At 42.1% G+C, this 141204-nt stretch overlaps 9 protein-coding genes across 16 annotated transcripts; 4 read left to right on the forward strand and 5 right to left on the reverse strand.

Annotated features, from left to right (window-relative positions):
• Positions 1-3354: 3354 nt before the first annotated feature.
• On the forward strand, positions 3355-17172 carry DND1 (DND microRNA-mediated repression inhibitor 1). The gene is made up of 5 exons (XM_020799404.3): positions 3355-3608; positions 9611-9740; positions 11983-12444; positions 13106-13531; positions 16120-17172. Exons 1-5 carry the CDS (start codon positions 3591-3593, stop codon positions 16134-16136), a joined length of 1053 nt encoding a protein of 350 aa, XP_020655063.2. The 5' UTR covers positions 3355-3590; the 3' UTR covers positions 16137-17172.
• Positions 17090-24528, reverse strand: WDR55 (WD repeat domain 55). The gene is made up of 8 exons (XM_020799403.3): positions 24457-24528; positions 23269-23417; positions 22362-22462; positions 20956-21043; positions 20388-20567; positions 19956-20055; positions 19554-19723; positions 17090-18375 (listed from the first exon to the last, which is right to left on the reverse strand). The coding sequence occupies exons 1-8, from the start codon at positions 24472-24474 to the stop codon at positions 18060-18062; spliced, it is 1122 nt and encodes a 373-aa protein (XP_020655062.3). The 5' UTR covers positions 24475-24528; the 3' UTR covers positions 17090-18059.
• Positions 24529-29093: 4565 nt separating this feature from the next.
• Positions 29094-57134, reverse strand: IK (IK cytokine). Its single transcript, XM_020799356.3, has 20 exons — positions 56951-57134; positions 55441-55507; positions 53935-54027; positions 53228-53287; positions 51901-52068; positions 51709-51823; positions 50659-50729; positions 50488-50534; positions 38065-38228; positions 37834-37942; positions 37389-37428; positions 36835-37042; positions 35802-35820; positions 34733-34811; positions 33966-34046; positions 32364-32421; positions 31785-31873; positions 31441-31549; positions 30793-30827; positions 29094-29406 (listed from the first exon to the last, which is right to left on the reverse strand). The coding sequence occupies exons 1-20, from the start codon at positions 56964-56966 to the stop codon at positions 29379-29381; spliced, it is 1656 nt and encodes a 551-aa protein (XP_020655015.1). The 5' UTR covers positions 56967-57134; the 3' UTR covers positions 29094-29378.
• An 851-nt stretch (positions 57135-57985) lies between these two features.
• NDUFA2 (NADH:ubiquinone oxidoreductase subunit A2) lies at positions 57986-61498 on the forward strand. The gene is made up of 3 exons (XM_020799355.3): positions 57986-58144; positions 59649-59755; positions 61334-61498. The coding sequence occupies exons 1-3, from the start codon at positions 58041-58043 to the stop codon at positions 61423-61425; spliced, it is 303 nt and encodes a 100-aa protein (XP_020655014.3). The 5' UTR covers positions 57986-58040; the 3' UTR covers positions 61426-61498.
• Positions 61499-61636: 138 nt separating this feature from the next.
• TMCO6 (transmembrane and coiled-coil domains 6) lies at positions 61637-79566 on the reverse strand. 4 transcript variants are annotated; one of them, XM_020799352.3, is made up of 13 exons: positions 79274-79566; positions 77303-77684; positions 76240-76364; positions 74649-74758; positions 73618-73801; positions 72495-72599; positions 71759-71844; positions 67857-67973; positions 67324-67435; positions 67057-67237; positions 66553-66647; positions 62001-62168; positions 61637-61907 (listed from the first exon to the last, which is right to left on the reverse strand). In XM_020799352.3, exons 2-13 carry the CDS (start codon positions 77448-77450, stop codon positions 61776-61778), a joined length of 1563 nt encoding a protein of 520 aa, XP_020655011.3. In that variant the 5' UTR covers positions 77451-77684; positions 79274-79566; the 3' UTR covers positions 61637-61775. The 4 variants fall into 4 exon arrangements, with proteins under 4 accessions (XP_020655011.3, XP_078248635.1, XP_020655012.3 ...); XM_078392509.1 differs by having other exon boundaries at positions 78028-79469; XM_020799353.3 differs by lacking the exon at positions 72495-72599 and having other exon boundaries at positions 79274-79493.
• A 9717-nt stretch (positions 79567-89283) lies between these two features.
• CD14 (CD14 molecule) lies at positions 89284-92293 on the forward strand. The gene is made up of 2 exons (XM_020799419.3): positions 89284-89954; positions 90642-92293. The coding sequence occupies exon 2, from the start codon at positions 90652-90654 to the stop codon at positions 91999-92001; it is 1350 nt and encodes a 449-aa protein (XP_020655078.3). The 5' UTR covers positions 89284-89954; positions 90642-90651; the 3' UTR covers positions 92002-92293.
• A 3880-nt stretch (positions 92294-96173) lies between these two features.
• LOC110082121 (uncharacterized) lies at positions 96174-131332 on the forward strand. 3 transcript variants are annotated; one of them, XM_072998389.2, is made up of 14 exons: positions 96174-96223; positions 104430-104515; positions 110785-110832; positions 111696-111824; positions 112831-112908; positions 113152-113234; positions 113759-113884; positions 119415-119534; positions 119843-119973; positions 121359-121573; positions 122783-122860; positions 123901-124038; positions 125472-125639; positions 129702-131332. In XM_072998389.2, the coding sequence occupies exons 1-14, from the start codon at positions 96217-96219 to the stop codon at positions 129882-129884; spliced, it is 1590 nt and encodes a 529-aa protein (XP_072854490.2). In that variant the 5' UTR covers positions 96174-96216; the 3' UTR covers positions 129885-131332. The 3 variants fall into 3 exon arrangements, with proteins under 3 accessions (XP_072854490.2, XP_072854489.2, XP_072854491.2); XM_072998388.2 differs by lacking the exon at positions 96174-96223 and having other exon boundaries at positions 104375-104515; XM_072998390.2 differs by lacking the exons at positions 96174-96223; positions 112831-112908 and having other exon boundaries at positions 104375-104515.
• Positions 131333-131828: 496 nt separating this feature from the next.
• Positions 131829-138403, reverse strand: LOC110082122 (SLC35A4 upstream open reading frame protein). 3 transcript variants are annotated; one of them, XM_078392516.1, is made up of 3 exons: positions 138275-138368; positions 136670-136753; positions 131829-136405 (listed from the first exon to the last, which is right to left on the reverse strand). In XM_078392516.1, the coding sequence occupies exons 1-3, from the start codon at positions 138287-138289 to the stop codon at positions 136208-136210; spliced, it is 297 nt and encodes a 98-aa protein (XP_078248642.1). In that variant the 5' UTR covers positions 138290-138368; the 3' UTR covers positions 131829-136207. The 3 variants fall into 3 exon arrangements, with proteins under 3 accessions (XP_078248642.1, XP_078248643.1, XP_020655074.2); XM_078392517.1 differs by having other exon boundaries at positions 136670-136729; positions 138275-138346; XM_020799415.3 differs by having other exon boundaries at positions 135688-136405; positions 136670-136768; positions 138275-138403.
• SLC35A4 (solute carrier family 35 member A4) lies at positions 132529-135576 on the reverse strand. The gene has a single exon (XM_072998391.2). It carries the CDS (start codon positions 135574-135576, stop codon positions 134605-134607), a length of 972 nt encoding a protein of 323 aa, XP_072854492.2. The 3' UTR covers positions 132529-134604.
• Positions 138404-141204: the final 2801 nt, after the last annotated feature.

The following is a 141204-nucleotide window of genomic DNA, read 5'->3' on the forward strand; positions in this document are numbered from 1 at the left end:
CAATCCAAAGACCTGTCTGCACCCTTCCGGGAAAATAAACATCGCAAGCTTGAATTGATAGATCTGTCAACTGCAAGATAAGCTAGATTGCAGTGAAAATAAGAACCTTTAAAGACCAGACCACTCCAAATTTCTCCATCTGGACACATTCTGAACTGAGTTCACTAGCACTTATTCCCGAGCAAGTAAGAGTGCAGCCGGAGTATTGAATCCAGACAAAGGGTAAATCAGTTAAAGTCAAAGAAAGTTAGACTACATCTCATTGATTTCACAGAATTAAATCTTAACTTAGTCATTAAACTTACTTAGTGACAAAAAAAAAGAGAGTGAGAGAAAAGCCAGATTGTCCTTGTACACAATCTGAAAGCAAGGATAGGCAATACTTTATTAAACCACTAATATTTCACTAACAGGCAAACCTTTGAGTCCTACGGAGATCTTCATCAAGATGAACATTACAAAGAGGGGGGAATCTCCAAATTCCCCATGGCCAAATATTGAGACCAGTGTCAGAAAATGTAGCCATGTTAGTTTGTGCTTAACATACCAAAAACAAACAAAAACTAAAAGAAGGCAAAAAGTTTTGGCACTTTAAGGACAAACTGCTATATTTTAATGTGAGCTTTCATGGACAAGTCCACTTCTTCAGACTTTGAGACCAATTAAGTTCCAAAACAGAGACAACTTCAGGTAATCAACTTCAGGTTTCACCTCCAGAGGTGGAAGTTTCATTGTCTTCTCACTCTTGATAGACAAAGGGATGCCTGTCATTTAGCATCTTTCCCACAGCCTCCAACAAAACTGGTAACAGAGGCACACAGATTGAATGGTCTTGAGCAGGGGAAATGGGAAAGACATTTAACACCTAGTTTACACATTAGGCAAGACACAATCAAGTGCAGCCAAATTAATATTACCCAGTGGCTGAAGAGAAAGTGTAGACCCCAGTTCTTCTTAGGCAATGGCAAATCACCTTGGTGGCTTTAACAGAGTTGCTATCTCCGAGTTTAACTTTAGAGCAAGAAAGATAATGCAAAAAAGAAAAGAAAAGAAAAGAAAAGAAATGGGGATATTTTCATTTTAAGTTTGTTGGAGGAAGCCTGGGAAGGTGACACAATACATGAGCTATTTTCCCAAATCTGTGTACTCTATTTTCTCATAAGGCTTTGCATATCAAAACCATCCAAGTACTATCATCACATCTAGTACCCATTTTCCTGAATTCAATGATGATGATGATGCGCTAATTCCAACTCAGGGCAAACTCCCCAGGGTTTTCTAAGGATAAAGCATTCAGATGTAGTTTACCAGTCCTTCCTTCTGGCGGCACTCTGGAACTATGCAGCTTGTCCAAGGCCATAGAGGTGGCAAGACACTTAAACCTATCAGCTACACATGATTGGAATGATGTTGGCTGCCCTCTTCTGGGAGGCACAGTAGAGATTCAGATTCCCAACCCAGACACTCCAAGCTAGACAATCCATTGCAATCCACAAGATCAAAGCAATTTGCACAGATTGAACAGAAGGATGGACCATTATGGCAGTATTATCACGTACATAAGAGGATACTGGGAATGCCAGGCTTGCTCCAGATAAATGATTGAGCCCAGGCCTCTGCTGATGCTAAGTGATGTACAACAGAACTCCAACACAGCATGTGGAGGACTATCAATGAAAGGACGTAGAAATCAGATTGACTACGTTAAGACTGCACTCTCAAATCTGCATTGCTTTTACAAGGACTCCTCCTTCTCAAAGTACTAATGAATTACAGATTACCTCTATCCATAGACTGAGACATATCCATTACATACCTATCACTGTCATAGCAATTTTTTAAAAAGCATTTGCGCAGAAATCCTAATTATTTTATATGGCATGTAATCAAATCTTCTGCAATCATGTATCCCATCAATAACTGTTGATTTTACTGAACTGTGAAAATCATAAACCCCACACTTAATAGCATCAGTTCTTGAGGTCCCCCCTCAAGAAGCTTCAGACTACCTCTTAGCCTACTGATTGCATTTTAAAAACACAAATCTGTGGTTAAAATGCCATCTTAATATGAAAACATGGCTCCAACCAACCACTTTTTTCTCCTCAAAGTGTTCTCTTCCACGGTTTTCGGTACAGTGCCTACAACTAAAGCCCATGGGGTTATTTCGGTGACCACTACAGAGGCCAGTTTAACCCTGTGATGCAGTGGTTCCACTGCAGTCCTTCAGTCAAGCCTCTGTTCACCACCTAAGTTTGATCTCAATGGGTTCAGGTGGCCGGCACATAGTTGACTCAGTCTTCCATCCTTCTGATTTTGGTAAATTGACAAGATATTGATTGCAAAATTATGTTGTAAACTGCCCAGAGAGTGTTCTTGGACTATGGAGTGGTATATAAGTTGAAACAACAACAAAAATTCAGATAGCCACTTTGGCATAGTGGATGGACCAGTGGTTCGCAATCAGATGTTCTTGGACTTCAGCTCGCAGAAATCCTTGCCAACACAACTAGGAGTGAAGACTTCTGGGCATTTTAGTACTGTATAACATGTCGTCAAATGGCACCCAATTCTTTTCTGTGCCACAATGGAACCACAAACTAAACACAGTACCACAACCCAGGCATAGATCTGTAAAATCAGCACCACCTATTCACACAAGGTGAACGAAACAAAATACACCACCATCCCAAATTCTAAATGGATACTACAGTACTGTAATCAAGATTGTTACCCTGCAGACAGCACTGGTGAAGTATCTTTTGTCAGGAAACTCTTGGTTTTAAAAGCTGTATTTCTCTGTTAGATTTCCAGAGGCAGATCTTCATTAAAACAATGAACTATTCTGAGCGTAAGCAGGATGACTTCCGTTCAAGAAAGAAACATGGCATGTTAAGTAGCAAGACGTGTCTACTCTCACTCCTACCCTGGCTCCTCATGTCCACAAACCGATTAACGGAGAAAACCAGTATTGTTTCAGCCCGCAGGACAAAGTGAGCAATTAAAACCACCGTAGGTCTTCTACACACCCAAGTCTAGAACATGGGAGCGCCAGAAGGGTCCCGCTTCTCCATAGGTCATGAGAAGATGCGTGTCGAACTCGACTCTGGATAACTAATTTAACTCGCACGAAAGCGAATGTAAGACCAAAAGCCCTACGTCCTCCCTTCAACAATACTCCGCCTCCGGCCAAGGATGTTGGGAATGCAAGCGGGAGTCCGTCTGCTTGGCCTCGCCTTGCTAGGAAAACATTCTCCATCTCCTCTTGACCTCTTGACCTCACTTTCCGACCCCGCTCCCTCCAGGCCCAAGAGCCCTTTCTTCCTCCCTCCTTTATACTTCGCTCCCTCGCACGGGCTTCAGAAACGAAACCGAAACGGGCTTCACACCTTTGCACGCACTGAGCCGGGCAGGCTCGTTGCGAGACCTGAGGCATGCTCGCCTATTGGCCACGGCGGCTGAAGCTACGAGAGTATCCAATCAGGAGAGGCGAAAACAAACGCCTTGGTTCGGGCGGGCTATAAAAGAAGGCGGCACGTTCCGCCGGGTAGCGCGTGGCTGGAAAGGAGAAGAGGGCGTGTCTGTGTGTTATGGCTACTATGCTGCAGGTAGGCAAGCGTGCATGCATGGCGTGGCTTCCTTAGAAGACGCGTCTAGGTCTTTTGTCGTGCGCGGAATAGCTTTAAATCGTGCTGCTTTTTTAAAAAAAAAATGGGTTGCGTGGAAAAAATTGTTCTGGGAGCAGTTTTGGCGGCGGTCGACGCTCTTCGTCGCCAACAGCGGGTGGTTTGGGAAGTGTGAAAAAGATGGTCTCCTTGGCTGTTCGTTTTCTCCCCACCCGTCAACCCCGGGAATCGCCTCACCCCTGTTGGACTGAAATAAAAAGTGTGGGGGATGAGGCGGTTTAAAAGCTTCACGGTAGAGGAAACAGTGCTGCGGCAATTGCTGGAGTCTCACAAACCCTTCCTGGTGTTCCGAGCTTGCGTTGCGAAGTCCCTCCACTTACAGTATTTCTTCTAGAAGCCTTTCTTAGCCCGGAGTCTGCTTTTGGAGTAGGATGGGACCGAGACTCTGTGTGAAGAAGCCCCCCCCCCTTTTTTTGTTGCCTCAAATTACTTTGACTTCCTAGGAAACAAACAACTACAAAGTGTCGTGTGGCGCCTGCAAGATGAGCGAGTTTTCTTTAGTATGAATTTCTGTGAACTACATGTAGTTCTTTTCTTCAGATCAAACCTCGAAACAAGGGGATTCTGGTCTGCAGAAGTCTTGCCAAATGAAAATCGCTAGTCTCAGCTGGCTGGCTAGCTCAGTGGTTTTTGTATCTGGCTGCGGGCCAGAGGTTGGGAGATCCAATCTCTGCTGTGCTTCCCGTGAGTAAGGAAAGCCTGTGTGGCCTTGAGCAAGGGCATCTCTAGAAGAAGGGAGTGGAAAACCACTTCTGAGGACTCTACCTGGAAACCCCTGAAAACAGAGCCCACATCAGCTTTGCATTAACCATTAAGCAAAATAAGCACTTCATTATGGCATCAACAAGGGAAGGGGGCACCACAGAGTTTTTCTTAGTGCCAGATTTACAATGGACCATGGTACTGTACAAATGGTGCACCCTCCATAACAAACCACATCCATTGCTCATTTTCAGCTCTCTCCCGCAAGACCGCCAAGAAAACCACCTCTCTACCTAAAGTAATTATGTACTAGTAAAAGTAAAAGCTAAAAAGTATAAAGATTTGCTTTGTGAGAAAACTCATATTTTGAGTCATATCACCCTCATCATGGTTTGGTGTTTATTTTTACTTCTGTATTTTGGGAGACTGGATAGGGATAAGGATAAAAAGCCTCTGGTCCTTTAGTCCCATTATCTCTGCTCTATATGTGCAAGCCAAAGAAATAACAGCCACTGTTTAAAATGCCCCCAAAGGGATTTTGAGCTCTTGTTTGAGCTTTTTAGTTTACAGATTGACAAAATTTCTCTACATTAATCAAAGCATGAAAGCACAAGATTTGGCTGGAAGTCGCTCATTTGATTGTATTAATGATTTTGCAAACAATATATGGTTCTTTTTTTGCCATATAATTAAATTACAACATTTTCATGCATAAAATGTCTGTGTTATGTTTTTTTAAAGCCATGGGAGCCACTGTGTGTTATATTCATAGAGGGCAACATTACCTTTTCTGTGTTTAGGTCCTCTAAAGCAGTGGTCCCCAACCTTGGGCCTCCAGATGTTCTTGGACTACAACTCCCAGAAGCCTTCATCACCACCTCTGCTGCCCAGGATTTCTGGGAGTTGAAGTCCAAGAACATCTGGAGGCCCAAGGTTGGAGATCACTGCTCTAAAGGTCTTGATCTAGCTGTGGTTGCCATAAGTCAGAATTGACTTGACTGCACTCAATTGTTATTTATATTTATTTATTTAAAATATTTTTATCCTGCCAATCATAGAATACTGTAGTGAAGTTGGAAGGGGCCTACAAGGCCATCAAGTCCAAACCCCTGCTCAGTGCAGGAATAGAAATCAAAGGATATCTGCCAGGTGGTTGTCTAAGCTTCTCTTAAATGCCTCCACTGTTGGAGCGCTCACCACCTCTAGAGGTAATTGATTCCACTGTGTCACTGCTCTAACAGGAAGTTTCTCACTAAGCAAGGTGGCTTACTTCAGTGGTCTCCAACCTTGGGCCTCCAGATGTTCTTGGACTTCGACTCCCAGAAATCCTCGCCAGCAGAGGTGGTGGTGAAGGCTTCTGGAAATTGTAGTCCAAGAACATCTGGAAGCCCAAGGTTGGGTACCACTGGCTTACTTGATTTAAAGGCAATGTCAAAACTGAAACAGTAAATATACAAATATTAAAAAGGAACAAATAAAATATCACTCTGAAGATGGTAAACACAAGTAGTACTAAAGAGCCAGTAAGAACAGTAGTGTGGTAATAGTCCATCTAAAAGTCACCCTCATGTAGCCAGTCACTGAGGGAAAGCTTGTCTGAAGAAAAAGGTCTTTTTGTCTGCTGGGAGCAGCAACAGAGAAGGCCCTCTGGTGACTCAGTTAAATAGGTATGAGAATTTGATAGTGAAGAAAAAATAAGCACATACTTGGAAAAGTGCTTGGAAAAGTATGTGGAACATTAGAATATTAAGATCTATGTTAATAAGGATAAAATAAACTCTGTAAGTTAATTTAGAGGTGGTACTTTATTCCAGTAAAACAAAATCATATAGTAAGCATTCTAAGAAGTACTGGAAAGGATGCCAGAAAGTAGGTACTTACCTTGATATATGGTGGAAATGTGAGAATACATTTTTAAAGGAAATAAATGAAATAACCGACTTAAACATAGTTGTATGTCCTAAAATAGTATTTTTATCAATATTTGAAAAGGAAGAAAATGCTAGGACTACTAAAGAATTGGTTTTCAATTTGTTGATACTGATAAGATTAATTATAGATAGGAATTGGAAAACAGCTTGTAATTACCAGTTAAGTGATTACTGTATCCCAAGCTTCCCTTTAGCAGTCTAATCCTCCTCCTCTTACAGTCATGGCCAAAAATATTGGCATCCTTGCAATACTGTCAGAAAACACAACCCTTCTCTCAGAAAATTGTTGCAGTTGCAAATGTTCTGGTACTCACATGTTCATTTCCTTGGTTTGCATTGGAACAACACAAAAAAACTGCTCCAGGGCCTTCAGATCTGAAGGACACCTTCTCCCAACTGCTGTTTTACGATCTCTCCACAGGTGTTCTATGGGATTCATGTCTGGACACATTGCTGGCCATTCCAGAACTCTCCAGTGCTTTGTAACAATTTGAGTGCTTTTTGAAGTGTGTTTCAGGTTATTGTCCTGCTGGAGGGCCCATTACACTGGCCACTATGTTGCGCCCCAAAATTCCTTGGTAGTCATCAGATTTCATGATACTGTTCACACAGTAAAGGCATCCAGTGCTAGAAGCAGCAAAGCAACCCCAAAACATCTTTCAGCCTCCACCATGTTTGACTGTAGGGACTGTTCTTTTCTTTGAATGCCTCATTTTTCTGTAAACAGTGCCATGATGTCCTTGACCAAAAAGCTCTACTTTTGTCTCATCTGTCCACAGTACGTTGTCCCAGAAGGATTGTGGTTTTGTCACATAAGTTTTGACATACTCTAGTCTTGCTTTTTTATGCCTTTGTGTCAGCAGTGGTGTCCTCCTGGGTCTCCTTCCATAGCGTCCCTTTTAATTCAGATGGCGACGGATAGTGCAAGCTGACACTGTTCTGTGTCTGCAGATCAGCTTGAATTTGTTTGGAAGTTAATCTGGGTTCTGTATCCACCATTCAAACAACCCTTTGTAGTAATTTTGCTCTTCCGTCCACGTCCACAGAAGTTAGCTACAGTGCCATGATGATATTGCGCACAGTGAACAGAGGAACATTAAGATGTCTGGAGATGGACTTGTAGCCTTGAGATTGTTGTTCCACAATTTTTACTCTCAAATCCACATACAACTCTTTACATTTAATTCTTTTCTCCATGCTCAGTGTCACACACAACACAAAGGTTGAGTCAACTTTTCTCCATCTTAACTGGTTGCAAGTGTGATTACTATATTGCCCACACCTCTTACCTGCAACAGGTGTGTCTAAATACAAATTAAAGGAGCATCACATGTTTGAAAAGCAATTATTTCTTACAGTTTAGACAAGGTGCCAATAATTTTGGCCAGTGCATTTTTAGGTTTCTGTGTGGGATTGTATTGGATCTGATATTTCTTCTGTTTTTATGTGAGTGGGTGGGTGGATGGTTCCAATGCAAACCAAAGAAATGAACATGTGAGTATCAGAACATTTGCAACTGCAACAATTTTCTGAGAGAATGGTTGCACTTTCTGACAGAATTGCAAGGGTGCCAATATTTTTGGCCATGACTGTAGAACTGTAGAGCTGAAAGAGACTCTATGGATCATTGAGTTCAGCTCCTGTCAGAAAGGCCCAGTGGGGGAACTGCACTCCCCACTTGTGGCTCTGAGGCCAGATACCTAAACCGCTGAGGTATACAATAATTATAAACATACATGTAAAACTGAAGAGGGTGATAATTGGCAGATGTTTTCAGATATATATATACAGTATATCTGAAAACATCTCTCCATATATATATGGAGAGAAAATGGGATTTAATAGGAGCAGCCATTGATGTACTTGCCATTTGGCAGTCCTACTGTGTTTCCTCGAAAATAAGACAGGGTCTTATATTAATTTTTGCTCCAAAAAAAATCACATTGGGGCTTACAGTGGTGCCTTGACATACGAATGCCTTGACCTGCAAACAGCTCTGTTCACATAATTTTGCTTTTACTTGCGAACACAAAAAGGCATGGAGAAAGGGCGGGAAATTCACATAGCTAAATGTAGGTGGTGACGAAGCTGTTTGTTTGTAGCTCTTTCGCCCCAGCAGTTAGAGAGTGCACGATCCTACTAAGGCGCTGCTTTATACTTTTAAAAAACTGTTCCGGGTATTTTTTCAGCGTGGTTTTCAGATGGGGGGTTTATGTTTCTGTGCTGTGATGGGTCTTGGGGGGTTTGTTTTTGGGTTCCCCCATTTCCGATGGGGGGAGTTGGTTGCTTTTTGGAGTGTTTTTTCCCATTTCTGATTGGGTCTTGGGGGGTTGCTTTGGGGGTTTCCCCCCATTTTCAATGTGTCTTGGATGCTTCCCTTGCTTTCTTGCTTCGTTCTCTTTGCATTTCTGATCTGCTCTATTTGTTTTCTGTGCTTTTGCAATAGTTCCTGCATGCTTCCCTTGCAAATCAGAAAAGTTTTTGCAAGGGTCTGTGCTGGCTTGGTTTAAAATGTGTGGGTGTAAAATGTGTAGTTTTAGCATGTGTTTTAGACTCCAAACTCTCTCCCTCCCCCATTGTTTTCTCTGGGTGTATCTCCCTCCTTTCCTGCTCTTTTTTTAACCTAAGTCATCTTAGGTTTTTTTTAAAAAATCTCCCCCTAGTGGTAGAGGACGGATTAACCGCTTTTGCATTAGTTCCTATGGGAACTAATGCATTGACTTACAAACCATGCCTTGACATAAGAACAAAAAACAGCCAGAACAAATTAATTGGGTTTCATTGCATTACTATGGGAAATGCTGGTTTGATTTACGAACGTTTTGACTTATGAACACCATTCCGAAATGGATTAAGTTTGTAAGTCAAGGCACCACTGTATTTTCAGGGGATTTTTTTTTTTCATGTACAACATTCTACATTTATTCAAATAGTCATGTCATCTTCTTCTGGTTGTTGCACAATGGTAGAGGGTGGGGTTTCACTTAACTAGAGCTCATTTTGGGGGTAGGACTTATATTACAAGCATCCTGAAAAATCATACTAAAGCTTATTTTCTGGTTAGGTCTTATTTTCAGGAAAACTGCTTATATATGACAGGAACATGTGCACTAAACACTTTGGATTCTTTAAATATTATATAAATGCTGTTACTGGTAACCTCTGGGTAGTAAGTTGCAATTTAAATTATCTTTTGGGACTCATTATTGGAGGCTGTTGTCCTGCAGCAGTGAAGGGTGTTTGATGGACTGAGGTATGGTGAGCCCAGCTGAATCCATGTTGTGTTTGTAGGTGTCCGCTCAAAAGTGGAGTGAGGAGGTGAATCAGACTAACAAAGCAGCTCTTCTGGCTTGGGTGAAAGAGACAGGAATCCAGTTAGTGCAGATCAATGGCCAGAGAAAATATGGCGGCCCTCCACCAGGTATGTAGAAAATGCTCCTTCTGTATGAAATAGACTTGCGATCCGGTGGTGTTAAAACTATTGATATGCAGTTCAGCTGCTGGGCAGTTCTTTTGGCGACAATGTTGGGAGGTGGCATCCTTTTCTAAAAGTCGGCTTCTTATTATCACCAGTAAACACTGATTGCTGCTAATCTTTCCTCGACAAAAGCAATTCTCTCTGAGACACACAGGCACCCAGCATTTCCTACTGATATTCCAGTTCATAGTTGGTCTACCTGGATCTGAATATAAGTCCATGTGTAGCTGCATGCTAAGTGACTGCATACTTTCCCTGTGCAATAGGGTATTGTAGGGCTGGGATGGGGAACTCTTTTTTTGTACTAGAGGCTGAATTCAGATTCGGTTCAGTTGTTGAGTTGTGTTCTGGCGGACTTACATACAGAGAAAGAAGGCATATCTCAGTTACACACATGCTTACTCATTGTAAATCCCACAATATCAAAATTTTAATGGCCTTAACTTCTGTCCAGAAAGGCAGTCTGTTTGTGACTGGAGACCAGAGCAATAACTACCTGTTTGGGTACTTTTGCCCATCTACTCAGCCCTTTCTCCAAGAAAATAAATGTGGTCCCTCCCCCCCAAAGAAAATGTTTCTGAGGAGAAGTGACAATATGTCTGCCCTCAGGCTTGCCGGACAACAGGCAGCTGTGGCAGGCATGCTGTGTACTCTGTGCCCAAGAAGACAACTGTGGCAACATCAAATGAGGAGGATGTGCTGACCACCACTATCAGCACAGGGTTTCCTAAATGCCTAACTGGGAGGCTCCCCAAAGCCAGACCCCTCAGGAGGGGAATAGTCATGGAATTGTCTGCACTCAGCCTCCCATACAGCGAAATTCAGGGGTACCCAGTGAAACTGATCAACAAAAAGGGTGAAAAGCTGAAGGCAGGATGTCCTAAAGCACTGGAATGAAAAAAGGCCTTTCCTGTTCCCTCAGCAACACCTTCTCTCCTTATCTTTTTGAGTGATCTCACTCTTCTACCGAGCCACTTACCTCAGATTTTCCATGTCTTGGCCTCGTTAGATAAGTTAATTATAATATTTTTAACCCACTTTTCTCCTTAAGAAGGGTCCAAGGCAGCTTACATCATTAAAAGACAATATTAAAGCTGAAACAATATGTATGCAATATGTAGCTTTCACATGGCAGTCAGGAATAACATAATGCGTGCATACAGTCTTTCTCTTGGTCTCCAGTGACACTCCCTTACACTTGGACATCTTTTATAGTTCTTTCGTCATTGCCCTTCCAAGTCTGTCTTCTAATTTAGTGGAAGTCTCCATTTGGATTTATGATTGAACCAAGTTATAAAAATCTGCACTCTTTGACATCTGCTCCCTTACCATGGGCCAAGATCAACTAACACTCTGGGCAGAGCACCCCCCTTCTCTTACATCTAGCTGGTCTGGTTAAGCTTATTCAGAGGATATCTAGAATTGTGCATGGCTGGCAGGGAATCCTTGTGCCTGGAAAACAGCCTGCAAAGGGAGCTGGCTTTTGACAGCCCTCAGAATTGGACATTTTAGGAGCAGAGTTGATGTTGACAGTGTTCAGCAGGTTCTGTGAGGGGAGTACCAATCATGCCACTACTGCCATAATCTCCTTCCTCTTGGGCATAGAGTGTGCATACCGCAAATGTGCCCATCTTTATCACTGCCTAGTGGGGCAGAGGGCAGCTCCTGTGCCGTGGGGTCCTCTTTTCTTTGGCTGTAATCATACATTTTCTTTTTCTTTGGGGGGAGCTGTTGGTGAGGCCACAATATTGCTAGGGGGAACTCCTTTACTCCTTTCTTCAAGCAAGGGACTGCTTGGCTTGACCCTTTGGAGAACTTCTCTGAAAGTGAAAAGGACTGGGAGGCAGTGTGTTTACTTCTCCCCCCACACTCACCAGGACGCACAAACACACACCCCGTTAGATTTGATGCCACCTAAATGTGGGTGCCTCAGAGCACAGCCCAAGTTGCCCCACCCTAGTTATGATCCTGCTGGAGGCAGCAGGTGGAGGGGTTTCCAGCACAGTATTGAAAGAGGAGGTACGTGTTGGAGCCTGCAGAAGAAGGTTGGGGTCTAAATAGGACCCCCCCCATGGGCTGGAAGTTGGTTGTCTCTGTTCTGCAGGAAGGAAGCTGCCATAAAAAGGATGCTGATAACAATGTCTTCTCCTGCCAGTGACACTCTTTTTTCCTGTTCTTTCCGCAGGCTGGGCTGGCAGTGTCCCACCATCTGGTACAGAGGTTTTCATTGGGAAGATCCCACAGGATATCTATGAAGACAAACTCATTCCTCTTTTCCAAAGTGTAGGGAAACTGTATGAATTTCGCCTCATGATGACGTTCAGTGGCCTTAACAGAGGTTTCGCATATGCCAAATATATGAACCGCCACAGTGCCCAGGAGGCCATTGTTGTGCTCAACAACTTTGAAATCCAGCCCGGCCACCCCATTCTGGTCTGCAGAAGCACAGACAAATGTGAACTCTGCATTGATGGCCTGGCTTCCTCCGTGAAAGAGCACCAGCTTTTGCCACTGCTTCAGGAACTCACCACAGGGGTGCTGAGCCTCTCTTTGCACCCCAGCCCTTACAAGAAGCAGAGACAACTTGCAGAGGTGAAATACACCACCCATCAGGCTGCAGCAATAGCCAAGAAATCTCTGGTAGAAGGTTTGTCTTATTCTGTGCTCTATAACCGGGGTCCCCAACCCCTGGTCCACAGCCTGGCACCTGGCTGCAGAGACAAAGCTCCCACACTATGCACACACACACACACATGCCCTGCCCACCTGTGCATGTGTGCATGGGTCCCCCGCACATCTGCCCACGTGCCCTGCTCACCCACGCATGCGCGCCCTGTCCATGCACAGACCCCACACCCCCAAAGAGTTTGGAAAAGGTTGGGGGCCACTGCTCTATAAAAGGAGTCCGACTACTGGTGCTGCTGAGCATTCCTTGTACCTGCCATTTATCTTGGAAGCATGCCCCATCCACATGTCACTCCTTCCCATCACTTTCACCTTTAGCAGTGCTGCAGAGGACCGATAGAAATTTCAGTTGAACATTGGCAGAGGCATGGATATTATGTAGTTGTTCTCTGGTGGTTTACGGATGTGGCACTTGACTTGATACAGAGTTGAATGACCATATTACGCACCAGTATGGAGGAGCTCAAAGCTCTTGCTGTACACATAAGTGTAAATTTTGCCAATTTGTCACCATAACATTGGACTTTGTTTTGGCATTTTTTCTTGTCATAGTACTTGTTGCTATAATTTTCATATAAGAGGTACATTCAGATTGACGTGAAGTTATTTCCTTTCTTGTGCAGGTACTTTGTGTCTCTTTGGAGACCAGATTGAAGTGGATTGGCTGAAACCCAGCATAAAGCAGGAGGTCCACAAGGGTGCCCCAGTTCAGGATGTCCCAGAGATCCTACCATTCAGTCACACTCGGAGAGATGCCCCTAGCCAAGGGCCTTCTGAGCCAGCAGATTGCCATATGTTATCAGCTGTGGGCAGTGTGGTGGACTATCTGAAATTGGAGTGTGAGAAGCGACAGCTGGGGCCCCCTCAGTTCTACACAAAGTGTGTACAGAGGAATCCAGAAGGTTGGCTGCAGTTTTGGTATCAGGTGACCATACCCAGTTGCCCATCTCCTTTCAGTGGGTTAATCTGGATCAAGCCAGATCACTCTCAATTGGAAGACCATGAGAAAGTCAAGAATACAGTAGCCTTGCAGCTGCTGAAAGTGCTGGGTAAGTGTGCTTAAGACAATTTCTTTGTGGAAACAATCATTTTATGTCATTCAAAGGGATGCCAATATTTCAGAGGGTAAAACCAGAGTGCTTTACCTACTGAATGTTCAACAAGGGAGTCCAGTGCTTTGCTACATCACAGTCAAACAGCAGAATCTGGCACATAGCCAAGCCAGGAGGTCTCCAGAAAGGACCCTGCAGGTGTTTGTTGAAAAACAATGTCATATGTTTTCTGGAGCCTTCAAAGTGAGACATTTTATTTCCTGGAATGAAGGTAGCCCATGTATATTTGGAGAGCTCGGCATAAGGAAAATCAGAGCAATGTATGGGCCTTGCCAGGTCATTTTCTCCCCTATCACCTCTGCACCTCTAATGCCATCTTGGCTTTCAGAAAAATCTGGATCACAGCTACCGTGTTTCCCTGAAAATAAGACAGGGTCTTATATTAATTTTTGCTCCAAAAATGTATTCATGGCTTATTTTCAGAGGCTGTTTTATTTTTTTCATGTACACCAATCTACATTTATTCAAATACAGTCATGTAATCTTCTGGTTGCTGCACAATGGTGAAGGGTGGGGTTTCACTTCACTGGGGCTTATATTTTGGGGTAGGGCATATATTACGAGTATCCTGAAAAATCATACTGGGGCTTATTTTCAGGTTAGTCTTATTTTTGGGGAAATAGGGTAGATATGGTCCCCATTCATTGCAGAGTGTGTGCAGGGATGGCAGTGGTTAATTATGGGTGATGGAACATTTTGACAGAGATCAAAATCATACAGCACCTTGTTCTAGACCTATAGTGAAAATGTTGGGAAGGTATTCTAAATCTTAAAAATCAATGATCCCAACAAAGTACAAATGCCTATAGTGTTAGTAATAATGTAGGAGGCAGTTTGTTTGCCATTCTGCTGAGCTGTTCTGTGTTATATTTTTATTGCATTAAGTTTTTTCAGCATTTCCCACTATATAGTACTACTTACTCCTAGTTTTTTCTCACAGCAAAATTTTAAAGGTTGGGAATTTTAGGTGATCATGTTTTTCTAGAGCACATCACATGAAAGCAAGAAATAAGCTAAATGGGCAACTGTAGCCTTTGCCTCCCAGCTCAATAATTATTTTTGTTTAACAAATAGATTACACTTGATATGGTAGCTTCTTGAAGTTTATTTAAAATTGGCAGTCTTCTAGTCGTTTAATGTTACTCAGCACATTTGGAAGAACTTTAAGAACTGTCATGTATGCCATCGCAAAATGGTTCCTATGGGAAATGGCCATTTCTAAAATAGCTGCCTTAGTGGGTACAACCACTCAAAAGTGTGCCAGAAATTGAAACTAGTAAAGCTAAAAGGTAGGTTGCCCCAGAATCTGTGTAAAGATTATTGAGTGAGCTGATATATTACAGAGCAAAATGTATGATCTGAAGCCACCTGTCAGCTTCACTTCTGCAGGAATATCTTCAGTATTTGAGGGTGGAAGTTTGTGATGTTAACCGTATTGCAAACTAGGTTCTTTGCTCTGTAGGCATGCAAGCTAAAAACTTTGCAGAGGGAGAGGACCTTGGGGAGTCATGACAACTGACTATGCATACTGTGGAGACCATGGATGCTGTTTCAGAGGTTATTTTGTGTCTTTTTTTAAGGGAGTTTCAGATAGTTTCCAAAATCACTGAATTGTTCAGGTTTCCATACAGACCAATGTAAGATAAAAGCAGCATTTTTCCTATGCTGTTTGGAGCAGAGGATCACACTTCCTCAAGAGTTGCTTAAAAGAAATACAGTAGAACCTAAGCTTACAAACATATTGAATCAGTGTTCGTACGTAAAAACATACGTAAGTCAAAGCAAAATTCCCCATAGGAATGCATAGAAAAACATTTAATCTGTTCTGGCTGTTTTTCGTTCTTATCTAGGGGCGCCATTTGCAAGTAGAGGCATTAGTTCCCATAGGAACTAATGCAAAGCCATTAATCTGTACTCTACCACTAGGGGGAGAATTTTTTCTTCTTTTGACCTAAGATGGTAAAGGTAAAGGTTCCCCTTGACAATTTTTGTCCAGTCTAGTTCGACTCTAGGGGGCGGTGCTCATCCCCGTTTCCAAGCCATAGAGCCAGCATTTTGTCCGAAGACAATCTTCCGTGGTCACATGGCCAGTGCAACTTAGACATGGTCCCTATTTATCTACTTGCATTTGCATGCTTTCGAACCACTAGGTTGGCAGGAGCTGGGACAAGCAACGGGCACTCACTCTGTCATGTGGATTCGATCTTACGACTGCTTGGTCTTCTGACCCTGTAGCACAGGCTTCTGCGGTTTAGCCCGCAGCGACACCACGTGGTCAAAAAAAGGGCAGGAAAGGAGGGGGGAGGGAACATCCTTTAAACAGAACACATTTTTTGTTCGTAAGTTGAAGCTCTGTTCACAAGTCGAAGCAAAATTTTGCGACCAGAGCGATTCGTAAGTCGAAATGTTCATAGGTAGGGATGTTTGTAAGTCGAGGTTCCAATGTATGTAAATAGCCCCTGAACACAAAATGATTGGGATTTGGTGACAGAACATGGAAACTAACTCTCTTCTTTTCCCAACAGGGTTACCAGTTGTGTAAGACATAGAACTGCTCTGAAGTTTGAGAGGGCCCGTGTGCCTCCTTGAATGTAACACAAACCCATATGGACAGTGGGTGCCTGGTCTTGTTTGTCATTTGTAACTGGCATGCATTGTTTCTTTTGGGGCATTTTTTCCCTATCATTTCAGTATTGCTAAAATGTTTTGTGTTTTGTTCTTTGAACAACCCCCATTCTTTAGGGAGGGGGAGTGGAAGAAAGGTTATGTGCTTCTTCCTAAGCAAGTGAAGTAAGTGAGGGTATTCTGTGTGCTGAGTACTAGGTTTTCCTTCCTAAAGCAAGTACTGTGTTAAGACGAAATGTAAAGGCTAAAGTAGACACTATATTATGTAGTGAGTAAGGAAGCCTCATTTTCTTCCAAATAAGTGCACAGGAGCCCAAGCTGATCATCACGCAGAGATAGGAGAAACTTAAACCTACCCTCCCCAGTTGGGGTTTCCTTAAATTCAGCCACACTTTCCCCTCCGGGGCTGATAAAAGAGGGGGAAACTTGATTGATGCCGTTGGCCCTTCTACTGAGATACAGGGGTTCTAAGTCACATTGAATCCCTGTCCACATAAGTAAGACAAAAAGGAAGATTTCCTTACATACTACTTGTTTAATGCAACTTTAGGTTCATCTGTTAGCATGCCAGTCACGATTCAGTTTCAAGAGTAAGGAGACAGTTTTTCTTTATTAAAATATTATTGTTTTTTGTATTTCATAAATTTGGAATATGTTTTCAGTTATGTTTGGAGTATGTTTTCATTTGTTTGTACAATAGTTTCAACTGCTTTGCAGTCAGGGTGATGTTTCTGACTACTTTCTGGTGCCTCTTAATAAGCACAACGCAGCTCCTGTACCAACCAGGTGGCTTTTTAACACAGGAAACTATTCCTAATGAATGATAATATATGCAAATAAGGATTTCAAGTAAAAAAGATATACATCATGTCCATTTAAACTACACATTTTTAATAACTGTGTAACATGAGATCCCGAGGCACTTGAGTATTAAAATAGTTTTGAAAGAAAAATGTGTGGTGTCCTTTTATTGAAGCATTAAGAATTGGAGATGGGATTTTCTTTAAAAACAAAAAGTGGAAAAGCCACAAAAGTTCTTTTGCTTTCAGGTTTTCATTGATTCCCAAAAGATAACTTATTAAACATGGAAGGATTTGCATCAATGAAAGCAGGGTACACATAAATGCTGCATTTTTCATGTTTCCCTTTTCTGTTTAATTTCTCTTTCCCCCTTTGCCTCTTCCCCTGAGTAATTTTTTCAACCAGTAGTGCTGCCAGGGCTGGAGTCAACAGCCAATCAGAAAGTCCAGGAGAAGGAAGCACAAATTTTTGAATCTGTAAAAAGGCCTGGATTGGTTGGAACTGAGTGGGAGTGATGCTTTTTTAAAATCTGTCATTGCCAGTGTTGTTGCTTTTTTGTGCAGGTGGAGCTGGGCAGTAGGATACTGGCTAATGTCTATAATGGTTTCTTCACCTGAAACAATTTCTCTCCAAAAGTTACACCGCATAAAATCCCAACAGAATGTTGGCATCTGCAGTTATATAAAAATTCTACATTTTCTTTCCAAACTCTTAAGTTGCAATATGACATCTTCTCATTGCTGTAACAACCTGGTTGTACTTTCCTCATGAACCAGAGACCCAAGACAGAACACCTCTTCCACAGCTCTGCTGCAGTCTCAGGAAGATTCTGACTTTTTTTGGCTGGATGCTTCAGTACCAATTTCATTGGTGCTGTCCGGAGTTTTCTTCACAAGAAGACAGGATCAACTATCATGCTGACTCCTCCACAATACAAGGACATACATGACTGTCTGCAAACATGGTAGCTTCCCACTACCTATAGTTACAAAGGCCCATCCAGATAAGTGACCTCACATATACAATTGGTGTAAGACTTTCAGTCACTGTCACTCTCCATCATGTTGTCCCTTTCCTCTAGGCTTGCAGGCTCCTCTCTCAAATCTGCAAAGAAGTCCTCCCCACTGCCAAAGGCTTTATGGCTCAAAGATTTCAACTGGCCACTTTTCTTCTTCTTTCTGTAATCATCCACAATTACTGAGCTAAGTGAAGAGATGTCCCAAAATTTCACCTTCTGGTCATGGCCGCAACTGGCAAGGAATGGGCTAGTATGACATTTGGCTAGCTGCTCAATAGGCTCCCCTACATGCTGCCCAACGCTGCCTATCACCCGGTTGGGCAAGATATTTACTGCCCTGAAATCAGAAGAAAAAGCTCAATTAATGAAGCACAAGTTTCTCTGTAATAATTTCCAGTATTTTGCCCTAGAATGCATTGGGGTCAAGGGAGAAAGCTAAATCTGTTTTTTAAATCTTAAGTGCTTCATCTGTATCAAATACTGAGAGCTTAATATTATGAAATACGGCACAAAGAGGAGCACAGGAGAAGGATGGAACCAAGAAAGGAAGAATCAACATTAAGATAAATCCTCAAAATATTGTAGATTTTTAAAGTCTGTTCACCAATGAAGAAAATGCCTACAAAGAGCTACATTTTTCTGCAGCACCTTGAGGGAAGTTCATGCAAAAGGCTATATTTATTCTGCCTTGCAGGGATTAGATAGGAATCCAGCCAGTCTGCAGTGCTCTTAAGTAGAGATGGGAACAAACCAGGAAAATTGCAGTTCATGGTTTTTCACTATTCAGACTACAAACCATGAATTTTTCAACAAAACCAGCTGTTATGGTTTGTGTGATTCAGGACTTCTGGGTGCAGTAAAGTGGCCCCTATGTCAGATAGAGACACCAAAGTCACAGTGAGTCTTCAGCTGAATCCCCTCCCCATCCCCTCCAACTATGGCAAAGATTGGATTTGGAATGTCTGAGTTATCGCCCCTCAAAGTAGGACCCCTCCAGGAAAATGCTTTTCAGAAGCTGGCTAAAGAATACTTTTTGGGAGGGGAGCTATAACTCAGACGTCCCAAATCCAGTCTTTGCCAAACTTTGACTTACTCTACTCCTCACCCACTCCAAATCTGAAGATTGGATTTGGGATGTTCAGGTTTTAGGCCACATACAAATCTCCAATGCTGATAATAGTTCAGCATTTTGTTTCATACTGGGCAGGCATGTTTCCCCGATGTGCTCCAAAATGAACCACAAAAAGGTGATACTTTTTAAATTGCTTCATGGTTCATTTTGCGCTATCTGTACTCTTTAAGAAACTGGCCCAGACAGTTGGGTGCACTCCTGCTAGGGAGAACGGTCTTCACAATCCTATCCAATACTGGGATATGTCAGCATGTATTGAAGGTTATATTTTCTCTGGCCCATCTCTTACAAAAGCTCTGGCTGTAGCATTTCCAGCAGCACATTTCAGCATGTTTATTCAGTGTTGATCAGAATAACCTCCTGACATACCCATGGACTCTTACCTGATGACCCCATCAGTGGAGCCTGTGCACACAATGCTCTCTGTTATGGGAAGCATGCAGTCAATGGACTCCGCCTTCAGTGCAAAACGGTCACTGGTAGCCCCAAAACCATCCCAGTTAAAGAGGTAAATGGTCCCCTCACTGGAGCCACAGGCCACTTTCTTTCCTCTCTGAGCAAGGAAAATAAAAGAAAAAGCAGTGTGATTCCTCTTTCCTCTCCCATCAACAATGAAAAACAGCAACAGGGAAGACTACCTGACAATAAACTTTTCCCTCTTAAGAGCATTATACTGCAGATTAGTGTAACAGGAAATAGCTGCCAAAAATAGTTCCGTTCCACAGTTTCTATCAGGATGCTGAAGCAAGCAAGCCTTTCTGCACAGCTGCCTCGTTAACACTAACCTTCATAAGTGAGATGGCTGTTAAATCTCCATTCTGAGGCTCAGAGAGTAGCTCAAAGCGCCTTCTCTTGATGTTGAAGACTCCCAGAGTTCCATCTCCACTGCAAGAAATTGGAATGGTACATCATGCTTTCTCTTTATAAGAAAATTATATCTCCCTTTTCATCGTACAGAAGCAGTGGACTTATGTAATCAAACCCAGCTGAAAGCTGTTTTGGGGGCAACTCAGTATTTTAGCCCCAGAGAAGGGACTTCAGCTGGCACATATGTCACAGGCTCTCAGAAAAGAGAAAAATGAGGCCAGGAATTGTGGCATCTGGATCTAAAAGTTCCTGGTCTTCCACTCAAGGAACATGCAAAGTGCCACCACTATCAAAAGAGAGCAAATCCGATTCCATTGAAACTTTCAGTTAGCAAGAGAGTGCAAGCATACCTTGTGGTGAGCAGCAATTTCTTATTTCCATCCACAGCAATATCACTAATGTATTCTTCATGCTCCTTCATTTCCATGATGGAGGTACCCTTGCGCAGATCCCACACTTTCAATTCCCCATTGTCATCTCCTGTGGCAAACAGATGTTCATCTATCACCAGCAGGCTGTTTAAACCAGAGCTGTGGAAATTCCAAAGATTTATCAACCAAGCCAGTTCTTTAGCTAATCGACATATGAGAATATACCCTATTCCCACTCAGAACGGCTGCCTCCTGTGAGATCCTGGCATCCATACAGCACTTCTAGTCAGAGCACAGAAACACTATGAGGAAGGAAAGCACCTGGCATAACTCTGAAGGGTAGAATGAAAGACTTAACAGGGCCCAAAACAAAATACACATCTCAGGGCACATGAACATTACATTTTTTTTCAGCACTGCTGCAGGCTCATGTGTACCAAAAAGAAAGAAAAGACTAAAAGTCCTGTGGACTTGAAAGCACAACTACTCAATAAATGCCATGCCATCAAAGCCACGGAAAGGCTGGAAAATAGTCCCAAATGCTTACCTGTGAGCTTTGGAGAAACGTGTTATGAGACGGCCTTCCTCCACATTCAGGATATGAATGGCTTTATCCTTGGACACTGTGAAGAGCTCTAGAGGGCAGAGGAAAACCACTTATGCCACTGCATATGAGCAAAACTCCATAGGGTATCTTAACTGGCAATATATCTATGTAGTCAATAGAAAATAAAAGTGTATCCCAATTCCAATTGGCTGTGCCACTGAACAACCCCAATTCCACTGAGCTATCCAGCCAGTTTCTTATTATTTGTTTATGATTAATTATGCAAAGAACAATTCCTACGATCAATCTTCAATCAGGAGAACACAAATACTAATTGGGGGAAAAATGCTGCAACAAAAAGTATTGCAGCCTAAAATATTACCTGGGTGCTTAAATATAGATTACCATCTGCAGTATGGACCTATTTTACAATACAGTTGTAAGGTTGGCTAATAACCTGCATGAAACTACATACATAAAATATATAATTTATGGATAAGTTTGGAATGTGCTCAGAACATGGTGACCAAAACAGTGAAAGGTCTGGAAACGAAGCCCTATGAAGAAGGTTGAGGAAGGTAGGTACGTCTAGCCTGGAAAAGAATGAGGGGCATTTTCAAGTATGTAAAAGAAACTGTCTTCCAAAACTAATAGCTATCACCTCAAGAGACTATCATGCAGCACATCCCATACATTAACAATGTTTTCTGTGAAGTATAGTATGTCACCCAAAATCTATTGCCTATTCACTGGCCCACTTACAGTCCTGGTTTTATGATAAGGAAAAACTGATGTCCCACTAGATAATGTGTTTTTAAAATGGTTGTTGTGGGTTTTTCGGGCTCTTTTTTAGAATCCTCAGATCTTTTGCACTGCTGGGATTCAACCAGACTTATAATTGCACCTTTTACATGTCTACGCAACACTGAGTTCGAAACACTGATTTTCAAAAGTTAATTCATTGTTTGATTCTTAGTGCTATAGTTTAATATTATCTGTTATTTTAAGCTTATCAGATTAATAAAGTGTTACCAAGGCACTGCTTTTTAATTAGTTTTCTTGTTATTAAACATTCCCACACACAATATATATAAAAGCACCTTTAAAAAGCCTCCCCTGGAGCAAGTAAATGTTACTTGTAATTTTTAAAATAACAATGTTACCAATCATTATATTAGTTCACAAAATGAAACTTCTCATGCTCATATCATCCAGAAAAGTAATGTTGCAGGCAGTGTTGTTACTTGTAACACATAACCTTCAAGCTACAACACAGAAATAAGTCCTACTGCAATGTCCACAAAGTATGCATAGGGTGGTTAATATCCCTTCTTTGGTTAGATTAGGAGTGAATCCAGTTCACTATATATTAGCTACAAGGCCAAAAACATGAAATGAGAACTCACTGTGTCCATCATGAGAAAAGGACACTTCTCGACAAGATTTTAAATGATGTCCTGAAGACCAAAGCTCCTTGTTCCCACCTTCCAAACAGGAATATGAATACCTGAAAATTTTTAAAAGAAAGGAACCTGTCACAAAGCAGCAGAGCTGAAGAGGAAAGCTACCCAAGGAAAGCAGCAGGACTGATGAAGCAAGGCAAGAAGAGAGTGAGGAAATGTCAGTCTGAGGCAGGAAGATGTAAGAACCTCTTCTAAAAGGGGAAGACAGCAGTGGAAGGGGCCAGAGCACCCCCATGTTTTCATCCCCCCTCCTCTAAATACACTTTCCACAGCTAAACAGAATCAGGATCAAATGGAAGAAACAGTAGGTTAAGCACCACACCCCAAACAATCCTATTCAATATGACTGTTTTCCCACTGCTACTAGGAGACAAACAATGGCCTTGACCAGGATCACTGAAACAGGAGACATAGTAGAGAACCCTTCACCTCTCACACAAGTGGTCTAGAGAGCCACAAAAAGATTGACCGTTTTGACTGCCAGTGAAATTTTGTTGCAGAAAAACTGGTTGCTGCTTCTGGAGTGGAAAGATTAGCTGAAAGAGCCATTGCCCAGGGAACACTCAATTGTATCCACATTCTTTAGGGAGGATCCTTTCATGCCCGTCATCGTTTGAAGAAGTGGGTGATAGTTGTCCAAAGCTTACAGCAAATAAAATTGGTTGGTCTTGAAGGTGTCACGAGACTCTTGTCAGTTTTGCTGCAATAGGCTAAAAGGCCTAAACATCTGGAAATTTTACCAATGTTTCTACCTAATGGTAGTGGAAAGGGATAATTCTCTGTGGCTTTCACCTGCACTGAATGCAAGGGCTGAGTATGAAAGCTGTTCTCTCTGGAAATCTGTACTCACACATAGACATCACCATCCACATCTCCAGCAGCTATGATATCCCGGCAGGGGTGAAAGGCAATGGTGTTTGCAGCTGCTTCAAGCGAAAGGTCTTCAGGGGTGTCTCGCAATCTAGGTTCATGTTCCACTTCCTCCTCATCTGAAGATACCTAGGTGAAGATGGGGGGAAAAAAACAAAAGACCAAAGCCACCACAGAAGCTGAGTTATTCCCTGACTCCAAGAAAAGTTGTATCAGCTGATGTTATTTACCATCACAGAGCATTTTACAATCCTAAGACTATTCTTCCAAGTGGAGTCACTCTACATGCTTTAGCCAAATCCAACAATCATATGGTGAAAGATGTATGGAAAGTAGTTTGTAGCCATAAATGGGCAAGCCAGCTCAGTCAGCCGGATCACAGAAGAGAAGACTTCAAGCTTTTATGACTGGCTTTTTGCTCAACTAAAGCCTCCAACGAAGAACCTCCAACAGGTTTTTGATGCAAAGATACTATGTGCGTAACTCACCATCTTTGCACACAAAAATCAATACTGGTCACCTCATGTTATTTTTCCTTTTAAGAGTTTAACTCAGACCCTAGTCTAAGGGCTGGAGTGTGTGATGCCACTATTCTTAAATAATTGAGAGCTGCAAACTTTGCCTGATTCACTAAAAATCAATCAGGGAGTTGCCAGTAGCAACTACCTTCTGCCTAACTGACAGACCCCTCTTGCCCTGTCACTCACAGAACCATCTCAATGGATTCTTCTTCCAGTTTCCCCTGTTTATACAAAGTTCTGCTTTGGACAGTATTTTTATTGGATCATTAAGCAGTGGCTAGTAAAGAGAATTTTTGGAGTTCTCCAGCACTCTTGAGTAAGGCAAATATGGTATAAAATCTGAAACGATGCCCATGATCTTGAAAGCAAACTTGCACTCCAAGGTCACTTGGGAGTCCTGCAGATTCGGTATGCGACTGAAGCCTCAAATCTATCCAATTTTACAGCCTCTCTTTCTCTGTGTGTCTGCAGATAAAAGCCCGGTTTGGCAATGAACTAAGGGGGCGAAGTCAGTCTTTTGTCTGCAAGGAGAGGACAGATTCTAAATGAGCAAATTTATCAGAAGACCGAAGAAAGAGAACAGCCACTGATCACCTCCAGCCTCGAGGGAGATCTTGGTTGCTAGGAGATAGTCAGAAAGTACTCACCGGCTCGGGCGCCGCCATCTTGAGGAACGTGTCTGTCCGGGCGGATGTACCGGAAGCCTATGACGCATGCGCATCAATCGAAAGGCGGAAATAATGAAAACCGTTTCCATCCGCCAGAAACCATAGACGTCGATTAAGGTCGAATGATATTTGGAGAGTGGAAATACGGGGGGTTTAGGTTCTTCGTTCTGGGGTATTGACGGCTGCGCTTCCAAATAGGGAACGATGTGCTTATGCTCTTCCTAACTCGTGGGGCTTTATTGCTTCCCCGTTATTAAAGGAGAGCCTAGAAAGCTGCCCTGTATCACGGGAAGGCGAGAGCTCAAGTCCCGGAGAAGAAGGACTGCTTAGCTGGCTGCAGAAAGGGAGCCGTCCGTTATGGCAGCCTGGAGGGGGCGCGAAGCTGCCTGTCTCCCGACCTTGCTTTTAATGGGAGAGAATTGAAACACACGCGGTTGCCCCCTATTTTTCTCTCTTAAGAAAAGCAGAAGGGAACAGAAAATGGTTGATCCGCTCACTCTGATAAGCAGGGAAAGCAGCAATCACCCCCCACCCTGCTAAGAGTAACTTGGGCAGTCGTTTCATACCTACACAACAAGGCTTAACAAAAAAAAAAAACTTTGGGGAAAGAACCCCCACTGTCATGGAGAAACAGTATCTTTGTATTTCAAAAGCCAAGTTTACCTGCTAAGATAGGCACTCCCACTAACAATGACCAGGAGGATGTTTTGGTAATCAACATTCTGGCAATTCATTGCTTGTGTTAATAATGCTACTATCCCTTTGAAATTTCATTTTTTGTGCTGACTTCTCTTGACCTGCATCTTCACAAAGCATACTGTGTATGATACTGTGGCTGAAATTTTTACTCTGTGTGCCTGAGAATGTGGGTTGTAATTCACTAAAATTCACAGTCAAGTAAATCTTTTAGTCTTTAAGGTGCCACAGTACTTCTGTTTTTATTGTGTGTGTTACTAATTCTCTATTTTTCTGAAAGTCACCGGTGGAAGCTGTTTCATCAGGTTGAGTGGCAATGGAGCCTCTTGTGCCACCAAACCCCAGAATTTTTCCCGGGCCAACTGAGCCCAGTGGTTCCTTCGCCTCCTCCCATGGCCACACAGTGTGTTACCTAGTGGTTTGTATCCCATCTTTGGCCCCCATGGGTGCTGCCTGACCTTGTAGCAATCTCACCTTTACTGCAGCAAGTTTATGAACATTCCTAGGGTTATAGAACAGCCACGAAAATAAGAGTCAGCCAGGCGGTGGGGTGCAGCCTTCATATCTCTTGGCCATAGCAAATGCCTTTTCACAAGGCCAGTCTGAGCAAGGAAGAAGACTGGGCTTTTTGCTCATCAATGGCCAAGGGCACGGCTGGTATCTGTTCACGCACCTCTGTTGTACTGTGCTAGTCTAAAAAGCACCAGGTACTTTGAAACAGATGGATTTAGGCTCAAGCATCTCTTAGAATCATATTCATAATGTTATAGTATAGGTTTTACATCTTCAGTAAATCACACACACATCTGGATTTAAAACAATGGATTTCTAAAACTTGTGTTTCTGATTATTGTAGCAGGTAAGCAAACTCACTGTGCGCAGTACAAAAGGATGTTTGTAGTCTGCAAAGTACTTTTATTTCGAGGACTGCAATATTTTGTGGGATGGGTGTTGTTTGTCATACCAGAAACATAACAGGTGAGAGGAAAGCATTTCTTTCTATATATAATGGCAGCTGGATGTGTGCTGAGGAGGTAAGAGTATCTGACTGCATTTTTGCTGAGACAAAATCTTGATGAATATTTATGCTGTATATAATACTGTATAACTATTATATACAGCATATATATAGGGACGTGATGGTGCTGTGGGTTAAATCGCAGAAGCCTCTGTGCTGCAAGGTCAGAAGACCAGCAGTCGTAAGACTGAATCCACACGATGGAGCGTTCCAGTCAGACATGACTGGACTAAATGTCAAGGGGAACCTTTACCTTTACCTATATAATACTGATTAATATAATCTCTTACCCATAACAATTTATCACAACATTCACCTGTCTCTTGTAAATTGAATAAGATGGAATCTTCTCATCACTGCGTTATCAGTTAATCCCTTTTTCTATACTAAGATGTCTTTCACTACCTGACAATTCTTTGTTGATAATCACTGTTAAGATAATTATATAAGTGATTTTTGCATTCAGTTCCATTGTATATTCCCCATCCCAGCAAGCATATATTAATCTGCCAATGGAGACAGCATAGATGCATCTCATTAAGTAGTCTGCAATCCACAGTGATGCCGTAAGAAGTATGATTTTAAGTTTTGTTTTGTTCTCCTGTCCAATTATAACTTTATTACAAATGATGGAGAACTGGTGTATCCCTACCAATTAACAAAGGTTTGTAAACTAGGTACTAGCTTAATTTCTGACAACTGATGCTCAAAGTATTTATGGGATCTGGATAACACTTCCCTTGCTCACCCCAGTTTTTAAAAATGCCTTTGGGCTGCTAATGAAACGAAAGGCCAAGCAGCATCTGCAGATCTCAAATTACCACCAGCATAAAATGCCACTAGGCTAAGCTAGCTCCAAAAAAAGGGCCTCCTGCTCATCAGATACATCAGGTTACTATGCAGGGAACAGACCAGGGAAATACCAAATCCTTAGCCATCTTCAGGGCCATCAATTTATTTTTTCAACACTGCCTTAGGTTATGAGAAGCAGATTGATATGTGACTCCTAACTGCCAGCTCCTTGTATAGATTTGAGCATGGGAGTTTTATAGATGGGTAGCTTGAAGGACAGTTTAGTAGATCTCCATTTTCTGGAAGTAAAGTTTACTTTATGTGGTGGTTTGTGTCTGGGTAATGTTGAACAAGCAGATGGCAAAAAAGGGGGCAGGCATCAGCTTACACCAGTCTTTACAAGCTAGAAACAATGGTTTAATTTGAAGAAGTGTGGCAGCAGGTAAAAGGTAAAGGTTCCCCTTGACATTTAGTCCAGTCGTGTCTGACTCTAGGGGGCAGTGCTCATCCCCATCTCCAAGTCTTAGAGTCAGTGTTTTGTCCGTAGACAGTTTCCGTGGTCAAGTGGCCAGCATGAATAGACATGGAATGCTGTTATCTTCCCAACGTAGTGGTACCTATTTATCTACTCGCATTTTTACAGGCTTTCGAACTGCTAGGTTGGCAGGAGCTGGGACAAGCGATGGGAGCTCACTCTGCCACATGGATTCAAAGTGCTGATCTTTCGACCTTGCGCCCAGAGGCTTTTGCAGTTTATTCTGCCATTTTGTCCTGTACTATTTCCCACTCCCACTACAATATTGCTGCTATGTGCTGTCCAATTGCTCTGACCCTCTTAATTAGTGACCTCCTAAGGGCCTTATCATTAACAACATTGCTCATCTCTTGCAAATTAAGGACTCTGGTGTCCTTTTCTGAGTCAATCCATCTATGTGCAGTCTTTTTCCTACTGCCTTCAACTTTTTATATTATTGTCTTGTCCAGTTAGTTTTGTCATGGTATGTCCAAACTAGAGATGAGTATAGCTTGTCAGTTCCAGGGTGAAAACATTTGCTGGTGCAGCACCACTCAGATGGAGCCAGGACGGCAATTCTCCCTGTGCAACCATTTAGTGGTCAGCTGCCAGAAGAGCCAGGGAAGGGAAGCTTGATCTCTTTCCTGGACTGGGCAGCCAGTGAAAGATGATGGACTGGGTGGTGCACCAAGGCTTGTGGGTAGGGCAGCTCACTGGGGGGTGAGGTGGGGAGAGAACACACATGGCATCTGTTGTGTCATGCCAATGAATTTCATCACCCCAAGCCGACTTAAATTGTGCTCATCTCCAATCCAAACAATAATTTCAGTTTTATCATTTTCACTTTCAAAATGTGTTCAGGCTAGATTTGATCTAGAACTAATTTATTTGTCTTTGTGGTAGCCCATGGTCTCCTCTGCCATCACATTTCAAATGCATCAGCTTTTTCCCTGACAGCTTGTCATCCAGCTATCTTAGATTACACTGCAGGATTGCCTACAGCTTCCACTCTACTTGTAAATTTAACAGTGGACCTTAGGCTATCCTCAGCCATTCTTTTAGCTTTAGCACCCCACCCCAGGAGGACTGTAATAGTGGATTCTATTTTCACTGATGTATTTAAAAATGCAATAAAATCATTTATTTGGTTATTTCTACTCTACCTCGCAACAACTGAAACCACAAACACATGTACAACTAGGGCCATTAGTTAATTCCATGGTATTTGGAGAATCAGCTTGCACCCACAGGGTCTGATAGCAACCTTCCCAGCCCTTTTAAGCAAGTTAAAGCTTTTGGTACATCTTGCCTTCAAGCAGGAACTTTTATACTAGCTTTTATATTTTAGCTATTTAGCTCAATTATTAGTTCTATATTAATGTTTTGTTCATTTGATAGATACAGTATATTTCATTGACTTGTTAGCTATCTCAGAGCAGAAGGGGTTTACCCTTGAAGGCTGACTACTGACACATTAAATAAAATGTAGCACATGCCTGAAAAAACAGTTTGTGCCTAAAACCAAACTCCTCCCTAATTGTATCATGCATGGCAGTTCGAGTATGAGAACAGAACAAAGGATAAATAACACAAATGTTGTAACGTAAATGTTAGTGCAGATTTTATTGCATGTACAAGAATCACAAATCACAAAATCTAAAGTGCAGTTTCCTGTAAAACAGGCACTGCTGCAGGAAATAAAAGACAATACAGAGTCTCCAAGGCTCTTCAGAATCTGGGCCCTTTCTGGGCCCCACACAATGCTGAACACAGGCATCCAACTGGCTTTGCTCCAGAGCAGAAGAACTTCAAAACACTTCCATCACAGCCACATCCCTGCTGTAGCTTGTCTTCAGGAATACAGCCAAAAGGATGGAAGCTTCAATACTTTGGTCTCTTCACCTCAACCCTGCAATTACAGACATGTATGAAGCACAATATATGGAAGTAAAACATAATAATCAATGTTTAAAGTCACTTTATGTGCACTTATCTCTCCATGATTTTCATATATAATGAAGCTACATTCTGTCAGAAGCAGATGTGCATAATAGCATTTTAAGCATATATACAACAACAGAACTTCGGTAGGCAATATCCTGTTGTTTAAGTTTGCATCAGTATAAATCTAATCAGGCACTGGAAGCTTTTAATGTAAAGCAATTCAAGGCTTCCCTTTCCCCTCCTTTTAGGTAATGAGGTTCCCTGTGGTTCCCTTTTGCCCTGTGGAAGCATTTGGGAACATCAGGACCAGGGAAGAGGAGCCTTTAATAGTAACCCCCCCCCCCAAAAAAAAAACCTACTACTACTACTGCAACAAAAACATGGCCACCAAAGGGGTTGGGACTGCTACTGGTGATTTTTTTTTATTTTTTTATTTTTATTTTTTGCTACTGAAGGCATCCTTCTCTTCCAAGGTTCTCAAAAGCTCCCTCAGGGCAAAAGGGATCCTTAAGGTGCCTCAGAATCTAAAAAGGGGATAGGAAGGTTTGAGTTATTTTAAATTAAATACTTTTTAGCACCTGATCCAGGTTATGCCATTTAAGTTATACCAAGAGGATTTTGCCCAAATATGGTAATGTTTAATCTCGGAGATGGCAGCTTGCAATGTTGCTAATAGCACATTTCCAACCATATTTGCTGTAAAGATCCATGGAATTCAACAAAACCATCTGAGTCTAAGATGGCAGCCTAGGACATTTAAAGCAAAAAAAATTTTTGTTAAACGCCAGGGCACATGTGATTAATTCTGGCTAATAGTTGGAGAAAATAATGCTTGTGCTTGTCCTGCATACAAACAGCACTTCAGAATGGACAGTTATGATGAGTACTCTTGCACAAGGCTGGCATAGTGAACCTTCAATAAGTGAATAATTTAGTTAGAAGTAGAATGCTTCTAATAGTGAATGAAGCTGCAACAAGTCCTCTGGACCAAAACCTTCAACTATGCACCTTCAATTATTCTGAATATTTAGTTAAGATCTGATGAAATAAAGGTAAAGCATAGTTTTGTTTTATCTGTAATGCAAATTAATGGACCACGGCTGGCCATTTAAGCACATGAAATATATTCAGGGGTTAAGCTGGTCACAGAAATACTGCATACTTGATAATAAAAAATATAGGATAGCAATATTCCGCAGTTCACATATGCCCCTTTATCAGCCATCATGAGATGACCACAACAAAATAACTGCACACTGCCAAAGACAAGGCCGCATGCCCTGCCGACAGGAGCCTTCAGGGTTATTTTTCAAGAAGCAGCAACTTTGGAAATAAAAATAATTCTACTAACCCATCAGCCTCCATCTTCTTTCTTTTCTCAATGATCTGCAGAGAAAATACAATCACTGTGTTGCACATACATTAACACTTCAGAGGGGATGGCATTCGCACTGAGCAAACAAACATAAGCATCATAGAAATAAGGAACAATAAAGAGCCTTCTCTGTCTTAAAGATGAACAGATTTTGAGATAAGCTTTTGTGGACAGCAGCACAAAATCTTATACTAAATAAAAATTGTTAATTTAAAAAAATTCCTTATTATTTTTGCTGCGGTACAGGAACAAACCTACCGCTCTGTGCCCACAATTTTTGCACAAAAATAAAACAGACCAAATTTATTTCCATCAGGCTGGATCAGCATTCAAAGGGAAAAGGGAAGAAACACTCTAACTATACTGCCTGGTGTATTGGCTAAGACTTCTTTACCTGTCTTCTTCAAAATTAGAATCTTTATAATGATTTGGAAGGTAAAACAAACCCATAATTAATTAAAGGTCAAAAAAGATCGATAAATGTCTGCATGTGACTGGAAAAGCCAGCTATTCTCTCGAAATCCCCCAAACAACATGGGAAGAGTACTATGAAACACTTTAAAAACCTCTAAGGAAAATAGAATTCTTGAACTACTGGAGAACAATTTTGTTGAAAATGCTTACTGCACTGATCTTCTTCCATTGCCGATCCAATTCAGCCTTGTCATTGGTCTCTTTGAATCGGCGCGTCTTGCGTCCTTCAGACATCTTGATTCCATACTGGAATGCCGCTCTAGAATAACACAGCAAAAATTGAAATGTGGATGGAAACATTATGCCTTCAGCTGGACAGAGAGCCACCACATGTGGACAGTTTCCCCTCAGTCTAGAACAGAGATTGGCTGCCTTGCTGTGTTACAGGAAGCAACTTGCTTGTGAGCGTGCCCGCACAACTGCAGAAGCCATAATGCTAGGCACACTGTCACCCACTCTGCTCTTCCCACCCTCAGGAGATGCTACAAACTCACTTGGGCAGAGCTTCTTTGTTGTTCATATACTCGCTGTATTCTTCCTGCGTGTCAAAGTCCCACCGGCCAAGGGGCCCTTTTTTGTTTCCCTTGAGAAGGAAAAGACAAACAACAGAAAGATAGAGTAGTTTTGCACAGGTACAAAAGTGACCTGTACACCATATATATTATAGGTAGGGAATAGGATTCATGAATGCTCACCATCCCTATTTAACAAAACCCCAATCTATCTGTAAGTAAAAAAAAGTCTAGTATGTTAAAAACAATAATTTTAGGATAAGTCTGTTCTGTAGCATGATTGTTTTTTTACTTTATATAGGGAATTATTTTTATTTATATGACGAAAAGGCTTTTAAAAATTGAAATTCTATACATGCATCCTGAGGTGGTTGAATTCATTCTACCATCTCACATAAGAAACCAGACGAAAAAGACTGCAACAAAGGCTCCAGTTGGAAATGGTAGCACTGTGGTCTCACTTCAGAAAATCATAAAGAGAGACTTCAGGCATCAAGTTATGAAAATATTCCCTCACAGTAGAAATGCTTCTGTTGAATCTGCCAACAACTGGCAATATACCTGATCCATTTTGCTGTAGTCTACTTCTTCGTCACTGTCCACTGCCATGTCATCCATTCTAAAATGAAAAATAAACAATTAGAAATGTCTCAATTACTCTTAGAACTTGCAGTTCTAGAGGCTTCTTCTCAGTTTCTCCAATTTCACAGAACAAAAACAATGTAATTTATAGTATACCAGCGGCAGCAGGCTGTATTTTGTGTATTCACTTGGCACTATTAAAAGTAAAGATTAAGCTATTCAAATCCTATCTAAGCAAGAAGAACTGTTTTCAGAGATGAAGTAAACTCAAGATTTGTAGCTGGATTTCCAGAAACATTTGTCCTAGCCTTTAATTTTTAGACATTTAAAATTCCCCGCTCCTACCAGTATTTAGAGCCAATGTGTTACACAATGATCATCTGAATATTATGAGGATACACATAATCCAGTTTATGTTCTGAAAGCAGAGTCCTAAACATGATTCCATTTACTTTAGTGTATAACAGCTATGTGCATAACTGAAAAGGCAGAAATATACAAACAGACAAGCACCCGTGACTCCTTTCTGCTATAGACAATCCCCTGCAAAATCAAAGCTTCCAGGAATAAGTCAGAAATTATTTATATGCGTTCTAACTATGATATGAGTATTAAAGGATCACCCTTGATGAACTGTGCTGGATGTTGCCTGGATTAAAACCATGGAACCAGATTGCTCCAGGTAAAGTGTCAAACTCCGCTTCTCAGCCTATTTGCATTCCTTTAAATTAGAAAGGTATAGTTCCAGAAAGAACTTTTCTGGGCTGGCAGGAATCTCTAGTGAGCTGGATCTCCCTGTACAGTTTATTATAACTACCACATACGGCTATTCGACACTACTAGCCTACCAGCAGTGTTTCTAGGAAGATATTCAAAACTTGCACTACCCACATATAATACATATCTGATTTATTCTACTGTATGTATAGCTAGTGTTTTAGATTCTATTGTAACACTTTGATATTATCTACTATAATTAAACCACAGTATTTAAATAAATATTTCTCCTTTGCCATTTTTGCTCCATCTGAACTGCAGTATAACTAAAAACAACAATTCTACATTTTCAGTGTGTTGCAAAATAAGAGATCCAGAACCTAGTAATTCGTGCATAGATTTCCAAGTTAAATTTAAGTATATCCACAATAAGCACTACAATTTGATAACATCAGATAACATTAGTCTTGTTACTCTAAGACAGAAGTATTATAACTAGTGGTCCTTCAACAGTTGCTGAACGACAACTCCATTAGCCTCAGCTAGCACAGCCAATAGTCAGGGATGATGAGAATTATACTGTATCAACTGCACCGTCCCTTATTCCCTTCCTCTCTGCAGAAGAATCAAACTTCATTTTACTTAGCGAATACATTCAGCACAGAGTGACAGCATGTTAGCAAATAATTAGGCTTATAAAAAATGACACAAGATCCACAGTGGCTAGCAATTATTTCCATTCACTCCCTACAAAAGGAGCATGTCCTGAAAATCAGCACAAGGCAAGCTATTGTGCTATTCTGCTGTGACTGCAACTCAACTCCCTTTCCCACCCCCTTATTTCAAAGAATATAGGAAACTTACGTTGCAGGGTAGCACTCAGCATAGCTGTTTGACATCCCAAAGAAGTCACCCAGTTGCTTTTTGTCTTCAGTTTTTTTCAAAGTATCACATGTTAAGGTGAAAAAAAATTGCACTGGATGTTACCAAGAACTAAGACATCTTATGTAAGAGACTATCCGCTCAAAAAACAAATTCATGTGGAGTAGCATGGAATTCATATGGAACAGCAGAAAATTAAAAGGAATGTTCTTGGTTAGAGATTGGACACAAACCACTGTTTTGGTCAACGGCCAGACAGGTCTTCTGCCATTTGGTTTCCTGCCCCTTCTCATGGGCAACCACTTGGAGGCAGTGGCTGGAGGAGGGAAGCTGGGGCACTGCTTCTGAAGGGGTGCTTGCTGGCGGAGGCAGGACCCCGAACTGTAGAACACCTGTACAGCCATCAGCCAAACAGGTACAAAATGGCAAGTCGTGCACATCTCTATTCTTGGTCAATTTAGAATCAACCTATTCTTGTTCTTTCTAGCAAATCATATTTATTAGTGAATGGCTCATCAGTCTCATTGACAAAAATAAGAAAGACGGACCTCTCCTAAAGAATACAATGCATGGTTCTGATACATTGACTTGCCCTAACATATGAGAAGTGGCCCCTTCAAATGAAGGTCACAGCACAGGGTTGGGAGACAACTGTCCTTTTAAGAAGAGATTTAATCAAATAGACTAGCACAGCTTTTTTGTATTTTTTGTATCAGCCCTCAGGTTTAATGCATACATATAAAGGATATGACTCTGTCCCTTCCCAGCCACCAGCACCAGCAAACTTCTCATTAATTGATTTAATCAACTCTTTGGCTGAGCCAGGTCCTGGAAACAAGATACAAAAGCAGAATTTTTATTATTCAGACACAAAAGCAATTCTACTCCCAAAGGCAACAACATTAACAACAATGAAAGCTGAATGCTACTTCTTACTTTAAAAAAGAAAAAAAACTTGAATGCTACAATCCAGTAGTCTATGGCACAGACACGGTCCCTTTCACACCTGCCTCATTCTTGTCTCAGTGTGAGATAGCACTTGAACAAGTGACAACATTCTAACCCTCTCCCCCAATTTAGTGAGGCCACATCTCCATAACTACAAAATTAAATTTAAAACATACAGATACACTGAAAAAGGAATGAAGTGATCACTCCTCAAGTTATAATTGCAATATAAATTAGTTACAGTCTTCTTGTAAAGGAATAAAGGCAAAGGAGTTTATTAACATTAAACAGCTATACTGTACATTAAACAGCTCTACAGTGGTGCCTCGCTTGACGACATTAAAATTGTCCTCAAGCAAAAGTAAAAAGCCCATTGAAACCCGCTCAATGCATTCCAATGGGTGAAATACCTCAGCGTCCAGCAAAGATCCTCCATAGGGCGACCATTTTCTGGTGCCTGTAATGTGAGGAATCCGTCCTAAGCACAGCGGGGAGCCATTCTGAACAGCGGGCAGCCATTTTGAAACCCAACAATCAGCTGTTTTCTGATCGTCGTAAAGTGAAAAATCAGTTCCCGAAGCAGGGAAATGAAAAAATCCCATTAAATCATCGTTTTGCGATCGCAATAGCGATCGCAAAAAACACATCATGAAGTGATTTCATCGTTATGTGGGGCACCACTGTATATAACTAGACACTTTGGATTTTGCCTGATAAATTTAGACAAAGAAACAAAACAAAATGGACAAAATAATGTGGCTCAAAAAGAAACTCATATTCTTGCAAGACCACCATTGCAAGCAGCATGATTAGAAGTCAATCCTGTTTGCAGCAACAAATTTTAACCATGGATAACAAAGAGGAACTTACCTTTATCAACATCCAAAGGCTAAAAAAGAAAAAAAAAGGAAAAATACATTATTTTCATAACAAATTAACTAACATGACTTTAAAGAGATTAAAGAATTGAAAGTGAGTGATATAAAATCACAAGATGTGCTGGAAAAAACTGCAACATGGGCTGAGGAGCCCAAGTAGGGAAAAATAAATTTAGAGACCAAGGGGAAGAAAGTGAACAACTGAATGGCCCTCCCTCAATGTAACTGCCTCTGGCACTGAACTACAGTACCAGGAAGAATGGCTAGAATACATTTCAAAGGAGATCTTGCTTATCCAGGCCCAAAGTCAGCTCTGATATGGAAGCTAAGGCTAGGTAACAGAGGAGGCTCCGGCCTATGGGCAGAGGGATGGCAATAAAAGGTTGCTCCTCAAAATGTTGTTACCTTGGCAAGGTCTATTCTTGTGTAGCTGACCCATTTCTAGACAGATGGATAGAAAAGTGTGTTACTGCTGACATGAAGATGCATCCATTTCCCTTGTCTTTCTGCCTTTTTTCAACTTCTTTATACAGAATTCACAGCTTGTCATCTCTTTGGAATGGCTGCAGGTGGATAATGGATTACCTTCCCCACCTCAGGGTGAAAACGGCTGAGAGTAGAGAGGCTCTCAAAGGAAGAGCTAGGCAGTGGCACCTTACGAATTCCATCACAACAACTATTTGGAGCTTCTGTTGGAAACGGGACAAAATGGTGCAGCTCCCTTGCATGCCAATACTTCTCTATAGACTCCAGCACATTCCCTTCCCCATCAGAAGTTTCACTCACATTCCAGATAGTCACCACTGGAAAATTTTGTAACAATGAGACCCAGTTTAGTCCATGCTCATCGCCTCAGCGTACTTGTTTCAACAATTTAACAAATTAATCCTCTAAAAGGATTTCATACCTATTTTTAATATGGGATGTCCCAATATGGCTAGGAGTTATGCCAATTTAACTCTCAAAACAAAATACAATGACAAAACTGTTCTTCCATTTCATGGCTAAAGTTATAGCTTGTTTACCTCATCATCAGCTTTGGGTTTCTCAAAGTAGCTGTGTCTTTTCTTCTCTTCCTCACGTTCCCGTTCCCTCTCTCTGTCTCGTTCACGATCTCGCTCATGCTCCCTCTCTCGTTCTCTCTCTCTCTCGCGTTCCCTGTATCTCTCACGCTCCTTCTCTCGAGGCACCTTTGCCGCAGATGGCACATAATCTCCAATGTCCTCAAAAATACTTTTTGCCAAACCAATGCAAGTGAAAAAGGCAGAAGGTTGAAATACATGAAGTTCTTGAATGAAATAAGTAACCTCTGTCAATCAGTCTCATTACCAAACACTCTGGGTAACTAAGTCACTGCTTTTTGCTAAAAGTCAAATCATTTTTTAAAGTCATACATGCCAAAACAATACTGTCACTTAAGCTGTGAAGGAGAGTAGGTCAAAACTAGACCACCAGCTTGTTGCCTTCCTACGAGAGCTCTAACAAGATAGCAGGTTCTTGGAAAGGGCCTCAAACACAACGAGAAGAGTGCTGCTAAAGCTATGCAAGACAGTTCACTCAAAGAAAGTAGCTTACTTACTTCATGTCTGCTTCTGGTGGTTTCTTCTCATCCAGTTTTCCTGCAAATACAGAGCAATCAGAACAAGCTTTCCTCTGTGTTTACTGTTCTTCCAGAAAACAACAGAAACACTATGAAGCAGAGAATTCCTGCAGGTATCTACTGCTTCTTGTGCAATATGACTTATTAAACTGCAGATGGCTGACAGTTCAAGACTGACCTCCCCTTTACTATGTTCATACAGTCCTTATGTCTCATTTAGCCTGAGAGATACAAATTAAGCAAGGCTTGTACTAACTTCCCTCATTTTCAAGCAGTCTGTTTTCAGACAAGGCAAAAGGCACTAGAAAAGCCTGAATTCTGAGGCCCCCATTCCTGCCAGTATTTTAAGAGTTTGCTCACATTTTAATAGGACTTTTCTTTTCACTAACAGGGAACCTCCCCAACCCAAAAACTGTAGGCCCACCTTTGTCCTTCTTCTTGAGCTTTTTGTTGCGGGTGCCCTGCCTCAGGTAGGACAGAATCTGGGTAAGTTTGCTGATAACAATGTCATTTGTAGTCAGAGTGGTCTGAGCCTAGAAAAGAAAATTCAAAGGAATTACAATCATAATGCATGATATATGCCATTTGTACACATAACATGAGTAAAAATAACTGTATTCCCATTAATTCAGAAAAAAGCATTCAGAACCATTACCTCCATGGTAGGACAATCAGCCTTGCTTCGGATCAAAGTTGTGGGGATATCTGTGTCTGCATATTCATCATCAAGATCCACCACATAGGCCATCCTTCCTGGCAGGAACAGCTCATTCCGTTCATATGACTTATTCTTGAACAGCATCCGGTAGATGTTACGACCTAGCAAAAAAGGAGATTAATGTACCAATTCAGGCACCTAGCAACCATGGGGCATCAGTTGGAGAAAATCAGCTATTGTCTTAATCAGCAGTTCTTCACCTACATAAACCCAAAGCCACAATATCCAAACAATTCATACCTCCACTCTCTCATTATCTGAGAACAATCACAATTCCACAGAAATTGCTCAAAGTATTATACAGTATGATCACCATATAGAGAAGTTGCAAGGAAACCGCAAGTAGCCTGGAGGGGCATACTGCTAGGATGCTGTTACCCTTAAAACCTTTAGGTGTTACTTTGGACAGTACATGTGACATAAAAAAACTGCTTAAACATCAAGCATAAAGTTGCTGCCAGCAACAGTCTGTTAAGAAAACTTTCTGGAAGTGACTGGAGGACTTGCAATCAGCACAAGCTAAACATATAGATACAGCACTTGGACACGTAGAGTTATTGCTGGGTGTATGAAGCCAACCCCCATAGATAAGGCACCCTATCTTGTGAATACTGCTTCACCTGAAACATGACAGGAAGTGACAGCAAAGAATGAATGATATTACAAAATGCAGCTCATCCTCTTTACGAGTACGACTCTCCAAGGAGAAACCAAGAAACAGCTTCTTAAACACTACTACAGCATTGACAGTTCGACCAGAAGAGGCCAGACTAAGCCTGTGAAGAGTTAAATCTATTCATCTAGAGGAATGGATGGAAATCACCTGAGCAGCTACCACCAGGAAATAATGCTGGACAGGATGCATGGAAGTCTCCGAACAGATTACAAGGTTGTTATAGAGGATCTAATGACAATTTAGAGAAATGGGGATATTTATCTGTCGGCACAACACCATATGAGTGTGGGGGGGAAATCAAATCTTGCAACATTTATATCCACGTGTTTGTGAAGGAGAAAAGAGGAGTGCGCCGTCCTCCATGGGCACCCATACAGTAGAAGAGGCTGAATGCGCAGTAGGAGTACTGATTGATATTGAACAAACGGAAGTAGTGCCAGAAAGATCGACGGAGATGTGCTTGGTAGAGGAAGGAGGGGAGGAGCTAGATCTGATAGTGTGGGAAGAGATAAAAGGAGAGGAAAACGTGCGGGCTTTTAGAATTGGTACCGACGCGAATATAGAACAGAGCAAGAACCGAGGGGTTCAGACGGAACCCATGCTTGGATTCGAGACTCCTGTTGGAGTAGCGGCCGGCTTCCCTAATTTGGCAACCGGAGGAGGTCTACTGCCGGATCCGAACTTCCCTAGAGGGCCTGGGAAGTCGTATGAGCCCCTGGAATGGCTGGTGACGGTACACCATCGCAATTATCCTGGTGGGAGGAGGGTAATACGCCCTGGACCAGAATATCAGAAGAAGCCCCTGGAAGGGGACTGGGCGAGGCACCCTTGTTGCGGAACGGTTTGTGCCGTTCGGAGTGCCCCCCTCCGCCAAATGACCGACCGAGAGAAGTTCGGGCCGGCCCCCTATTAGGTGTTCCTGGAATGTCCTCTGATGTGCGCGCGAAGAGGTATCATTTGTTAGATGACTGTTTATTGCAGGATCCGTTTGATCCTAAGGAATTAAGTTTTGTGAACAATAAACTCTCTAATGTTGGATTGTACGAAGAGCCTCCGACTCTTTTTCCCGCCTACACCACCAGCGCCCCCCCCCGGCCAGAGAAGAACTTCCTTACACTGGCGCCCAACGTGGGGCCGGGGCGGCGCAAAAGGCGGGAAACGAAGAGTGGCGTATATTGCGAGAAACCATGGACAGGCAGGCGAAGCTTATAGAGAACCTAACAGAACAACAAACTCTGATGGCCAGACAATTAAGGACACACGGACGAGAGGAAGACAGTACCCATAGGGTGGCCGCGAGCGTCAGGGGAAGCTTGGTGGCCGGGCCGGCACCCATCCGGATGCAAAAGATGTCCAATACCGATGATCCGGAGGCATATGTGCACACTTTCGAGAGAGTGGCACTGGCGGCGGGGTGGCCGAGAGAACAGTGGACCTTAATCTTGATCCCTTGTCTTACGGGACTATTACAGGAGGTGGTAGATACCCTCAGCACACAGGAGGCTGCCCAGTACGAAACAGTGAAGAACGCGATTTTACGCACGCTGAACCTGACCGAAGAAACGTACAGGAAGAGGTTAAGGGACCTAAAATGGAGACCGGGCTCCCATCCTCGCACAGTGGCCCAGCGGATGCGAGCCAACGCGCTTAGATGGTTGAAGCCCGGAGAGAGAAGCGGGGAGCAGGTCGTGGACCTGATTGTGTTGGAACAACTGGTGCAGTCCCTGGGAGCAGGCGCGAAGACGTGGATTCAACGTAATAACCCGAAGACGCTGGAGAAAGCCATTTCCCTATTGGAAGATTACAGCCTCTCCGAGGAAGCGACGAGAGAGGGCAACGCCTCCTGGGCAGAGAAGACCAAACCGCGTGGTGGAGATGCTCCGCTTTCGATTTCCAATTCGGCTGCGCGATCAGGTGCGGAGATGAGCGGACCTTCCAAGCCAAAGGGGAAACCTTTCGAACCGTTCGGCCCCAAACCTGTGAGGCCCATTACAGTTGATCAGCGCATCTACGCGCCCGGGACTGGTTGGCGTGAGGGCAAGGACGGACGGCCCATCTACAACCCGGGAACAGGGGTACGCGAGGGTAAAGAGGGGCGCCCCATTTGCTTCGGATGTGGGGTCCCCGGCCATGTGAAAAGGAATTGCCCAGGTGCTGATTGCTCCTGGGTGGGACAGGGAGAGAAGTCGGTACCTATGACCACGGTATCATCCGAACGGTGGGAGGTGGACGCTTGGGTTAATGGAGACAAAAAGAGAGCGTTAATCGATACCGGTTGTGCTAAGACTCTTGTAAGAGACTTGCAGGGCGAAAAGAAGGATGAGGGACTGACTGTGCGTTGCATTCATGGAGATTTGAAGAACTACCAAACGATTTGGGCGGACGTTAGAGTGGGGAAGGAAGAGAGGAGGATGAACGTGGGGGTGGTACCGGGACTTTCACGAGAAATGTTGTTGGGAAGGGATTGGGTTGGCACGCGAGACGTAAGTAAGATTAAAGAAGGGTTGCAAGGGGAAAACGCCCAGGCTGAAGATCAGTCCGATTTTTTTCAGCGAACCACGCGCGAGCAAGTAAGGACAATGCAGCAGGACGACGCGTCTCTGAGAGAACCGCTACTAGCAGCTCAACCGGTGGGCCATGTCGTGAAGGGGCAAAAGGGATGGGAGCTGGATCGGGGGCTACTGTATTGGGTAGATAAAGAGGGAGATCGGAAGCTTGTGGTACCCCAGAAATGGAGGAATAAGGTGATGGAGCTAGCGCATGATATTCCCTTAGCAGGTCATTTGGCTGAAGAAAAAATGAGAGCCCGCGTCCAGCAAAGATTTTGGTGGCCAGAGATAGACAAAGAAATCAAGGAGTACTGCGCTTCTTGCCCTCAATGTCAAAAAACACAGAGGAAGCCACCCAAAGGAGCTGAGATGATACCTATGCCGCTGATTGACCATCCCTTTCAGAGGATTGGTCTTGACATTGTAGGACCATTGATTAAGTCTGCAGGTGGCCATACGCATATATTGGTCCTGATAGATTATGCCACCAGGTACCCTGAGGCCATACCCTTAAGGTCCACCACAGCTAAGGTGATTGCCAGGGAGCTGATGCAAGTGTTTGCACGATTGGGATTCCCAAAGGAGATCCTCACCGATCAGGGATCCAATTTTATGAGTCTCACCCTCAAGGAAATGTGGCGTCTGTTAGAAATTCAACCAATCCACACCGCGGTCTATCATCCACAAACCAATGGATTAGTGGAGCGTTTTAATAAAACATTGAAAGGGATGTTGAGGAAGCTGGTAATGGAAAAACCAAAGAGATGGCATTTGTTAGTAGCCCCTCTAATGTTCGCCATTCGGGAAGTACCACAGGCTTCTACAGGTTTCTCACCATTTGAGCTAATGTATGGTTGGAACCCTAGGGGTATCCTGGATCTGGTAAGGGATAAGTGGGAGGAGGGACCAGATGAAGCTCAACTTACGGTGCAACACGTAATTGAAATGCGGGAACACTTACAAACGGTGCTGGGTATTGCTAAAGATAACCTAGGAGGCGTTCAGGCCGGGCAAAAGAGAAGATATGACCAACAGGTCAGGGTCAGGGAATTTCGGCCGGGACAGAAGGTATTACTGTTGTTGCACTCAGAGCACGCCAAGCTCTTCGCCACTTGGCAAGGTCCCTATGAGGTGGTGAGGAAGGTAGGCCCCGTAGATTATGAAATACACATGCATGACAAGTCAAAGAAAAAGGGCATTTTCCACGTAAACTTACTCAAAGAATGGAAAGAAAGGGAGGCACTATGGGGAGAAGTAGAAGATGAATTTGGTCCAGATATCCACGTATGCTTAAGAGACGACCTGAGATTAGATATTGATGAGTCTCTTGACTGCCATCAACAACGTGACCTCAGGGCTTTAGAAAGCGAGTTCGCTCATGTGTTTTCAGGGAAGCCGGGCGAGACTAGATTGGTTCAGCATGAAATACACACCACTCCAGGAGCCGTGGCCCGGATGGGAGATAGAACTTGGCCATACCATTTAAAGGATTCGATTAATAAGGAGGTTGAGGAAATGTTAAAGTTGGGCGTAATTGAGCCCTCACGTAGCCCTTGGAGGAGCTATCCAGTCTTAGTGCCCAAGCCAGATGGTCAAGTGAGGGTGTGCATTGATTTTAGGAAGTTAAATGACATTTCAAAATTCGATGCCTACCCCATGCCTAGGGTTGATGATTTGTTGGAGAAGCTGGGCGGGTCAGTCTATCTGACCTCACTGGACCTCACTAAAGGTTACTGGCAGATTCCCTTAAGGGCAGAAGACAAAGAGAAAACAGCATTCGTCACACCCAAGGGTTTGTTCCAGTTTTAAAAAATGCCATTTGGGTTGCACGGGGCAGCTGCCACTTTCCAGAGGTTAATGGATCAAGTATTAGAACCATTAAAAGACTTCGCGGGGGCCTACATAGACGACATCTTGATTTATAGCAAGACCTGGGATGAAAATGTCCACCATTTACGAAGAGTGTTAACAGAAATAGGAAAAGCAGGGTTGAAAATTAACCCCTCCAAATGCAAGGTAGCGCGGAAGGGAGTGAAATTCTTGGGTTTTCGGGTAGAAGAGGGAAAGATCCAACCGGTGACGGATAAGGTAGACAAAGTGGTTTCTTGGACCACCCCTCGTAGTAAAAAGGAGATACAACAGTTTTTAGGCTTGGCAGGTTACTACCGACAGTTCGTGCCGCATTTTTCAGAAGTGGCAGCCCCTCTCACTGATTTGACCAGGAAAAGGAAAACCAACCGATTGAATTGGGGTCCTGAGGAGCAAAAATCTTTTGATACGTTGAAGGAAATATTGTTGGCCTTACCCAGTAGATATGTCCCTGACTTCAATGTCCCGTTCATCCTCCAGACAGATGCTTCTGACAGAGGGATAGGCGCGGTTTTGTCCCAAAGGAAAGGAGAGTTAGAATACCCGATAATGTATCTTAGCAAAAAGTTAAGTGAGAGAGAAAGAAAATACGCCACGATAGAAAAGGAAGCATTGGCAGTTAAGTGGGCCATGCAGACGCTAAGGTACTATTTGTTAGGGGCTCCTTTCACTCTAGTTACGGACCATGCCCCACTGCAATGGCTAAACCAAATGAAGGATACTAATCCGCGGTTAACTCGATGGTATCTTAGTCTACAACCCTATTCTTTTCAGGTACAATACAAGAAAGGCACAGCCCATTCTAATGCGGACTATTTCTCTCGGCAGGAAAGAGAGGAGACAGAGATGGAAGAGAGGACGGCCCACTTGGAAGGGGGGGCGTGTGAAGGAGAAAAGAGGAGTGCGCCGTCCTCCATGGGCACCCATACAGTAGAAGAGGCTGAATGCGCAGTAGGAGTACTGATTGATATTGAACAAACGGAAGTAGTGCCAGAAAGATCGACGGAGGTGTGCTTGGTAGAGGAAGGAGGGGAGGAGCTAGATCTGATAGTGTGGGAAGAGATAAAAGGAGAGGAAAACGCGCGGGCTTTTAGAATTGGTACCGACGCGAATATAGAACAGAGCAAGAACCGAGGGGTTCAGACGGAACCCATGCTTGGATTCGAGACTCCTGTTGGAGTAGCGGCCGGCTTCCCTAATTTGGCAACCGGAGGAGGTCTACTGCCGGATCCGAACTTCCCTAGAGGGCCTGGGAAGTCGTATGAGCCCCTGGAATGGCTGGTGACGGTACACCATCGCAATTATCCTGGTGGGAGGAGGGTAATACGCCCTGGACCAGAATATCAGAAGAAGCCCCTGGAAGGGGACTGGGCGAGGCACCCTTGTTGCGGAACGGTTTGTGCCGTTCGGAGTGCCCCCCTCCGCCAAATGACCGACCGAGAGAAGTTCGGGCCGGCCCCCTATTAGGTGTTCCTGGAATGTCCTCTGATGTGCGCGCGAAGAGGTATCATTTGTTAGATGACTGTTTATTGCAGGATCCGTTTGATCCTAAGGAATTAAGTTTTGTGAACAATAAACTCTCTAATGTTGGACTGTACGAAGAGCCTCCGACTCTTTTTCCCGCCTACACCACCAGCGCCCCCCCGGCCAGAGAAGAACTTCCTTACAGTGTTACATACAGCACTGATGTTACCTGTCTGTCATGGGTTGGAGGGAAAGTTCCATCCTATGGGGAGTGGAAGGCGGGACATCAGGAGGAGGGGCTGTACTGTATATATATGTGGAGCTTGTGTGGAGAAGTTAGGAGAGCTGGGAGGAGAAGCTGGAGTGGGAGTCTGTGTGTCAGACAGGGTACAACTGTGTGTCAGTCAGTACCTACCTGATAGGTTCAGGTGTCTTTATGGGTAGCCAGAACTGATAGGTTCAGGGTCTGTGCTTTATTTAAAGGTGTTCTGTGTGAACCAAACTGGTGTATGTATGATTGAGACTAAGCCACGTTACTGTATCTTATTCACTTGATCATTTTATTTTCCCTGTGTGTTATTTAAATAAACCTTATTCCTTTGTTTGTTAAAAATCCATTCCTGGTCTGTGTGACTCCTTATAGGGAATGGTTGGTGGCAGCTTAATTAAAGTGTGGCATCCTCCAGTAGGTCTGGGGTTGTCACATTGATTGGTGTCCAGCGTGTGGGATACGACTGGTCCAGTTGTCCAGTGGCCCAGCAAAGCCTTGGCAAGTGTGCCCAGAGCAAGGGGGGTCTAGTCAGGGACAATCTGAGGGCGCGTAGGTAATCTTCTAGGCTTACCTCACGGGGAGGTAGGCTAGTGGAAGAACGTGTAACCTCAGATTGGGGACTAGATTAGGGAGCTCTGAGGCAACCTGTTTTGGCGGGAAAAGGCTGAGGCAAAGCTGAGTGAAGTAGCAGTGATCTAGCCTGTCTGCTGAGAGGCCTAGCAGAGGGGGGTGGATTCTGGCTGGCAACAGTTGCAAGTTAGTGCTGAAGGAACAGCAGCAATCTATAGAAGGCTGTTTCTGAGGCAAAAGAGAAAAAAAAAGTGGTCGCTTTATTTTGAGGCTTGACTTTTGAAAGCAGCCTGTTCTGGGGGGGGGATTATGCCCTTGACTCGAAGCCAAATGGCGGAAATGGGTGAAGTGAAAGACCCACAGGTGGACCAAGGTTCTGAGGAGGAATTTGGCTCAGTGCAGGATGAGAGCACGGGAGAACAGAACCCAGAACTCAGGAAAATGCTCCTAGCCCAACAGCATGAACTGAGGATGAGGGAAATAGAAAGGGAAGAGAAACTAAGACAATTTGAATTAGAGAGAGAGAGAATGGAAAGAGAAAAAGAATGGAGAGGGAGAGAGAGAAAATTGCTCTGGAAAAAGAAAGAATGGCGTTTGAGTTAAGAAAATTGGAAATGATGAACCAGAATAATAATAACAATAGAGATTCTGGGGAGGGCCAATTGTCTAAAACTGACCTGAAGAAATTCCCTGTGTACCACAAGGGAGATTGCCCTGAGGTGTTCTTTTCCCTCGTGGAAAGAGCGTTTGTGGACTTCTCAGTAAGGGAAACTGAGAAGATGACCATTATGCGATCTTTAATCAGTGGCAGCCTGGCAGAAGTCTATGCAGAGATGCCAGAGGAACTGCTGAAAGATTTCGCAGAGTTTAAAAAACTGGTGTTTGCCAGACATGGGATAAATGCGGAACAGCTGAGGCAAAGATTCAGGTCACTCACCAAGAAACCAGAGCAGACTTTTACCCAAGTGGGGGCCCAACTGGTGAGGCTGCTAGAGAAATGGCTATCTCAGGAGGGGACAGAGACCTACCAGCAGCTCAAAGACCTGATAGCGCTGGAACAGTTTTATTCAGTCCTGCATGGGGAACTGAAGTTCCAGGTGAGGGAAAGGAAACCGAAATCTGTGGCAGAAGCGGCAGAGATCGCAGATTTTATTTCCCAAATAAGAAAGCCCTTAGGTGAGGGGAAATCGATAGGTAAACTTAAAGAAACCTACAGCAAGTACTCTCAGGGACCAGGGAAAAACCAGCAAGGGGGAGGGGCCCATGTTGAAGGGAAGCCCTCAGACATGAAACCACAAAGACCTCAGATTTTGGAGGGAAAACCAAAACCAGATGAGAAAGACTCCAAGTACAGCAGAAAATGTTATTTCTGTCAAGGAAAGGGCCATCTAATCTCAGAGTGTGAGAAATTAAAGCAGCTAAAAGGAAATGTGCCTCATGATTTGAGTGGAACCAAGCCAAAAGCTGTGTTCTGTGTCCAGAAAGAGCAAAGCTCCTTGCCACTGAGGGAGCCTGTTGCCATGGCTACTCAATCTGGAACAGTTACATCTGCTGATCAGGCTGGGGAAAATGGTCCTCTTGTGGAGGTCAAGCGCTGCTTACTAGTGAGAACAGATTCACAGTTGTTTGAAACCGCAGGGGTGGACGTAGGAATACTTGACCATCAGTATAGGGGGCTAAGGGATACTTGTTCCCAGGTGACCCTGTGCCATCCAGATATTATTCCTAGGGAGTATATAATCCCAAATGAGAGCATGAAGGTGGCAGGGATTATGGGGCAGGTGATCTCACTGCCAGTAGCGGAGGTACCTGTGAACTTTCAAGGCTGGAGGGGAGTTTGGCGGCTAGCGATTTCATCGACTCTGCCAGCAGCCGTGCTCGTGGGAAATGACCTGGCTGAACATGCGAAACGGGTGCTAGTGATTACACGTTCACAAGCCACCACGGGGACAGTTCAGGGGGGTAATGATGAGCCCGAGACGGAAGCAGGTGGGGGGAGTTCCGAAGCTGTGGTGGAAATCTTAACCACAGACAGCAAATTTGGCCAAGAGCAAAAGGCAGACGCCACTCTCCAAAAGTGTTTTGAAAAGGTGACAGACGCCCAGCTAACACCTGAAACCCCAGCGAGATTTCGTGAGGAAAAGGGAATTTTATATAGAGAGACCCTGAGGAATATCTCAAAAGGGGGAGATGGGATCAGAAGTCAGCTAGTGGTACCTGAAAAGTATCGCCCCATGATCTTACAAAGGGGGCACTCTGACATGTTTGCTGCGCACTTAGGGGTGAACAAAACACAGCAGAGAATCACACAAAATTTTTACTGGCCTGAAATAGGGAAGCAGATCAAGGAGTTCTGTAAACAATGTGATGTGTGTCAGAGGCAGGGGAATAACCGTGACAGGACCAAAGCGAAGTTGTGCCCTTTGCCTGTGATTGACACCCCGTTCAAATGTATAGGAGTGGATATTGTGGGACCTTTGCCCAAGGCCACAAAGAGGGGGAACCGGTTCATTCTCACCATTGTGGACCATGCCACGAGGTACCCTGAAGCCATTCCCTTGACTAACATTGAAACTAACACAGTGGCAGATGCCTTGGTGGGGTATATGTCCAGGATGGGATTTGCCTCAGAAATAATCACAGATTTGGGCGCGTCGTTTACATCGAAGCTCATGAAACGGTTATGGCAAATCTGTGGAATTAAACACAAGGAAACCACTGCCTATCACCCCGAAAGTAATGGGTTAACGGAGAAGTTCAATGGGACTCTGATGCGCATGATTAGGGCTTACTTGGCGGAGAATCCAAACAATTGGGACCAGAAGCTGCAATCCCTTTTGTTTGCTTATCGATCAGTGCCACAAGCCAGTACCGGGTTCAGTCCGTTTGAACTTTTGTTTGGGAGAAGGGTGAAAGGGCCACTCGATTTAATCAAACAAAATTGGGAGCAGATCACCCAGGATGACCCACAAGATGTTGTGACATATATAGACTCGTTAAGGAATGACCTAAAGAGAAACCTAGAGCTAGCAGCAGAGAACCTGCAAGCTCAGAAGGTCAGACAGAAAACCTGGTATGATCAGAAAGCCAGGGAGAGGCACTTTAACCCAGGGGAGGAAGTGCTTTGGCCTAGGCTCTGCAAAGAGAACAAACTGCAGCTGTGTAGCCCAGAAATAAAAGACTTGGGTCACATAGTAGGGGGAGGAGTGATAAAACCCCTAGAGGCCAAGATAGAAGCCGTTCGTGATTGGCCTAGACCCAACACCAAGAAAAAAGTCAAATCATTTCTTGGGTTGGTGGGCTACTACAGAAAGTTCATCCCGAGGTTTAGCGAGATAGCGACGCCGCTGACCGATCTGACGCGGAAGAAGACTGATGACCGCATCCCGTGGACCAGCGACTGTGAGGAGGCGTTCCAGAGGTTGAAGGAGGCGCTCATCAATTATCCAGTGCTGCGTGCTCCAGACTTCGACCGGGAGTTCATCATCTACACCGATGCGTCTAACAGCGGGGTAGGAGCAGTTCTTTGCCAGGAGGATGAAAATGGTGACCAGCATCCAGTGTCCTACCTGAGTAGGAAACTCCAGAAAGGTGAGAGACATTTGGCAACCGTGGAAAAGGAGTGCCTGGCCATAGTCTACGCGATCCAGAAGGCCAAACCTTACATCTGGGGAAGACATTTTATTCTGTGCACTGACCATTCACCACTGCAATGGTTAAAGACAATGAAAACCCACAATAGTAAACTTATGAGGTGGGCTTTAAACCTGCAAGACTATGACTTTGAAGTGAAGGTGGTCAGAGGGTCAATGAACTGTGTTGCTGACGCATTGTCAAGAAGACCCGAAGAATGAAGACGGCGAAGAAGCATGGACTATGTATATATTTTGGTGACCAAAGGTTAAATGTACTTGTTTATTAAACATGCTTGGTTTGTATGAATAAAGGTAACTTGATGTATTGTAAATGGTAAATGTTTAAATGCCTGATATGTTTATCCTAGAGTAAGTATGGTATTGTATGTTATTGTATAACTGTTTTTGTATGTTTTGGATCCAGGTTGTTTTTTGGAGAAAAGCACTTTAGCTTTCCCCCTACAAAACAACTTATAAAGAGGGGAGGTGTTACATACAGCACTGATGTTACCTGTCTGTCATGGGTTGGAGGGAAAGTTCCATCCTATGGGGAGTGGAAGGCGGGACATCAGGAGGAGGGGCTGTACTGTATATATATGTGGAGCTTGTGTGGAGAAGTTAGGAGAGCTGGGAGGAGAAGCTGGAGTGGGAGTCTGTGTGTCAGACAGGGTACAACTGTGTGTCAGTCAGTACCTACCTGATAGGTTCAGGTGTCTTTATGGGTAGCCAGAACTGATAGGTTCAGGGTCTGTGCTTTATTTAAAGGTGTTCTGTGTGAACCAAACTGGTGTATGTATGATTGAGACTAAGCCACGTTACTGTATCTTATTCACTTGATCATTTTATTTTCCCTGTGTGTTATTTAAATAAACCTTATTCCTTTGTTTGTTAAAAATCCATTCCTGGTCTGTGTGACTCCTTATAGGGAATGGTTGGTGGCAGCTTAATTAAAGTGTGGCATCCTCCAGTAGGTCTGGGGTTGTCACACCATGTTCATTATGTCAACGGAAAATCTTGACAAGGAAGAGATTATGTGACTGATGTAGCATGATTTTTATCCAAAATTTAATTCATTTGTTTTAACATATAATTAATCTTATATTGGTCTATTCCAGTTGCAATTTACTACTTCAAGCAGCAGGATTCCAGACATCATTGTATTTTATATGTATCTTTGTTTTGTGGTTTTATGGGTTTTTAAAACAAATATCTTATAAGTTACAATCTTTCTGTATTTTGCAACACTCTGACATGAATAAAAAAATACACCACTATGTTCTAGTCAAGCGTTTGAATACATGTTAGCAAATGTTTGAAAATCCCTACCCAAACGAGACTTGAATTCAATTTTGTTTTCTGGATCTTCATCCTTTCTATTAAAAAAAGGAGGGGGAGACAAAAAAGAAATGTTAGGAAAAATGCACCTCTGTGCTACCTTTCCTTTTATCTTAAAAGGCCAGAGAACAAGCCAGAATTCTCCTTGTGAAAGAAACTCACTTAGTTTCTTTCTGGGGCTTTTCCATCATTTCCTCTTCTTCCTTTTCTTTGCTGGCAATCTCAGCACGGACCTGACAAGAGAGAATAGGTAGGGGTTCTCTTTTAATGCTGGTAGAAGACATTAGAGCAGTGGTGTCGAACTGTGGCCCTCCAGATGTTCTTGGACTTCAACTCCCAGAAGCCTTCACCACCACCTCTGCTGGCCAGGATTTCTGGGAGTTGAAGGCCAAGAACATCTGGAGGGCCACAGTTCGACACCACTGCATTAGAGGTAAAGTCTCCCATTGTATCAGAATGAGAGATAAATAACTCAAGAATATGAATATATCAATAAGCCTTGCTGGACTCATCAGTAAAAGGCGAAGGATTTTGGTGTTTAAAAAGATCCTAAGTTCCATACATACAAAAATTTATAAAAACAAATAAAGTATAAAGTAAACTAAACAGAACAGAAATCTAACTAAAGCATAAACACAGATGGATAAAGCCTTCCTGTAATACAGCATTACGCGGAAGACACATCTTAATGGAAACTCACTCCCCTGCACCAAATGACCACCATCAGGTGCCCCACTCCTCTTAACTTCCATCTTGAAAATATAAGTGGCCAAAGTGGCAGGGTAACCATCAAGTAATCTCTTATACAGAGGTTGACTTGTGCTTAGTTATACAATTACCATACAATTTTAGTATGGGATCATCAACATACAATCCAAGATACCTAAAAACGATAAAGTGTCTTTAGAAACAGCAATCAATGAAAACTATTTCTAGAAGATAGCATAACCTAGAGGTGATCCAAAATTCTAGAAAATTTGATCAAGCACTGAAGAATCTCCCAGTATTTTTTTAATTAAAAAGAAATATATACATGTTGCCTTTTCTGAGCAAATTCCTTCCAATTTTTCAGGCCTTAAAAACCTGAGGCAGTTGTTAGCAAGGAAGAGCCAGGCTTGCACAAAGGAAGCACAAATATGAACACAATGGATCAGCTTAGAACCCACAACAGGTACATACGTTGCTGATGTGCAACTGAATTATCTGGCTCACCTTCTGCAGCAAAGCAAAATCCAGACCCTTCACCAAGTGAGTATGCTCCATGTCACCACCCAAGAATTTGGACTCCTGAATCAACTGCCGCCTTTTTTCTGCAGCCGATTTATCCCTATGACAATAGAAAGAAGCTGTATGAAATCAGAGTCTCATTGCACTGCAAACTACAAAGGCAACAACAACACTTACGCTTCCGCAGTGGGTCCCACTGCCCTATAGTTGGCAGTTGTGCTAATCAGCTCTGTTTCTTCATAGTCCTTATTCACACCATCTCTTCTCTCCTTAGCACGGTCTCTATACTTCTCAGCCAGCTCCCTTTCTCGCTCAATCTCTTGTTGCCGTAGCTTTGCATAGTAGCTGTCATCATAAAAACAAGTCAGTTGCAATTAAAACACACAGACTGTGGCAGCATCAGGAAAACCAAACATCTCTTAACATGTATCTTGATTGTCACTACCCTCTCCCAGAACTGCCACATCGATTCTTTTGGCCATGAATTCTCAGCTTACACTTTCCATTCAGGTGGCCCAGAATATCTGAGTTGTCCTAATCTGAAGCGCAGGACAATTTAAAAACAACCAGCTCCATCAAGCTAACAATATGGAGGTACTGCAAGGCTTCTGGAAAGTCTTCAAGCCAAATTCTTGACAAGCCCTCACTTGGTGGACAGCCAGAAGTGCCATCTCTCTACAAGCTTTAGTGCTCAAGCCTCAAGAGGTAGAATCAAGACAATGTATTGAATGAGGAGGCAGGCACGAGACACAAACCACTCAAGTCTTCATAACTAGTACTAGCTCCATGAACTATGGAGAGGGAACCCATGTAGAAACTGGAATAACATGCAGAGGGATTATGCCCTTGGACAGGAATAAATAACTAAGGCCTTGTGGATGTTTTTGGCCTACCATATCCATCAGCCCTAGGCAACATAATCAACAGTGATGGCATAGTGAACTTGTAGTCCAGCAACATCTAGAAAGCCACCTCTACCCAAGGGGTAGAGCATGTATTCTACATACAAACGGTTACTAGTTCCGTCTGTGTCAGCTTTAATTATTCAATGGCAGTTTTATATGTTCTCAGCAACCTATCTCCAGGACGAGGCAAACTGCACCAGCTCCCTATTCTGCAGGCATGTTATCAATGCTCAGTAACATCAAATCAAATGCAACAGAAGCAATTTTTACAATCAGTTAGTATTGTTTTTCTTTTAATCTCCAGATGACTCACTGACTGAAGTCATTACAAATTCAGTGCCATTTGCAGAGTGACGGATAAACTAGTCTAAGTCTATAAAGCAAGAGCATTCAGGTGTGTCCACGGCCACCATCACAAACACAGAATGGTCCAGGCTCTCTTTTTTAAAAAAAGAGCACAAGTGGTAATTCCATGGAAATTTTTATCAAAGTATAAGTTTTTTCCTTTCAAGGTGAAATGTCTAGAATCATTAACCATACACTAACTAAGAAGCCAGCCAAAGGCCCAGCTTCATTTAGCTGGATTTTACAGAGTGTACCTTTTTTTCTTTCTTCTGCGAGCAGCTGGATCTTCATCTTCATTGTATTCTCGAGGCATCCTAAATAGTAGAGGAATATTACATTTCTGACAATAGCAAATATTACAAAAGAATAAAGCAGAAAGGCATTTTCAAGGGACAGCTAGCAATATGTCTGAAGTAAGTAACTAAGCAACTTCATTTTTTGTGAACATGCCTGAGCCCTGAAGTGTCCTTGACTCAATCAAGGGAAGCTGAAAATAGTCATAAAGACCTTCAGAACAAAAAGCTTTTAAGAATTATATATACATTTTAAAAGCCAGTATATCTTTTCACAGTATTTACAATCTTGGGTCAAGATATAAAAAACAGCAGAACTACTACTGCATGATCATGATATAATAAACACCACACTAAGAAAGCAGTAATTCTGCTATGCCTCCCTAGGGAAACATACTCTACAGCTTCAGATTCACTGATTTAGACAATGTAGATTAAATGCTTTCAACCCACTGAAGCATCATCTTATAATGAATTATGATTACCATCATTCCAGGTTCAGTTTACTAGCTCAGTTGCCTTCCACTTTCTAATGCAGTTTCTTTCTTCACTAGGCACAGTATACAGTATAGAGAAAATTAGTTTCTACAATGAAATATTAGAAAAAATATGCATTGAGGGAAAGCACAATTATGTTTTGCTAAGAATTACAGAAAGAATATGCTTACTCATGATGGCGAGATTTGGAAGGTGGTGCAGATGTTGGTGCTGCCCGTGGGGTCATAAGAAGCTTGCGGAAGTCTTCATTGGTTAGTTTAGATCTGCAATGAAAGCAATTGTATTTTATTGTTGAAAAAACACCACAATGCAATATCCTGCATTAAACAGATCATGCTGCAAGGTGCAGTGCACAAGAGAAACCCCAAATGATTCTTTATCATATTCATATGCTGTACCTACTTCTGTGGGACTGAAACAGCTTTAGAACTCCTACAAATAAGAAAGTATTAACAGGGTCTTCCTCCACCAACTGTAATTTACAGGTTACCCAGGAACCGGAATAAGAAACAAAATCGCTAGTGTCGAACACTGCAGCATGAATTGTTTACTACTTCTGATTTTGTTATATTTTATTCTCCCATCTTCAACCACCAGTCCCTAGTTCATGATTTTATGGCATCCAACAGTGGCCCATAATTTTTCACTCACTGTGGTAACTAAGCTAAAATTCACTGCTGTCCAAGCCTCCTTTCTCTGATCTTTCCCTGTTTCAGGGACAATGTCTACTCACTCAGTTCCACCTTTTGAGGTGGGAGGAGAGTTAATACAATTTTGCTGGGGTTCTGTATTCTATTAGAACTGAGAGGGCAATGGAAGATACAGTTACATGCTGGAGTGGAGGATGAGGGTAAAGGTGAGTTAAATTTGTAAGAAATGGATTGTTTGGGATTTGGGTTCTATTTGGTGGGATTTTTACATTATGGGACCAGAACGGAGAGATGGCGATAAATAATTATGGTTAAAATATTGAGATATTCAACTTTAAATGTAAAAGGTCTGGGGAGTGTTATAAAAAGAAAAGGAACAGAGGTGCTGTTAAATAAAGATAAAATTGGTATAGCATTTTTATAAGAAAGTCATCAAATAAAATAATGTGTAAATGAATTTACATTAACCTGGTCTGGCATCTATGAAACAATCATGGAAATTTAAGGTCAAGAACGGTTGCAACCATTTTTTTTTAAAATCTGAATTTAAATTTAATAATATGAAAATAGATGATAGAGGTAGATATATAATGTCACAAGGAGTAATGGCAGGAGAAGAATATACCTTGATTAATGTTTACTCTCCAAATAAAAGTCAAGCCTTTGTGTTTAATGAACTGAAAGAAATATGGAAGCGATTTATAATAATGGCAGGAGATTTTAATATCGTATTGGATAAAGAGAGAGATAAATCAAAACTTACTAAAAAGGAGTAAATTCACAATATTACAGCTTTGAATAAAATGATAAGAACTGATTTGAAAGATGTTTGGAATAGTTGGAAGGAGATGTAAAGAAGTTTTTTTTATTCCTCAGTTCACAGAAGTTACTGAAGGTCAGATTTTATATTTGTGTCTAAAGATTTGATTTTGATTAATATTGATGTTGGTATTACAGAAGTAAATGACATTGCTTTATTGAACACTGATTTGTCTGTGTCAGAATACAATGAAACGTTTTACTCACTGATGAAATGAATGAGAATCATCCATCTCATGGCCATCTGGAGCCAGAGGATTGGAGAACGGTTCACCTAGAAAGAAAAGTATAGATTACAAGTCAATAAAATACACATGTTATACTGTGAAACATCTATGCATATTACTCGCATCATCTAGACACACACACACACACATTTTTTTTCCAGAAATTATATGATGCTCCCTGAATGTCTTAAGTCTCCCTTGGGATCTCCTTTTTTGTAGGGAAGCCAATGAGGGCCATAGGAAGTTTGGGAAGTCTTTCTGAAAAATCACTGCTGCCAGAATGATTTTAAGAGAATAATCTGTTTTTGTAAATTAAAGACTATTCCTCTCCCATTATCCCCAATGGCTCCCCCATGATGAGATTATTTATTTATTTTATTTATTTATTTACAAAGGGTTTAGCCGGACCATTGGGAAATTAGAAATCTTTATTTCCAAAATAAAAAAAATCACAATGGCTCATGACATAATCAGCTTCACATGGCATAAGCTGCTCAACAGGATTTTAGCCACTGAAGCCCAAGGTTGGAAAGAGGAAGAAGCTCTTGGATAATCACTGGCCCAAAGCTAAAACATCAACTTTTTAGTCATCTAGAGATCAATCAAACTGTATAATCCAGCCTTATTGTGTCACAAGTACACCACTAGAACATCACAGAAAACTGCCTTATGAAGTGATTATAGAAGCTATCACAAAATGTCCCCATCTTATTCTTTCTATAACTTTTACAAACTGAAACTGAATTCAGTCACAGAATCTTTGCACCTCTTTCTTTAACATACATAGCTATTTTCTTTACCACATAACTTGCAGCAAATATATTTGCATACTCATATGCTTGCAAAGTAATCCTGCAACCTTTTCCTTGGGGTACTCCCTGGTATACAAGCGATTTTTCTGTCTGAAAACAGCATTCTCTCCCTGCAGTGCACATGAAACTTAAGAAACGTGTTGTTTGAATTTTGCAGCATGCTCTCAGGTCATGATGAGGCTGAACAGGGATAGCCAAGTGTCGCATATAAAATGAAACTACTATTTTGCTAAAATAGGACTGGGACTGATGTGTTTTACACGGTCTCTCTCCACCCCCACCCCAAATATTTTACGTTTATTCTATTCTGAACTGGGGCTGCCCTACTATTCCATAAGTAGGGCAGCCCCAGTTCAAGTAAGCCTCCTTAGTGGTGCAGAAAGACTAAGCACCAGCTAAATCCACATTTCCAGACCACTGGGCAGAATCCTCTTTGGTGTGTCTGTACCATGCAGTCCCTCTGAACAATTCGCCTCCTGTGCTGCTTTCTAACATCCACCTATTTCCGAACAGACGGGAGCGCCTTCAGACTCGTTTTAGCCCCCCAAAAAGAAAAGAGACCCCAAATCTCACGGGGCCACCGCGGGAGAGGAACGCCCGCCCCTGCCAGCGATTACCCGAAAGACGGAAACAGGGCGAAGGGGCAAAAGGCACGCCTCCCCCCCCGGCGATACTCACTGTCCCGCTCCGGCATCTTGGCTTCGATCCCCGCGATTAGCGGCCCCGAGTCGAGAAGGAAAACAACAAGGCGGCGGAGCGCTTCCTTCTTCCCACAAGGCACCGCGCGTCAGACAGGCCCGGGGGGGCGGAAAAAGAGAAGAATGGGCCAGAGCGGCGGAGGAGAGAATAGGGCGCTACCCACAATGCACTGCGCCGACATTTGGGGGGAGGAGGTGGCCCTTCGACCAACCCGGTTCCTTGGCTAGACAGTTTCCGGTTTCGGAAGCCACGGCATTGAATCGCCCGTGTGGTACCTGGTGTGGTGGGTTGGGCGTGAAAAACGAGTGTAGAAGTCCAGCATTTTAGCATCCACGCTCTTTCTAACTGATCTTATTTCATGTGATCTTAAATTTAAAACTGGGGGAAACCTCCTCAACCAATGCCAATTGCAACACAGGCTGGGGAAATGGGAGAGTGGTTTAACAACAGGCGTGTTACTGCAGTTTCAGGATGAGGCTGGCTGGGGGTGATTTGGGTTTTCAGCCGAAAACCTATTTCACAGGCTGCCACGAAGATATTTTCCTTAAATTGCCTCTTCCGTTCTTTCCACCCAAATCCAGTAGGCTTGTGTTTTCCTCGTATGTATGCATATTTGCTTCACTTTGAGAAAAAAAAAGAATTAAAATGTGCTTTAACATAAAAATACTTGGGGTCAGAAACAGGATGACCGTCTGCCTTTGTTAATGCGATTTGTTTCTGAGAAAGCCTCCTCCGGCAATCCTATCATAGCTGTTCTCCACTGCTAAAATCCGAAATTCTCCAGTGTTTTCAATACACAACTCTCGCTCCAGGGTAAACGGGAGGGAAGTTGAGAAGAACCACGATCTTCTAAACCCTCTGCGTCATTCTGTTCCTCTTATGTTAGAACCCCAACGTTGTTTCTCCTGAGCGCCCGCCGCCGCTCTTTTTCAGCACCCGCACGGAGGGCAGTTCCCCCGCGACACTTTGCATGGGCACGCCCCCTCTCTTATGCGAGCACGCGGATTGGCCAGAGGCTTCTCCAAGACACGCCCAGAAACAAGGGCGACCGTTGGGGCTGAAAGTCAACATGGCGGCTGCCTCGGTGCGGGCCATTGGAAGCAGCCTGGGCCGGAACCTCAAGGAAATACGGATCCACCTTTGCCAGCGCTCGCCGAGCAGTCAGGGCGTCAGGTAGGGAAGGAGGTAGTCGGGAAAGGGAAGCGGCTTGTCCCTCCCCGCCTTCAGGCATGGCAGGATTGGCACTGTCTTTATTTGTTTGATTTCTTCCCTGCCTTTCTCCAGGGAGGAAGGGCGCAAGGCGGCTTAACTCTACTTTCCCCGTTGATGTTGTCCCTTACACCGAGATTTTTTTCCCTTCCGGAGAAACATTCTCATGCCCTAAAACGCCAGATCAAGCTCTCCCCTGCCAGAGGTGGGCAACCTAAATGGTCGTGGCCAGAGTGGGACTTGAAGGGCCACACTTTTGGTATTCCTGTCCTCAGGTCTGGCGACACTAGCCTCAGCCTATGGCAAAAAAAAAAAAAAAACACAAAAAAGCTGTAAGATGACTGTTACTTAATATGAGAGTTACCTGATAGGTCGAACCATTTTATCCTATTATAACCTTATGTAGTAGAATAGGTTGCGTGTGATGGATACAGGGTCATTCAGGGAGACTGAACAGGTTCCCTTCCTGCTTTAGCTCCATGCTGTTAATTGCTTGGGGTGCTGTCCACACATACACACTAAATGTTGCCATCTGATGCAGGTGGAACCAGATACCATGGGATCCTCTCCCCCCCCCCCCCGTGCTTCTTTGGGAATAACATTCTTGCTGAATGTGGTTCAATAATTCAATGGAGTAGTTCTCATCACATCTGATTTGATACTGACCCCCCCCCCCTTCATATGCACTTCAATGGCAGGTGTAGCAGAGCTGCAATCCAGGAGATAGTTGCATTGCTATTTACACCGGACATTTTAAAGATCCTGTGTTCAGTACTGTAAATGTGTAAATATGTCAAGTATGTTAAAAAGTAAGCTCCTGCAGTTTGCTTAGTTCTAGAGCAAGTGGGCAACATAGGACCCGCAACCAGCCGTGTTGTAACAGCTGTAAGTCTGCTGCTTGCCCTGAACACAGATTTGCAAAGTTAAGACAGAGAGCAAGGAACACAGGCTTCTATAGAGCCACAGTTCATATTTTCAGTTTTGTTGTATCACCTTCAAGTAACAAAGACCATAGCTTGGGTTTCTGTCCATATGTTGTCTTAACTTGGCTGTTTATGCTCAAACGTCGCTTATTGCTTTAGTACAGAGGCTTTAAAAATTCTGTGGATCAAACAGCCTGAGACTTTTGAGAAATACAGTACAGTACTGAGTTCTGCAATGAGAAGAAATCAAGCTTCCCTGAAACATAGCTTACTGGTTACTATGTACTCCTTTGTAACCTGGAACTTTGTTGAATGTATTCTAGGCTGCATTCAAAGTTGCTGTGAGGAAACAGGACTTAGATGTCTTCTGCATCAGGTGAACTGATGCTGAAAGTAGTTTCTGAAAGTGTAGTGCTTATAATATGGTGAACTGTGTCTTACTTTTCATGAAGGCCATGACCCTACCACAGTGTGTTCCTAGAAAGTTAAGTGACCTCAAGGAACTTAAGTCTTATATATGCTGGTGTGTGCTTTCTTCTTTGCAGAGATTTCATTGAACAACACTATGTTACTTTAAAGAAGGCAAATCCAGAGTTTCCTGTTCTGATTAGAGAGTGTTCAAATGTGCAACCAAAGCTCTGGGCTAGATATGGTGAGTTGGTGAGGACCGTCCTACAGAGTTTACTGTTGTACATAAGGTGGAATCACAGGTCACTGTTGTGTGGAGACTTAAAATACCATGTTCTATTTAATTGCATGAACAATTGTTATGAATTCCCCCCACACCTTTCCCCCCGACTGGCAGAATTCCAAGGTCACTAAGATATTTTTCAGAGCAGCTTGGCTAAACAAATTTCTTGCTCTTTCCTTATGACAGACCCCTAATCCAAGTCTATTTTGTCCAATTTCATCTCCCAAACCAACTTGACCTGGTTGAAAAATATATTGTAAAGAGACATCTACAGGTGTCAAATATTAGTTGAACAATTTACATGAAGTATTAGTGAGAACAACAAGGATGTGGTGGCGCTGCAGGTTAAACCGCAAAGCCTCTGGGCTGCAAGGTTGTAAAATTCAGCAGTTCGAATCAACGTGACGCAGTGAGCTCCTGTTGCTTGTCCCAGCTCCTGCCAACCTAGCAGTTTGAAAGCATGTAAAAATGTGAGTAGATAAGTACCACTATGGTGGGAAGGCAACGGCGTTCCGTGTCTAGTCACACTGGCCACATGACCACGGAAACTGTCTACAGACAAACGCTGGCTCTATGGCTTGGAAACGGGGATGAGCACTGCCTCCTAGAGTTGGACATGACTGGACTAAATGTCAAGGGGAACCTTTACCTTTATTAATGAAAACAGTACTGGCACTCTAGGGAAAATATTTCAATGTCAGCTACAACATGTTTTCTATTCATTATCTTAATCCATACTGTAAACTGAGACTTTGGACCTGTTACTTCTCTGCAGCAGCATAGTAGATGGGAGAGGGATATATGTGCAGCCCCGAAAGGAAAACTTAACACATTGGCAAAACAAGTAACTCTGTCTCTCCCACTCCAGTGGGCTGTAGTTTTACACAGTGTATCCCACTCTTTTCTTCCAAATAGGAATTCCAGAGTGATTATTTACATTATAATAATTATTTAGAAATCCAGCAAAGCTCCTGAATGTAATATGTTCAATTTAGGTCTTATAGTAATCAAAGCATTAATTGACCATGACTTAATTTGCACTGTGGACTGAGGATCAATGGCAGTGAATCATAAGGAGAAAAGATACCTTCTGTAAGCAAACAGGAATTCAGTATAGTTTCAGCTATATAAACTTACAGGGTACTGGACAGTTTCTGTCAGTCAGATTATCCAACTACAGATGTGATGTGTCATGCAAAATAGGTTCCTAAAGTCTGAGACAGCAGAGATTAACCCTATTGTGGGAAATGACCAAACTGTACCTGTGCTAAGGGTCTAATGAAATATACTCTTCACAATTGAGACTGTTAAAACAGTGTTGGTCAAATGGCAAGATTAATGTTTTGGGTTTTTTGGTGGTTTTTTGGTGGTTTTTTTTTTTTTTTTTTTTTTTTTTTTTTGAGAGCAGGATTCCTCCCATGTATATGTATACCTAGAGAGGATATATCAATAGAAATTATAAATCCGTAAGTTTGAAATTATCATTTTTAAAAGACCGGTCCATTGTATCTCTCTCATTCAATTCTTGTTTTTCTCCAGCATTTGGTGTAGAGAGGAGTTTGCCCCTGAACAACCTAAATGTGGACCAAGTTGCCAAAGCGCTGGAGAATGCTGTTAATAACAGGCTATAAACTGCATAGTCCTGCATTTAAATCTAAATGTAGATGTATGTAACTTATGTATTAAAGAAAGTATTTCAGTCCAGTGGCTCTGTGTCTTATTTTAACCAAGATGATCTCTTGAAGACTGATTCTCCTCATGCTGTTTCCAGTTTTTGTCCAGACAATCTAGCTTACAGAACTGTAAACTTCATAGAACAAGAAACGCACAAAATACTAGGAATATTCTTATTCGCTGTTATTATCCTTCATACTACATTCTGAGTCAGGTTTGCCATCAGCTGGTGCAGTTGTTCTTCATCTGTCACTGTCCCAACTCTGTAAAGAATTGAACTGTGTCCTTTATCTGAAGCAACAAGGGGTCAGTTGAGGGAGGGAGCACCTAGTTCACTGACAGTCTGAATGAGTGCCTTGACTCGCTCTTGCAGCTGTAGGGTGTTGAGATGCTGCTGTAAGGCCTGTGGTCCTGCTTGAGCTACAAAGTCAATGGCAGCCTGAGCCAAGAGAGAAGAAAAAGACCAGCGTTATCCTTGCAGTTGCCTGTTCGGCTTGAGTTTTCACCAGATGTGTTATATGCAAATTTCTACCTCTGGACAGTGAAGAAAGAGGAGATGCAGTAGTTCCAGAATCTGACCCACCACTTCAGTATCTGAAAGGGCAAGGATGCCAATGAGAGGCAGAAGCACAGCTTTCTTGTAGAGTGTCTGGCAATAGACAGCACCCTTGGCAGCTGTGTTACACAGCACGGTTAGGACCTGAAAAAGAAGATGGAGCCAGAGATTGGTAGTTTGTTCATTTAGTTTTCACTATGCTTTCAAGGAACTTTATATAATGTTGCTTACACAGATCTGTCTTCAGTGCTTCCTTTATCAAGATGCAGAGGTCAGTGTCAGTCTGTGATACTCACAGAACTTCATACTTGGTTGAAATGGACCTGCATTTATCATTTAATATGCTTGAGCAGAAAAATGGCATGTCTTCTCAGTAAATATGGTTCCATTACTAGAATTTATACATCCAACAGAGTCTGTTTAGTCTCCTGATGAGTAAATTATCTATACAATCAATTGCAGTGAATTTCAACTCAGATGTTACAGAAGGATATATATGCAACATGGTGGAGAAGTGCTGCTTAAAAAAAAATGAGAGTTCCAACGATGAACGAACCAGGGAAGCAAACGAGCATGCTGCCTGTCTCCTTGCATATTAATTATAGATCATTTTATAATGACTAAAGAAGGCTTAAAACTTCCATAGATTAACACAATAGTTTGATTCCTTCATGATTTTTTTGGCCACATCTGAGATCTCATAGCCTACAGACATGGCCAAAAATATTGGCACCCTTGCAATTCTGTCAGAAAATTGTTGCAGTTGCAAGTGTTCTGCTACTCACATGTTCACTTTTTTGGTTTGCGTTAGAAAAACAAAAAACAGAAGTCGAATCTGATACAATCCCACACAGAAACCCCAAAATGCGCTGGCCAAAATTATTGGCACCTTGTCTAAATTGTAAGAAATAATTGCTTTTCAAACATGTGATGCTCCTTTAATTTGTACTTAGACACACCTGTCGCAGGTAAGACATGTGGGCAACTTGCAACCAGTTAATATGGAGAAAAGTTGACTCAACCTTTGTGTTGTGTGTGACAGTGAGCATGGAGCAATGAATGAAGTGTAAAGAATTGTCTGTGGATTTGAGAGAAAAATTGTGGAAAAACATCAACAATCTCAAGGCTACAAGTCCATCTCCAGAGAGCTTAATGTTCCTGTGTCCACTGTGCGGAATATCAAGAGGTTTACAGCCCATGGCACTGTAGCTAACCTCCCTGGCCGTGGACGGAAGAGCAAAATTACAACAAAGGGTTGTTCAAATGGTGGATACTGAACCCAGATTAACTTCCAAACAAATTCAAGCTGATCTGCAGACACAGGACAGAACAGTGTCAGCTTGCACTATCCGTCACCATCTGAATGAAAAGGGATGCTATGGAAGGAGACCCAGGAAGACACCACTGCTAAAAGAACGGCATAACAAAGCAAGACTGGAGTCAAAACGTACGTGACAAAACCAGAATCTTTCTGGGAGAACGTACTGTGGACAGATGTGACAAAAGTAGAGCTTTTGGTCAAAGACATGGCACTGTTTACAGAAAAAGAAATGAGGCATTCAAAGAAAAGAACATAGTCCCTACAGTCAAACATGGTGTAGGTTCAAAGATGTTTTGGGGCTGCTTATGGCACTGGATGAACAGTATCATGACATCTGATGATTACCAAAGAAGTTTGAGACACAACGTAGGGCCAGTGTCAGAAAGCTGTGTCTCCACCAGAGGTCATGGGTCTTCCAGCAGAGCAATGACCCAAAACACACTTCAAAAAGCACTCAGAATTGGTTACAAACAAAGCACTGGAGAGTTCTGAAATGTCCAGCAATGAGTCCAGACATGAATCCCATAGAACACCTGTGGAGAGATCTCAAAGCAGTGGTTGGGAGAAGGCATCCTTCAGATCTGAAGGCCCTGGAGCAATTTGCAAAAGAAGAGTGGTCCAAAATTCCAGTAGAGAGGTGTAAGACACTCATTCATGGTTACAGGAAGCGATTGATTTCAGTTATTTTTTCCAAAGGGTGTGCTACCAAATATTAAGTTAAGGGTGCTAATAATTTTGGCCAGTGCATTTTTGGGTTTCTGTGTGGGATAGTATCAGATTTGACATTTCTTCTCTGTTTTCTTGTGTTGTTCCAACGCAAACCAAACAAATGAACATGTGAGAACTAAAACATTTGCAACTGCAACAATTTTCTGAGAAAAGGGTTGCATTTTCTGACAGAATTGCAAGGCTGCCAATATTTTTGACCATGACTGTATGTATCCTTCCCCTACAATTTCAGATGTTTTCCTGCCCTGTTTTCCAGTTTAATACAATCTGTCACAATAGAGAAAAAAGTCCTTTGTATAATTTTAACTCAAAATTTACTCAGACATAGTCAAATTCTCTAGTCTGAACTACCTCTAAAGAGTTAAAGACACACCTTTTAAATCTCCATTTTCACGCCCTCAGTAAGCAAGGGGAGGGCGCGAAAACGCTGCGCACGGCCATTTCGGGCGTCGGGTGGCCATTTGGAACCGCCGAACAGCTGATCACTCGACTCTGTAGGAGGCTTGGGGGGGTGGCGGCAAGAGGAGAAGAGGGAAAGTGGGGGGGAGGATGCATGAGCACACGGCTTCCCTCCCTTCGCCTGCCTGCCTCGCCGCCTGCCTTCCTCCCTGGGGGCGTCAGGAGAAGGATGAGGAGGAAGAGGGAAAGCAGGGGGTGGCGGGCGGGCGAGCGAGCGCTGTTTCCCTCCCTCCATCTGCCTGCCTGCCCGCCTGCGTTCCTCCCCAGCCAGCGCGGAAAAGGGATTGCTATGCGGATTCGTCGTTATACGGTGCGCTCATTATGCGAGGCACCACTGTATTGGGATGCATCAAGAAAGATAGTAGGTACTTTCCTAATATTAGTTTGTTCTAATGCTGCCGTATTTTTCTGTTTATAACACACCCCAATTTATAAGACCCCCCCCAAAAAATTTCCAACCTAAAAATTAAGAAAACTTAGTTTGAGAATTCAGCCTCCAAGCTCAGAACGTCCGACATTTTGTCTCCATTGAATCTTGAGCCTACAGGCTCCACCTCCAAAGAGGTTTATTGCAATTTGTTTGTTCAGGATCAGCTGATGGCAGTTCCATAAGGCTTGTGACTAGAGGAAGCTAAGTCTCCTGATTGTAGGATTGTGGCTGAAGCAAGACTGTTTAGAAAGGCAAGGTATATGCAGTTTTGTTCTCTCTTCAGCTATCTCAGCTTACTTCTGTGTAAAGGACGCTGCCCCTTAATCTTTAGGGTAATGATTTAAAGAAAAAGTAGCATCTTATAGATGGAAAACTATGGCACTTGCTTTTTTTAATATTACATTTCATTAGTGTCTTCATTTTGATAAATCTCATTTGATCTGAAAGTGTATATTCTATATTTTCATGTACACTTAAATAACCAAAAGTGCTAATCAGCAAGGCTCCAAAATATGCCCATACTATTTATCAAGTTTGGTTACTTAGGCCATTTGGCCTTGAAGAATAATGGACCTTTAATGTTTCTGTTTGATCTAGTTTCTTGAAGCCACCATGAAGCACTGAAATATCTAAGGAAGCATTTTAGAAACATCAAGCATCTTAAAAACAAAACTCCTTGATTTACATTTCTTCCAGTGCTTCACATTTATACAACTACAAAGAAAGCGTCAAACACTTTTTTGGCTTCCCTAGAAAAAAGCCGAAATATTTTTATACAGTTAAGGGATGGTAGTTTTTGCACTGTGTGTGTGTAGTTGTGCATGGAATTTTTGCTTTGGTTTTGTTTTATTTGGCTCTCACTAGATCCAGAGACTGTTCACAAGAGGCTTTAAAAAAAAAAAAAAACAAGTTAGGCCCTCTCAATCAGACTTGCAGGATATACTTCACTTTTTATACTAAATGTCAAGGTCAATTCTTAAATAACTAGTCTTTATGACTACAACAAAAGTTTTTAGTTATACAAAGAACACTTCTTATAATCTATAATGTATATAAAAGCAGAACAGTTTTTACTGTTCGGGCAGAAGATCCTTCCATAATTTATCCTTTCCATAGTCTGTATGTTTCCTTGGCCTGAAGCCTGTTTGTAATTTAATCTCTTTTCAGGCTCTGAAGATGTTTAGAGGAAAACACTCAGCCTCAGCCCATCACTTCATGATCACAGTGCCAGGTCTGAACAGGAGAATAATCCTGCCTCCGTGCAGATGGTACATGTGAGCAGGAATCCAGATATTCCAATGTTCTTGCTCCTGTGCAGACTACAAGCAAGCAAGAAACTCTTCTCCAGAACCAGCACTGTAACTGTGAAGAACATGACAATAGAAAGGTGTAGGGGTAAATGTTGCTATCTAAGCAGCACACAGCACCAGGCTGAACAACATCTAAACAGGGTTTCAGTATCAGCCACAAATTGCTCTCCGTGAAAAGCTAGCTGTTCCCATCAGGTCTGGGCAAAGTGAATGACATTTCAGAATCACAAGGATTTCTTACAGGCAAAAATTATAACCCTGATCAATATTGTCACCTACCAGCAAATTCACCATGTGGTGAGAACTTAAAAGCTGCAATAAAGCTGGAAAGAGGTCCAGATTGAGCAGAGCACAGCATGATGTGGTACTGTCAGCTGGAGAAAAAAAACAGTTTATAAAATGAAACAACCATCCCTAACATTCTGAAAACAAAAAAAAGGGGGGGTACCTCTGTAAATACAGTATATAAAGAGGAGAATTGCAGCATCCATAGAGTAGGTAGCTGAAATAAGCTTAGATCTCACTAATTTATCTTTCCCCCACTCACTCACTCTTATACATCCTGCTATGGATGGAATGTTATCTAACATTTTGGTCCAAAGAGCTGGGTTATTAAGCCTTTCCACAAGACATAGCAATTAACAATCTACTCTTACTACCACCAAGGCTACTGCTATTTTAATGTTTGAAAGAGCCTGATAGTTATAATAAAGTAGCAATAGCTGCCTACAATGCTTCCTTTCATTGAAAGCAACTCCTGAGACATGCATTCAACAGACATACCTGTGAGGTTGTTGATGAGCCATAAACACTCCTGGACAATAAAGAGATGTTTGACAAAAAAGTACTGTATAAAAACAAATAAGACCCTCAGAAGGCACTCTTCGTCTGCTACTAGCTGACCAACAACTGCCCCATCTTCCGCAAGAAGATTGGCAACGCAACGCACCACAGGACAGAGCAACTAAAAATGGAAGAGGAAAAGATGTATTCAGAAAGAGAATCAAAATTACAACTTGGCAAGTCAAATAGACTTCTCTTGTATTTTACCAATTCCAGACCCTCAGTGGAAGTGGTTGATAGCATAGAAGCCAGTTCTACCAATAGCTGTACTAGGGACGGTACAATCCTCTGGGAGATCAGCAGTGAATTGTTCACCTGGCTACAGAAAGAAGAAGGACAAGATAAGTATCCTGCTTCAATAGGGTAAAAATGTATCTTATCTCTCTTCATGCAGCCTAACATACTTTTTCCTTCCATTCAGATCGCTCAGTGTTCAAAAGAAACCACTTCCTAATACTCAGAGGCAAGGTAGAAGGGATGGAATGTCAGAGATGTGTGGTGCAGGGAAGAACAGTCATCCAAAACAAACTTATTTGTCTATTTGGTTTTGTAGCTTGATCATTTTTATCAACAAGAGTCTAAACTAAATCTTACATCTGTTCCTCAACTGTAAAATAATAGATCTGCCTCACACGTTGGAAATTATGTCAGAGGTAGGCTTGGTTACAAGGCTATAGGTCAGAGAGGTATGCAAGTTACGATTTTGCAACGTGTGTTCTGCTATGCAAAACCACATTTACCTGCAAATAATGTAATGAAGACCCCATGCACATTCCACTGCAGCTCCTATTCCTTCTTCTATGTTGGAACAAACCAAGTGAAGCATGTCTTGGGGAAGAGTGGAATCTAAGATTAAGCTGGAAGTAGAAAAAAAGATTAATTTTAGTTGCAATACATACAGTATGCATTGTTAGCAGGTCCCACTTTACTCCATGGGGATTACTCACTAGCATTTTACTGAAGAGTAAGTTTCAGTGTTTACACAGCAAATAGTTACCATCTAACAAGAGCTATGTTGGAAAATTCTTACTTCTACACCTCAAATTATTGTTGTTTCCCCCCCCCTTAATCATTAATTGAAATTTTATGGATAGCATTTATTTTTTATTTTATAAATATTTATAAAATAATTATTTATTTTATGGCAGTATTTTTATTATTAGATTCGTTCTCCTTTTTCCTTTTTTTTGGTATGTTATTACTAGCAGCGCTAGTAATATGGTGACAACTCTAAGTAATAGGATTCTAGCCATTAACTGTCTTTGAACATAAAGTATCAAATACTGGGGTAAAAATTATGGTGCTCTGACCTGTTTCAGATGTGTGTCTTAAACATCTCAATTTGTGCGCACACATAAAAAGCTTCTTAGTTTACATATGGTATCTACAGTACCATGCACATTTGCATTATCACCAAACAATTTTTCCATTAGTAAATATGTATCTCTTAAGTTCAAAGTATAAGTGGCTCCTTGTTCCTAGTTTAGCAATTGCATTTATGGTTTTTCCAGCAGTGATGTATGGAAGTGAGAGTTGGACCATAAAGAAGGCTGACCGCCGAAGAACTGATGCTTTTGAATTGTGGTGCTGGAGGAGACTCTTGAGAGTCCCCTGGACTTCAAAGAGAACAAACCTATCCATTTTGAAGGAAATCAACCCTCACTGGAAGGACAGATCCTGAAGCTGAGGCTCCAATATTTTGGCCATCTCATGAGAAGAGAGGACTCCCTGGAAAAGACCCTGATGTTGGGAAAGTGTGAAGCCAAGAGGAGAAGGGGACGACAGAGGGCGAGATGGTTGGACAGTGTCACTAAAGCTATCAACATGAATTTGACCCAACTCCGGGAGGCAATGGAAGACAGGAGGGCCTGGCATGCTCTGGTCCATGGGGTCACGAAGAGTCGGACACAACTTAACAACTAAACAACAACATTAGCCAACTGAATCTACAAATTCATTATGTCTAGTTTGCAGCTCCTCACTATCTAGTTCAAAAAGTCTGCCGCATTCTCCACTATAAGATCCTGTCTAGGTTTCTCATTGCTTTCCTCTCAAGAACCAGGCCTCTTTTAATTTTGTGGCTGCTGTCACCATCTGCAGTGATCATGGAGCCCAAAAAAGTAAAATCTGTCACTGCCTCCATATCTTCCCCTTCTAAATACCAGCAGGTGATGGGGCTAGTGGCAATGCTCTTAGTTTTTTTTTATGTTGAGCTTCAGACCATTTTTGGCGCTTTCCTCTTTCGCCCTCATTAACAGGTTCTTTACTTTCTCCTCACTTTCTTCCATCAGAGTGGTATCATCTGCATATCTGAGGTTGTTGATATTTCTTCCGGCTATCTTAATTCCGGCTTGGGATTCCTCCAGTCCAGCCTTTTGCATGATGTATTCTGCATATAAGTTCAATAAGCAGGGAGACAATATACAGCCTTGTCGTACTCCTTTCCCAATTTTGAACCAATCAGTTGTTCCATATCCTGTTTTAACTTTTGCTTCCTGTCCCAAATATAGATTTCTCAGGAGATAGATAAAGAAATGGGAGTGCTTGACCACCTTAAGATCTTGCCATAGTTTGCTGTGGTCCACACAGTCAAAGGCTTTTGCATGGTCAATGAAGCAGAAGTAGATGTTTTTCTGGAACTCTCTGGCTTTCTCCATAATCCAGCACATAGTAACAATTTGGTCTCTAGTTCCTCTGTCCCTTCGAAATCCAGCTTGTACTCCTGGGAGTTCTTGGTCCACATACTGCTGAAGCCTGCCTTGGAGGATTTTGAGCATAACCTTGCTAGCGTGTGAAATGAGTGCAACTGTACGGTAGTTGGAGCATTGTTTGGCACTGCCCTTCTTTGGGATTGGGATGTACAGTGGACCCTTGACTTACAGACGGCTTGACTTACAGACTTTTTGAGTTACAGACTTCTCTGGCCGCAAAATTTAGGTTTGACTTGCAGCCTGAGAATTGACTTACAGACCAGAAAAAAACCAAAATGGAACAAAAACGGCCTGTTATGGGATTAATCGGTTTTCAATGCACTGTAGGTCAATGGAGACTTGACTTACAGACTTTTTGACTTGAGAACCGCCTTCCAATACGGATTAAGTTCTCAAGTCAAGACCCCACTGTAGACTCATCTTTTCCAATCCTCTGGCCACTGCTGAGTTTTCCTAACTTGCTGGCATATTGCGTGTAGCACCTTAACAGCATCATCTTGTAAGATTTTAAATAGTTCAACTGGAATGTCATCACCCCCACTGGCCTTGTTGTTAGCCAGGCTTTCTAAGGACCACTTGACTTCACTCTCCAGGATGTCTGGCTCAGTCAGCAACCACATTATCTGGGTTGTCCAGGACATCCAGATCTTTCTGGTATAATTCCTCTGTGTATTCTTACCACCTATTCTTGATGTCTTCTGCTTCTGTGAGTCCCTATCATTTTTGTCTTTTATCATGTCCATCTTTGCACAAAATGTTCCTCTAATATCTCCAGTTTTCTTGAACAGATATCTAGTTTTTCCCTTTTTATTATTTTCCTCTATATCTTTGCACTGTTCATTTAAGAAGGCCCTCTTCTCTCCTTCCTATTCTTTGGAAGTCTGCATTCAGTTTTCTATAACTTTTCCTATCTCCCTTGCATTTTGTTTCCCTTTTCTCTGCTATTTGTAAGGCCTCGTTGGACAGCCACTTTGCTTTCTTGCATTTCTTTTTGTTTGGGATGGTTTTTGTTGCTGCCTCCTCTACAATGTTACACCCCTCCATCCATAGTTCTTCAAGCACTCTGTTCACCAAATCGAGTTCCTTAAATCTGTTCTTTCTTCACTTCCACTGTGTATTCATGAGGGATTTGGTTTAGATTATACATGACTAGCCCAGTGGTTTTTCCTACTTTCTTCAGTTTAAACTTGAGCTTTGTTATAAGAAGCTGATGATCAGATCCACAATCAGCTCCAGGTCTTGTTTTTGCTGACTGTATAGAGCTTCTCCATCTTTAGCGGTAGAGAACATAATCAATCTGATTTCGATATTGCCCATCTGGTGATGTCCATGTGTACAGTCGCCTCTTGTGTTGGTGGAAAAGAGTGTTTGCGATGACCAGCTTGTTCTCTTGACAAAACTCTTATTAGCCTTTGCCCTGCTTCATTCTGAACTCCAAGGCCAAACTTACCTGTTGTTCCTTTTATCTCTTGACTCCCTACTTTAGCATTCCAGTCCCCTAGAATGAGAAGAACATCTTTCTTTGGTGTCCGTCCTTACAACAAGAAGGTGTTGTAAGTCTTCAAAAAATTGGTGAATTTCAGCCTCTTCAGCATTGGTGGTTGGTTGGTGCATAAACTTGGATTACTGTGATATTGAAAGGTATGCTTTGGATTCGTATTGAAATCATTCTATCATTTTTGAGATTGTATCCCAGTACAGCTTTTTCCACTCTTTTGTTGACTATGAGGGCTACTCCATTTCTTCTACGGGATTTTTGCCCACAATAGTAGATATGACAATCATCTGAATTGAATTTGCCCATTCCCGTCCATTTTAGTTAGCTAATAGTTTGTTGTTATCCTGTATATGTGATTTTTTGTGTATGCCAATAAAGGTTCTGACTGACTGACTACATTTGATTGCTAAATTGGAAGACAAATCCTACTTACGGTACAATTTCAGCTTGTGCTTCCTTGGATTGCAAGAGTTGTGAAAGAACGTAGCCAACACCTTCCTGCACCACCACATAAGGAGACTAAAATCAGAAAACACAGCACTCATCATTCAATGGTTCAGTCAAAGGCTTCATACAACACAAGGCAGAAGAAAAACCAATGCAGAAACAATTCTACCAGGAGAGATTGAGATAGCAATAACACTGCAGGGAGGACTGTGCGAAATGCTACAAGAGTTGTCCAAGTCCACTAAAATATCTGGGAACACCGTGGAAATGTGTTGTGTATTTTGTAAACAAATACACACAGTCAATGAAAATATCAGAGATCCTACTATATTCATTCAGAATCTTCTTAGGAAGCTGTAAATAGCATGCTGAGTGAGAACAAGAAAAGATGCAAGCCACTCTCTACAATTCACTTTATCCAGTATCAATAAGACTTGCTATGTGACTAAGAGATGCTATTTACTTTAACAGACTATGAATAATAAAGAAGTAGTTCATAAAGAACTAGTATTCAAGGTGCCTAGGAAAGGCTGTGTTGACCATGTACCTTGATAATAATATTTACATGCTGTCAAGATGGTTTGAATTTATGGCAACCCTTCCAGAGTTTCCTAGGCATAGAATACCTACAAGTGGTTTACCACTTTCTTTTTCTGGGGAGCACTATGGAACTGTGCATCTTGCCCAAGGCTAAACATTAAGCTATTCAGCCAGCTACTTACCTTGATACAAGATGCTAATATTGGAATAATGCCCTGGGGCAGAAGTTGCTTCTTCACTGCCTTCATCTCGACCACCAAGTTCCCCAGAGTGTACAAACACAATTCCTGAAATACATTGGGGGAAATTGTGTCCTGCAGTTACTATTCTGTAACTGCAACTTCTTGTACAGTGCCTGCTAATAACTGTAGAGAACAGAACTATCTCCACTACAGCACAGAGTAGCCAGGAAGATTTGGGATTGCAAAAATGTATGCTCCATAAGCACGAAGAATATAGGCAGAGCAAGCATACAATTCGTTGCAGCAACAAAAATGCTGTTGTTTTCATTTTTAAATTGTTGTAAGTACAATGGCCTTTTGACATGTATGTTTAATTGCATTTGTAGTTATTAAAATTTATGCAGTTGTCATCTTCCTTATCATTCTCTAAGCAACCTTGGGACACTGAGTTGGGAGAAAGATGGGATATCAATAGATAAGAAATATTCATATTTTTATCCCTGGGGATAAAAATATGAATGTCAGCACCACAGGTGCCTGGGAAGCCCAATCCCTCCCCCCCCCCCAAACCTGAACCGGCAGGTCCAATTATTTGTTGCCATGCTGTGTGTGTGGCCAACATCATGCTCACAGTGAAAGTTGCTCAGCCGGTGCTTCCCTGTTTCCTTGCAGAGCCGACCACTTAACAGCAGAGCAGGGAGACTTGCTATCCTGCCTCCTTGCCTGAGTGGTCAGCTGCAGGGGGGGGCAGAGAAGTGCTGGCTGGGCTCCTTCCACAATTGGTGTGACGAGAATGACACAGGCCAGCTGCACTGCACAGCAACTGGTAATTGGACCTGCCAGTTCTGTGGGGAGGGACTAGACTTCCCAAGCACCCATGGTGCCGATATTTGTATTCGTATCCCCAGGGACACGAATACAAATATCCCATGTCTAGATATAAATAAAATATAAAGTGAATCGATGTTCCATCTTAAACTCAAGGGTACAGTATGTTGGAAAATATCATTTCCAAAGTGCCATGTTGTGTGTGTGAAATTAGATATGGATAATGGGGCACATTTCAGCATCCTGTTGCTGACCAGCTGCAAGAACAATTAGGAAGTAGGGGTTTGGATCTTACAATGAGGGCTATACTGTGTCCAGAGAGATAGGTGAGGAGATAGGAGGTTGCTGGCAAGCATGCCGCAGCTACATCAGGGTCACTGGAGTGCGACAGTTCATGTAAACAGTGAGCAGCATCCATCTGCAGATCTGGCAGATTGCTGGTGAAGAGGCCAATCAGCACACGCATACTGCCCTCAAGCCTACAAAGTGAACAGAAGACAATGATGCCGTCTCCTGCTGTGTGACATACATTTTCTTCTTTGCTATACCCCAGCACATGGGTTGTTAAAACGTATCCTGGATACTGGAAGTTTAAAGAGGCTATTTCAGTTGAATAGTACTTAACGAACTTGAACCAAAACAAAAACTAACTGTACTTATCCCCCATTCCACTGCCTTATCTAAACCCAAACTGGAACTCAATACAAATTTATTTCAAGTTTTCAGCTGCGTGACTGGAGAAATGCACACATTTCTTTCCTCACCAATAAGTTTAGGTATTTATTCCGAACTAGCAGTCAATTAAAAAATTAAAGAGACAATATAAACACTGATCCCACACATGGAATATAATGGAAGTACAAATTCAACATCTAGGATTTTTCTATATCCTGGGGGGGGGGAATATACACATCCTTCTCTACACTGTGTTTTCCTCAAGGCAGATGACAGCAAGATGGAGAAAAGCTGTAAGACACACAAGTTTGTCAGACTAAAAGAGGAAGGGTATTTCTTTCCACTGCAGAGAACTGTCCTCTATGTTGTGGTCATTAGACATTCTATGAAGCAACTAAAGTTGCTGATGATTTTTTACTTATATAAGTGAATGGGAAAATTCTCTAATGGCTATCATCTAACATCACCCTCATAGACATCTAATACAAACTTGGCTACCCAGAGATATGGGTAGGCCTGTTTCCACTGAAGCTTGGTTATTCCTATACCAGACAATAATATACATAACATCTAAGTTGTTCCATTTACTTTGCCCCAAACTAGTACCATCTCCCAGGCTAGGTGTCAGTAGCAGATTATACATTTGCTAACCTGATGAATGTCTGCTGGTTGTCTCTGAGCCGCAGCGCTCGTCGAAGCAGACGCAGGGATGTCACTCTCTCTTCCGTTCCTTTCTGGACCTTTTTCAGCAGCTGCAAAATCTGCCCATGAACAATTGTGAATCACTGACAGCCTTGCAAAGAAAACAAAGAGATGGAGGCTATCTTGCTGTGTAGAGCAGTGGACGAGCAATCTTAACATCTCAGGAAATGACCTGAAAGTATTGGATGTAATTCTCTTTGCCAAGCAAAGCAACCTGAAATTTTGAAGGGCGGTTATAAAGGAACTCAGAGAGTGATTTAAGTTTATGGAGGTATCATTGGAGACCAAGCCCAAGGTGATCTATACTATGGCAGCCCCAGTTCCTATGTACAGATGTGAAAGCTGCACAATGAAGAAAGCTGACAGGAAAAAATCCAACTCATCGGAAATCGAGTGTTGGAAGGAAATTTTATGGATACCAAGAACCAGCAGAAAGAGGAATAAATCTAAAACAAATCAATCCTAAACTCTCACTGGAAGTTAAAAGACTAATCTAGATACATCATGAGAAGAGTCACTGGAAAAAGGAAAAAAAATGCTATAAAATTTTGAAAGCTGGAGTCAAAGAGAAAGATTTGACATGGTATGGGCTGACTCAAAAGAAGTCATGGCCTTTATTTGTAAGATCTGAGCAAATTAAGTGAGATGTTTAAAGAGTGGTTTTACAAGTTCAATTTCCTCCCAATGAGTTTCCATGGCTGAGGAGGGATTGACACACTGGCCTCCAGAGTCCTAGTCCATCACTCTATCCACTACACTACACTGGGTAATCAGCAGGAACGTTAGAAGAATCATTAACTGATAAGGTTGCTATAAATAGGGAACAACTTAACAGCACAATAACAACATGTGGCAACCATACATAGGCATTTTATGTTCACCTCATGAATATAAATTTCTCTAGCTTCCTCATCAAACCTTGCATCAAAGTATTATTCATGGGCATTTCCTTCCTATGGCTGGATTGATCTAGAAAAAAGCAAGCCAAAGAAATCAATCATATGTTCTCAAGTCAATTCTGACTTATGACAACCCTTTCTATGTAGAGAGTACTCAGAAGTGGTTTATCATTCCCTTCTTCTGGGGATGTCCTGAAGCTGTGCAGCTTGCCCGAGGCCACACATGCTGGCTCTACTTGCAGGCAAAAGAAACGGCCGGCACAAAACTGTCTAGTGTACAGGATCCTATATTTCACAAAAGAACATGGCTCCTCATTGTAAGGAAGACATTGTAAAATAATTCCAGGGATACATACAAAAACCATTCATAGTATGGTACTCTAAAATGGGAAAAATCTGCCTACTGACAAATTATAGAAAGAAGACCTATCTGTGTGGTACAACAGCATAAATAATACAAACTGAGCTTATTTTGTTAAGTGATCAGTTCTGTATCATTTAAAAGGAAACAATTAAATAGATGAGTTGACTCAAGCCACTGCTCAACCAGAAGTACTAGTTATCTCCAAACAAATCAAGAGACTGTGGGGTCAAATGCACTGCAGTGAATCCCAGCCGACTTAAAACGGTGAGCTTCCTACCTCTTCTTCAGAGAAAAGAGCTGCTGTCTCAGCATCAGTTCTGACTTGCTCTTCATCTGTCAAGGTGTCCTCATGTAAAAGCCGCTTACTGGTCAACTGCTGCAGCCTTCGTGCACTCCTCAAGGCTAGAACAAAGCAACATCCTGTCAACAAGTTGCCCTAGTCAAACCACACATGCACACACAAACACCACAGAATATTTGGTTTAACATTGTGAATGTAAAATCTTACAGGAAAGGCCTGGGCTCTTAAAAGCCTAGGGTTAGAAAGACAGTGATGGCGAGAAACAGAAATGATACTGTTCCCCAGGGAGCAGGATTCGGGCTCTAATTACATTGATTTAGGTTAATGTGTGCTATGGAGAACCGAAAAGGACATTTCTCTTAATGTTATTATGGGGTGCATCTGTCTTTATATCTGATTTTATATTTAGGGTTCTGTGGTTGTAGCGAATGCAGCTGCAATACTCTTTGTCCTAGCAAGGTAACAAACTTGTATCTGGACTAGGATAAAAGAGGCACTGAGGGACAATTCTCCAGTCAACTCCTACAATAGTGCCTTGCTCGTCCACAGAATTCATGAGACAAATATAAATAGTATCCAGCATGTGGTATGTTGCTGATATTCTTGTTGTGTTTTAAAAATGCAAATCTTTGCAATGGTTTATTTGTTTAAATTATATGCTGCCCAATTAGTGAATTCACACTGCTCTGGGTAGCGTACATACAAACAAAAACTTACAAACACCACCCACTTCATTCCCATAATACTACTACCAAAATAGTGCTATAACTGACTTGAGCGCTATAATCTACAGAAACTCTAAAAATCATGTTAAAATTAACATCATTTGATGGTATGACACTCTTAAAGGCTGTCTTATATAACTCTGTCTTGAGTAGTTTCTTGAATATTGGGAGAGATGAAGCCTGGCACACCTTAAGAGGCAATTTGTTTCATAAAGTGGGTATCTATTGGGTTTCTCTCTCTCTCCTGAGTCAAAGCAGTGTCCAAGTTCAAAGAGTTTTCAATCCAATTACAAAGAAGAAAGCCTCATACAAACCTGATTCACGTTCTCTCCTCCAGGCTCGCAGGTCCTCAGCATTGCAACTTCTGTAGCGACTTCTCTTCCAATCCCTTGCACACGGAATTCCAGCTGATGCAGCAACAGTTGCTGCCCCAGAAACTGGGTCAGACTGAAGAGAAAGCATGACTGCTGCTCCAAGCCTATGCTACTCTATCTAGTTTGGGCAGCTACGGCAGCAACATGTACAGTACTTGGACTTCCTATATGGGACAGGACTGTTTTGTAGAGAGTCAGCTGTCAACTTCAACAGGTGTCCCGGCATCTGCACACACATCAGTGTCTTCAGCCACCAAATATCACAGTATCCTCAGCAGAAGCCACCAAGACCAGCCTGCCTTTGTTGTCAACTTTGAAATTTCTGCAGAAAACAAAAACAGCAGCTGCAAGCAGATGTGCTATGAGGACCTGACAAGCATGAAGAGGTCCTGAGTCCCACAGGTGAGAACCTCCAAACCCGCACAACAGTCACTGAGGCTTTAGTTACATCACACCTTGGTTACTGCAATGTGCTGTGCATGGGGCTACCTTTGAAGAGATTCTGCGATCTTCAATCAGTGCAAAATAGGGCAGCCAAGTTGCTAACTGGCACACTGTATCTGGACCACATGAGCCCAATATTGAAAGACCTGCACTGTTTGCTGGGCTGAATTCAAGATGTTGATTTTAACCTTTGGGCCTGGTAATCTAATGGGACTGCTTACCTCCTTAAGAGTCCGTTTGAACATTAAGATCTTCAGGAAGGTTCCTCTAAAGAATACCAATAGTTTCAGAGGCCTGTCCAACAGGCACACAGGAAAGGGTCTTCTCCTCTGTGGCTTCTAGACTACGGAATGCACTCTTTTCGCAAGTGCAATGTTTACACTCTGATTTTGAGAAGGCAATTAAAAAAACATCTTTTTTGACTGGCATATGTCTAACCTGCCCTACAGTGTTATTTTTAATCTATATTCCTGCAGCGTTTAATGTTTTTAATACATTTGCTTGATTTTAATGGTTTTACAGTGAGGCAGATCTGCATGATTTTATTATTATTTTCAAAAAGCTAAATGTGGTTTTATCTATTTTTATTCTTTTTCAATAGTTTATAAGCCACCTTAAGTGCTACCTTTTAATGAAAAGGAGGGGTATGAATGTAATAAATATATAACAAATATACTGCTTTAAAAATGGTCCTGTTTTTTCTCTTCTTCCCCTTTCTCTTTCTTCATTGCAGTGGCATCATCCCTGTGAAAGTAGTGAGACGTTTCTTCCATTTTCTGTCTTGAACTTTTAAGAGTAAAGCTGGCACACTACAGAGAAAGCAACAGCTGCACCTCAGATCTGCACTTCTGGGAAGAACCTCTGACCTAATGAGGAGGAAACGCAGCCTTCTCAACGTTATTCGACTGCAACTCCCATCATCTTTAGTCAGCACAGCTAACGGTGATGGATCATGGAAGTTCATCCATTCATTTTATTTTAACTGCTCCTTTCTCCCAATAGATGGACTCAAGGCGGCGTACTAAACATTGAAAAGACAAAGGCAGCTACAAATACAATAAATTACAACATTTAAGAAGTTAGCTAAACATAGTATAATATCAAGGCAATCCACAATGTGGAGGGCGCCACGTTCTCCCTCGGTAGGTGCCCTGCGCCTTCTGCCTGGTTCCAGGGCTACTTTTTTTGGGGGGGGGGGGGAATCAGGAGGCCCGCTTCGCCTTTCGAAACCGTCCAAAAGAGCCAGAGGAAGAAAGGGCTGCCTGGGGAGGAGAAGGAGCAATGGGACCAGGGAGGAAGACCGAGGGCGGGAAACGGGGAAAAGGAGAGAAAGCCAGAAAATTGAGGGGGGGGGGGGAGAGAAGAGAGAGAGAAGATAGGGGGGAGGGAGTGCCTCGTCCTCCCGGGCTATCGGCTTTAGTAGCTTCACTGCCCAAGTCGGGGGAATCCCTCTCTCTCTGCCGCTACCTTTTTTGTTTCTCTTGCAGTCACGGCTACGCTAAAAATCTCGAACTTCTCCACTGCTCTTTACGGACAGGTCTTCTCGGGGCGGGGGGGAATTACACTCCTGACGCGTCCCTACTGCCCCCATAACAGAAAAGAGTCCGGATTTCGTGCCTCTATGGTTCCCCTTTCATAAGCACTTCTCTCGTGCTGGACGGGAATTCCCTTCCCGCGTCCTTTCCCCCCCCAAGAAGAGACGTAACGTCCGGGGCGCCGGGAAAATAGCCTCAGACCTTTCAATGCGCAGGCGCTTCGCCTCAAGAGGCGGGACGGGGGAAGGTGGGGGTTTCCGCGCGGCGCCGGAGGAGAGTGACGGGAAGAAGCGCCTCCTTCTCTCTCTCTCTCTCTCTCTCTCTCTCTCTTCCCACCCCTCTCCGTCTTCCGTCTTTGGAGACCGGCCCGCTCTGCAGCCTTTCTCTTCGCCGAAGCGCGTCACTCGCTGCGCCTGCGTGGAGGGCGATTTTTGTTGATGGCGGTTTGCCGGCCAATGGTTTTATCAGCCGCTGCCCACTTGCGGGCAGCGTTGGCAGGAGGTCCTCCGAGCCTCTGCCTTCTAGTGCTGTGCCCTCCTTTCGTCTCTCCTTTTCCCCCACCTCCCATTTCCGATTCGCTCCTCCGCCGGCGCTATCGCATTTCCCTCTTTTTCTTTTTTTCTTTTCCTATTCCCAGCTCTCCTTCCCTGGAGCAGGCGGTGCCGTCTTTCCCTGTTTAGAAAGAGCCAGGATGTGTATCGAAAAAGAAAAACTGGGGGGGGGGGGGTGTGTGTGTTGGCGTTTGTATTTTAAAAATTGAGTTTTTTCAGTGTCTATAATCTCTTCTCCTTAGCACAACAAGACACCTACAACAAGACACACTAATCACCCATCTACAGAAAAAGACAAAAGCCTATCTCGCAGCCATAAATACTGCACTCCCAAGCAAACTACACCAGAGCACAGAGTGCTGTCCTCTGAAGATGCCGGCCACAGAGACTGGCGAAAGGTTAAGAAGAACAACCTTCAGAACACGGCCAAAGAGCCCGAAAAACCCACAACAGCCATCAGTTTATAATCCGTTACTTCAGGCACATGGAGTACAATACGAAGGCTACGGTCGTGCACACTGGTATGGGGGTGAGAATGTTGCTACGTGCCTGCCCAAGGAATCGTTCACCATTGCAGTGAGTGTCCATGGCCAAGCGGAATTTGAACCTAGGATTCTTGAATCCCCCCCCCCCTTCTCTTATCAGTTACTGTGAAGGAAGAGCTGAGAGTGCGCCGTCCTCAGCGACCAGAGAAGCAACAGAGGAGAGTGGGTGTAGAGAGGGAATATTGGTGGAGATAGAGCAGGCGGAGCCGATCGCGACAAAACCAGAGGAGGTGTGCCTGGTGGATGAAGAGGGGAAGGAGTTAGATCTCATCTTGTGGGAGGAGATAAAAGGGACAGATAGCACGCGCGTTTTCAACCTTTGGACGGATGTCAATCCAGAGAGGACCAGAGACTGGGGGGGGGGGGGGGTCCGGACAGAGCCCATGCTCGGGACCGGAGCCTCACCACAGCTCGCAGAAGGTTTCCCCAACCTAGCGACCGGAGGAGGTTTGCTTCCAGATCCCATTGCGTTGGGGGTGCGGGGGAAGTGGATAGAACCGCTGGAGTGGACTGTGTCGGTATATCCCCGTAACCTACCAGGTGGGGGACGGAGGGTGATTCGGCCCGGTCCTGAATTCCAGAAGAAACCACCTGAGGGAGACTGGGCAAGGCATCCATGTTGCGGCACGGTGTGTGCAGTGAGGAGTGCCCCCCTCCGTCCCATGATGGATCGAGAGAAGTTTGGGCCGGCACCCTTTTAGGTCAGGCGACTGGAATGTGGGGTGCTAAACCCAAACGTTACCATTTGTTAAATGACAGTTATTTACAGGACCCGTTTGATCCTGTGGAATTAAGTTGTGTAACTAATAAACTTGTTGATGTTGAAACCGATGAAGAGCCTCCTTGTCTCTTTCCCGCCTTTACGACGATGGCTCCCCCGGGCTCAGAAGAACTCCGTTACAGTTACACAGGCTAGCTCTCCATAGGGATTGGGGTGGGTTAGGGGACAAATGAAAATTGCTGGAGACCTGGTGGACACCCTACATCTTGCTTTCTTCTGAGAACCTCCAGGGCCACATCAAGTTTGTAAAGAGAGGCTCTCTCTCGAGAAATAAAGCCTCTGGATGTGACTGTAACTTCTGTCGCACGGCCACTTTTTCTAAAAGTTAAAGATAGTTGAAAGAAAGGAGGCAAGAAAAAAGTTGCCAAAGAGGTCGGAGGCTTGCTGGGTTTCTCTTTTATTAATGTATAGTAATCTAGTTGACACTGAACTTTATTCATATTTATTATTTATATGAAGGGTGCCAGGACTAATTCCTGACTTTTAGCCTGTCTCTGATGTATTAATCAATCAGACAGAAACAAAGAGATCCAATATATTTTCAGAATCAGTTACAGCAAAACCTGTGAAAATAAGCAATTTTCTTGCGCACCAATGGATTGTGTGGGCGCGTTCTGGGTTGGAATGGAGTTCTAAAGCTGCCCCAGGGGGGAAAGGTAGGCAGCGGCAGAGAGGAATGTTTTGGCAAAACTAGGAAAGAATGCTGGAGCCCTAGTGTGATGGGGATCTGGGCCATGACATGCACTGTCAGTGACTTCTCCCATACCCACAATAAGGGAATTTAAAACTTGCACAGCAGGGCTGTGCAGCATGCTATAAGTGGCCCCTGTATCCACCAAAAGCCCACCCCCAGGGGTCAGTTTCCATCCTTCCGAAGGGCACTTCAAGCCCAACGTTGTGCTGAGGCGAAAGCAGGAGGGGGCTGTCAAACAGCTGCCAAAAAGGGGCGGCTTGTCATTTCATTCACTTATCAGCCTTCTTCAACTCCTTTCCATCATCTGTAACCTTCCTGATCCTCCTCCTTCCTTTTACTCCTTTCTTTCTTTCCTCTATCTTTCTTTTCTCTCTTTTTCTGTCATTCTTTCTGTTTCCTTTTTCCTTCTACCTGTCTGTCTTTTTCTTTCTCTCACTTTCTTTTACTTTCTTGTTACCTGCTTCCTCATCTCTCTCTCTTTCTTTCTGTAAACCTAGTAAATATCTTACAATATATTTAATCCTTCCCTTCTTCCTCTATCTATAGGTGTCCTTTCTTATCTCCTTCCACTGTTTCTCTCCATCTCTTGCGCTGATCTTTTCCTCTGCTTGTTCCAACAATTCCTTACTGCCTGTTCTCCTCTCATCTTGCTACCCTCTCATTGCTCCATTTCTCTGCCTCCCACTCATGGGGTTCCTTTGTGGGTGGGGGGGAAGCAAGTGACACCACACCCTGCATTAGGTCAGTATCGGCGTCAGCGTTGGCATGGCTCATGTGCCCACAGAGAGGGCTCTGTGTGCCAGCTCTGGCACGCCTGCCATAGGTTCGCCAGTTGGGGAAGCGATTGATCACTTCCTGAAAAATTGCAAGCCACTGTTCGGCCGTCTGAGGAAGTGAATCAGCAATTTCTTCCTGCTCCTTCCCTCTGACTCATCTGGTGGCGAAGTTTCCCCCATGTAAAGATAGAGAGTGCAGGGGCTCTCCTCAGAGCTAGGAAACTCTCAGGGAAAGGTGGCAATACTTCTGCCTCTGTGGGAAATAAATAGCGGGGAGGAAAATCATCTTCCTCAGCTTTAGAATTAGATTCTAGTTATTTCACTGCATTTAAAATTGTCACAAACCTCTGCAGAAGGCTAGTGAGGTAAATCTTGATCCAGGTTATAAATGGGTCAGGTTAACATACAACGGTTCCTCAGTTTCCTTTTTAGTAATTTATTACTTGTTTGGAGTTTGTAAAACTTCCCTGTTCCCTAATATGCATTGCAGTGAAGCAATCCTATTAGGATCACTTACAGCTGCTGTGCTAATTTCCCCATGTTATTCATTTACTCAGTTTTACTCTCATGTAACAGCCTGTTCTGTTGAATAGCTTATGCAGATTTCTCGGCTCTGGTCATTTACTGACAATCTAGAGTTGGAGCTGGCCTGGCCCTCTGCTTTCAGTGCCATTGCTCAATATGATCCCATGCAAACACACTTCTCATGCGGTACAAGCTGGTTCTGACCCCTAGTGCAGGGGTGGGCAATTAATTTCTATAGGGGGTCCACATGAAAAATCTGAACTGTGTTTGGAGTGCCGAACCAACTTTACTTAAAAATAAAATGAAACAGTGATGTTAATGATTTTTTTATTTTAAACTTGTTAATCTTCACAAATACTAAAGAGTTTTTTTTGCGGTATGTTAAAGATAAGCAACTGATCAACTTTAGACAAAAAGCTATAAATGGTTTTGAGGTCCAGCAGGCCAGACAGGAGAGGCTCGCAGGCCATATGTGGCTCTCGGGCTGCACTTTGCCCAGGTCTGCCCTAGTGGGAGGATGGAAATGCATACTGGGCTCTCACACAATCACTCGTCCCTGTGGACCGCTCTTGCATACCAGGATGAAAATCATACACACACAATTCAATTGCCTGTTAATACTCACGTCCTGAAGCAGATCCTCTAAAGTTGCTGCTGCACTCAGTTTATTTCCCTTCATAACAGATAATCCAAACAGATAAAGCCATTTGTAGATTATTTTCCTCTCCCGAAGAACTTGTGTATATCTCCTCTGTTGTTTGCATTTAAATATTATATCTCCAGCAAGATTTTGAAGAAGTTCCACTTTTCCCCCTTCATATATACGTTAGCTCCTGTAATTTATTCAAAGTACGGAAAATATTTGTATTTATTGTCAATGAGACAAATCTCACCAGTATGTCTCTCCTTCAGCTCTTTGATCTTCTCCCAACCTGATGAACTATGTCCAAATTTTTGGGAGTGATTTCGACGTCCAAGCAAAGTTCTTGTATCCATTTTAAGATTATTTGTTTTAAGTCCTCCCCTCCTGTCTCAGATTCCTTAAAATGTCTCAGACGGATATTATAGCGTCTCCCCTGATTTTCCTGCTCTGTGAGTTTGTCCGTTAATTGTTGCATCTGCTTTCCAATTCTTCATTTTTTGTTTGCAGATTCTGCGCCAACTCAAATGCCATGTCTGCTGTTAGTTGTATTTTGCTAATGTTTGACTTCACCTCCATTAAAGTTTGTTCTAGAGGTGCAATTACCCTCTTCATATCTCTTTGTAAGTCTTTTCTTAATTGTTTCATTAGCTGCCTCGTCTCTCTCTCTCTCTCTCTCTCTCTCTCTCTCTCTCAGGGCTTTGAGTGGAGATGATCTTCTATGCAGACATCTTCATTGGCTTGCAGACCATGCCCTCTGTTCAACTAACACTTAAGGTTAGTTTTTTCTCTAATACCTATCCTAATGTGAATACAGTTCATAAAATCTATATTCCAGGTCTGGGTGAGAGTGCCAGTCCTTTGACTCAGCATGACATAAAACACCCATGCATGGTTCAGCAATTAATATGGAAAATACTGTATGGGATTAGGCAGGGTATGAAAAAATAGTTTGCACAATATAATCTAACAATAACATATCTCTCACAGAGGGGGCAGATTCTAGACTGACTTTGGTGAGTGATGCCACCATGTACCTCAGCATGTTGGGTATAGAGTGGGGGTTAATTAACCCAAATATGGAAAAGCCAATGGCTTTGAGTGGGGGAGCTTGAATAGGATGCCTGTGGAGACTTGAGGAGCTAAATAGCATCTATACCTCATTCAGATGCGTACAGGAGATCCAGGAATGCCAGTTGAACTTAGGTATATAAGACTGTGAACATGATGTTAGCTATCGCAGTTGGCTGTAGTGCTAAGATGTGGAAGGAAATAGGAAATCATGCTGTTATATCATCCACATATGCTCATGATGACTAGGCAGAAATATGAAAAGGCCTTCAGTCTCTGGAAAGCTTCATAGCCAAGCCCTGAGTTCTTCTCTGGTGTTCCTAAAGGTTTCCCAGCTTAGGTTCTTTTCTGCTAAAGTAAGGAGACAATGGAAGGCCCTACCAAAGGAAGTGTACCTTGCCCCACTGCTACTCAATTTCTAGAGGGCAGTCAAAACCTAATCATTTTCAGCTAGGTTCCTGTTGCTGTTTCAGTCAGCATATTATATACTGTACTGCCTTAATTTTATATCTACAACTATAATTTGATAATTCTCATTACAACAATATGCTGTTTAATACTTTTGTTATTATTAACTAAATTTCTACCCCATGTTTCTGATACTAGGCTGTAATCAAGGCAGTTTTCAGTAGTGATCAAATGCAATTAAAACAAGAAGAAACAAAACAGTAATGTAATCATTAAAATCAAATAAAAACAAACACAACCATTAAAATTAGTTACATTTTTAATTTGTTGAAACTATCAATATAAATTATACTGTAACCCAAATTTGCAAGTTACGTCTTCACACCCTTTCTGAAAGCAGTAAGAGTGGAAACTGATTGTAAAATTTTTGTGGAGTGCATTCAACAATCTGGGAGACACACCGGAGAAATGTGCCTCTTGTGTGCCTTTCAAACAAGCCTTGGAAGCTGTTGGTGCTGTTAAGAAGAACTTTAAAGAGAGTCTGATCCTTTAAGGAATCATTTACCACCTCCTTTATCCATGGCATCAGTTCCATCTTGGCAGATGTGATTAGCCCGGAGGGACATGGTTTCAAGTAAGCAAGTGGTAGTCTTTACCATTCCTAACACCCGTTCTACGCCCTCAAGATTTACAAGCAGAAAAGAATCAAAACTATTGAGATTAGTATCTCCTAAGTTACATCAACTTGACATACTGCTGTTTCAAGGTAAATTTAACAGACTTTGCCTGCAAAATGCATAGCAAACTGCTGACAGCAAGTACCTGCAAGTACATTCAAGAACTTCAAATCCATCAAGCACTTGGGGTAGACTATCTGAATGTGGAGGCTTGTACCTGCTGTCACTCTAAAACTAATCAGATGGTGATTTGTCCATCAAAACTCCAAGTTCAGGTGATTAACTTCACAAGAGAATATTGAAGAAGCCTAAATGAGCTACTGGTGCAAACCCATTTCTATCAGCTTCTTCTCACCCAAATGTTTGAGTAGCTGCAGGAATTGGAAAGAGCTCTCAAAGGTTCTCTCCAAACTGAGAGAGTAAACATTCCGGTGGAAAATGTTTAGTTTAATACAGTGAAGCATATTGGGACAAGCGTTGTGGCGTTGCAGTGACTGAACAGGGAAGAACCGCGGATACTAAGTGGGTGCCTTAATGAAAACACGGACATTGTCTGTGGAAGATGATAAAGGGGGGGAACCATTCGGAGCATAATTAGAAAGGAGTAAAAATAAAATAGTGGATACAATAATGCTCTTAGACAACTCTGGTATGTGGCTACATATGGAATACCATGTATAATTGAGGTCAGGAATGGATTTACAACAGAGACTGGGACAGGCTAGTACAGGAGAGGGAAGGGAAGGCATCCTAGTTTTAAGCTGTTTGTGGATTTAAAAGTAATCACCTTTCACTTAGAATTCGGCCCTGAAACATGTTGGTGACTAGTACAATGTTGACAGGACAGGTATCATATGATCTATGGGCAAATGTCCACCAACATGCTTATTACTGGATTTGGGACAAACTGAAGATTCTGAAGGCTCTTTAAAGGACACATTGCAATACTCTAGTACAGATGTAATTATGACATGTATTAGCACCTCTGCTGTGTTGTCAGCAGTGAATTGTCTGTGTGTTTTAACAGGAGTGCTACAGTAGCCATCCGCCAAAAAGCTGTTCCTTGCATTGGTGAGACCTTTTTTTTTGCTCACAGTGCAGTCCTAACTTCCTTAGATGACCACAGGAAGGAGCAGTAGGAATGGCAGCAGTGACTCTATCAGGGGAAAGAAACAGGAACACCCAACCCTTGTGCCCTCTAAAAGGACAAGGGAGATTTTTTAATGGTCTCCTCCAATTTTTTTTTTCAAGACAGCTGCTCTTGGGCCTAAACCAGCATCTTCAAAACATAGTGGAATGACCCTTTGACTTGTAGAGGGTGCAAGTGGCCTTTTTGAGCCCCCACCCACCATGCCAACTGTAAGGAGGAGCAGCCCTCCAAAGTTTGGAGCTGTGCATTTGTTACCCTGGCTTTTTGAAAATTGCCTAGCCATGGCCGACAGTCACCTTTGCCTCTTCCTAACATTTATAATTTAACCTGTTGAGACACAAACCAGAATATATGCTCTAGATATCTCCAGTTTTCTTGAAACCACCAGTTTGCTAAGTATTTAAACTACCATTTTTTTCCATGTACAAGACTTTACTTTTGTCTAAAATCTTTAGACTAAAAATTGAGGGTCATCTTATACATGGAAGTTAGCTGAGAAGAGAACCAAAAAAGTGGAGGGGAAAGGAGAGATCAAAGTGATCCTGCAGGGCTTTGATCCCTGCTTTCCGGTCCACTTGCTAAGCCTTAGCAAAAGGGAAGCAGGGATCAAAGTGCTGCAGGGCTTCCCATGGGGAAGGATCAAAGCTTGTGGCTGTATAAGGGGGAAAGGAATCAACATGATTGTGCTGTCATGGAATTGCTTTGATCCCCTTCCCCCTCCTTTTGCTAAGCCACACAGGGCTTAGTACAAAGGGAGAAAGCAGGGATCAAAGCCATCCTGCAGCACTTTGATCCTTTTTACCCTACATTTGCTAAGCCCCACACAGATTTCTTAATTTTGGTTTAGAAAAATAGGGTGGGTCTTATACACAGAAAAATATGGTAGTTTACAGGAATACCTCAATCCACATGCTTCAGCTTAGAGTTAATGAAGAAAACCAGGGTATGATTCTTGCAACCCATCATCTTTGTCCTTGGACCTGATCAGCCTCAGGGATCAGGACAGAGGAGGTGGCAAGGCTCATAATGCAAAATTGCAAGTCTGGGCAGAGAAAGTATTTTCGGTCAGCTTTTTACAAGAAAACTGAGGCCAGAAACAGAAGTTAGAGATAGCCCGTAACTAGAAGAGGGATAGTTTAAACTAATGTGGGTGTCTGAGAGTTATAGCATGAGCTTCTCTCACCTCTGGTATTATACAAATTAACTTGCTTTGTTTCATGATTGGTCTACAAAATTTAAGCACAGGATTCCTGTGAAGTCTGGTTTCACAAAAAATTGGAAATATCACCCCAGCCATCTCTCAGAAACCTTAATGTGCTTTCTGTTCTAGTTATAAGATCTCTCTGATATCTGTTTATAATTTTAGTAATTTACTGTATTTTTCTGTGTATAAGACACCCACATGTATAAGATGCCCCCCCACTTTTCTAATCCAAAATTAAGAAATCTAAGTGGGGCTTAGCAAGTGTGGGGGGAAAGGGATTAAAACACTGCAGGATTGCTTTGATCCCTGCTTTCCCCTCCACCTGTTCTTGTTCTCCCCTCAGCTTACTTCAGTGTATAAGATGACACTCAATTTTTAGTCTAAAGATTTTAGACAAAAGTATAGTCTTATACACAGAAAAATATGGTACGTTCTGTGTTTGCTAATGTTTTATATGGTTCTTTCAGATGGGTTGTGCACACGTAGGATAATTGGATATTAATCCACATGTGGAGCTTCATCCAGATGTGAACATTTTAGCTGCCTACATAAATTTTAATTGGACAGTGGAGTAAAATTTATTAAATTAGAACCAGAAACAGTGGTCAAAATCTGGGTCTTTGAAATACATAATTTTTCCTTTTTAAATCTCCCTATTCTGAAAACTGGCAGCAACTTTAAATTAAATCTTCACTTTTCATTTTGAAAATATATAAATGTAAAATTCAATGCCTCAAAATACATGCAGAATTCTTTTTTTGTGTGGGAGTGACGTGCATGTGGTGTTTTTGTATTTTTTTAAGGCTGAAAAGCACAGGGCTCATCATGTGCAAAGTGTGTTTACTGTATGAAGGAAACACTGCCCCATCTGTCTGGAAACTAGAAATTTCCCAGAAACTGACACCTTACACTTCACCGGCACTCTTCCCAGCCCCTATTTGCCAGCGTGAAACAGGATTAGCTCAGAAGTGTATGAGAGCCAGCTTGACAGGAAATCACATTATGGATGGCAGAGGCTGTTTGGATTTTCTGTGCAGCAGTGTTTTAGATACCAGCAGATACCTTGTTCTACCTAGGTCTCAGCCTGGCTTTCAGACAGCAGTTTCAGAGCAGTAATCAAGAATTGGAAAAACTGAATCAATGTCTTCTTCCTTTCCCTGGCACTGGCATGGCCATTTGTGCTTCACAAACGAGAACAAATCCAGGAACTTTCCACCTTCCGGTATTTAGAAACTTTGAGAGCTTTGCTACATAATTGTGTTGCAACCACATGCTTCTGCAGAGTGAGTTCCTCCAAGCATTGGGAAATGAACAGATGAAAGGAGCAGCCCAAAACCTGGTCATAATTATTTCTGAAGTGTGTTCCTGGTGAAAAAAATTATATTGAGATTTGAAAGAGAAACTCATAGCTGGATAAATAAAAACCAAGCAGGCGATTTCAAGAAAGAACGAGCCAGTTTGTATGAGGAACTGTGATTCATGAAAAGATTTTTTTTTTTTTAAAAAAAAAAAACTGGAATATTGTGGAAGCAGAAGGAATAGAGCTGTATCTGTGGCAGAAACTGATCGTGAATTACAAAGCAATTAGTGGGTGAGTTCTGTTGCTTAATTGCAATTTTGTCTTTCCTTCCACCAGAGAGCCATTCCAGAAACAGGTGTAGTAGAATCCTAGGCACATTTTCTCAAAATTCAGTCTCCTGCTGTGTCTAATGACTGTTTACTTCCAAAATTGGTCAAAGGACAGCTGTCTAAATTCGGCATAGAAAATGCTAGGAACGTTTAATCTGTAACAACCTTTCATGTCTCTTTCTCTCTGTGGAATAATAGTTGCAGTTTCAGGAAAAAGATGACTACAAGCATCCCACCAGTGACAGAGTTTCTTCCTGTCTAAAGGCTGCAGTATGCACAATTATTAATCAACAGTCATATCACTAATGACCGTTGTATAGCATTTATGCTTCCAACCGACTTGTCAGGAATGTTTCATTCCTAGCGCTCCTAGTGCTACCAAGCAAAAGACAGTGTGCCCTTATTCCCTGTCTCTCTTATTTTCCTGTATGCTCTAGCAATTGTTGAATTAATTCTAAAGAATTCAGCTGCACTTCATAAAAGCTTATGTCAAAGAAAACTTTCTAGTTTTGAAGGAGCAACAGGATTCTTTGTTGTTTTGATGCTCATGGAATGTTGCTGACTACCTGTGAGAATCCATCATATCCTGTAGCTTGAAGGTAGACGTGCACACTACAGCAAACAGTGATGTGGCTTTGTTCTTTTTCAGATTTTGCATCATGTGGAGAACAGAGACTTTTGTTCTCTTCTTTCTACTGTGTCTAAAGAACCTCATGAAAGCAAATGGCTCCTGCTACTTAGAACGGTCCCAAAGTCACTGTGTTTGTTCAGTGAAAGATCGAGAACAGACAGAGATCCAGACCTTCCTGACATGCACAATAGCCACCATATATGAGCTTCGAGGAGGAAACCTCACACCTTTCGGGAATTTTTCTGGAGTTGAGCCACATCCACAAATAATTGAAATCTTGGAAAACCTGCCAGTACAAAAGCTCATCTTCACAGATGTCATTGTGCCAGAAATTCTCTTGCCAGGAGCCTTGGCTTTTGTTTCCCACACTCCTCTGGTTTCAGCACTTGAATTTGTAAACTGCACCTTCCTTAGAGCTGCCCATTGGCATACCAGAAACATACTCTGGCTAAAGATTTCTTCTTTGCGCTTCCACAGAGTGATTGCTGACCCCCTGGATGACAGATTTGACATCTCAAGCTGGAGAAGCTGGCTTGAGAATTTAGAAAATCTCACCATTTCAGAGTCGCAAGTCACATCTATCCCGTGCAAAATTGGTGTGGTGTTCACAGCATTGCGTTTCCTCGACATTTCAGGAAATCGTTTCCAGGACGAGAGCCTAAGCTCATCATTTTGTGAAGGTGCTTTCCCTCAGCTCCAGATATTAAAACTGAACCGCAACAATCTGACTTCTTATGAGACTGTGTGCCGGACTCTTAGTCATCTCCGTACGCTCGCTCATTTAGACCTAAGTCAGAATAGCTTTCCGCCTAACCTGCTCTCTTCCCCTTGCACATGGCCACAGTCACTTCGTATTTTTAATTTGTCCAACACAGGATTACAGTACATGGACAGATCTCTGCCCCCAAACATTGAAATATTAGATCTCAGTGCTAACAGCATTTTGACTCTCGACCTCTCGACCCCTGGCTTGAAAGAACTCTACCTGTCCAAAAACAGGCTGCAGACGGTCCCGCCAGTCGAGGGGCTTCCTAGTTTAGAAATTCTCACTTTGGATCAAAACCAGATCCCTCGGCTTCATAGTAAGGGCCTACTGCTTCTGAAAAACCTACGTAGCTTAAAAGCAGGCCTCAATCTCTATAATTGTTCTTGTCGCCGGTATATCCAAGAAATCCAGGATTTGGCAACTCAGAGGACAGACTGGCTCCAAGATTGGCCTCATAACTATATTTGCAGGTCCCCTCCTCAGTATCAGAACTACCTCCTAGATGAAGTGCCTCTTCCATCCCTGCAGTGCAACAAGGCTCTGGTCAGTCACGGGTCGGTGGTGAGTTTGCTGATATGCCTTCACCTGGTGCTTCGTTGGCTTCCAGTGTAGCCCTTTTCAAACATTACTTTGAAACAGCGCTAATCCTAGGCTCACTGCCTGACATGGAGACACCAGTGTTTTGTAGTATAAATCAGGAAAACAGAATTGAGGGGATGATTTGAACCTTTTTAAGAGAAGGATGTGACTGCAGAACTTGTAAAAAGAAAATGGTTATACAGTATTAGAAGATGCTATGCTGTTATGGTTATAATTGTTGTGTGCATGTACTTTCTCCTGAAAAAGCAAGAACTTTATTTTTAAAAGAAAAATAAAAGTTTTATGCATCTATGATTATCCAAAATGCCTTCAGCATATATTTGTGGTTTAAAAAAAAAAACCCTCTGGCTATAGTCCATTAAAGTTCATGCCATAATAAATGTGTTAGTCTTAAAGTGGCCGTAGGATTCTTCATTGCTTTTGCTGCAACAGCCTAACACCACAGGCACTTCAGAATGTTTTCCAGTGCTAAATGTTCCAGGCATTTCATGTTCTTAACAGAGTGCTTCCTCACCATTATAATTGGAGAGCGTATCTTTGATCCTTGGCTGTTTATGTTTAAGAATAAATAAATCATGACACTCAGTAACACTGCATTCACGAAAAATATAAATGTATTCGCTTCAGAATAGCTTTGGGACTAGAAAAAGGAAACAATTCAAGACACAAATTGTACATTCTAACTAACCTTCACCTACCTTCAGTTAGCACTATTGTGCTGATTTTGTTTTGCAATGAATGCTCATTTAGATAATAACATGTCATCACTGTTGATCCAATACACACCATATTCTTCTCTAGGAATGAGAACGACTGGATTGTTCTCCCCCCATTTTACTGACAGTGAAACTGAACAATGGCAGAAAAGGACATTGATTCACTGTGAATATATAATTTTTATTCTTTTCAGTGTTGTGTGTGTGTGTGTGGGGAATTTTGACTAGACTAAACTAAACTGCCTGACACTCCTCATGAGTTCCACTTTGCTTCCTCTCTCCTCATCCCACCAACCATCAGCACCCCTGCACACACTTTTCTGCATGGACCCAAGCAATGACATTGCTGAACCAATGCAAATGCCTTCACTGTCAAAAAAGTAGAATCCTTGGCAGAGGAGGAAATAAGTATAGATCGGATGGGAAAGACCAGGCTAATTTGCATTGACTTGTACATTATATAGTCAACAGAAAATAATACAGATCTGGCTGTATAATCCCAGAGTATTTCCCGTATTATCATTGTAATCCCCTAAGTGACCAAGGTTTGTTGTCAGAAACTTGTTGTAAGAAGAGGAGAAGAGAAGCCAACATTTCCCAATATACACTTCTTCAGTGTTGTTCCCCACCCCACCCCCTGGCTTCTGACTGCCAGAGTCTGTTCGGAAAAGCTCTCTTTTGTTTCCCTGAACCACGAGGCAAGAAGCAGTGCCACACATGTGGTCACTATGGTGCCTGCCGCACTACGAGAACTACAGCTATTCTTTCTCCTCACACCTATGCTGTATGTAGAGGAACTGGTAAAATATATGCTGCATTACATTGTAAGATTGTGATTTTAATGCTGGTTGTTATTCTTTAATTTCTGCGAGCTATCAAAGAATCCGTACTATTGGGCAGCCTGTACAATATTCATATAGTAAATAATTAAATAATGCTTGCGCTCTCAGGAATTTTTTAGCCCTCATAGTGTAATGGCTCTTCTTTTGAGTGAGTCTCTCATGCAAGCAGCAAATTGGTTTCTGTTCCTTCTCCCTCAGACTCTGCATTTCTGGCTGTCACATAAGCCATTAACATCCTCATCTCTTCCATGTCTGGTTCAGCTTCCCTTTTATTTTATTATGGTTTTTAATTATTTTCCATCTAGCCTGATGAATAGTTCAGGAGAATTCAAAAAGTTGCACATACTGTAGTTCTGTCTCTCTTGTGCCTGTATTTGGATCTAATCTAGATATTATTATAACTGTTGCTTTTGGCTTTTTATCTCCTGGACCAGTAAGGTTACATTCTCATTTTGTGTTATTGTCTGGTCCATTCAGTTTCAAGATTAGACATGTTGGAGAAATAAAAGCAGCAGCATTTTTTATATCCCATTTTCATTTGCCTGCTTACAACTGGTTATATTTCATTCATATGGAGCATCCCTTCAGCCTGGGAAGCTTTAATCTGGCAGGGCTCAATTGGAATGAAAGAATAATGCATTTGGCTCGGGAGAGGTGAGAGAGGGAAGGAGGGAAGAAAACAATGTGTTTTTGTGCAAATGTCCACACATGCGTCTCACAGTCTTTTCTGGACAAAGTGTTTTGGAAAATGAGAGAATGACTCTTGAAAGGAAGGCTGCATGGGTCCTCATTCCCCCCATGGGCAAGGGGACAACAAAAGGCCCTGTGGGTTTGGTTATCACAGTTGGTGCAGTAAATGCAGAACTTTATTCCAGAATTATGAACAATAGACAAGTTGACTTCACTGTCTTTCCCTTTTCCAAGCCCTATTCTTCCTTAGGTCCAAGTCTCTTATAGCCTGGTGGTTAAGACTCACTCCCCAAGTCCTTCAGGTGGTTCTCTTTACTCCCAGTCCTTTAATGTCTTTGCTCCCTCTCATGTTCTTCCTTAGCACAGAGGTCTCTTTTGAATCGGCACTCCCTTTGCGAGCACCATAGTTGAGTTGGTGTAGGTGGGGTAGGGCTAGGCACCTTTGAAGTCAGCTCAGTCATTCCCCTTGAAGGTTCAATGTCCAGCAAGTCTAATAGTTCTCTAGCACAACCATAATGGACTCGCTGGGCACTGGTGTATATAGGATATTCTTGAGTGAGCCTAGTACACTCCTACTAGGAGAGGACCTCCAGATGCTGCCACTCCTCCCCAAGTGTTCTCCTACTTTTCTGACTCCTGGGATTCCTGGAGCTTATCATGGTTTGGATAATGCCTGAGTGAAGGATGCCACGCTTAACCCACAGGTAGGCTGGTAACTGAGGGGGTTGTGGAGAGCATCAAGATCAATTCTTGCCATGGGCTGATGGCCTTCCACTCATGAAGATAGTCCAGGAAAGGAGAAAGTGCCAAAGCAGGACTGTAGTTGTGTTAAGAATACAAAAACCATGACTACAGAAGTACACAAATTTAGCGTTGGCAATTAAGAAAGTGAAGTAGTTAGAGATTGTGCATACCTTGGTTTAATCTTCAATCCAAATGAAGTCTGCAGCCAAGAAATCAGAAGACTGAGATTCATAAGGGCAGCAATGAGGGAATTAGAAAATATCAAATGTAAGGATGCGTTAATGGAGACCTAGACCAAGATTATCCACACTCTTGCATTTCTGATTACTATGTATGGGTGAGAAAACTGGACAACTAAGAAAGCTGACAGAGAAAAAAATATTTGTTTGAAATGTAGTGCTGGAGGAGAGTTTTGTTGATACCCGGGACTGCCAGAAAGATGAACAAGTGGGTCCTAAAGCAAAGCAAATCTGAACTATCTCTGGAAGCAAAAACGTTGAAACTGAGGCTGCCCTACTTTGGACACATCATGAGAAGGCAGGGTTCTCTGGAAAAAAACAATAATGCTGGGAAAGGTGGGAGGCAGGAGGAAAAGTGGAAGACCAAATATGAGATGGGATGATTCCCTAAATGAAGCCACAGGCTTGAGTTTACAAGAGCTGAGCAGAACAGTTCAGGACTGAACATTTTGAATATTGTTCATTCATAGGGTCGCTATAAGTCAGAGGCAACTTTATGGTACATAACAAACAAATAAACAACAACAGCGTTACTCTAGGAATAGCTGCTAGGAGCTGACCTGGCTAGACACAGCAATTAAACATTAACAGTAATTCTATCAGTCCAAGTAATGCTATCTGCTTCGCACAGCTGTCATGCCAGAAGAGCTGGGCAAAGGAAAACGAAATACTGTCAGCCATGGATGCCAGGCAGGTGAGTTCTACACAGAAGAGTCAGGCAAACCTGTGAAGGCAAAGAGGATATTGCAGAGAAAGCTCCTTGCTATTACACCCTTCCTGCATCAAGCTCAACATTTCCTTCTGTCTGAGTCGATGTCAACATGGGAAAAGGCTTGCGACCAGGCTGTGTGGCTGATTGCCACTCCTAATGCATTTTTGCAAAGTGTTGACTCTCATAATTGATGCTGGGAATTGAGGCTTCACCGCCGTCTCTGCTGTGCTTCCTTACAGGCCAGACAGGATGTGCATGTCCAAGCAGCTCTGGGAATTCGACAGATGACAGGTACTCAACCCAGGGGGGGCAGAGAGCCTTCCGTAGGGGATTTCTGCAAAGCACCTGAAAAATGGTCACACTGTAGATCCCACTCTAGATCTGTCATATTGACTAATTATGCAGTGTACAGGCAAAGATTCAAGGCATATCTTATGATCTTTAAATGTGAGAACAAAAAACATTGCGTTATTGGTGGGGGAGCTTGTTGTTGGGACAGAAATAGTCCTGAAGGGCATCCAGTGAAGTATGTGGTCAAGAAGGAATTTAGAACAGCAAGGAAGGAGTAGAAAAAACAGGGGAGCCATTCACTTTGTACCAGTTTTGCTTAAGCAGGGGGTTGCTGAGGAGCTCGGCAGAAATGCAGAACTTTTAGGATATGGCTCTCTGTTTCACCACTGCATTCTTTCCAGTCATTGCTGTCATCTTTCTGGATGGACTGTCTTGTTCTGTATTTGTTTTGCAGAATGCATGTTTGCTGCAGGTCCCCTTGTTCACTTCTCCGTCCCTCGCGCCTTCTTTCTTCCATACACCTAACATGTATGTTCCTTGACCAGCTTTGATCCACAAGCGGTCTGTGTGTCACAGCAGGACTCAGCACCACACAGAGACCTTTATGTGAAATGGGATGTGGCTGCCTGTCAGCTGCACTTCCAGGAACCTCTCAAGATACAAAAGGCAGCTTCATAGTAAATCAGCTTTTAGACAGCTTAGTGTAGGGGGGGAAATTACAACTGCATGGATAAAAATATTTCAAAAGCATGGTGTAATATCTTTCACTTGTGAAACTCTTTTACTTACCTTTTAAAACATGGAATGATCCTCCACAGCTATTGCTAATGCTAGGCTAACTACATCCCTTGGTATCCCGGTTCATCTGATATCACTGAGCAGGCAGCTTATGAAACCCTTGAATTGGCAGGGCTTGAAATAAATCTAGCCTTCTGTCCTTAACCAATGAATGGATCAATTTTGTCTGCCTGATGCACTGAGTCAAACCTAAAATATTTTGCTTTTTAAAGCAAAGCACAGGCACTTTCCATGTATAGACATCAAAACAGACTGTCAGGTGAACCCTGCTTCAGCACAGTGACAGGACAGCGTTGCACCTAAGGCAGCAGGCCAGCTTGCTATGTGATACGTTCTCCTCTAATAGCTGAGGGGCAGCATCTTCAGCCTGAACCAGTCGCCCTCCTTTGTCTAATAAAAAAGGCCAATTCAGTTCTGGTGTCAGCCCCCAGATTTATCAGCCAAACTCAGAAACCAGCACTAGAGGATACACCCTCCATGTGTGAGGCTTTTACAAAAAGTTGAAACTAAGATGTACAGTATTTATTCCTGCCACTGCCATATTAACTTGTTATTGCTGCAGGGTCTGAAACTGTGGTTTCTCCTATGCAGGAACTCCTTCCCCTTGTTGTTTAGTCTTTAACTCATGTCCGACTCTTCGTGACCCCATGGACCAGAGCACGCCAGGCCCTCCTGTCTTCCATTGCCTCCCGGAGTTGGGTCAGATTCATGTTGGTTGCTTCGATGACACTGTCCCACCATCTCATCCTCTGTTGTCCCCTTCTCCTCTTGCCTTCACACTTTCCCAACATCAACATCTTTTCCAAAGAGTCTTCTCTTCTCACGAGATGGCCAAAGTATTGGAGCCTCAGCTTCAGGATCTGTCCTTCTACTGAGCACTCAGGGTTGATTTCCTTTAGAATTGATAGGTTTGTTCTCCTTGCAGTCCAGGGGACTCTCAAAAGCCTCCTCCAGTACCACAATTCAAAAGCATCAATTCTTCGGTGGTCAGCCTTCTTTGTGGTCCAGCTCTCACTTCCATACATTGTTACTGGAAAAACCATAGCTTTGACTATGTGGACCTTTGTTGGCAATGTGATGTCTCTGCTTTTTAAGATGCTGTCGAGGTTTGTCATCGCTTTCATCCCAAGAAGCAGGCGTCTTTTAATTTTGTGGCTGCTGTCGCCATCTGCAGTGATCATGGAGCCTAAGAAAGTAAAATCTGTCACTGCCTCCATATCTTCCCCTTCTATTTGACAGGAGGTGATGGGACCAGTGGCCATTATCTTAGCTTTTTGATGTTGAGCTTCAGACCATTTTTTGCACTCTCCTCTATCACCCTCATTATGAAGTTCTTTAATTCCTCCTCACTTTCTGCCATCAGAGTGGCATCATCTGCATATCAGAGGTTGTTGATATTTCTTCCGGCAATCTTAATTGGGATTCCTCCAGTCCGGCCTTTCGCATATATGTTAAATAAGCTGTGGGACAATATACAGCCTTGTCATACTCCTTTCCCAATTCTGAAACAATCAGTTGCTCCATATCCAGTTCTAATGGTTGCTTCCTGTCCCACATATAGGTTTCTCAGGAGATAGATAAGGTGGTCAGGCACTCCCATTTCTTTAAGGCCATAGTTTGCTGTGGTCCACACAGTAAAGGTAAAGGTTCCCCTAGGAACTGAAGACCTAGCCATGCTCATAGAGGAAGGTGTGGTTCCTCAGATAGATAGAGTAGTCACAGATCCATCACCAAAAAGAAAGGGCACATTTTTGCAATAAATCTTATATGTCAATTTGAAAGGACCCATTTATGAACTGTATCTAGCCAGTTTTAATATTTATTAACTTTACAATTCAATGTATGAAATTAAATTTTTTTCTATTCAATATTAAATTAAAATCTCCTTAAATAAATTAAATTATACATTTAATATTCAGTGATGGAGTGAAGAATCTGTCTAATGCATAGCTTTTATATTTAATATTAACCTGCTGCCAGAAAGATAGTTATCATGTCTGCTGTATCAGCAGAATAAAAAGAAGAAAGAAATATAGGGGCATCGTTTTAGACTAAGTTGGTAAAATGGAAAAACGTTTGACACAGGCTACAGCTGATGCTGGTGCTACTACTGAATACAGAACAAGGCCAGCATAAGTGGGGAGCCCAGCTACAAGCAACATTCTTCACTGGCTGCTTTGGAAAGGGCACCTGCATCAAAGCAAAAGCAAAGCAAAGCGAGCTGCTTATATACTACCCCATAGCACTTCAAGCACTCTCTGGGAGGTTTACAAGTTAATTAGGCAGGCTACACATTGATCCCCCAGGGAGCTGGGTACTCATTTTATCGACCTCGGAAGGATAGAAGGCTGAGTCAACCTTGAGCCGGCTACCTAGGATTGAACCCCAGGTCGTGAGCACAGTTTTGGCTGCAGTACAGCGGTTTAACCACTGCACCACGAGGCTTAGTCATGCTACTGTTACTGTTTCACCTGCTAGTAGCCTCTGTATCCTTTGGTTCTCCTGCTTCCCCCCCCCTCCAGGCTGCCCCTCAGCTGGCCTTTGGGAGCTGGGACACTGTGCTGCTTTGGTCTGTATGCACACATATGACTTGCCACCTTCAGCTGCCCCAGGGTTGCCTGCCACCTCCCTCCTTTGATCTTGATTGTGGTGCTGCTACCCAGTTGTAGGAGGAGCTCCAAATGACAAGGTGTTTGGACTCATATTTCCCTTCTGAACATGGTCAAGAGGTCTGAGTGTGTGAGGGAAGCTGAGAGCAATGCCGCCAGGAGGCTAAACTCCACCACAAATTTAGACTCCTGGCAGGGTCCCTCCAAGCAAAATGATCAACAGCTGAGACATCAGCCCAGGATGCATCCATGCTCCTCAAGAAAGAAAAGTCACATCACAAGAAGAAAATGGAGGATTTCCAGAGTAAGGAGAGCAGAAAAACTCCTGAAGGACAGCTATTGGGTGGCAGCAGGAGCAGAAGGTGATCTTTCATGGACAATGGCAGTAATGCTCAAGCTAACTTTTGTTAGGACTGTAGAAAAGGAAGCAAAGGTAAACAACACCCTGATTTGCAGCAGAGGTGCAATCCTGACATTCTTCTCTCAGCTTCTTAAAATGATATTGAAATCTACATGAGTTTGTACAGAAATCTGAGAAAGACAGGAAAATGAAAATCAGGCCGCAGTGTGAAAATAACAGAGTTTCACTACATTAATGCCATTCCTGTGGCCAAGAGATGCCATAGTTCCTTCTGTGGAGTCTTCCCTTTTCTTAAAAGATGGTGCCCCTTCCCTGCATCACCTCTTCCACATTTCCTCCTGTTGCCCTGCTGCATGCCTAGCAAATGAACTAGTTCCCTTTTCAATGGTGCCTCCGCCAGCTTCAACTTCCTCTTTTGTCATATGGTGTGTTGCGGTCGTGGTCAGCATGTGCTAGCATTGTGGTAGATCTTTGGCTTAATTCAAGGACATTATACATGGCACTGTTTACAACCACTGGTAAATTTAGAAAATGTATAAACTGCATCTTCATCCAAGAGACGGTATCAGAGCACCTTACTCAAAAAAGCAATTTATATTTGGCACAAATATTCAGTATAAAAACAGGGCATCAGAACAAAAGGGAAGCATTCACTATTTGAGCATTTTGCAAAATACAGATCTGACAAACTGGATGAAAGGCAGTTTGTGACTGCTGCCTGTTTCCACACCCTGAAATTCACTTTATGAATGATAGTGAGCAGAAGAGGGTATCCTGTAGTCCATCTTGACTGCTGCACATTTCCACATCCTGAGTCATCTCTTTGGCACTGCTGTTGGAAAGAGTCTACGTGTCAGTCTTCCCCAACCAAATGTCCACCAGATGTTTTCAAGAGTGTGAGTAGGGGAAGGCAAGAAAGGCATTTGCTATGGGTGCCTATAGCTGGGTGGGGTGGGACATGAATATATATGAAAAATATTACTCTTTTATCCCAGGCACACCATCCTTATGAGAACACATTTCAGGAGCCTTATTCAATCATTCCTTGTGCGGATAAGCTCACTGTATTGCCCCAGCTCCTTCCCTCTAATCATGGTGAGGTTATCCAAGTACTAATTCATTTCTTTAAAAAAAAACTCTCCAGTTTATGAATGTGGGATATTGTGTTTCTATACCCACAATTCAAAAAGCCAGGAAATGGCCTGATATTGCTGCACAATATTGTGCCTGCATTGGCAGGAGGAAAAGGGGTGCCAAGCTTTACACAGTAAAGGGCAGCATGAATGTTGACAATGCCAATGGCAGCAGTCAAGATGGTCTACAGGATACCCTCTTCTGATCACTATCATTCACAAAGTGAGACCAAGCAAGAGAAAATCCCAGAAGCTGACTCTGTTTTTCATTAGCTAACCACTTCTCACTCAAATACAAAGCAATCGTCAGGGCTATTTTTCTGCAATTGTGAGCGGTCTGGATTCCTTCCAAATAAAAACATGGGAGGCTGGGACTAACCATTCTCTTTCAAGAGAAACAAATTTGGTATTTTAAATATATTTGATATGTTTTAAATCTGTAGAAAGAAAGGGTTGTTGATATCTGCATGGGGGTGGGTGGGTAAAACAAAACCATATCTTGAAAACTTCCCCAGATTTTGCACACAGCAAGAACAGACTGTCTGCTACATCTGTGCCAAATTTGGTATTGATCTGAGGTCCGGCTTCAAAGTTATAATGTTTTGTTTGGGATGCCCCCATTTTTAAAATTGCCTTATGGAATGCTGATTTGCTGTGTTGCACAATACAGTATCTATTGCTGCACAGGAGAGCAGCAAAATAAGTAAATGGGACTTAAAATTGCAAATTGAACCAAGAACTGCATATTTAAAACTTTTTGCAGTACAGTATCTTGTATGTTTGTGACTCCATACTACCTTTTACCTCATTCCCCTTTGGAAAGCAGTGAAGAATAAGGAGCAAGGAGAGTGGTTAGTGAGTGCACCTTAATGGTCTTGTCTCTGGTGCAAAATTACCCTATTAATGTTCAAGATGTTCTAGGCTCAATGTGGAAAGAGTTGGTTTAATTGGGATTGTTCATAGGCATATGAACGATGCAACTGCTGCTTAATACAATTCTATTGTGGAGGGAAAATCTCCAGTAAGAACACCTTTATCAATTATTTCATGAATGTTGTGTCACTGATGTATGGAGATACACAATTAGAGTTCAATGCTAAGTATTTTTCATTAAATGCAAAAGCGTGTCATCACAAGCCCCTACAGAAGGTCAGTGAAGTAAATCTTGACCCAGGTTTATAAGTGGGTCAGGTTAACATACAAAGGTTCCTCAGTTTCCCCTTTTTCCCCTCTTAGTAATGTTATTACTTGTTTGGAGTTTTGTAAAATTTCCCTGTAGCTTAATACGCATTGCAGTGAAGTGATCCTAATAGGATCACTTGCAGCTGCTGTGATAAAACTTTGCCACGTTACTTATTCACTCAATTTTACTCTCGTGTAAAAACTTACGGTATTGCAATAGCTTATGCAGATTTCTCGGCCCTAGTCACTTGACAATCTAGGGTTAGGGCTGGCCTAGCCCTCTGTTTTCATTCGCATGGGGTGGTTTTTCCCGGACTGTTCTGGGGGGGGGAACAGAACTGCATACTGAAACCCTCCTTCACAATCATTCATCCATTTGGACATCTCAAGCATTTGGGGACAAGATACACAAAATACACGTGCCTGTTTATACTCACGTCTTGAAGTCTTCTTCTACTCCAATTGCCCATTTTATATTCATGTCCTAAAGACCTCTTTGTGATTTCCAATGAATCTCTTATGAGGTATTCAATTGTGGCTTCACTGGTCTGCCCCGGACAACCTAGACCACGTCCCCCTGACAAATATGGTCAGGGCACGCTGGGATGGATTAGGGTCATCCTGGGTTTCTCCAGGAGCCAGTCTGAAGGCTTCCTTCTGCCAATTTTAGGTAGGCATTTTATGCTTCTAAGTCCCTTCGTGGTTGCCAAAAATGAAGGGTGCCAAGACTACTTCCTGGCTTTTTGCCTGTCACTAATGCATTAATCAATCAGCCAGAGACAGAGAGATCCAGTAGATATTTTTTTTATTTCCAGCTGAAAGCAAGCAAATAGTCGCAACTTCACGCGCAGAAACATGCGAAGAAGAAGCACACTGTGCTCATTACAGAATATACTTTTATAAGCTTTTAAATGAGTAAGGGGAGACAAAGGATGGGGAGCAGGAGGAGGAAAGGAGGGTTTGCAGATGTCATCCCCTCCCAGTTCTGGGATGGTAGACTCCCATGTTCCTTATCACTGACCAAGGACACATTCTCAGTTAGACTAGTTCGTTGCCGGCAACAGCAATTCAGGTAGCCTCCCTCCTATTGTCGATTCTTCTCTGCTAAGCAGAAACCTTGATACATTAGGTTTACACATTTATGTAGCAAAGCAATTTACAGAAAGCAAGGTGGCTCTGGTTAGGCTAAGATATATATTATATTTATTAATTTAACCCTTTTATATCTCATGCACTGTCCAGACTTGATAGTGGTTTACAGTTATTGTTCTGAGTATAGTTTATTTTGCCAATGTGATTATAACATGTTGACCTGAAAAGAGGAAAAGCTTCTGCCATTTCACACACATCCTCTCCCCTCCCACTGAAGTAGGGGGTCTTCACTCTAGTTCATATACTGTAGGATATTTTATTACTATTCCTCTCAACTTTTTCACATTTTAATTGTGGGGTGGGACACAATGAAAGAAAATCAGCAATCAAAGACTCCATACTACCTCATGCTACACATGGGAACATAGAGCACTCGTGGGGCAATTCATACAGAAGATACATAGGTGGGTGAGGAATACTAATCCTTAGCTGAGGTCAACAATAAAATGGAAAGAACCTATAAAGAGAACGGATTTATTTTAGAGGTGAGGTATCCTGAGAGACTCAGTGGTTTGTTTTCTGATTATACTGGGTGTGCTGGAGCTGCAACTGCATTTATTATTAAAATAAAACACAAACCCAGGGGAGAAAAACTATAGAAGAGGACTACAGTTAAAACAGCAAGTCAGCATCCATAGGCTTCACAACAAGTGAGCTAAGGATTATAATTGCTTATTTTTTGGACCTCCCTGCTATATTTTGAACTGCCTTCCCCAAGAAACCACTTTGCTGTCTGTGGTTTGTGGATATGGTTGGTAAATCCGCATGAGGTACTCGCTAATTTCCTCAGTTACAGGAACTGGACTGGAGCCAATGAGTCACAGCCCTTTCTTTATAATGTGTTTGTCTTCTGATATGTTTCATCTGGATTCAAACACCCAAGTGCTAACTGAACCAGACATAGGCTAGAAAGGGAGAGAACAGAGAGAATGCTTCTTCTCATTTGTCCTTCTATCTCATGTTCCTTTTAGGATCATTGAAGCAAGAGAGCTTTGTGGTAGTAAATGAAGATTCTAACCGTCTGATATTCATTAACAAGGCAGATAAACAAGCTTATGTGAGTAGATTTCTACAGTGATCATTTTGGTTGGTGCTCAAAGACTTGAGTGAGTTTGGCAACACGTGGCCTGCAGGTGGCCTAGACTGACATTTCTGAGAGAATTCTTATATTTCAGGCTCACAACAGCAAACTTTTTTCATATATATATACAGCTGCGGATTCAGGCAAACCGTGTGGGAGACACTATGATAGCCACTGAAGAGTCTATCATGTGGCACCTGGAACTGCATAAAGGAATTGCCAAAATCCAGCCACTTAGAACTAACACCTCCTGAGCCTTTCTCTCTGTGGGATCATATCTTGTGCCACTTCATGGGAGTATGCATGTGCAAGAGGTAGCGCAAAGATGTATTAGCACAGATACGAAGAGTGATATCATCAGGCAATGCTAAAAACTCCAGACCCTTTTGGGTCTGACTGTGGATGGATGGCTCTGTCCCACTGCAAACCCCAACTGTTGTCCTTCCTTGTGGTTCAATAATCATTCAAAGGAAAAAGTGTGAATAATGCTGAACTTGATGGACAAATGATTAGACTTACTATAAGGGAACTTGTTAAGTGCTTAGTTACTTCATTAATGGATGTGAGTGGAATGGTAATTCTGAAGGTCAAGCTAAACAATACCTTTAGCATGACTTTAGAAGAGGTGCTCCCTCAAGTAATAACAGATGTCTGCTCATCATACCGGATGATTCTCCTTAACTAAATCTCTTGCATTTAGTTTGCTTTATGGTTATGATTCTGCCTGAGAACAAGTAAGTGTCCATGAGCCTCTCTCATGAAAAGATAGTGAAATGATATAGAGTCATTAAGAGTAGATGTGTCGTTGTTACAGGAGACTCATCAAAATAAGGACAAGAAAGAGATCATTAAGCACTCAATGTTAGGTGAACAGTTGTAAGCCGCCTAGAGTGGTCGAAATACAATAAATAAATAAAATAAAATAAAAATATCGCAAATGGAACACATAAGGCTAATCTTCATGAAGAACTCAAAATTTGAAGTGACTGATTATATGGGAGACCCTAAACGCAAATATATTATAGTAAAAGGAAAATTGAAAGACAAATGATTAACTATTGGTTCTTATTACGCCCCCAACATAGGTCAAGCAAATTTTATGCAGAACTTTTAAAGAAAGGTAAAAGAATTTGCCTGGGGAGAAAGTATCCTAGGTGGAGAAACAACTTGTATTTTAAACAAAATCGATATAACATCAAAAAATAGAAAGGTATCAAATGATGGTAATAAAATTGGGAAGCTAATAGAGAGATCAGGTTTAATTGATGGGTGGAGATATTTAAAACCTAAAGTGACAGACTGATCACTTCCTTATTTCAAACACTTTGGTCTCAAATCTGGACAAAATACAATCTGCCCCAGAGATAGCCTCTTAACATGCACCATTAAAACTTTCTTGGGTCAATGAAGCAAAGAGTAAATCTAGAATTTGGAGATGGAGCTCTAACGTATGTTTAAATACAGAAATTATTGGAAAAATAAAGAACTTAAAAATGTACATAAAATAAATGCTACTGCAGAAATAAAATCAGCATTGCTACGGGATGCCCTAAAAGCCTACCTAAGAGGAATTTTTATTATGGACACCTCTAGAATAAAGAAAGAACGAAATAAGCTCCAAGAACAATTAGAAAGTAAAATAAAAAAACTATCAGAACAACATAAACAATTAGGAACCAATAACATATTTAATGAACTAACAAAAACTAGAGCAGAGTTAGAGGCATTGGATACAGCAAAGGTTCAGACTGCTATGAACTATTTAAAGAGAGAATATACAGTGGTACCTCACACAGCGAGGTTAATCCGTTCCGGATTAACCCTCGCTGTGTGAAAACATCGCTGTACGGATCAAAAAAAGCCATTGGAACGCATTAAACTTAGTTTAATGCATTCCAATAGCAGCTTTACTCACTGTACAGCGATGTTTCTCCGATGGCCGGCAGCCATTTTCACGCCCTCCCCTTGCTTAACGACGGCGCGAAAACACTGCGTGTGGCCATTTTGGGGCTTCCGGCGGCCATTTTGAAGCCACCGAACAGCTGATCGGCGGGTCGCAAAGCGAAGGTTGGTAAGCGAACCGCTTACCGACCTTCGCTCTGCGATTTTGAGCCATAGAACGGCCCCGTTGTGCGGATTCGTCATTCTACGGTGCACTCGTTGTGCGAGGCACCACTGTAATGAACACTAAATTGCTATCATATGCAGTTAAAAAGATGATAGCAAAAAGAACAATTGTCTCATTAAAAATGAAGGAAGGAATAATGGTAAATTCACAGCAACAAATACTCTCTACATTTATGGAATATTATAAATATTTATATAAATCAGAAGTAACACCTGATATAAACACCAAGAAATTTATACACACATTACCAATAAACCAAATTTTAGAGAAACAAAAATTATTTAAACAGCCCAAAACTGAGATAAGTTCAGTTATTAAAAAACTTAAGAAAGGAAAAGCACCAGGCTGTGATGGATTCACAGCTAATTTCTATAAAGTATATGAAGAAGATGTCATAGAAGCTATTTAATTCAATTTTGGGTGGTGAGGAAATGCCAGAGTCATGGCATATGGCCAGAATAATAAATATATTAAAACCAGAAAAAGATCCAATGTCTCCTTCATCTTATAGACCTATAACACTGCAAAATCAAGATCAAAATTTTTTTATCAACAATACTGGCACAAAGATTAAGTAGTTTTATAACTAAATATGTTCATACAGATCAATATGGTTTTATGCCAGGAAGACAAATGCGAAATGCTATCCGGAGAGTACTAAATATTATATATAAGCTAATAAAGAAAAGAAGATAGCAATACTCTAACTGGATGCCCTTAAGGTCTTTGATCGGGTGGAATGGAAATTTATGTTTGATCTTTTGGAAAAGATGAATATGGGTAAAATTTTTCTTAAAGTTCTAAAGGAAGTACACATAGGAGCAGGTGCTACTGTACTTATTAATGGAGTAGAATCTGACAAATTTACTTTATTTAGAGGACCTAGCAAGGTGATCCCTTGTCTCCAATTTTATTTGCATTAATAATAGAACCTCTTGTGGCAAAAATAAGAGAAAGTGGAAACATTAGAGGACTGATCATGAAAAACAGACAACACAAAATAAATTTGTACGCAGAAGATATGCTCCTTTTTTGGAGGACCCATTACAAAGAATAGTAAAAGGTAAAGGTTCTCCTTGACATTTTTCTTTAGTCCAGTCGTGTCCGACTCTAGGGGCGGTGCTCATCCCATTTTTCAAGCCGTAGAGCCAGTACTTGTACGAAGACAGTTTCCGTTGTCACATGGCCAGCTAGGGAACTAGGGACTAGGGAACGCCGTTTTTACCTTCCCACCAAGGTGGTACCTATTTATCTACTCACATTTACATGCTTTCGAACTGCTAGGTTGGCGAGGAGCTGGGACAAAGCAATGGGAGCTCACTCCATCATGTGGATTTGATCTTACGACTGCTGGCCTTCTGACCCTGCAGCTCAGGCTTCTGTGGTTTAGCCCGCAGCACCACCACTTAAAAGAAATATTACCGGAATATAGTCAGTATACCGGTTTAAAAATTAATTTCCAAAAATTTAAGTTATTATTTCTAAATATTCCTATTATAGAATAAAATGAAATTTTAAAAGTATCTCATGCTATTCAAGTTTTAAATATTTAGGAATATGGGTAACAAAAAACCTTAATCAATTAATTTACAGAAACGATAGAAATCTATTTAAATTAGCAAAAGAAAAATGAGAAAGTGGGTCAATTTGAACCTATCAATGTTGGGGAGAATTGCTCTAATTAAATCTTATATATTACCAAAATTTCAATTTCTATTCCAAAATATTCCACTACAGCCAGAAACAAAAAAAAGTAGACCTATGGCAAGGAAAGCTAGAAAAATTCATTGCAGGAAAGGAAGGAAGATAAGATTCATCAATAGTGTTAAATATAGACAGGGTCAAAAAGGGGGACTAGGGATATCACAGCTCCAAAAATATTATGAAGCTTTACAAATAAACCAAATTATTAAATATATATAAATCAATGAGACTTGCAAGAATCCCGATTGGGTGGAAATGGAAGGTGAAACGAAAATGGACATAGTAAATAAGTATATTTCTACCACTAAAATAATTAGAAAAGGAGAACAAATACAGAACCCATTGATTTCCAAAACATTAAGGATATGACGAAAACATAGTAAAACTTTGGCCCCGCCAATATCCCCTTTAAATCTTGGATCACCCAGATTTTAAGTCTCAAGAGAAATATGCACAATTTAAGGAGTAGAAACAAATTGGAATACTGTATATAGAATTACTGACTTATTCAATTCAGGGGAACCAATCACTATTATGGAAATAGAAGAAAAAACAAAGTAAATAAATACCAACTGGCTACAAATAAAACAAATAAGAAGTTTCGCTATTCAGTTACAACAAAAACCTGGCTCTCTAAGAACGTTAACTGAATGTGAACAATATTGTATCCAAAAAGATAAAAATAAAAAGAGAGGACTAACATCACTAATACAGTGGGGTCTTGACTTAAGAACTTAATCCGTATTGGAAGGCAGTTCTCAGATCGAAAAGTTCTTAAGTCGAATCTGCATTTCCCATAGGAATGCATTGAAAACCATTTAATCCGTATCTGCTCTTTTCGTCCATAGAAACTAATGGGAAGCTGCTATTCCACCTTCTGCCACTAGAGGGGAATATTTTTTCTTTTTTCCTTTTAACCTAAGATGACTTAGCTTTAAAAAAAAGAAAAAAAAGAGTTCGTAACTCGAATCTAAGTTCGTAAGTCGAGTCCATATATTCCTATGAGAGCGATTTGTAAGTCGAAACGTTCATATGTTGAGCCGTTCGTAAGTCGAGACCCCACTGTATATAAAAGTATTATTGAGAAAGAATATGGAAAAGGTGGAGGACCAAAAACAGTGTGGGAAACAATTTTAAATATTAATTTACCCGAGAAAATCTGGACAGGCATATGGAATAAATACCCACATAAATCTATATCAGCAAATGTGAAAGAAATAGTTCTGAAGGTAGTGCATTGGTGGCATTTATATTCTACTAAGTTACTCAGAATTAATAAAGACATATCAGATAAATGTTGGAGGAACTGTGGAGAAAAAGGAACTTTGGAACATATGTGGATTTCTTGCCCCAAAATAGAAACATTCTGGCATGAGGTAATTAGATGGATAGAGACGCTGACCAAACAAAAAATAGATATGAATGAAACATTATTGTTATTTTCATTATTTACACAGGGAGAAATGAGAAACTTGAAAATAAAGAATTAGTTGCAAATCTTATAGACACCGCAAGATCTGAGATCGCTAGAAATTGGAAAAACGCTCAGGATCTCTCATTACAAGTGTTTATGAATCAGATATGGCATTCAATGTTGATGGAAAAAATGACTAATAAAGTTAGACTATATAGAGGAGAAATAAGGCACAGTCAATTCATTGAAAACTGGAAGCCTTTATTAAAATATGTCAATAAAATAAATCTTGAGACACGTGGTTTGGAAAACAATTTGGAGCATTTAGATTGTTGGTCGATATTTCTTTAAGATGAGATTGGGAATGGTGTAAATGTGATTTTTAGAATTGTGGGGAATAGCAATTCGTGAACAGTTAAATTATATAACAATGTAGGATGACAGCTTACTATGTTAAGCTTTGTATTTATTACTTGTAACATGATGGATTGTCTTTTCTTTAGAAATAAAATTATTTTTAAATAATTAAATTATATTTTAAAAACACACGAAAAGACAGAGAGTGTACTGGTGGGCAGTGCTCCCATATATTTATGGCCTGCTGGCAGTGAGAGTGTGTTTTAACATGAAAAATGCCACAAAATTACTTGTGGTATAAGAGCAATAATAATGATAACATGGCTGTGGGGTACTAAATAATAATGCAAATTCCTTTAAAAAAACATGCTATACAAAACTCTCAGATCTGTACATAAGTCTGCTGGCATTACACCTAGTTTTGCTCTCAGTGTGATTAAAAGAAAAGGAGGGGCTCATGAGAGGCTAAACAGCATGCACTGTTTTATCATCTATCTTTTAAGAGCTTTGAACAGGTAGTACTAGTAAGGGTGAATTAGGAGCAGTAGCTTCACAAGTTGTTCCCAAAACATGGAAGATGCTTGAAGACTTTGAGGCCTGGAAGATATGAAGGCTAATTTGTGTGCTGTTGCCCCTTTCCAGGAAAGCTGCTTCACTATCGATGGAGTCTTCAATCTGGACACTGGCCAGGTACCAAATACAGTATCCTGGATCTTTTCCTCTGCAGGCCTTTCTGCAATATATGAGGTGCTGCTCAAGGATTCCTACCCATTTGGGGCCAGTAGACCCCTGGAATTTTTGGAAGTGAGGGTTTTACAAAATGGCTGCTATGTTATGCATGGCCAGTCATAGGACATTCATTTCTAGAAGGCAAACTGTGTGTCCTCATTGCTGTGGCCCAAGGTGTCAACATCCCAGCCTCTGTGTTTTTATCCTTAGCTCACAGGATTATGTGGTGTGGTTTGCTTTCGTCTTCTTGCTTCAGTGATGATTTCACAAAAGGAAAAACCTCTTTAAAGAAAACACAGGAGGGGAATAGGGACCATAGAAGGTACCAAGAGATGTGTTTGTAGGCATAGTGATTCAGACCCAATGCAGATCAATCTAAACTAGCCTGATTCCATCGGGCAGTTGTCCAAATCATTTACAGAACCCTAATTTAAACAGCACATGTTGTTGCAGTGAATTCCAAAAATACATTATGCATCGTTTGGAAAAAATACTTCCTGTTGTGAAAGACAGAAGTGTCTGCATTTGCAGTATAATTTGCCATACATTGCAGTATTCCAATTACTCAAAAAATTAGTTCATAGAAAGATGTTTTGCTCCAATTTCCAACATTTTAAATTCGTTGGAATAAAAACGTTGGTTCACACTGTAGATTGCAACACTGTAATTGTTTAATGGAGATGGGAGCCCAGAGACATTGGGGAGGAAAAGGACGATGATGGTAATGACAGATGTTGTAACTGGCATGCCCAATGCTTTTATAGTGCCAGATGTTTTTTGTGCCAGTATCAACCATAGTAGGTCCTTTTGGATTTTCACTTCAGGACAAATTATTCCTGGAACATCTGCAACCTCTGCTGGTCATGGTGCCTCTTGGCTACAGTATATCCTTGCTGGTGTGTGAAGGCCACCACTGTGGACTCCAAGCAAAAACCAAAAGCTTTGTCCAGAGGGTAAGGAAGAAGTCAGGAAATTGTGGTCGCAACAGAATCCAAATGTTGGCAACTATCTTCCCATAGGATCTACCTTCTTTTGCTGGGCACCTTACACAGAGACCAGCCCCCTGTGCTTATGATATAAAATTTTTTACAGATTTAGTCTCAAGTATATTAAGTAATTTTAATCTTGGGTTGGTGGATGAAAGTAAGGATGAATAAGAGAGGGAAGCCAATTCAGGCATCTTTCAACTACTCACATTTCCAGTCCTTCTTTCATTACAGATATAGGGCTAGTGCTGCTGCTGCTGCTGAATACCAGATTGGTGTGGCCTAGGATTTAAGTGCACCTAGCGTGTATTGCCAAGGCTGAGGCTTGTGTGATAGGTGGTGGTGCTGTCTCCCAGCTGTCCCATGGGGAAGGTTGATTCAGCAGCATCCTGTGATTACTTAGGCTGCACAGAGATGCACACAAATGCATTCTGGGCCAAGCAATGGTGACTATGACAGATCTGGAGGAAAAGTTTGCAAAGTTCACACATACCGTAATAGGTTTGTTGCTTCCACCAACCCTGGAGAAGAGTATTTTATGTAACCCATGCTTCTATTTTGGAGTTTGACATGGTGGAGACCAAGCACTATGGGATAAAAAGGAACATGTTTTATTTTCCTTTTGTCTCGAGAGTCAAGCTAAAGAGCAGGGGGAGAGGAAGTGGCCTCAGACAGGCACCACCAGGTTCATCATCCTAATTACACAATGTATACATCCTGCCAGGGGCATTGTGGTGCTTTGCTAGCCAATAAGAAGCTTCTCTTCCATTGCACCACGGATCAACTAAAGTGAGAAGACAGTTCAGAATACATTGCATTGACTAACAAATATGACTAGCTGTTATATTAGAAAAGAGTGATTGACTGAAAACTATATCAGAGCAGAAGTGTTGTACATGAACCTGCAGATTCATGTATGAATGTTTAGTCAGCTGGTTTTTTGGGGGGGGGGGGGTTCCCTATCTTTTCTTAGGTAATAGAATCTGTTTTCCAAGAGACCAGCTCTCCTGAAAACACTGCCCAGTCTCGCCATACCATCAGCTTTGTCCAGGTAAGCACATTCTATATAGGTTGACATGAGACCTCTTCAAGGCTCTGCTGTGAAAACATCCTAAGAGGAAATGTGTGTCCTCATTGCTGTGGCCCAAGGTGTCAACATCCCAGCCTCTGTGTTTTTATCCTTAGCTCACAGGATTATGTTCATCTTTATATCTGTGTTCTTCCACTGTCGTTCTCCAGCCATTCTCCCAGCCACAGCTGCACTAATGTATTACTGATATCTAACCTGTTTCAGATCTACGCAGATGGCACAGCCCTAGACCTGCTCAGTCCCAGAAATGAAACCTTGCAGGTGATGGACGTCCCCCCACTGGGGCTGTAAGCATCTAGTTCATTTGCTGTGAATGATGCTGGACTACTCTTTGGTGACAGGGGTATGAAATCGTACCACAGTAAAGGAAGGAGAATCTGGGATCTGACTTTTTAGTGTGATGGGATCAAGTACAGTCTGACCCAGCGCGTTGGGATAGATCTGAAGGGAGAGTCTGCTAATCTAACTTACTCAGACTAGCACAGAGGAGAGGTAAATATAACCCTGACATACTGAGTACTGAGAACTCAAAGAGTTCCAAGGTGCTGCAAAGAACAGTTTGCTCCTTCCAAAATAAAAATATCAGAATCAATCTTGTGAGACTACTCACAAGATTTGTGATAGATTAGCTATCTGTGCAGTAAGACTGAAGCAACTTTATAGACCTGAAAAGTGAAATGCATTAGCAAAAAAAAAATAAAATTAAAACAAGTAGGCATTAAAAAGACATAATTTACATGCTCGTCATTGCAGCCTTAACTAACAAGGATGCCTGACACTGCCAACAACAGTCTCATCTTCTTCTCTTTAGTGTTGTGGAAGAGGCAACGGAAATCATCGTAACTGATTCACAAGCAGCTACTCATTTCTATCTCCAGGGAGTGTCGGTGAACCGAAACTGTTTGCAGCAAACCTGCCAGAAGCAGCACAGAGCCATGTAAGGGCCACAGGAAGGCAAGGGCCATATTTAGGGGAGGCAGAAAGTAGCCCATGCAGCTAGCCCTTCGCTGGATTCTGAGACTGTCTGTCCATTCAACTTCTTCAAACACACTACAGATCCTTTTTTTAGAAGCTGAATATTCTCATAGAATTATAGCATTGTAGAGCTGGAAGGGATGAGTGCAGCCCCTTGTCAAATCAGGCCTCCCACACCAAAACCAACCCTGGCAAAAGGCCATCCAAGCTCTGTTTAAAAGGCCTCCAATGAAGGACAGTCCACCACTTCTGAGGCACCTTCGGTTCTGGGATTCTTCTTGCTACTCTTTACAACTCTTTGAAGGAAGCAGGAAGCCCCGCTGCCTTGTAAAAAGCAAAGACAACGGCTGTTTTTAAAAGTGTGGTTTCCCAACATGCCTCATTTTGCAACTGAACACAACAGGCAGCAAGGGCGGGCAGGGCCAAATCAAAGCTCTGGTGGGCCCTGGGCTAAATAAATAAATAAATAAATAAATAAATAAATAAATAAATAAATAAATAAAGTGGGAGAGCTCTCCCTCCCTCCCTCCCCTCCCCTCCCCTCCCCTCCCACTTAAATAGATCATACAACATCAACAATGTAATATAACATAAATGACTGATTCACTAAAGTAATATTGGTAGCAGTAAATAAGAGAACAATGATAGGGAAGAAAACAAACAATATAACAAGGAAAAAAAGTCTTATGAGGGAAGGGCAAGGCAAGAGGAGCCTCAAGATGAGATTCGAGGCATTCTGTACATGCCCAAAGAGGAAAAGGTATGCACATTGTGTGCAGAACACGCTGAAGCTGCAATCCAGAGCAGGCTCTATGTGAAAGGGAGGGAGGGAGGCTGCTGGTTGTGTCAGGTTGCAAGGTGCCAGGCTCAGGCATGGGAGGGGGAGGGGGGCCGCTGCCACCCAACTGAGAACGCTGGTGGGAAGAGCGCATCTGAGCCTAAGCAGGGTGCCCAGCTCATCCCAGTGAGCCTTACACACACACACACCTTCTTCACCTGACCTCTGTTGAAAGAGGCAAGTCTTGCTGAGGTGCTTGAGCTCCAGGACGCCATCCGGGTGGCCAGGGGCGAAAACAGCCGTCTGCACCTTCAGTGCTGCAGTGCCCTCAGGGCCCTGGAAGACATCCTGGAGCAAGTCTACAAGGTGCCAGAGGCCGCCCTTCTCCTCATCGGGTGGCGGTGCCCAGCAGCACCTCCTGATCAACTGTCACAACAACGGTGCCCACGGCAGCCGCAGCCCAGCCTCTGGAGGAGGAGGCAGAGGAGGGCAGTGTGCCCACTGGAGGGTCCCACAGCTCTTCCCCAGGCGCGATGGCAGGGGGGCCATGGCAGCCAAGAGCACCACCTGCATCTACTGCATCGCCATCCTGGGCCAGCCTTGCCCTTGCAGCCTCGACAGCTCCTGGCCAGCTGCTGCTCTGGTTGCTCCATCCCCCTCTTCATCTGGGCCCCTACGGACAGTGGGCCCCTGGGCAAATGCCCACTTTGCCCTCTGAATAAAGCAGCCCTGAGGGCAGGGAACAAGGTAACAGACAGAGCCTCCCCTTTAGCTTTATAGCCCCTTCTTCTGCTGCTGCTGCTGCTGTTGCTGCTGCTGGTTAAACTGAGCAACAGAGCTACTTAGATCATGGATCTGCAATTAGGAAAGAAAGGGACAGAAGGTATTGTCCTTTCTGTGCCCACAGCTGTGATGCAGCCACCTATAACTGCCAACAAGTCAGTTCTGGTGTATGGTGACCCTTTTCAGGGTTTCCCAGGTAGAGAATACTCAGAAGTCGTTTCCCATTCCCTTCTTATGGGGACATCCTGGGACTGTGCAGCTTGCCCAAGGCCACACAGGCTGGCTCTTCTGGGATGCACAACGGAGAACTGAACTCCTAACCTTTGGCTCCACAGCCAGATACCTAACTCAAAGCCAATCCAGATCAGCCATTTTGCTATGAGCTGGATTGGAAAGGATTAGTTGAGGTTGGGGGGGGGGGGAGCAATGCACCATTTTGCACACTTCTCCCATCTGAGATTAATCTTTGGCTTATTCCTCTGTCAGTTAAACACTTTCTCTGATAGTCTGGATTAGGAGAAGTGAAATTATTTTTTTACACCTCTAAATCATTGCTGATGCAATGAATCACTTTGATTAAATTAAAAAAATATTTTTCTCTGCCTGTCTGTGTACTACTGATGAGAATCTGTCTGCTGCAGAAGCTTTAATAGGCAATACACATACAAGCAAATAATTTTAAAAAATTGAAGTGATTAATTGCATCAGTGACCATCTAACAGACACAATAAAAAATCATTTCACTTTCACTGACGCTCCATAGAAAATCAGGGAAATGTTCAATTTCTGATATTCTGAAGTGGATTGTAAGCCAAGTCAGTGTACTGGAGATTGACACTGGAAGTTGCTGCAAGGCTCTAGTTTAATCCATTCCATGTGACCACACTTGGCACAGGTTAGCCCTTTAACCTGCACCAAAAGAGCAGAACCCCAGACAGGGTTTTAAAGAGGTGCGGGTGGGACACATTGTTCTGATCCAGTGATGCCCATGTGTGAATGCCGGAGAAAAGGGCAGACCAACCCAACCCACCAGGGTACCAAACAGCAGAACAAATGCCTGTGTGGACAGACTCTCACTGACCTATCTAGCCATAGAGTGCAAATATAAAGAGCAATGCTAGTTCCTCCAATGTGTTGAAGTCCTTTTCAATTCTACTAGTAGCTTACAATGGAAACTTGATTTTGATCCATTGCGAGAGTTTCATCTGGAAGTACCCTAGATCTCCACTTTCCGTAATTTGAATTAAAAATACTTTCCTCTTGAACTAAGCAGCTGCTAAGTAAACAGAATTTAGCAGATTACATTAGTATATTTGTCTTCTGCTATATTTCACTTTGAGGAAGGAAACTTGCCTAAATGTTGATTCAGCCCAAGGCCTGCCAGGAACTATTTTCACAACCATCTCTTCATATTGACATTTCACAGAAACCACTCAGCATTTTTAGCCTGTTAATTAAATGAAGTTTGCTGACAGAAACTTTATCTTTCCCTATACTGGGATACTGTTTTTTTATACACTATATTCATATAAATATAAACCACAACCCAACCCAACACCCCCAAATGGTCAAATCATTAAAAGGCATCCATTACAAAACAAAATATTTTAAGAGCCAGTGTGATATAGCATAGAGAATGTTGGACTGGTACTCAAAAGATCTGGATTCAAATCATCTCTCAACCATGGAAACTCAATGGAGGATGCCAATGGTAGACAACTCCTTGAATACCTTATATACCCTAGCTATTCCTGGATACAGTAGGAAACCCTACTATGCTCACCATAAATCAGAAGTGATTTGAGAGTCCAAAACAAGAAACTTAATAAAAAAAGAAACAATGCAACTTAAAACGCCTACGCAAACAAGAACTGTTTCAAACAGCCCCACAAGTTAATACATTAAATCAAATGAATGTACTAGAATGTGCAATAACCATGCATTTTGGGATGGGAGCATTATAGCAGAGGCCTCAAGTTCCTTACCTATGCATGTTCACTGCAGAGTTTGTACGTGCACACACAAATACATGTATAAATGTTTCTTATTTACACATTTGAGACCTTGAGTTTTTGCACATCAGACTTTAGAACACAAACATATATGATATGAAGAACTCTCAGTTTTACAGTGAATGCATGCAAGTAGATAGCATACCTTCCGTCATCCTTGCTTGTCTCACTGTGATTTCATTTCATTTTGGGAACAGAGGTAAGGACTGCACTGGAAATTACAGTGGCACTCCAAGGCAGTGATACTGATCTGGAAGCATTAGAACATCTGATATGCCTAACAGGAAACTACAATGACCTGCCATTAGCAGGAGAATGTATATGCTATGATGGGGGGAGTGTCTTAGGGTGAGCATTCACCCATGGTATGTCATCAATATTTTGCCAGCTCTAAACTGTGCATGATCAGATTTCCCTATTCCAAGTTTGTTTGTTTGATTGTTTGTAATATTTTCCCCACCTTTCTCCTTGAAAAGGATCTGAGGTGTCTTTCAACAACATTGTAATACAGTACTTAGAGTTGAAAACAAAAAGGTGGTTAACATAATTAAAAGACAATATTTAAGGCTAAGAACAATGAATATAAAGAGGTGTCTTACATTATTGAAACACAATATTAAAGCCAAGAACAGTAAGTATATAAATATTTTTTAAATGCTACTCTGAGAAATGGAAAACACAAAAATGGAAAACACAAGTAGTACTAAAAATCTAGTCAAAGCAGCAATGCATAACAATCCATCTAAAAACCACAGACAGGTAGCTAGTTACTGAGGGAAGGTTTACCTGAAGAGAAAGGTCTTTGCCTGCTTCCAAAAGGACAGCAAAGATGGGGCCCACCTGGCCTCCTGTGGGAGGGAGTTCCAAAGTCTGGGAGCAGCACCAGGGAAGGCCCTCTCCTGAGTTCCCATTAGACAAACCTGTGAAAGTGGCGTATACCCTCACAGCCTTTACTAATGCTTTTACCAAACCTTTCCAGTAATATAAAACAATAAAGGATCACTCTGAGGCCAGGTTGAATCCATTTCTAACATCAAATATCATTGAATGTAAAGAATGAAATAAGTTTAAAAGGCAGAGACAAAAACCTAACATAGAAAAAAACAATTTCATGGAAGTTCAACCATCTCCACCTACCAGATCTCTGACACCAATCTCCTATAAAGCATCCATTAAACCTTTTTTTCATGAATTTTATGTACAGTAGTTTTCCCTGAGTGCATAAATGTACCTTACATACAACTTAGTATCTGGTGCACTTTATTAGGTGGCAATTCCAATAATCGTTCTATTAAGTTTCAAGTAGCAGTGATATATATCAATAACGTACATAAAGTCAAGCTCCTGTTTGAAATAAAAGTGGCAGAAGCACACTTCAAAGGAGTTTGTTCACATGGCAAACTCATGTGAGGATAGAACTTGGAAGGAGTCTGCCCTCTGGCTGACATCAAGCCTAGAGTTAAGTCTGCCTTGTAGGAACAGCCTTGTCTTTAGTTGCACAAGTACAAAGTTCAGGATCTCTTATAATGGAATCAGTATGTATTTTGTGGCTCTTATGTCAGGCATAAGAAATAAGAATCTCCTTATTTCTTATGCTTAGTTCAACTTTTGTTTGGGATTTAGTGGACACATAGTCCTATTATTTTTTGCAGCTGACTCTCCAACACAGAAAATACTGATTCTACACTTCAGGGCTTTGTTTTTCAAAGATGCTGAGTCTTTCACCACCTACCCGACCCCCTTAATTTTTTTACGTAAGTTTGACTTCTTATTCGTAAATCAGTAAAACATAGAAATTTTACTTTTCTTATGAAAAACCTGATGAACTTAAGGCAAACATTTCCTTCTTTTCAACTAAAAATAGGAAATATCTGTGACAATACAGCAATCAACTAAACTCTCTTTATCTTTTGCTCAAGATGTGGCCTTCTCTTTACCATCATCACAGAGGTGAAAGTGACAGGAGGCCATGGATTTCAACGTGCCACTGTCAGGATCCTTGAGTTCTCTGGAGGAGATGAACAGTGCTACACTGACCCGTGAGTGTGTTTCTGTGTCTCTCTCTGTGTGTGTGTGTGTGTGTGAACAGCAGTCAGGCAAATTCAGAGAAAGTGCAAAGGAAGCAGGCGTAATTCTCTTCCTTTGACCAAGGCACTTCCTTTGCTCAGAGTCTCAGGGTAAGTCATTGTGCATCCATTGCGCCTACATGTTCCCTTCATGTTGTGATAATAGTCTTAGAACTGCAGAGTTGGAAGGGGCCCTATGGATTATCAAGTTCTGTCTGTCTGGCTCCACAGACATTAAGCTATCGGTAGTGGTGATTTGTTCCTTTTTTCCTCCAAAATAGGTTTTTTACCCTTTCCCGGGCTTCATCTGCGGTGGGTCTTCCTGCTGAAGCAGGGTGCTTCTCCTGGATCCTGAAGCACCTACTGGAAGGCAATGCTCTCACATTCTTGCTCTTGTGCTTGACCCTGCCAGGTACTTGCCTGAATGGCCTATCACAGTGGTCTCCAACCTTGGGCCTCCAGATGTTCTCAGACTTCAACTCCCAGAAATCCTGGCCTGCAGAGGTGGTGGTGAAGGCTTCTAGGAGTTGTAGTCCAAGAACATCTGGAGGCCCAAGGTTGGAGACCATTGGCCTATCTGATCCTCTAGCAGAAGGATATCTGTTTCCTAGGGCTCTTCCTCCAGCTCATGGCTGTGGCAGTCTGGAACAGGGATGAGAAAATCTGTCAGTTATGCTTTCTTCCACATTTGAATTATTTCAACTTCAAGGTCTTTTCATCTGAAATATGAAGAGATTTGTGAATTTAAGTCAATTGTTCAAAAATAAAGTGCAGTGAAATTCCCAGTCACTTGCACTGGCCAAATTCAATAGATGTAGACATTCCTACCAGAAAGAAGACCAGCTTGTGTCTGCCTCCTATATATACCAAGTGTTGAAGATGAGCATTTTAGAACAATGGCCCTAACTATGCAACAGCCTGGTTGAATACACAGAAGGCTTCATCAGAATTACTGTAGAGAGTGACTCTCACAGCCTTTCACCTGGGTCAGACTATTGCTCCATTCAGTCCAGCATTGTCAGCTCTGACTGGCAGCAGCTCTGCAGGGCTTCAGGCAAAATTCTCTCCTGGCTCTATCTGGAAATGCTGGGGATTTTAAGCAGCATTGGTTTTAGGTGCCTGAAAACTGGCGCTATCTGCATACAGAGCATGGGCTCTCCCACTCTTGAATCTCAGGCTCCGCCTTTTAACATCTCTGGTGGCCCCACCTCTCAACCACATCAGCATAGAACATGAATAATACATAACATATTCAGCATAATAAGGGTGAACGCCACAACCATGATTATAGTTAGCTGGACTAAATGACTTCCAAGCCCCCTTGATAGGGAAAATTGAGTCATTCACTGGGCTTATGGCACAATGTCACTCTAAACGTAAGATGTTCCACCACAGCTGCATGTGAGCAACAATGATGAACACACACACAGATGTGTTATTGTACTGGTTTTTAATGCCCACATCCTTGAAAGCAGAGCTATCCACATGTATCATGGGCTTGTCTAGACTTAGTTCATGCCATAGTGAACAGCGAGCAACATAAATCCTTGTCCACACTATATCTGTCCAGTCATGCAGTTTCACTGTTGCAGAGTTGGAGAAGTGTGTGCTTAAAGTGTATCAGACCTGCTGCCAGGTATGACCATATTCTTTCATTAGAAGAAATACAGACAATGCATTCCGATAGAAACAAAATGGTTAGACAGTTGATTTTATACTTCTTTATGGGATAGGAAACCCGGACCATTAGAGAAACCTTCTAGAAGCCTAGCTTAAGTATTGTATGGCTCTTTTTAGATACCTCTGGAGAAGAAATATTTTCTGCCCTCTCCCTGACTGAACAAGTAAGGGCTATAATCAAGACAGTTACGCCAATCTACTGGGATCCCACTCTAGAAGCTCGGAAACGAAGAGCAGTGATAAGGGAGCTGAGAGTGAAGCCCTTCCTCCACAGTCAGATGGAACAGGACAGCGTGCTCATTCAACTGGGGAAAGTGATAAAGGAATTGCAGGTAATATGACCAATCACACAGAATAGTCAGATCTAACACAGATCCTACACAATGATGTCCACGTTCAGTGGTGTTCAGTGACATATTGCTTCTGAACATGGAGGTTGCACAATGTTATGCAGCCATCACAGGATTGACCCACCATGAGTGTGTCCTGTAACTACTTACTGCCACACAATGTTTTATATATTATGTGCTACATGAAGAAGTACTTCCTTCCGTCTCTCTTGAACTTCCTGTCCAACAACTGCAATGGAGAATCCACAATCCTAGTACAGTATTAAGACATTATGAGTTTTGTAAAGCTTTCTCCCATCCCTTTAGTCACACTAAAATCATATTAGCTTTTCCTCCCATAGCCGGACCAGTGGCCTGTTCATTTAACTTTCTGCATAGCTGCAAATGTGGAAACCATTGTAGCAATGTAGATGGGGCTACAGTATTTTGCTTGCCTGTTAGTATGATCAGTCATGCCATCAAGCACACATGGGGCTGGACCTCTGACGTTGCTGCAGCCATTTCCACCTTTGAAACCTGGTCAAGGGGTTCTGGCATTGTTGCTCTTTTCTGCAAGATTCCAACCTTGAAAAAAAAACCAAGACTACTAGATTGTACACCATATTCCAAATAAGTACATCACAACTGTGTATAACATGATTATGAATCTGACGGTTTTATTCTTAGTTCCTTTCCTAGTAATCCCAGTTCCTAGCATTGAATTTATCTTTTCAAGGTAAAGTAAAATGAAATGGCAATAATATTGTTTTTATAAATAAAAATTTAAGATTAAGATGTTTTACTTTTGTAAATATTAGTTATTGGTGATTCATATACACTGTATTTATGTGACATGTACAAGAGGCTCGTGACTGGAGCGGGAGTAGGAGTGTCAAAATAATTAGGTGAGGTACCTGCCCCCCCATACTTTGGACCACAAACCATTACTGATAATGTATGTATCATTGCCAGACAATGAAAATATATCTATCTGCACAGTTCTTTGGTGTGAAGAGCTAGACAAAATGAACTAAATGTCCATTGCAATACCTTTGGAATGTCCAAGACTGCAGTGGGACACAGGAGATATGCAAACAGTAACCCCTAGAATGGGCTGGCTTGATAGAAGTACTAATACTTCTAGGTAGGGCAAGGGGCTACTCAAATGTAAACGATCTTGAGACTAAGGGATTGTGTTGGGCTATTTTAAAGGTGCTGAAGGGCCAGAATTGGGAGAAAAAGGAAGAGAGATCAGCATATGAACTAAAGGACACTTCTGTTGAAGTCAAAGTAAGTACCAGATCTTAGCAACACAGCGCAGTCTTCCAAAGCGAATGAGGCATATAGATAATTATATTGCACATAGGAAACTAGAAACCAAAGGAAGTGGGGGCTTCTTGAAATACTTTTACAGTGGTACCTCACAAGACAAATGCCTCGCAGGACAAAAAACTCGCAAGACAAATGGTTTTGGCAGTGTGGGGGGGTTTGATGACTCGCAAGACGAATGTTCCTATGGCCATGCTTTGCAAGACAAATGTTTTCCGATGGTTGTTGTGGGTTTTCCAGGCTTCTTGGCCGTGTTCTGAAGGTGGTTCTTCCTAAAGTTTCGCCAGTCTCTGTGGCCGGCATCTTCAGAGGACAGCAAACTGTGCTCTGGTGTAGTTTGGCTAGGGCGTGGAGTATTTATGGCTGTGAGTTGGGATGATTAGTGTGTATTGTTGTGGGTGTATTGTTTTCTGTGGATGGGTGATTAGTGTGTTTTGTTGTGGGTGTATTGTTGTGATAAGGAGATTATCTGTCACTGTGGTTGATGGTGGTGATCCCCTTGACCTTGTGGTTGGGTAGAGTTCGTGACCTTTTGCATGCTGTATTTTTGAGAGCTGGGAGCCAAGTTTTGTTGAGTTTCAAACTTTCCTCTTTTTTGTTGAAGTTTTTCTGGTGCTTGTTTTCCGTTTTTTGTTCCTGCCTCATGTTTGCTGATTTTAAAATGTTTTTCTATGATGTTTAAAAAGTTAAATTGTTTTGATTGCAATTTTTGAAATCATCTGCACAATATGTATGGTTTTAAAGAGCACTTAATCAACCTTTTGTAAACTAAATTTGACTTTGTTCTGCCTTTTTTTTGCCCATAGGAACACATTAATTAGATTTCAATTTATTCCTATGGGGAAACGCATTTTGCAAGACAAATTTTTTCACAAGACAACATTAACCGCAGAACAAATTAAATTCGTCTTGCAAGGCACCACTGTATTTTATTTTATTTTGTTGGCAATATGGTATATCCCATGTGGAGGTACTCCTGTGCTGCTCTCTTCTAAATGCAGGCTGGTGAGCAACACCAAGATTCAAAGCTGAAGTTCTCCCTACTCAAAACTCGGAGGCAGCATCTCCAAGAACAGCACCGGCTCCTGATCCAACAGGAACGTCAGAAGATAGAAAAAGAGCTTGCATGCCAAAACAAGGTGACAGGTTGTAAGGGTCAGTGGTGGCTGGGCTTTACTGTTTGCTAGGTTGTAAATCCCCCAGAGAGTGGTTTAAGTTCTATGGGTAGTATATAAGCAGCCACTTTGATTTATTTATTTTTATTTATTTATTTATTTATTTTTGGTATCATGTGCTCATTTAGAAAGGGAAATAATTTCTGTGACTGAGCCAAAAACCCTGAAAAGAAAAAAAAAATAAACAGTAGCACACTAGGAAAAAATCACTTCCTAACAATCATGAGCCTCACAATGTGATTAGGTTCTTCTGAAATTGGTGACGTTTCTTTCATTTTGGTGGGAATGAGAGACGGAGATTGTTTGAAATGTCCAACAGCTTCAACTTTATTTTCATAAACTTCTGGATTAACAAGGTTAAATGGATCAAAACAGCTTAACTCAGGGATTGTTCTATAACTCAAAATCTTCACTTCTGGTGTAAATATTTCACTTCTCACATTGGGGCTGGACCAAAGCGCTCGCGGTTGGTCATCATTCTCATGGGGGCGCTCCTCACCGCACACACCGTCGCACAACAGGGGTGTCTCGCCCAATCTCCCTCTGGAGGTGGGTTGTTGGAGGAGGGACTGGGACGAATCACTTTCCTCCCTCCACCTTGATTGCGGGGGTAAACCACGGCTGTCCATTCTAGAGGTTTCACCACCTTCCCCTCACCACTGGGAGAGGCAGGATCGGGGAGCAATCCACCTCCTGTTTTAAGATTCGGGAATTCTCTTAACAAATCACAGACCTTACTCGCCGCTTCCTGGCCCCCATCTGTCTACACCATGCTGTCTTTTGTGTTTTTCTCCTTCTTGTCAGTTTCCACCCTAAATTCCCACACTTTGCTCCACTCTTTTATAGCCTCCTCCCACACTATCAGATCTTGCTCTTCCCCTTTTTCTCCTTCCTTGTCTTCTGCTAAGCACACCTCTATCGCCTTTTCATCCTTCACCTCCTCCTCCTCTATTTTTATGAGTTCCTCCTCTACATATCCGAACATCTCTTCTTGTCTATCCTTTGCTGAGGACGGCACACTAGCCTCCTGTCCTTCACACACAAATAGAACTAAGAAATAAAACTAAAACCACCACTCTTTTGGCCTGACATATCACACAGCATTGTTGAAAAGACAGCATGAGGAAGATAGAAGCTATGTATGTTACCTTGAGCATATTGGAAGAAAACTGAAATCTAAATGTAATTAATGATATCTACAATCATAGATATTGAAACAGATTTCAGTGTTCCCTTTTATGCATTCCATAGTGTACTGCCAATGCTGGCTAGGGGATTCTGGTGGTTGTAGTCAACTTTTAGCTGCTGGCTGGAGAATTCTAGGAACTTGAGTCCAAAAAGGTGACTATTACATTACATCTCACAATGGCCTGTTCCTTCTTTTCCTAAATTCCCAGATTTCTCCAGACCAGAAAGAAGCTCTACTCTGGCAGAAAGAAAAATCCTTGTTAGCTCTGCATGTGGAGATGCTGCAGAAAGAACAGGCAGAAGCTGAGAGGGATCTGGAAGAGCTTTACCAGGACTACCAACATGAGACAGAAGTGCAAAAAGACCACATCCTACAGGTCATCAGAGCTGTCATCCCCTTTTCCAAACTGGTCCTGGGCAGTCATGTTTCTATGCTTCAACCCAGTACCTGTCTGGTAGCCTCTCTGATATAAACGTGTTCATCTTAGATTTCACTGAGAATCAGTGGAGGGGCAGCTACAGTCCTAGACGGGAAAATTACTTTTGAAAACAATTAATTACTATTATTGCTCCAAGTCTGCTTTTTCTTTACTCACTCCCATAATAATTTGTGTTTTCTGAGTAAATCACTATTCTCAATCTCAAAAATAACTAAAATAGTTACTTCTAGAGATGGGGGTATTCATATTCGTATATGAATACGAACACCCACACACAGGTGGACATAACGAGGGTCCAGCCCCCTGTGGCCAGACTGTCCACTCACCTGTCCACCGCTACAGCCAGTTCCACGCTCCCTTCCAATTGCTCCGGAGCTCACAGTCAATTAGCCACTCATCAGCCTGGCAAGGAGGCTTGTCTTCTCTCCTTCTGCCAGGAGTGGATAGTCGACCGTGAGCTCCAAATATGAATGCTCTCATCTCTAGTTACTTCTTAAAATATTGAATGTTATAAGCCAGTGGCCTATCATCCAGAAAATCTGTCTTCCTCAACACTCATGACAGAACATGAGACATAATGCAAGACAATATATAATATATAATATGTCTCCTCTACCATTTAGTGTGGTCATACCCCACAAGAAAAGTTATTTGTGATTAGTTACTACTGAGCTCTTAGAGTAATCTTAAGGAAATCTTCAGTGGTTAAATGTTAGCATATATGGAAGGTGATGCTTGGAATAATTAACTAAATATTATCTTCAGTGTGTACAGAATTTTTTAAAAAGTAAACCATACATGAAAGGAAGACAGGGGGAAAAAAGGGGGGGGGGTCCTGCTGCCTCTGGCTCCATGACAAAAACAACAATAGCAGTGAACTGGGACATAATAACATCAGGCTCAAGAATCTCAGTGTATGGATAATGTACAAAGCAGCATGTAGCCTACGGATAAGGAAAGAGAGAATATAATACAAAAAGGGAACAAGGGATGCTAACTAGCTGTCACTGCCACTACAGTGGTGCCCCGCAAGACGATGTTAATTCATTCCATTGAAATCGCTGTCTAGTGAAAACATAATCTTGCAAAAACTGTTTCCCCATTGGATGCATTGAAATCTGTTTAATGCGTTCCAGAGGGGAAAAATCATCATTGTTTTGTAAAGATCGCCCATAGGGAAGCCATTTTGCGAAGTGCCGATCAGCTGTTAAAATGGCTGTCTTGCGAAGCATCGTTCCCGAAAACACCTGTTTTGCGAAGCATCAAAATCGTCATCTAGTGAAAAACGGTTTGCAAAGCACTGACCCAAACATCATCCAGCGAAAATCGCCCATTGGAAACACTGTTTTGTAAAGCGCTACAGCGATTGCAAAACCTCATCGTCATGCGGATTCGTCATTTTGCGAGGTCATCGTCTATGGGGCACCACTGTATTGCCCTCTGGTGGCACACAATCATTTGTTGAAGCCTGTTCTACTTTCTTCTCCTTCCAACACGAAGAACCTCTAGAAATCATTTTATTATTGGAGTTCAGTGCATCAAGAGACTCTACTAAAGAGCTCTGGCTGAAATCCAGTTACAAAGTTATGCTGCATAGGCCGTATTTTGGTATTTAAACTTCTCCCCTCCCACAAAGATTCCTCTTTGATCTTAAGTTCTGAAAATAGCAATCAAAGGTCCTGCCAGGACAAGTGATGGTGATTTCCAGACATTTAAGACTTCCTGCTCCCATCCTGGTATCCCCAAAGTTTTTCACAGGATTCTGGTGTGGGGTGAAGAGGAAATATTTAATTACCAGAATATAGCCACAGATGACACCATCAGGCATACATGGCATAACTTTATATTGCTGGATTTCAACCATTTAGTTATGAAAATTATGTTTTATCTGACTGCTCAGTCAACACATGCAATAGCAACAGTTGGTGCTGCAGACATCAAGTAAAGAACCTGCAGAGTCCTAGAATTAAGGTCTACCTTTCACCCACATTTAAACCACTATTTTGTTATAATGAGGGAAACAGTAGCTGCTTCTAGGTATGCCGCTTCGGCAGTTCTGTGATCCAAGGTTTCCCACTTGGTCTATGTGTTCTGTGCCATCAAGTTGGAAACCAACTTACGGTGACCCTAATAGGGATTTCAAGGTAAGTTAGGTATTTAAGGAGCAGTTTTATCAGTTCCACTCTCCTAGTGAATTTCCATGGCTGATCTGAAATTCGAACTCTGTTCTCCAAAGTCCTAGTCCATAGTTCTATCTACTGCACCACACTGGGAACCCCTCCACTTAGCCTATGATGGCAAAATGTAGAGGAGAAAGGCTGAGGGTTTGCCAGTGCTTCCTCTTCAAGGAGCATTTATACCTGCTGAACTGGGAAATGCCATTTGGATGCTTTTGATGGGTGAATCCCATAATTGCCATGCTAATGCGTTCACCAATTTAAAGAGCTGAGTCTTATAAAGATAAGAGCTGCAGTCTTTTTCTCCTTATGATACTACAGATCCCAGTATCAATGCATGACCAGACTGGCTAGAGGCTTTCCATTTATTCTTTGGAAAGTACCAATACTCAAAAATATTAAACATACCACACAGTGGAAAGTCTCCCTATAATTAAGGAGGCATATGCTATACATTTTCTACATAAATAAAGACCCTCAAGAGGTAGCAAGCAATCAACATCATATTCACCTAGCAGTGTACACAATAAACTGAAATGGACAATTCCAGTGCTTTAGCCCCCAAAGGACCTTGGCAGATGCTGCCCCCCCCAAGGAGAGAGAAGCTATCACCACAAATATATTTAAAATACTTAATTGACTGGACAGCTCTCTATATCAGGGGTCTCCAACCCCCAGTCTGCAGCCCGGTTCCGGGCTGTTGCTTTGGCAGGACCGGGCCATGGAGACATATCTCTCCATCCCATGCACTCTCCCCCACGCCCACCTGCATGCACAGCCCACCCACCTGGGTGCTCTACCCACCCACGTATGCATGTACGTGTGCCCCGCCCATCCACGCATGAGTGTGCCCAACCCACCCATGAGCTCACCCTGCCCACCCATGCACACACAAGCATACACCCCACCCACCGACGAGGGGTGCCCTGCCCCTCCACACACGGACCCCCACCCCTCCAGCCAGTTTGCAGTTTGAAAAAGGTTGGGGACCACTGCTCTATATTTTTATTCTCAATTTCTGCAGGCAACTCCTCTGACATTGGTGCATGCAGGGTTGGGGAGTGGATAAGAGCATTTGTATGCATACATTTAAATGGAGGATGATACATACATAAAGATGTTCATATCTGCATGTCAAGTTCTCCAGCACAATCCCAGGGGCAGCCTTCAGGACCAGAAAGGCTGCACACCCCTGCAACAAAGGAGAATGGGCCCTGCAAAATCACCAGGGTAGAGAACTTCTCATTGAACACGTAACATGAAGACAGGTAGCTTCCCTCAGGTTGAGACTGTAGGTGTACAATGGGGAGTCCCACATAGGTGGCTGCACCAACTACAGTTCTTAAAGATGAAGCATTTTCTATGCCCCCTTTCAAGTGATACTGAACTGTATCCCTGGAATAGCAGTGAGTTAAAGCTTTCCTCCAGCATCACAGCAATGCTGTGGAAGATTTTTATGGTAAAGAAAACGCTTTAATCTCACCACTTACTATATTGGGCTGAATAGAGGCCTCTCTATGGTGCAGGAGGGATGGCAGGGCATCCTCTGGCACCTCTGAATCCTGTGGTACAATCAGCCAAATTTCCAGTGAGGAAAAGATCACCACCAGCTGCTTTCTTTTTTGTGGTAAAGTACAGATGATTCTGTAAGGGAGAGATGAGTTGGGTGTGACACTCCAGTGGGGATGAGGAATATGTAAAAGTATGTAAAAATATAAGGGGAAAGACATTTTACATGGGTAGGGGCACAGGAAATGCCATGTATTGCCTTCTCCTGTTTTAGAGGCAATATAGTAATAGATTCTGTACATTTCTTCTGTAGGTTTTCCAGGCATACAGAAGGCATGCTGAAGAGCAGACAGAAGCCCTTGAGCAGAGATATCGAAAGCTGCTACGGGAGTCCCTTCGGGATGCCATTATCCTCTCCGCTCAGAACCAGCAACTCAGAGTTCAAAAGGAACTGAGATACATAGAAAGAGCAATCCAGACAGACCCCTGCCCTTAACACACAGCCATGAGAGCCACTGCTCACCCTAAGAGCTTATATTTCTTCTGAAAGAGAGGCCTAAAAATCAAAGTATTGCGCAGGCACAGACTAGCCTCAGCTTTCCCTCTAGGATGAAAGCAATTACTCCAATCTACATGAATGGTTGGACTAGGTTTGTCTCGTTTCCTTTACCTCTGCCCTCTCTTTGATTACTCACAAGTCCCTGTATGACAATGTAAACAAAGTTAACGAAGCTCATCATTCATCTGAGGTAGAACATTAAAAAAAAGAGCTTTGTGCAAAATCCCAAGACAAGAATGGGTGGTCTTATATTAAACCATGAAAATCCCACGAACAACCCAGCCTTGAGTTTTGCACAGACCCTCATCAGACTGTGTGTTACAGAGGTGGGTGGGTGGGACAGAAATCTTAGCCTAATGTTGAAGTGAGGTTGTCTTGTTTGAGGAACCTTTGAGGATGCAAGTGTAGCACTAGCTCATCATCTGAAGAGCTGAGCCCATACTATAACATCTAGATTTCATAGAATCACAGAATAGTGAAGTTGGAAACATCATGTCCAAGCCCCTGCTTGATATAGGAATATACAGTAAATCAAAGGATATCTGTCAGGTGGTTGTCTAAGTTTCTCTTGAATTCCTCCAGTGTTGAAGCACTCACCATCTCTTGAGATAATTGGTTCCACTGTCTTACTGCTTTAATAGTTAGGAAATTGTTCCTGATATTCAATCGAATTCTGGCTTTCTGTAACTTGAGCCTATTGTTGTGTGTCCTGCACTCTGGGATGATCAAGAACAGATCCTGCCCCTCCTCTGTATGACAGCCTTTCAAGTACAGTATTTGAAAAGTGTTATCACATCACCCTTCTATCTTTTCTCAAGGCTAAACATGCCCAGTTCTTTCAGTCTTTCCACGTAGGGCTTGATTTCTAGCCCACTGATCACCCTTGTTGCCCTCCTCTGAACTTGTTCCGATTTTTTGGCATCCTTCTTGGTGGGGTGTCCAGAACTGGGCACAATACTCAAGATGAGGCCTAACCAGTGATGAATAGAGGGGAACTAGTATCTTGTGGGATTTGGAGACTATACTTCTGTTAATACAGCCCAAAATACCATTTGCCTTTTTTTTTGTAGCCACATCAAACTGTTGCCTCATATTCAGCTTGTGATCTACAATTCCAAGGTCCTCAATTGTAGTATTGCTGAACCAGGTATCTTCATCTTGCAACTCTGCATTTCGTTTCTTTTTCCAAGACACAGTACTTTGCACTTATTCCTATTGAATTTCATTCTGTTGTTTTCAGCCGTCTCCGGCCTATTGAGATCATTTTGAATTTTGTTTCTGTCTTCCAGTGTATAACATTCTACCCAATTTTACATCATCCACAAATTTGACAAGCATTTCTTGCAGTCATTCAACCAAGTCATTAATAAAAATGTTGAAGAACACCGGAGCCAGGTCTGAGCCTTGGGGTACCCCACTTGTTACCTCCTCCCAGTTGGAGGAGCCATTAATCGTCACCCTCTGATTACAATTCTGTAGCCAATTGTGTATCTGACATTTCTAAAACAAAAACAAATGCCATCATACACACATAAGGCTTCATCTTTATCCATACTAGTCATAATTCTAGTCAGTTTCATAAAGCTTCACCCACTTTCAAAAGTTCCCATTGTTTAATTAGCCCAATTCTATACTTTTAACTGAAAAACAGAACTAAGCTCAATAGAGCTTCCTCTGGACTGGCTACTCACTGGGTGTTTCGGCACTCACCCTTATTTCATGAAACAAAGGAGAGAAAGTTGGAGAAAGTCCACCGTGTAAGATGCATAGCCAGACGAAAATCACTGCATGGTTCTTCACACTTACCTGAAATTATTTACAAAAACAGAGAGCCCAAACAATAAGCTGTATTTATTTGAACAGAGGACACTTTCTTCTTAATTTGGATAAAGTTCAATTACTTTAACAGCGTAATTTTTTATTTGTCTACTCATAACAAAATCCTAACGGGACTCACTTGTAGGCAAACATGCATAGGATTGCATCTCAAGGTTAAAATAGTTCAGTGCATTTCCACGTCCAATACAGTAGGATCACAGTATCTGTGGGGGATTGGTTCCAAGTACCCCCACCCACCGACCCATGGATGCTGAAAACTGTGGAAGTATTGAACACTATACATTGCATGGTCTCTGGCTCCTTCTAGAAACCAGTTCTAGTAAATACACCCTTTCTGAGTTTTTTTTATTTAGCATTTTCAGGCAGTGGACAAATGAATCAGCAGATACTGATCCCACGGACAGTGTATGTGTGTGTGTGGTCCTACGGTACTGCAAAGTAGGACAAGTATGGACAAGCATTCAAAATTTCAGTCATCAAGTCTGCGTATAAGTAAAAACAGATTAATCCTACATTGATCCAATATGACACAGCTTGTAAATTAATGTTAGAAGTGAATATTAAGTACTCTATGCTCATCCTATGAAATTTACCACCTGGAAACATTAAAAAGTTTCCCAAGTTAATTCCCAAGTAGTTTTCTTTGGTTGTGTTCTCAAAGTGAACTCCAGAAGAACTCCATGACTAATCTCTTCACAAATTCTCCAGACGAAAGTGCCCCTGTAATTACTTTCTATCCAAATTTATATTCAAAATAGCTTTATTTGTTCCAATGTGGTCATGTTATCTTTGCAGCAAATAAATAAAGCAACGATACAAGCTGTAAAAGAACCCTGGAAACATTTTAAAATCTTATTCCAGATTAGACAATGTTTCATACTTTGAACTAATGCTAGCTGTACACGAGTGTACAGTATATATAAATCCATGTCATAACTGCGGCATCAAAATATTGTATTAATTACCTTGAAGAGGTAAGAAAGCCTCACATGTACATACTCCCAAGAGCACCAAAGGTAAATTGCAAATATGACGCCTGCATTTCTATAATCCGAATTTACAGTGGCTACCACCCAATCAACTTGCTCTTCCAGGTGTCGAAAGGAAAGACACATGGAAGGTTGCTAAACACATTAACAGTGAGGAACAACAAAACTTGAAATGGGTCAGGGGCAGGGTTGCGTGGTCAGTGACAAAATTATGAAACACGACACAATATTTTTCAGTTCAAATCAAAATGTCAATCTCAGTCAGAGGTCCAAATTTAGCTCCATGACAGAAGGGGAAAAATGTATCATACTAGGCAGTTATTTCCAGAAAGGAGTAAGGAGAAAGTGACATAGGATTTTTAGCTCAGATTCTCTTGGCAGACTTTTTAAGCTGTTCACACCTCTTATCATGAACTGTCTTCTTCAAAAGGAAACATTTCATAATTTAAAAAGCATAATTTTCAAAAGGCACTTTGTCATCTCTGATATTTAACACATCAATGGAGTGGAACAGAATCTTTTGGGAAAAAAGAATGGCAAAAAGAAAACATTTTCTCTGCAGTGATGAAATAGAGACTGAAATCCTGTTGCCTAAACTTGCACTGTGTAAGGCTGATTATGTCATCAGTCATGAGATTTTAAAAGAAATCCAAATGCCCCCAAAGTCCCTGAGTTTCTCACTGGTCCCCTTTTGTCATCAGGAGGTTATTAGGGGCTGTGTGATGGGGAGGGCATCTTTAATTTTCAACAATCACCACTGTGAGGATTTTATCTGCTAGAATAATATTTTGAAAATTAAAGAGCTCTCTTCCATTCTGCAATGCCCTGTCCCCAACAATGAAGAGAGCCCATGGGAGCCTCAGGATGTTGAGGGGGGGTGGAGAATGGATTTTTTTTAAATTTAAGAGCAACATAATGACTGATTATGTAATAAGTTTAAGCAACAGGATTTCAGCTTGAGTGCGTTTAAAAAGCTGTCAATACACAGGACTTCCCTTTTTCCAGGCTCATAAAGATTCTACTGCTTCTGAGAAAACTTGCACTAATTCTTTTTCCTTTCTAAACTTACACTTATCTTTCTGCAGAATCTAAGTCTTAGATAAGGAGCATGATAAGCGTAAGCAGATTACTATACAAGACCCCATTATTATCATTAGTAACAGAAATATCTATATATCTCAATCAACCCTTCCCCTACCTGGACTAATCCCTAGTAAAAAGGGCCCATTGTCTGCTTCCTCACCTTGTAACACAATTAATTACAAACTTAATATAAGAATATTGAAGTTCAAGCTGCAGCCCAGCCAGTGAGTAAATATATTTTCCAAAGGCAAAGAGAAGGATAAAAGAATAATATAATGCCAATGTTGACCAATTTCACCCTATTACAGTGGGCTACACCTCCCTCCCTGCCACTGAAATTCTATGATCCATTAGCAACTGGAAGCTTAAAAAATAAGAACTGGAAATGTTTTTTTCTTCAGGAAACAATGTATCATTTTTAAAAAAAACTTGTTTTAAAGCAGAATTCCACTTACTAAAGGGTCCCTGGAGCACCCTTCCCCTCTAAAATTATGAAAAAAAATCTTTTTCTCGTATCACACCGCCAAAATTCATTGGAAGCAGGCCTGGGTATATGTGTGTGTAGGGGCCAAAAAAGCCAAGGGGGTACATATAGATGGCACGCTGTCCTCTCTTTCCTCATTCACAGGGGGTGAATGAAACGAAAATTTGTATAATACTGACACTCACTATAATCCTGATGGCACATCTCAGACAGAGGGTTACTTCCACACAGTGGCTTCTCTTAACAGAAAGAAGCACGGAAACTACTTGACTCCATAATACAAGTTAACAGCCAAGCCAATCAACAGTACAGAAAGAAAGAAAAAGGCTGTGAGGTGCAGGCTAAATAGAAAGACAGAGAGTACAGCATTAACTGTTATGGAGCAGGAAATCACAAAAAGTCTGGTAATGTTAGTACTGTGCTTCATTACTACAGACATGATTAGGCCATTCAGAGCTTGGCTTACAATAACCAACAGCACCCAAAAGGAAAAACCTTCCCAGAACCCAGTGGCTGGGCTACTTGTCAGATGGATGATCACATTCACCAAAACACCAAAAAAATAAAGAAACAAATTTTGGAGGTTAAGAGGCAGGTCCTGGGTCTTCAAGACAACTTCTGTATAGACAGCCGAAAGGCCTGAGATCAGGCAATACAGAAACATCAGCATCAGGCCAACAGGAGTGATGTGCAGTTGCATCTCGGAGACAGGCAAGTGCTGTGGGTCCTGCAGGCCTCCGTATGTATAAAATGCACCAGCTGCTGTTAGCAGGAAAAGAGCTAGCCACTTGCGTAGAGTCAATCTTTGGTGCAAGAATATGCTGAAAAGGAGGGCTGTGCTGCCAATTTTCAAGTTGCTCAGCACCTGGAAGGTACTAGGATCCATGAACAGCTGCAGATGTACCACTAAGTTGTTGTTGGCTGCATACAGCAATGCTGAGAGAGCAAAGGGGGCCGCATGATACCAGGACACAGAGATTCTTAGTTGTCTCCTGTCCCAAATTAGCAGGAACACTAAGGAGAGCACTAACTTGGTTAACTCAATCAACACCACTACAGAGGAGGCACTAAATGGGATTTGGCCATCTTCTTTACTGAGAGTCAAGAGTGGAGCATGGGAGCCATAGATGACAATAGAGAGAATCAACATCAGCCCCCACAGGACTTTCTCAGGTATGATAGGAACAGCAGAGCTGACCAGGCTTCCAGCAGCACAAATGTTATCAAATAACATTTCTGTGATATGGGGAGACAGGGGGAGGATCAGTCTTTACTTTCTATGGCCCGAAGAAAGAATTATTTGTTGTTTTGATTATTTCTATTTACGATTTACATCATCAGGAAGAAAAGTACACAGCAAATTTAATAATTAGATCAGCAAGACAGAAATAGTCTCTATGAGATGTATATGCCAGTATAGTATTCAACATGATAAAAGGGGGAGGGGGAGGAATTGGCATCTTGAATGTTACCAATTTCAGATCTTGTTTTCTGAGCAAGGATACAGATATGTGGTAGGTTCTGAGAGTCTTAAGCAGGACAGGGACTTAATGGTTGCCCGTTTCTTCGTTACAATGACACTGCAGACACATCAGAGAGAGAGAGAGAAACCCATAGGGGGCCAAGCTGATATGCTGAAATTATCTAAGGCCCAGCACGGCCAAAAAATTCTCACAATGCAGTTGAGAATAACTGAAGTCAGACCTGCTGAAATGTCATAATTGTGATTGTTATGTATAATCCAATATAAAACACTTTCTAAATAATATGAATGCTGAAAGAGGAGACAGATGCCCATGACCTATGCAGAGTTGAGACACAAATGGAGGAGCTTTTCTGGAGTGAATCGCTACGTGAGTTCTCTTCTAATCTGGTCCTTTTCTCAATGAGTTGAAGCAGTCTTTGACTACCTTTTCCATATTGGGAACGACGTAGGTCTGAGCAGCATACACTCCAGTACAAGTGCCCACCAAAAATCCCACGATTGCTGAGAATCTGAGTTTGGCTAAAACATACCCAGCAAGGAACCCTTTGAAAAATGGAGATGCCAGCAAAGTGCCATCCTGCAGAGAAACAAACAAACAAAGAATAAGTACCATTTCCCATCATCTGGTGGATTATAATGCAAGACTGGTATAATTTTGCCATCACGTACGTTTTCAATATGGCCAGGTGGCGCAGAATAAACAAATAAAATACAATCCATTGGAAATATTGCTGTGCAGTATTCAAATTAATAATACCCTCTCAGCTACATTATTTTTGCCTCTTGAGAGAATAATAATATAAAACAGATTTCTGGCGATAACAAGCAGAACTACTATTACCTGTCCCACTCCAGCGTGAGCCTCATTTTCTACTCTTCTTCTCAAGTTTTCCAACTGATCCTTCAAAAAAGTAAGATCTTTCAGCTGCGACAGAGAATCCTACACATTAGAAACAAAAATGGCATATTCCACACTGCATGCACACATGCATTTTAGTGTCTTTGTTAAAGAAAGCAATGTCTTAAGAAAAACCGAAGCAGCCCAGGGAATATAATGATATTTCTAATATCTAAAGCCAGTGTTCCATCTCTGGCTATAACTACTGCCCCTTCAGACATTTTGTACTCTGTGGAGTCTGTCCCAAGAGCTTAGTATCAATGAGTTGCGCAAATTATTATAACACCATTTAATCTTTTGCAATGTGGGAAACTGAATTCACTAGTAGGCTAATTTTTAAGTACTGGTTTATAGTGCCAATAATTCGATCTAAAGCCATGAAAAATAATCACAGTCTTATCAGTTGATAAGTTGATCAGTTGATTTTTTAAAAATACTTGGTTGCCATGGGCTTGGCTAGTAAATTCTAAGATTATACAACTAGCTATTATACTTTTAACTTATCATGACCCTAATGGGGTTCTTAAGGGATGTAAAATGTTTAAGGAGTGATTTATTATTGCTATCCTCAGTGAATTTCCATGGTTGGGTGGGTGGGTGGGTGGGGATTTGAATCCAACCCTCCGAGCTGGACTAGGATCCAATACTATCCACTGCAGTATACTGACCCTCACCTAGAGATAACACCAAAAGATTTGGGTTCATTTATGGGCTATTTTTAATTTCTAGAGTCAAATAATATTTGGAGAAATATTGTTGTTTCACCTCCCCAAGAATCCTGGTGATATTCAATAATGCTCTGTATGGGGGCAATTAAGATCTTTTCTTAATCCATTTCTAGTTTATTTCGTTATCTCACCTGAGCATAAAAGGTACTCCACCCGAATCATCATACAAATTAAAACAACTAGCACAGTACTAGAATAATTTAAAACTACACTCAGAAACAAAGGCCTCAAAAGGAAGTTTTATCTTTCCACACTAAGTGAACAAAATTATTCACCCTCAGGTTATAGACTAAAAAGGAGCTAGGAGTGCAGCTTCCTAAATAACATTACAGTACAGAAAAAGCTCTCGTCCAACAACGTTCAATGAGTTTGTGTCAAGAGGGCAGATTTCAAGCCGGCCCTTCTACACTCTTGCAGTAGGAACTCCCCAAAATTGGACTATGATGAAGGCAGCTTTGACTCCCTTTTCAGAGTCTTCTTCTTCTTTTCTTTCGTCCAGCAGGCTTCCCTCACTAATATTACGCTGGCGTGGCCTGTATCAAAGGCTTTAAGGACGGGGGGGCGACCCTGTGGCCATCCAAGGCGAGGATGTCCAAACAGGCCGAGTCTCCCTCCCTGAAAAACGTGGCACAAAAGCCCCATAAAACTTTTGTGGGGGCTGCCTCTTTCTAACCCCGCCGGCAGCTCCCCACCCGACTACCACACCCTTTCTGCTCCGCAAACAAGACAACCCGAGACTGGAATTACTGGCAAAGGCGGCCAACGGGAATGAGAGGAAGCGCGGCTAACCTCCCAACTCTCCTGACCTCTCGGCGCCTACCTTATCGTCCGCCATCTTCCTCGCTCAAAAACGACCCTGTTCCCTGTTGCGCATGCGCGGGCACAGCGCCCCCCCTTCTTTTCACCCACGGCTTCCTTCAGTCGCGTCGACGCTCTTCGAGCAGCCCGGCGCGGGTTTCTGGCTTTCGTCCCAAATCAACCCAAGGGAAATCGGTGGGAAAAATTGGGCTCTTCATAACGGAGAGCCACGTATTGACCGCTCAACAAAAAGAGAAGATGGGGTTTCGTCTATTATTTTTTTTGGCTGGAAATCCAAATAAGACCGCAGGATCCCCTCAAACATGCAGTAGTAAACTGTGGGCTCCACTGCAAGGCTGTCGTGAGCCACTTTCTTGGCCACGACTCCTCCAGGCGTAGGGTTAGCGGTACAGTACCCATGGGTTTGTATTGGCAATCACTGGCTGTAAAACGAAGAGTAAAAACCTGCCACGAAATAAGATTTATGGAGGAAAGAACACGAATAGCTGTCTCTTTTTCTACTTCTTTTGGGTAGGGGACGCGCTGCTACGAAATCAGCGGCGTTTCACTAAAATCCTGGATTCGTTATGTTCCCTCCGGGGGTGGAGGTGGGGAGAGAGAAGAAAAAAAATATGGTTTCGGGAATGTCAACCCGGAAGTTCTTTCTCCAGAAAAAGAACTAAACGACTCTACATTTTTTCTTCTTCTTTGGATTCAACGCCGCTCCCTGCTGTGGGATTTCTGCTTCGTGGCCGTAACGACGGCAGGCGCTTCCCTACGTCAGTATGGCGTCACGGGATGGGATGATTAATTTTTCGCACAACTTTTGTCCTCCGTGCTGAATGGGAGAGTGGCGCAGTTCGCGCTGTTGCAGAGAGATCTCCTTTGCTAGGAGAGATTTCAGAATGGGATGGTTTTGTTGCTTCTCAGTCTGTTTTAGTAATGCTTTGACAATATAGTGCTACTAATTTTTTTTAAATACTTGAATAATTTACTGTTCTTGGCTTTTAATATTATGTCGTTCGTGGTGGTAAGCCACCTTGGGTCCTTTTTAAGGAGAAAGGTGGGGTAAAATATTTCAAATAAGTAAATAATCAGGAACAAATGAGCTTTCCAGTCTGGCAGAAGCAGGAGTTGTCATCAGCTATGGAGGACACACTGAGTGACTGGCATTCTTTGTTGACAGAGATAAAGACAAGGTGAAAGTGGTAACTGCCAACACGCTTTTAATTGGTTTGTTAAGTCTCTACTCCCCTTCCTCTTGTAACATTAGCAACTTTAGATCCCGAAGTTACAACATCTAGCTGGAGTGATTTTTGGATTTTGTGTTTCTCTCCCTCACTGTAGGCTCTGCAACGCCAAGCCAATCCTACACAAAATCAACAAAACGAAAACACAGTATTCATATGCATACTGGTACAAGCACAAGGGGGGGGAGCCATGTGATGCTCTAAAGCCTAATGAATTTATTGTAGCATAACTTCACAATAAATCTGTCATATGGATATAAATGGTAATTAGAAAATGAGCACAAAATTCTTTATTGCTCTAACTGTGGCTGATTGAAATTGCAGCCCCTGCATTTTCTAGATCCAGTAGCTACTGACATGAAGAGGGCTACTCACAGTCACAATGCATTTCCCATCCCTTTCCCATATATACATATGAACCAGCCATTTGTGAGTACTCTTCACCTTTGAGAACTATTCATTCTAAAAGAGTAAACTGGAGTACCTTCGCTGTTGAACTGCAGTGAAGATTGCAGGCGAGACATTCATGTGACTTACGATATTTTCAACAAAGAAGAATATTTAATGGATAAACTGTTTACATATTTCTAACATTCATGAATGCTGTTGATTATCTGAAACAGCACAAATGGGAGGTGTCAGCAGATTTGGGGAAACCCCAATGTTTCTTAGAGTACAAGCAGTCTTTAGAGAGAAAAAAACTCATAAGAAGAACCTCAAAGGACTGAGCCTGTTCAGTGGGTACATAATTTATCTATTTTATTTTTTCCTGCTTTTCTTCCCAAAGTTGGACTCAAGACAGCTCACAGCAAGATGTGTTTCAAAAAGTTACAACATTAAATCACAATTAAAATATAATGTTAAAACAGAATAGAACTAAAAGCAGTTGCAAAGGACGCCAATAAAACTCAATGCCCATTAAAAGCTGTTTCCTAAGTCAGCTACAAAAGTGCCCTGATTCAGTGGGCATACTTTAAACAATGATTGATAATATAGTTACAGAACTATAGTTATAGTTCAGAATGGCTGCCCCAGGCCTTTGGAACTCCATGTCAAGGGAAGCCTGGCTAACTCAGTCTTTTGTTATACTACCTGTAGGCAAAGCCTTTCATCCCCTTTTTTCTCTTTTTATTTCTGAGTATGGCTTTTTAGCTGTTTGTTGAAATAGGCTTTATTTGGTAGATCGTGTTTATTTCTTTTTATTGATAACTTTTAACTAAGTTGTTTTTGTGTTTTAATTGCCTTATCTCATATGTTAGTGTTGTTACCCATCTTGAGTACTGGTAATAGTAGAAAAGCTGAATTTATAAAACAAATAAATCAGTAGACATAAACTGCTGATAAGCACTGTCTTTAAAATACATTATTGTACAGAAGAGGAAACTTTAAAAAAAAGATTATGTCTAATGCAAAACTTGTGAGCATTAGCTAAAACTAAGAATGTATGTGGTTTTTGTGGATTTTGCTGGAGAGCTGAAACAGACATTTGGTCTGATCCAGATGGCAGTCCTTTTGATCTCACAATCCATCTGTAGGCTATCTGCTAATGTAAAAAAAGATCCATGTAAGTAGCTGAAATCCCCACTATCATAAAATGTCCTCTGACCACTTCAGGGCATTTGGGAGTATACATAGAGGAATTCTTTGCTGAGGTGGATAGGCAGGATTTAGCCATTTGAAATCAATTGGCTAACTTCAGTTC

The sequence above is a fragment of the Pogona vitticeps genome, chromosome 4 (genome assembly GCF_051106095.1).
Source record: "Pogona vitticeps strain Pit_001003342236 chromosome 4, PviZW2.1, whole genome shotgun sequence".
In the NCBI taxonomy this organism is placed as follows: Eukaryota; Metazoa; Chordata; class Lepidosauria; order Squamata; family Agamidae; genus Pogona; species Pogona vitticeps.

What these genes read in the sequence shown, in the direction of transcription:
- DND1 (XM_020799404.3), top strand. An exon ending in ATATGGCGGCCCTCCACCAG is followed by an intron (nt 9,741 to 11,982) that starts GTATGTAGAAAA and finishes TTCTTTCCGCAG; the next exon opens with GCTGGGCTGGCAGTGTCCCA. An exon ending in CAAGAAATCTCTGGTAGAAG is followed by an intron (nt 12,445 to 13,105) that starts GTTTGTCTTATT and finishes TTTCTTGTGCAG; the next exon opens with GTACTTTGTGTCTCTTTGGA.
- WDR55 (XM_020799403.3), bottom strand. An exon ending in GTGGATGGTGATGTCTATGT is followed by an intron (nt 22,463 to 23,268) that starts GTGAGTACAGAT and finishes AAAAATTTTCAG; the next exon opens with GTATTCATATTCCTGTTTGG. An exon ending in TCCACTGATGGGGTCATCAG is followed by an intron (nt 18,376 to 19,553) that starts GTAAGAGTCCAT and finishes TTCTGATTTCAG; the next exon opens with GGCAGTAAATATCTTGCCCA.
- IK (XM_020799356.3), bottom strand. An exon ending in TGAATTCAAGTCTCGTTTGG is followed by an intron (nt 38,229 to 50,487) that starts GTAGGGATTTTC and finishes CTTTTTTGCTAG; the next exon opens with GTCGTAACATCTACCGGATG. An exon ending in GGCTGGGAAGGGACAGAGTC is followed by an intron (nt 34,047 to 34,732) that starts ATATCCTTTATA and finishes AACATGTGATAC; the next exon opens with TTTGAAAAAAACTGAAGACA.
- NDUFA2 (XM_020799355.3), top strand. Translation starts at nt 58,041, where the DNA reads ATGGCGGCTGCCTCGGTGCGGGCCATTGGAAGCAGCCTGGGCCGGAAC. An exon ending in CCGAGCAGTCAGGGCGTCAG is followed by an intron (nt 58,145 to 59,648) that starts GTAGGGAAGGAG and finishes TCTTCTTTGCAG; the next exon opens with AGATTTCATTGAACAACACT. An exon ending in AAAGCTCTGGGCTAGATATG is followed by an intron (nt 59,756 to 61,333) that starts GTGAGTTGGTGA and finishes GTTTTTCTCCAG; the next exon opens with CATTTGGTGTAGAGAGGAGT.
- TMCO6 (XM_020799352.3), bottom strand. Translation starts at nt 77,450, where the DNA reads ATGCTTTCTCTTCAGTCTGACCCAGTTTCTGGGGCAGCAACTGTTGCT. An exon ending in GAGGAGAGAACGTGAATCAG is followed by an intron (nt 76,365 to 77,302) that starts GTTTGTATGAGG and finishes GCTTTGTTCTAG; the next exon opens with CCTTGAGGAGTGCACGAAGG. An exon ending in AACCAGCAGACATTCATCAG is followed by an intron (nt 73,802 to 74,648) that starts GTTAGCAAATGT and finishes TTCACTTTGTAG; the next exon opens with GCTTGAGGGCAGTATGCGTG.
- CD14 (XM_020799419.3), top strand. Translation starts at nt 90,652, where the DNA reads ATGTGGAGAACAGAGACTTTTGTTCTCTTCTTTCTACTGTGTCTAAAG.
- LOC110082121 (XM_072998388.2), top strand. Translation starts at nt 104,417, where the DNA reads ATGTTCCTTTTAGGATCATTGAAGCAAGAGAGCTTTGTGGTAGTAAAT. An exon ending in GACGTCCCCCCACTGGGGCT is followed by an intron (nt 113,235 to 113,758) that starts GTAAGCATCTAG and finishes TCTTCTCTTTAG; the next exon opens with TGTTGTGGAAGAGGCAACGG. An exon ending in CAGAAGCAGCACAGAGCCAT is followed by an intron (nt 113,885 to 119,414) that starts GTAAGGGCCACA and finishes CTTTTGCTCAAG; the next exon opens with ATGTGGCCTTCTCTTTACCA.
- SLC35A4 (XM_072998391.2), bottom strand. Translation starts at nt 135,576, where the DNA reads ATGTTATTTGATAACATTTGTGCTGCTGGAAGCCTGGTCAGCTCTGCT.
- LOC110082122 (XM_020799415.3), bottom strand. An exon ending in CTCACGCTGGAGTGGGACAG is followed by an intron (nt 136,406 to 136,669) that starts GTAATAGTAGTT and finishes GTTTCTCTGCAG; the next exon opens with GATGGCACTTTGCTGGCATC.